Consider the following 139907-nt stretch of genomic DNA (forward strand, 5'->3'; position numbering starts at 1 on the left):
CAACTGCAGCTGCTTCCCAGTGCAGTATTAAACAGACGGGAATAGAAAACTGCCAGCCCTCATTAATGAATCCTTCAAGCACACAATTAGTTCCAAGCCTTGATTTGAAATTAAAACCAGGTGAATGTCTGAAACGTATTTCCTAGTCTTACAAAAAGCAAACATAGAAAATAATTGAACAAAAATACTCTAAAGCACACGTGCAACACAATGCCCTTATAAACACTTCAACTTGAAAAATAGGTCATGACATCATGTATGGCTCATAATTATGGCCAACGTGGAGCCTCTTTCATGCTTTTGCTCATGGCTAAATGTGTTGCGTTCCCTTTAAAGGCAGCCAATAAATAATGAATAACTCCTGAATAAAATATAAGTTAGTAATAAGTGACCATGACGACACTATAGCTTATCTTCATGTTGACTGCTGTACTTTAGTCTATTCTTGTTTGTCAGAACATATTTCTACTAGGGATGGGGGCGGGGGTTATTCTGCAACATGGGGTGTGTAGTAGTGTAGTATGTGTTTTAGCTCAAATTCATCCATCTATTTCAATGTTTGCCTTCACTTTATCAATGTATAGATTGCATAATTTTATCTGCAGTAATTTTCTTCCATCCTTTACCTTTTCTCTGCAATTGGTGTTGAAGAGTGGGGCGAAGTTTTCTCCCACAAATGCAATTGAACTCCAAAGGAGGCAATCAGGATGCAATTTGATCAGACTCCACCACAGATGACTCTATCGATTCAGAGCAGCAGTGACTTTACATTACCATCTCTCTGCCTAACCAACCTGGATAGTGAAGTATAAGGGTCATTCTATGAGAATTGGACTTTGACATTTTAAATTTTTTTATGAAAATGTATTATTTGTATGCATATTCCTCCGCGTTAAGGACAGAGTTAAGCATCAGAAAAACACAATTTCCCATCTCAGGCATTAATTGTCCATTATTATTGGTCATTTTTTCAAGCTGTAGTCACTGTAATTCTTCAACCCCATTACGGACACTATAGAGACTCCCTGAATATGATTATATAGTGTATTCATAAAGAAAGCAATATCTATGTGTTAATCAGATGTCCCTCTAACTAAATAAGATTTAAATGCAAAAATTGCATAAATCTCAAATTTTTTCCATTTTATAGCCAAAGATTCATACTTGAATGTTCACTTGTCATTTTTCCATAAAAGCCAGATTTATGGAGAAATCTGAAGACTAAGGAGGAGAGAAGGATTTGTAAATTTGTACATTTGTAATTTGTAAATCCTTCTCTCCCTCCTTAGTCTTTGTCTTGTACCAATCTGTAGTTAGGTTTAGGTAAGGTAAGGTACCTTTAGATAAGGTAAGGTAAAATAATTTTATTGATACAGTACATTTTCAGCAACAAGGCAATTCAGAGGGCTTTAGGTGCTTTTTTAACACTGTTTAGGCGACAACGTTAAAAAAAAATCTGTTTTTTATGGAAAATTGGCTATAAGATAGGACATGAAGCAAACATGTAGAAAATGGTGTTTTGGTCAAATGAGACCAAAATTAAACTTTGCTTGCAGCTTGCTATGTGAGGCAGAAAACTTTGAAGATTTTTTTTAAACTTCACTTTTGAAAAGACGTGAAAGAAAAAAGTTGATCATTTTTCTTTTATGTGGGATAAACAAACGGAGAATGTCAACTGCACACAGAAACCTGATCCGAGCTGGGACCTCCGAGCAGCAGCGCCCCCTGCCGCTGCAGCTTCTCACCTGCACTTGAAAACGACAGCCGCAGCAGCAGCCGGGTCTCTTCTCTCACGCCACCGGGACTGCCTGTCCTCATAGGCAGTGTCTGCTGTGATAAACCGTCACGTACTAGGATCCACGACCAAAATCCAACATGGTGAGTATAAAACGGGCTTGTATTTATTTATTTATTTTTATTTTGTAAAGCCTGCGTTTATAATTATTTAGATGCGAAAGCCTGTTTGTGAGCGGCTCCACGGAATAACCTTCACGCGTGGTTATAACGGTGATAGCGCAACAAGCCGCCCTGGATGGAGCCTGTCAGGTGTGGGAAATGGATGCCGGGGGACTTGGTGGTGTTGTGTGACCAGATAAGGGCTCGGGCTGCGGTCGCTTGCAACATGCGCAGCAGCCGGCTGATAAAGCAGGGCTGTGGCCTTTACTGCGCGGCCCTGCTCAGCCTCCCTGTGACGTCCACCGCAAAGCCTTTAATATCGGCCAGGACTGCAGAAATGCTGTCGGGCAGTGGAGAAAGACGGAGCTGACATGTCCGTGAAACGTGTGGCGAATCGTGGGTTTACTGAATTAAGGAATTACGGCGGATTAAAGGAGACTGCGTCACTCTATTTAATGTGATCGCGTTAAAATATGAAATTACATATAGGGCCGAAAGCAAGACGTCATCTAGAGAGATACACAACGTTGTGCCTATCTAATCATTAGTTATAATCATGTAGATGTGCGTTGTTGTGTTTAATAAACAGGACATCGTAAATTTGTGGAGTCGTTTTTTGGACTAGATCTGGGTCAGACTTCATTATTTGTACAAATTTCACTCTAAATGAAATTCAAGAAATGTTGCATATCAAAGTAAGGGTTCTTGCGTTCATCTCTGTATTTTAGTTTATTTTTTTTAATACTATAATCCTCCAAAGCTGTAAGACAAACTTGTTACGTAATATATTTGATTTAATTAAAGCTTCCATTTCAAGATCCATAGTTTATTTTATTTTTTTTAATTATTTGTTTATTTATTGCCCAAGATACTCAACTGTGATATAAACCTGGCAACTCGTATTTTGTGCCAAGATATGATTTGTAATTTCTATGAATATCCATTGCGATGATTTGATTTTGTAATTTTTTTTATTATTATTATTTTTATTTTTATTTTTTTTTTGCCTATAATCTTTCCAAACCATAAGATAAACTGGTTATGAAGTATCAAACTAAGGCTTCTTTAGTCCCATAGACATTAGTACTTTTATTTCTACTATTATCTGTGGGAATATTTTGCTTTTAGTCCTCTTAAACTGTAAGATAAGCCTATTACAAATACCATGACATGCCTTGGGCTCTAGGAAATCCATCCTTCTTCATGCTATATATGATCATTAGTGCAAACTCAGTAGTAGGAACAGTCTGTTTTTGGAATATGATATTTTCAAATTCCATTTTATAGTTTTCTTGGCTTCAGTAACGGCTTGTATGCTTCTTTGGGTAAACATTTTAAAGCAGTAGTAAGCTTTAGAGCAGATAAATTCTAGAAAGAGGTCCAGCTCGACCCATTCGGCTGCAGCATGAGGATAGTGACTCAGTAATTCCTGATTCGTTGCTTCAGCCATAAGGCAAAATCCGCACCCTCCCTCCACCACCACCACCACTTCTTTCCTCCTAGGTTCAGTTTCAGACATGTCTTTCTTTTTATAACTCTGCCTGGAGCGGCTGTGCACGCTGTGACTACGCGACATAAATAGAAACATACGATGAATAAAGTGAACCTCTGCTGCTGGTTGTGCGTAAATGATTGCAACATGTGACATGCAACCCACTCCCCACAGGTGAACTTCACTGTGGATCAGATCCGGGCCATCATGGACAAAAAGTCCAACATCAGGAACATGTCTGTGATCGCCCACGTGGATCACGGGAAGTCCACGCTGACCGACTCGCTGGTGTCCAAGGCTGGGATCATAGCCTCAGCCCGGGCCGGGGAGACCCGCTTTACGGACACACGCAAAGACGAGCAGGAGCGCTGCATCACTATTAAATCAACGTATGTGTGCCTGGACACAGCTCTGTGGTTCCAAACATGACTTAAATCATGAATGATTCCATTAAACAGTGATAATGACAGACATAACTCAGGTTAAAATGCAACACAATGAAATATCATCCATTAATAAGTCATTCAGTGCAAATGGATAGCAACGTTTCTTTTCTTTGTTTTTGTGATGGGTGGAATAACGCTGCAAGCTCAAAAAGCAAAAGTCCTTGTTGGACTACTTTCTAAAAAATGCCTTTCAGTGTGGAGATCAACCTTAAGACTGAGATTCTTAATAGCCTGCCTATATTCCCAAATGCAGTGTGTTTCTTTACGCATGGGTTGAACACTCGAAAGAACAAAACAAAGCAACTTGTTACATGTTGAAGCATCAGTCCTTTTGTTAAAAGTAGCCTGAATAAAAAGCATAATTCTCTGGAAGAGACAGTTTGCTGTTCTGCATAGTTTGTGCTAACTTTTAACTCATTCAATCATCCTCGGTGCCTCCAGTTTGTAGAAACCGTATTTCTACAAAGGGGATCAAATATTTATGTCACTTGATTGCAGGGAAATGAATGTTAACTTTTATGCAATGAGATTGATTCTGGATTTTTTTTTTGTTGATACTCTTTACACTGAAAGGACATTGTTACATTTGAGACAGATCATTCATTTCTAAGTAAACAAATAAATAAAATCTCTACGGATCAAATATTCTCCTGCCCCCACCTTTTGATCTTTTTCCAACTTATCCAGAGTATAGTCAGATTCTTAAATCCATCTGTCTTGAATTTAGCTGAAGTGTTTAAAGGTGTTTTAGCTTGAGTTTTTAGCTAAAATTACCTAAGTGTACAATGAACATGTCTCGCGTTATTTCTCTCTCAGGGCCATCTCCTTGTACTACGAGCTTGAAGAGAACGACTTGGCGTTCATCAAGCAGAGTAAAGACGGCAGCGGCTTCCTCATCAACCTGATTGATTCCCCGGGTCACGTTGATTTCTCTTCTGAGGTCACTGCTGCCCTCAGAGTCACAGATGGCGCCCTGGTGGTGGTGGACTGTGTCTCAGGTAATCACGTGAACTATAACCTGCTCTTTAATGCTCCGCCTGTAGGCAGAGAGTCACCTCTCTCACCTCTCTGGACAGGTGTGTGCGTCCAGACTGAGACTGTACTGCGGCAGGCCATCGCCGAACGCATCAAGCCGGTCCTGATGATGAACAAGATGGACCGGGCCCTGCTGGAGCTGCAGCTAGAGCCAGACGAGCTCTACCAGACGTTTCAGCGCATCGTGGAGAACGTCAACGTCATCATCTCCACCTACGGAGAAGATGAAGGGGGACCCATGGGGAGCATTATGGTGAAGCCCGTTCACAGCTGCCACCGCAACACACTTCTTTCATAAAAATAAAAAAAAAAAGTTAATAGTAAAATTCTTGTAATTCCTTTCGTCAGATTGACCCCGTTATCGGAACAGTCGGATTCGGCTCCGGCCTCCACGGCTGGGCCTTCACGTTGAAGCAGTTCGCTGAGATGTACGTCGCTAAATTTGCAGCGAAAGGAGCCACTCAGAAGGGGCCAGCAGAGAGGTGCAAGAAAGTGGAGGACATGATGAAGAAGCTGTGGGGAGACAGGTAAAAAAAAAAAATAAGAGCAGACTTACAAAGTCATCCATTCATACTCTCATTATGATAGCACGAGTTAAGCTGTCCGAGGTGCAGCATGCCATTGTAATTTTTTATAGAAGTCTTGATCATCAGGTCACTTTTCTCCCTTCTTAGAGTTTATGTGATCAAAATGATGACAAAAGGTAAAGAATAAAATAAGTGCTGAACTCATGTTATTGACCTGTGAACCAGGCATTGATACATTAGGATTTACATTGAGAAGTTTATTTTAAAAACTTATTTATCTCGTGATGACGCTCATTAGATTGCATCGAGCTCTTAACTTTGCAGCAACTCCTGGGACTGAGTAAGCATATGGCGACAGTAAGAAAGAACCGCACCACCTCAGCGGGAGAAATGGAACCGAATTGGCTAAAGATTGATGGGAAGCAAGGAGACAGAAATAACAGAGAGGCACTGGTGTAACAGTGCTTTCAAGAGAAAAACAAATAGTACACAGTGTTAATGATAGCAAAAGGTTTGTCAATTGCTACTTCAAGAAAAGAGACACAGCTAAACAAAGAATCACCCATCCTAATAAGGAATGGAAAAATATAAAGTTAATGACAGCAATACCTTTGTCTGTGATTTACTCTTTGCTAATAAGCATGACTGAGTGAGGAATATTTTCTGTGAAAAGAAAAAAATGAATACTTTTCCTGCCGATGCTTAACCTGTGCTATGTTCTGTCAGAAGGAAATTCTTTTAAAATCCGTCAGGAACTCCTAAATCCTAACTGGTACAAACGACTCCTGCTTTCATTTGATGTCAGAAGACGCGAACTAAGAAATGAACAGACTCAGCACTAACATCACAAAAACATTTTACAGCAAAGTACAAGGAGATGTACTCGAGAGAGAAGATGTTTTAGTAGCATCCTTAACTAGATCTGAATACTTTCTAATGTTTTGATCTGGTGTTTGATCGCTTTGTTCTTTTCTAGATATTTTGACCCATCTGCAGGCAAATTCAGTAAGACGGCCTCTGGTCCTGACGGTCAGAAATATCCTCGAACCTTTTGCCAGCTTGTTTTGGATCCAATTTTCAAGGTGAAAATTAAGCAGGTTTGAGGTTTTCAGAGGCTAAATGCATCAGCAAAAGTGAATTCCTTAGTTGCTGTTTTCAATTCCAGGTGTTCGATGCCATCATGAATTTCAAAAAGGAGGAAACAGCCAAGCTAATCGACAAGCTGGATGTCAAGTTGGACACTGAGGACAAGGAGAAGGAAGGGAAGCCTTTGCTGAAGGCGGTGATGCGTCGCTGGCTTCCTGCTGGAGAAGCCTTGCTCCAGATGATCACCATTCATCTGCCCTCTCCTGTCACGGCACAGAAGTACCGCTGCGAGCTGCTCTACGAAGGACCGGGAGACGATGAGGCTGCCATGGGTCAGACATTGACGTCAATCAGTTGGAAGCCTTTTAAATGCTTCATAGTGCTTCAATAATGAACTACAGTTTACTTTGACCTCATCAGATTTGGACTCTCATGTCTCAACTCTTTTGTCAGGTATCAAGAGCTGTGATTCCAAGGCTCCTCTGATGATGTATATTTCCAAGATGGTCCCGACAAGCGACAAGGGGCGTTTCTACGCCTTTGGACGCGTGTTTTCTGGCTGCGTGTCCACAGGCCTGAAGGTGCGAATCATGGGGCCAAACTTCACGCCTGGAAAAAAGGAAGACCTGTACATTAAACCGATCCAGAGGTAAGAATGTTCTTGCAAAAAAATTTTAAAAAAAATACACAGCCTGGCAAAATCGTTCATAGGACTTGAATTAACTACAAAACGTAGTTCCAAACTAACATGGAAGAAAGTTTCTTTTTTTTTTTTTTTTTTACATTAAAATGCGACTTAATGTCCTGACACTCACACTCTTTTATCCTTAAAATAATCTTAAGTTTCTTTAACAGAGACAGGGAAGCTGTGCCAGAGATTCAACAACCTTGCCTTGTTGCTGAAAATGTGCCACATAAATAAAATTACCTTTGCCTTTAATCCAAAACATACAATCAGAGCTACATTAGAATAGTAGCTCAAAGCAAATTTCTGTGACACAACGGTCCAGTCAAAGTCCAGACTGAAATTCAATTGTGACTCTGCAGCAAGACTTAAACACTGTTTTTGATAGATGCTGTGAATTAAACCTGACAGAAATTGATCTCTTTTGGAAAGCAGAATGGGTAGACTTTCATCTGATAGCTGTAAAAAATAGTTCTAAAAAGCATTTTACTGGTTTTTATTTGTTAAAAAATCTGTTATAATTATCCTTCCATTTTATGCAAACTTTTCACAAGCTTCTATAACAGGAAAATGCCAAAAGGTTTAGGACTTATGAGTATTATTGCATTATTGTATTATGGCTCTGTTAAATAAATGTTGGCTGATTCTTTTACTTGCTTCCTTGCGCAGAACTATTCTGATGATGGGTCGGTACGTGGAGCCGATTGAAGATGTTCCATGTGGCAACATTGTGGGTCTGGTTGGAGTTGACCAGTTCCTGGTTAAGACTGGGACCATTACCACCTTTGAACAGGTAGCTTTTTTTTTTCTTTATACTTTGTATAAACATTGTAGCAAATATTAGCTTCATGTTACAACAATACAGAAATACTCATGACTTGTTCTCAGGCCCACAACATGAGGGTAATGAAGTTCAGTGTGAGCCCCGTGGTCAGAGTCGCCGTGGAGGCCAAGAACCCAGCCGACTTGCCCAAACTGGTGGAGGGGTTGAAGCGCCTGGCCAAATCAGACCCCATGGTGCAGTGCATCATCGAGGAGTCCGGAGAGCACATCATCGCCGGAGCGGGAGAGCTGCACCTGGAAATCTGCCTCAAAGACCTGGAGGAGGACCACGCCTGCATTCCACTCAAGGTGGATGGAGAAGATTTTTTTTCTGGGATAATGACTTGGTGCTCAGGAAGTCAGAGAAGGAATGCTGGATGTTGGTTGATAGACGATGATCAATTGAGACAAAACACAGTGACAAATTATTTAAAACAACATATTTTAAAAATCTTACATTTGATTCGAGTAACTAAAGATTACATGCACCTACTCTTAAGTTTACGTAACTTAGCTCTATCATATAAAAGTATACAGATATTTTTGAAGGTTCAGGCAAATTTCTTTCAACAGATTCCACAAAACACTGTTTACATGGAAATTAGCATAACCTATATCTCTCAAGGCCCGGCTAAATCAGGACTGCCATAGCTTATTATGTGGCCCTCTAGACTCCACTTACCAAATTAAATTGAACAGTTCCTGCAGTTTTTTGCGATTCCACAATCACAGAAATTCACGCAAAAATGACATACACCTGTGTTTGTTTGTGCTACTGCATAACTGAGAGTTTATTTCAAATTTTCAGCAAAAATGGTCAAAAACATTGCATATAATAAGTGACTTCTAACTCCCACATGCAGGTGGCCGTATTTCTTACTTTTACTGTTGTGGCCTCATTTTTACATGATGTTAAGTTGTAGTCAGTGATTGATACGGTGAGTAACAAAAGTCACATTTGCTGTCATACATAAGGAAAATATTGTAATATTCCTTGTATTTCTTTCAAAATTAGCACCACAAAATCTGTGATTTTGATTGCAAAAAAGCAGAAAAACAACTGTGAAATCCTGGAGGGACTGATCAATGTGAGAACAAGTTACATTTTATTTATTTTTAAGAAACACAGATGTCTCTGCATTATCAAATGCAGAGACATCTATTTATTAATATTTTAACAGTTTGTTAATGGCTTTTATCAAGATATTCTAGCACAACTGGCTCTTGAAAACATGCGTGATCTCGACATGGTCCAAAGTGAAAATGAGTTTGACTCCCCTGACCTATAGACTCTTAAATATCCTCATTTGGTCGTCGCACGGTTACACCTCCACACATGCTCTGATCCTCCTCCTTTCCTGTGTTTCAGAAATCCGATCCGGTGGTGTCTTACCGAGAGACAGTGACAGAGGAGTCAGATCAGATGTGTTTGTCTAAGTCACCCAACAAGCACAATCGTCTCTTCATGAAGTCCCGTCCGTTCCCGGACGGCCTGGCCGAAGACATCGAGAAAGGGGAGGTCACCGCTCGGCAGGAGCTCAAAGCTCGCGCGCGCTACCTCGCTGAAAAATACGAGTGGGAGGTGACAGAGGCCAGGAAGATCTGGTGTTTTGGTCCCGATGGAACCGGGCCCAATCTGCTGATAGACATCACAAAGGGAGTCCAGTACCTCAATGAGATCAAGGACAGCATGGTGGCTGGTTTCCAGTGGGCAACCAAAGAGGTGCATTGACCTGTCGTCGCCTCTTCTGTTTAGTTATAGTTCTGCTGTATGTAATTATTTATCTGGTAATCACTGACGTCCTCACCCCTTAGGGCGCACTATGTGAAGAAAATATGCGCGCAATCCGATTTGACATCCATGATGTCACGCTACACACAGATGCTATTCACCGCGGTGGAGGTCAGATTATCCCTACTGCTCGCAAGGTCCTGTACGCCTGCCAGCTCACAGCCCAGCCTCGCCTCATGGAGCCGGTTTACCTTGTGGAGATACAGGTATGGAGATAGGATTCAGAACAGCTCTAAAAGCATTCAGAAAAACACACAAGTTGACAAAGAAGCTATAAGAATCAAGTACTGGTGTTAGGTAGGATGTAAGGGTTTGTTACATCTGTTAGAGGGTCAAAGGCATTTCAGTCAGTTTTCTTGTAGTTGTCTCCTAAATGGGATCAACAAAAAAAGACTGTGGATCTCCCGGTTCCTTTTAAGAAACTTCAATATGTTTTGCTTTCTGTTAACTACTTAATACCAATGTTATGGATGCATTCAAAGTCCAGCTTAGGTAGATTATTTTGGAAAATTCCTCTTTTTTTCCCCACATCTTACAACAAATATGCACAACAGTAATGTCTGATAATGGAAGATGTGAATAGAATAATTGCAATTGCAATAATAAATACACCTTGTATTTCACAGCTGACATTTTCATATTGTTTTTATTTTTAGACGGGCTTGAGAAGACAGTTGTGTATTTTTTGCAGTTTAACAATAGCACGCTTGTTTCTGTGCCTTCTCTCCGTGCAGTGCCCAGAGCAGGTGGTCGGTGGGATCTACGGCGTGTTAAACAAGAAGCGTGGACACGTCTTTGAGGAATCCCAAGTTATTGGAACTCCCATGTTTGTGGTGAAAGCATACCTGCCAGTCAATGAATCCTTTGGTAGGTCGCTTTTATTAAATCCTCCCTCAAGATTGCATTGAATCTGAGCTCAGTGATAGTGAATGTGAGCTTTTTTCACATTTTGGGACATTGCAACCAGAGTTCCTCCAAATTACACCTAAATAAATTCAAGCTCACTAAATTGCTAGCTAAATTCCACGTGTTACACATGCAAGATACTATATTTGGATGTAAAGGAACTCCATGCTTCACCCTGGTTTGAACACAGCAACCCAACTATGACACATGATTCACAGTGTTTTAGGTATGCAAACAGGTAGAAAAAAATTTTCTTCATAGTGTTACCTCAAGGGGACCCAAATACATATTCCAGCTTCACTTTTCATATTTTTGTTTTTACAACTTTCAAACAACTTGTCGTTTTCTTTCTACTTTGCAATTACTTGTTCCTCAGTCAATCACATACATACCTAATAAAATACACTAAAGTTGGTTGAAATTTTTTTTTTTAAATCAAGGAGTGTGAATATATTTGCAAAGTACTGCTACATATCTACAGTCAGTCAGTGAACAGATACACAGCAAGAGTTTCTCTTATGATAAATATAATATAACTGTACAATAAAAGTACTTTTATTATTAAAAACTAATTTTTCCTATGTGTTTTTCCTTCTTCAGGTTTCACAGCTGACCTGCGCAGTAACACTGGTGGCCAGGCCTTTCCTCAGTGTGTGTTTGACCACTGGCAGATCCTCCCAGGTGATCCCAGCGACGTTACCAGTAAACCCTTCCAAGTCGTCAGTGAAATTAGGAAACGTAAAGGTCTGAAGGAGGGCATACCGGCCCTCGACAACTACTTGGACAAATTGTAAACTCCCGACTTCTGGATTATAAAATACCAAATCAACACAAAACCCCACCCCATGGGCACTTTAAAAACCGCTGCACAGGCTTAAAGATTCATCACAAAGTTAGTTTATTTTTAACTTGGAGCCCAGAGCAGATCAAAGCTTTAGCTGTGAGGTAGTGGGAGCAGTGATGCTGTTTTTTTTTCTTGTCATTTCACAGCTACTGTACACCAAGTGCCTAGGGTGAGGGTTTTAGAAAACAATTGGATCAAGGCAGTTATTCCTCATTTCTTTGGTTATTTTACTTCACCCCTCCTTTCCTTCCACGTATCTGCAGTGTACAGTGCACTGTGATACTGCTGCAATAATGCTTATAAATGGATCATGGCCAGACGTAAACCACAGAAACCACAAAAAAAGTGTTACAGAAGTAAAACCGACTGAACAGCAGCTTTTGTTCAGTGGATGTAATGAAATAAAATAAATAAAATAATAAAAATGTGACTCCTGAGATTCTGTTCTCTCCTAAACTGTGAGAAATTTTTAAAAATGTGAAAAGATTTGATCCCAATTATCGCATCTGAGTCACGATTGAAGTATTTTTAAATGATTAGAGTCCATAAATAAACCCGATTCCCAACATCTGCTGTTGCTGTGATGTGAGATTTTGTTTTTGGCACACCTTCAGCAATTTAAAACTGACCGACTTTTAAAAATCATGGCCTATTTTCAGTGTTTTCCACCTTTTACAATGACGTCCACAGTGAAGGAGAGGCTGCATTGTGTCTGCACCGTGCAGAGCGCAGGTGGAACACAAGTTATTTTAATTTGACCTATTTCAGCTGGTTTCTACTGATAAACAAGGTCTATAGTAATGAATGAACAGTGAGTAACCTTATTATTCAACTTTTTAAGATTTAATGAGTTACCCAGATTTCATGAAGCCTTGTACTAAACGATTCCCACTTCTCATTTCTTTTAGATCAGAAAAATCAGATCTAACGAAAATGAGAAAAAAAAATAGAAATTCTCTCTATAACAGATGCTGTGTAACAGATCCTCCCATCCCTCAAATGTCTGTCAGAAAATGCCAGCTACTTTCAGTTTAGTTATTTATATAGTCACAATTTACAACAACTGTCATCTGAAGACAAACAGATCCAATTTATATACAGGAATATACTGCACAATCAAATCAGACCAATTAGAAAGACATTCAAATTCAGTTACACTCCAATTGGATCATGATTATAGTACAAAGCTATTTGGTTTGAGGCTCTCTGCAATAAGGAAGGACAGCATCAAGCTCATGATCCCTCTGTCGCAGAAACCATGACTCATATGCTTTAAAATGTTTAGGTTATTTTGTTTTTTTGAATTTACATTCTATGACATTAATGGCAAAATATTCTTTATATTGGTAAAGGAAAAACCATGTGAGTGAAGTCTTAACGCAATCACAATATTACCATAGACTATATTTGACAGCACTTTTAGAGTATTGCATTTTCAAGCAAATACAAAGCATTGATTTTGATTGAGAATTTACTCTTGTTCAATAATATTGTCCCTGGGTTGCAATTGCAAAATACCAAGGTCATATATTCAGAGACTGTATAAAAAATAAACATTGTTGGTGCAAAATGGGCATGTTGATGGCAAAAGCATATTGATGCTGGCTGGATGTGGAAAAGTTATTTACTTATTCATAGTGAAACAAATCCTTGACCAGCACTCAGAGAAAAAGAAGCTATAACTTCAAAATTAAAAGTGAAATTGCAGTTCGCAATTGCGCTTAGAGATAAAATTTTTTTTTAAAAAAACCTTACTATATGGACCAAAATTTTTTTTTATCTTGATGACCATCATCAGATTTGAAGGAACAAGGCAGAAAGCCTAATAACAATTGTGAACTACAAAATGTAGCGAGGTTGATTTTCTAAAAAAAAAAAAAATAATTAAAAACATACATGGCATTGTGAAGAAATGGTAAAGCAACATCTAAAAAGCCATCAGCCAGGAAGTTAAAGTTTAGAATAGGCCTTCCTAATGGAAAATCACCCCAAGTGAGTTAGAGATGCTTACTAACAAAGCCAATGTTTTTAGGAATAAACTTTGACCACAAAACCCTGTTTGTGGGATAAACAAAAAACATTAATTAAATAAATAAAAAAATCAAACCAGTTCTGGATGAAAGAAATTGCTAAATTAATTTGCAATTGTAAGAAGCTTGAGGAAAGAGAAAAATAACAAACTGACTTTAAGTAAAAATATATATAAATAATGCGAGTTCTGACTCATTCTGTAATTTTGGTATTTCTATCTGATTGTACATGGTAGTGCTTAATCCTGTCCCATTTCAATTAGCTGTTATAAAAAAAAGCTACACATCGTTTTTTCCTCATTTAATTGCCATTTATTTCAAGTTACATATATAATGTTAATAAATGCCACTTTAATATACAACCCATCAACTTCAGCACCAAGAGAAAAAAAATCTCTTCCACCCACAACTTTTAAAATAAAGCTTAAAAAAAATCAGAAGAGTTAGTGTGCATCCATAGAGCAACAAAATAAACGAAGGCAAGGCCGAGAAGTGCAATGTATACCGGGTATAGGCAACTACCAAGCAAAGACACAAGATATCACAGATTGTACTGTTAAGTAAAAAACAGAAAAACGCTCACCTTAGTCATACTCTTGACATTATTATGAAGTTTGGTTCAAATTTGACAAGTTTTCATGAAAGCCTATGACGTCCATCAGTGTGTGGAAGTTACAGTTGATGCAGAGTCGACTCTGTACAAAACGCTACAAGGACTTTATCTTGGCAAATCTGATAAACTGTACATTCATACAGTTGAGTCTCCTTTGCGCTAAAGCGGTGGAGCAGAAGGAGAATCCTACAGCTTAAGAAAAATTCAGTGTCAAGCTTTATGCTGTCAACCCGAAGCAGTGACAAAGATACTGTGAATAATCTGAGAGACCCCCTCCCTAACATCTCTCAATCCTTCTCGGAGCTGGTTTATAAATCTAGAGCACTAAGGGAAGTGGCAGCACGTCAAACAACTGACTTCGTCTCGCGTAACAACCCACATCGTCTACCAGCCATTTGTCCTCCCCGTGCAGCTAGCAGTTGCCCTGTGAGGAGGGAACAGACTGAAGTCTGACAGATTAGTCCCCAGTATGGCTGCTGAAATGTGGCCTTGCGCTGGTGTCGGGTTGTCACATTTGATGGAAGATCGCTGGGACGTCTGAGGTGACTATGTGTAGAAGATGACCTCTGGGATCTGTCCGTCTTCTACTGAAGTGCCGTTGTTGTTGCCCGCCGCGTAGCAGAAGGTGAAGCAGGTCTTTGTGCCGGTGGAGGATGACTCATGTGTTACCTTTCGCATTCCCTTGGTCCCATAATGAGAGTCTGGACCCTGTCAGACACACACACAGAGCAAGATGAGTAAACACTTCCAAATCTGTGGGTTCTTTCCCATATTAATCATTTCTCTCTGTCTCTCTCCTTGCTGACCTTCAGTGTGGCACAGGCAGTATAGTTGACGTTGGGTAGAATCTCGACTGGTTCTTTGAACATGACTCTGAAGGTGTTTGCTGACCCGTCACAGCTGAAGCCTGTGTCATTCTGCCCCAGCACTGTGTTGCTGTCTGTGTGGATTATCTAGAACGGGGCACAAATACCCAAGATCGCATAAAACCACTAAAAATATGCACAGATTTGCCTCATACAAGTACAGTGCCATATCAAATTATTTATATCACATAAATCTTTCCACATTTTGTTATAATTACATTTTTCTCTCACCCAACAACTATGTGCTACCAGGTGTTGTAGTTATACACAGGTTTGTAGTTTTAATGTGACAAGATGAACAAATCTCAAGGCATGAGGCATGAATATTTTTAAAAGAAGCTGTAAATCCTGGGCCAGTACCTGTATATTGACTTGGTAGTCTGTAGGTCCGTGTATGGAGCCATAAAGTCCAAATCCAACCACAAAAATCCTTCTGTTAACAGAAAACCTGTAAAACAAAGTGAGGTAATATAATTTTTAAAAAATAGCTTCTTAGAGTTTACAGTATATATATATATATATATATATATATATATATATATATATATATACAGGGTCAAAAAAATAAAGGGAACACTTAAACAACACAATATAACTCCAAGTAAATCAAACTTCTGTGAAATCAAACTGTCCACTTAGGAAGCAACACTGATTGACAATCAATTTCACCTGCTGTTGTGCAAATGGAACTTTGTACAGAACAAAGTATTCAATGAGAATATTTCTTTCATTCAGATCTAGGATGTGTTATTTGAGTGTTCCCTTTATTTTTTTGAGCAGTGTATATATATATATATATATATATATATATTCACACTAATAATATGAGCTTCAAAAATGCAAAAATAAATGATCATATTTCATGCTGAAATGTTTTATTGTTATTGGTTTATAAGTAAAACATTTGTCACAACCAGCCCACAGCACTGGCAATCCGTTAAATAAAGTCCTTTACATAACGTAAGGTAATGTAAGGCCTGGCAGCCTTGATCTCAACACACCTTATGCGGTCGCTTGTCCCGCTGTAGCCCCAGCGGCTCTCCACCTGGCCAAAACGGGTGATACTGCACTCCTTCCCGCGGAGGCAGCAGCGAGGACGGTCGATGAAATCGACACGAGGCTTTGGGTTCACTGTAAAGTGGAGGAAGAGACTCACCACCTCTCTGTCGGTTAGAATATTAGACTGGGCAGGACCTGGAGGATAACGACATGAACCAAAAACAGACGTCAACATCAGAGCAGTGATTTGAAAGCAAAACAGATGCGGTTACTGGGTGTTCAACTGTGCTCTTCTTAACCTGCTGCAAACTCCTCTATGGTCATGAGAGGGAAGCGGATGAGTGTGAGAGATTTTCCCAGGACTTTGCGCATGTTCTCGGGAGTGGGCTGCAGCTGCTGCCTGCGAGCCTCCGCCTCGGCCCAGCGAACAGCAGCGCCAAACAAACGCACCTCTCTTACTCCTAAAGTGTCCCTCTCCAACACTGCCACCAAAGTATCTGAAGGAGATAAATGTGACGTTTATAAACAACACTGTAATAACTAAATGCAACATGAAGCAATGATGACAAAATGTAAAGTGAGTCTTTACCCAGATCTATGTCTGTGAACCCCTCGGCAGCAAGAGCATCGCCAGTGTTCTTGTCAATGTTCTCCAAACACAGGCTGGCAAGCTGCGGCTCATCAAACAAGCGAGCCTAAAACAACATGAAAGCTTATCAGACTTTTAAAACATCATCTGATTTTCTGGCAACATCAATGTAGTGAACGCTCCTGTGGGAAGCCGAATTTGCTCTTTATTTTTAAGCAATAAAAATATACAGAAAAAAACCCAAAAAACTCGTATTCTACACATTTGTGTTAAACAAACCAAACATATCATTGCCAAAACTTTAATGAGGCCTACAAGGGCTCTGTTTTATCTGCCGTCTTATTTGTATGTTTTGACTTGGGCACTTATTTTGACAAATACATATTAAAGAACATAAAACTATTCCCAAATTCCAGGACTGAATAGTCAAATGCCTCAGCAAATTTTGAATTGTAAATGCAGACGTTCACTATGAAATTGTCATTTATGGATGGATCAACAGATACATTGTAGATGGACAATGGGACAGACAAACAAATGGACAAAAATACATTGATAGACCGACAGATAATGGACAATGAACACATGAATGAAAGTTGACGAGAATAAAGTCTAGAAATATAAAAAGAAAAACATTTTTCTCATTCAGAATGGAAAAACGCTTCAACCAAATTTAAGTGTGGATTTACATTTTAAATCCACACTCAAACTAAGCGTTTCAACAAATATAACTCCTCTGGATCTGTAGATCCTGAATTTTAAGGTAAGAAAGCCGACCTGTGTAAGGAGCATGAAAGCATTGTCTGCTCTGAGGTTTTTCTTCAGGAACTCCACACAGTGAGCCTCCAGGGCAGGAACCGCATACTTTTTGGCTGTATACAGAGTAGTCATCACAGTCTCAGGCCCGATCTGGACTTCATCAGAATACAGGAACCTGAAACAGAACACACTGTTGCAATTAGCAGTAAAACATAGATTTAAAAAAATAAATAAAAATAATTAAAAAGACTCCTTACTTCAGCAGGGCCAAAAACGCAGCTGGTTCCACATCAGGAAGTTCAATTTCCGTGGAAGTGGTCGCCATGCCACCGTTGAACATAGCATCAAACACTGCGCTGCCCACTGCCAGGACAAACCTGACACGCCACCGCAACAACAACAAGAGGAGGGGTCAGCTCGGTCTTTTCAAGCCGTTTGTTTCTGCTGAAGCTAATCCTCTTACCTGTGAGCTGGTATTCTCTGAACACCCATACCTTTGCCAACCAAGAAATGAACGTCACTCAGCACCTCGTTGTTGAAGAGAAACGCAAACCTCTCCTTGACGGTGCTCTTTGTCGCCTGCCAGTTGTACACCGGCTCTCTGTACACTAGCACGGACGCTGCAGCTGGGGTAGCGCTCGACGCGGTGGCCGGGGAGGCATTCGACGCTGCGCCACTTATCATATTGGACGCCGGGGAGGCCATGGCTCCTGCTGCCGCAGAAGCAGCACCTGACGCAGCGGGTGGCTGCAGAGGGTTCTGCGCAGTCTGCGGAGCTCCGCTCGAAACGCCGCTGCCGTCTGCCCCGCCAGGCCCCAGCTGCGGGTTGGGTCGCCTCGCAGTTCCTTGTACTCCCCCGGCTGCACCGACCGCTCCCCCGTTGGATGCCGGCATTGAGAAAACGCTGTTGCTCGGCTGGCTATTCCCCAAAGGGCCTGGGCCGGAGAAACTAAGGCAAGGAAGCCTGCCGTTGTTGTCTCCAGCGGCCATCTTCAACCTGCTGTAGGCGTAAACAACAAACTTCATCGCTTTCCGTAATTGCAGTGGTCCACACACTCATGCTGGCCTTTTATCCCCGCCTGGCGGTTATTTCAGGTACTGCAATTTGTTGTCTGAATCACAACTCCTAATTCAGTAAATATTTTTAAGATTTTTAACACTGATTAAAAATGCTTCCAAAAACTTTTTTTTTCCAGTAAAATTGCAAAAATAACTTTGATCCTTTCTAAAATATATTTACTGATGACTAGGCAGACGATGAATCATACATAAAACTTAAACATGTAAAGCCAAAATACATTTTTAAAAATAATTGGATGCAACATGAAAACATGTTTCTCAAAACTAAAGTCTATATATTATTATATTTTAGCTAGCAGTGTTGTAGTACTCGAGACCGGTCTTGGTAAGTCACGTTATTGCTGTCCTAATTTTTCACAAACTTGTATGAGTTTAAATATTGCAGTTTAATTATTTCTGGGTGTTTTTCTACATCTAACACTGTGTGCCAAAGTTGTTTTTTGATGTCAAGATTTCATGGCTTTATTAGTAAATGTTTCATGTCTAAAATGTTCTCAGTGTCCCAATTCAGTGTTTGTATGCAGTTTAAAACATAGTTAATATTCCTCAGTAACACAGCTCAGTGTTAAGTCAGAAACTCTCTGTTTGGTAACGCAGACACAAAGAAGTTCCCGATGTGCTGAGTCAAAGGATTTCCCAGACCAGACAAGCTTTTCCTGACTCTGGGATTTAACTTTTTCTTTCTACTGTAATTGCTTTACCATTGAGTTCTTTAACACCAAAATATCTGCTTCAGTGAAAGGAATAAAGGTAGACCACTGAAAAGGATTTTGATACAAAACAGTCAAACAAGAGTCAAAATAATTCAACCATCCATTGTCCACTTGCATAAGCTTGTAAGGTCACAAACCGCTGGTGCCACTCTCTAGTGGCCATTGGGTGGGATACGCCTTGGGCAGATTGCAAGGAAATATAACCATGCACACATCTGAGGACAATTTTAGAGAAACCAGTTAATTAAATCAACCATATTTTTGGAAATTATTCCCAATGGAATTGAACCCAAGACAGTCTCATACAAGGCCCCAGTGCCACCTTGCAGCCCCAAAAGTCATTCACAAATTGTGATTCATTGACATGCAGTTCAAGATTTTCCTGTGCAATCAGGTTACAAATTTTCTTGTATTGTTGGGTAGTAGAGTTTCCATGTTAGAAACTAGATGAGACTTAGGAAACTGGACTTGGACAATGAGCAAAAAAATACAGACAGTTGTGATCAGGTTGTGCTACACATACCCTGAACTTTTGTGAATGAAAAGGACACGTTTGAAAAGTGTGAATGAGTATATTTTGTCACCATATTCTGCACTGTAAAACTGTGTTTTACTTGTTTGTTCTTTCATTGTGTTCTTTTCTTTCAGTCTGAAAAGGTAATAATAGATTTGTTGAGAAAAAAAATTAATAAATAGTTTTAACAATACTAGTAATTCATCTTATGTTTACCTTAGAGGTCAGTCAGGCTGGCGAGTGGAATAAAATGTTTGATTCGTCTGTGTTTCAGTCCCTTCAGTCTAAGACCAAGTTGTCTTCCACATCAATTCATTTCTGTTTGGTTTTAAATAACATTTTGGGATTTTCAGAGTTTGTTTCTTGATTTTCAGTCACTAATTTAACATGATAAAAAAAAATTTCTTCATCAGTCAGCAGAGTTCGCTCTTCAAGTTTCTGGTTTTCTGTTTCCACGTGGGTGGATTTAGATTTAATTTCGCTGAAGAATCAAAGTCACCACAGTCCCACCATATTTAACAGTCAGTATGATATTCCTCTTCTTGAATGCTGTGCTAATTTACGCGAGATGCAATCAGTTATACAGTTTTCAGAAAGTTCCAATTTTGTTTATTCTATCCACAGAATATTTTTCCCATAATTTGGGGTTCTCAAGATGATCCTGGGCAAATATTAGACAAGTGTTTTGGTTTTTTTTTTTTTTTTTTTGCTTTTGACCTTGGAAACTTCCTGCTGATGTCATTTTTGCCTAATCTCTTTCTTTTTGTTGAATCATGCACATCAAGCAAGTGATGCTTGTAGTGCTTTAGATGCATTTCTGGGTTTTATGAGGTCATTCATGAGTCATCGATGCTCTCTTGGAATAATTTTAATAGGCCAGCCACTTTTGTTCCATGTTTTCTCCATCTATGGATAATAGTGGTTCACTGTGGTTCTGGAGTGTTAGAAATAACAAGCTCCTTCCATCCCAATATTGTTTCTTGACTGTTCTTAAATTTCTTAAGATTGTTTCTATCTAACACGGTTTCTATCTAACATCCACATTTAACAGATCTGGGTGTGGACAGTGAAGCTGAACAAAACATATTTTCAGGTAATTTATGATTAACTATTGGGCCGCAGTTACTTTCTCACATAAGGTTTTTGATAACTTTTATCCTATTAAGGTAGGAGATCATCATTTAAAGTCTGCATGTATTTAGTCTAAGCAACTTTGATTTTTTTTGATGATCAGAAATGTTAGAATAAAAGAAACCTGTTAAGGGTTAATATCATTCCACACAGCACTGTAAATTAGTTGAGTTTCACCGTGAACTTAGAGCTAGTTAGTAGTAACGGTGAACTGACACGCCATTGATTTTTGACAGAAACGTTGACCGTTCATCTTTTAAGCTGAATCAACCCGCTAGGTTTTACAGTGCAGACTGCATCGTCCTCCCATCACGATGATGTTATACAGTCCCATCCCGTCCTCCGTGCATCCCTGCAGCCCTCCGGAGGAGCGAACCCCCTCTCCGCCTGCTCCTCATCAACCGTGACGTCAGGGCGGCGAGGCACGGGGGAGTTGTCCTCGCGCCGGAGCCCGGTGGATGCTGCTGAAACAAGATGGCTGTGCGCGCAGGAGGAGCAGCGGCGGAGAGCTGAGGCAATGCAGAGGAGGAAGCAGAGGAGGGTGGGGGGCGAGGAATCTACTCCTGTCTGTCCTGTCCGGTCTTCAAAGGAGCAACAGTCCCGCAGAAGGACAGACGAGTCTCTCTGAGATGGTGTCAGTTTGTTACTGCCGCTGCCGTTCAGGGTAACGGGTTTCTGTCGCTTTGAGTTTTTCCTGTGGCCAAGACTCTATAAAGAGGACTGACTAAACAAACCGCGGAGCACTAAGTAAAGGACGGCCGGGGACGCTCACGCCGCTTTCAGAGATGTCCCTGCTGTGTGTGGGAGGTAAGGAAGGAAACCAGCGAAAAAGACCGTGCGTGTGTGTGATGTTACTGAAGTGTTACCTGCTCACGGTTTAACTGCAGCAGCAGTCCCTGACTGTCTGTCAGCTGCCTGGAAAAAGTGTTGTCCGAGCACAGGAGGTTCTTTGCTGAACGATCATTTAGAAAACATAGCGGCTCCAAACGCGTTGTTAATGGTTGTATTACTTTTGACTGAATATTTTATTGAATGGTGCGTTTTGTTTTCATTCACTGTTGGGACCAAAAATATATTTATTTTAAAACAATTTTTTTTTTTAAATGGCATTTTGAAGAATGGTAAAATTATCAGCTAATAACATGACCATTATCGTGCGGGCTGCTGTTTCCTTTCCGGGTGCTGTTAGTTCTGTTGCGGATAGTGTGTGCGCGCGCGCGTGTATGTGTAAGTGTGTGTTTCATCCACTCATTCATGCGTGGGCAGGAGGAGGAGGAGGAGGAGGACGAGGAAAAGCCCCTGCTGCACCGCTGCCCTGCCGCTACCGCACCGCACCGCACCGCACCGCGCGCACTGCTCCCTTGCCACTTACCGCTCCCCTGTGCCGCGCTGCCGTACGGAGGGAAATACTGGCGGCAGGAGGTGCAAGTCTATGGCACCCCTGTACCCCCCCGACGCCCACCCTTGCAGGACCACTCCGCGTCTTCCCCTAAAATGCCATGCGTCACCGCCTCCCACCACACGCCCCAAAATGTACTTGATGCTGTCACTGAAACCTCTTATTAGTCGGATGAATAAGCGTAGCTGGCGAGGTAACGTGACGGAGTCCACGTTTAGGACTAGTGAAAGGGCGGAGAAAGACCTAAAATGAGAGATTCTCTTCCACAGTATTCTCTAACACGTTTCTGAGCATTTTTCTTTACACAGACTAGAGCTGATTCAGCAACAAACGCTGAGACAAGTGGCAAGAGAACACATATAAAGAGTTAAGCATATATAGATTTTAGTTTAAAATAGCCTTCAGCAAATCCCCTTCTCTATTTGTGGATATGTTTCAAGTCAGTAGTAATTCTTATGGTATCATAACTGTAGAGGTACTTATACACGATAAATTATAATGCTTTAACTGTTATAATGAAACATGTAATTGTGTTAAGAGTTAGACATCCGGTAATAATAACCATAAACTCTTCATCCAACATGTGGCACGGGGGCCATTTGCTGCCCTTGGAAGAATTCTGTGGGGTCTCTGACTGTAGACAGTAAATGAAGCTGATGCAGATGCACAATTTCATTTTCTATTTACTTTTATCTTGTTAAGGAAAGTGTTGGGTACAATACAAAGTATTACTCTTTTAAGAGAAGTGTTTTTTTTTCTTTTTTTCAAGAAGCAAATAATTTTATTTTTAAAGTAATCAATCAACATTTTACTAAAAATCAAGAGTTTGGCAAAGTTAAACTGATCTAAATACAGCAAGTGATTCTGAGGATAGTTTATGTAATAAACCAAAGCATTTTCTGCGATACCAAAAAAGAAAAAAATTGACCCAAAATTTTGAAAATTCTAGATATTTCTTTTACATTAAATCAAACAAAACAACCAATTTTTGGATCAATGATTTGTTCTTTTCTACAAAAATGAGATCACTTTGTTTCATTAAAATGTCTCATGGTTCATTTATTGCTCTGCGGGTGCAAAACAAAAGAACTCCCAATATAATCATGGGTTTTTGACCGAGCACCTAAAACGTAGTGATTTTGGCCGTGGTATACATTGATAACGGTTGCAGACATTGGTTTACTACTGTCTCTGTCTTGATCTGTAAATAAATCATTGCAGAGTTGAAAACCTCTCAGTGAAGTCTGGGGTTGTTAAGACAAGATTTTCCCTTTGTTTTTCTTTTCTTTTCTTTTTTTTTTACAATATCACATTCACAATTTTTTTTCACATTTTTATCATGGATTGTCCTAAAAGGAAAAGATCAGGTGGAAATAATAGCGGTGGCGTGGGTACTTTAAGTCCCAGTAAAAAGCCATTTCAGTGAACAAGAATGAGTTTGACCTAGGGCAAATGAAATTCATTTCCTTGCTTTCCAGTAGCAAGTTAAAAAAGGTGAACAAATGGGCTTGCCTCTCTAAAAATAGTGCTTCGAGTTACTGTAGTGCTTTTGGATTGCTTTCCTGTCTCATATTCAGCTCACATTTACATATCACCGTTAGTACAGAGGATAAAATCTGAAAATAATATCAATTTGCATGTGATAACAACTATTGATCCACCAAACCTTTATGGCTGAGACAGAAACAATCTGTACGTACACAAGCTGTAAAGATCAATTGAGCTTGCAGCAATCTTTATAAAAGCTAAAAGAAAATTTAAAGGCTTTTTTTAAGTCACGATACATCCAGCTGTTTAATAGACGCTGCTCCACCTCAGCCTGTCCTGTCAGTTCCACCCACTGACTGCTCCTGCTCTGAGTCACTCCCAGATGTCATTAAAAAGACCCTGGGAGTCATTCATTCATAAACGCTGGCTGCTGCAGACTACGAGGCTTGGCAGAGAGCCCTCTTTCTGTTCCGCTTACATCATTCATGCTTACCTGGCTCGAGCTATTTCTGGCCTGCACGGCACTTTGTGCCTCCTGAATAGGCAAAGTTGGCATATCTGCCAGCCAGACGCATATTCAATCTGAGCAATTTTTGGCAACCTTTTGCCACTTTAATGTCCGGCCTTCTTATTGTCTTTCTTTTGGAACACAAAGTCACAGTCTGATGTCGCTGTCAGCAGCTGGATTACTGCTTCTCTCTCGCGATCTGTCAGAATAAGATTCTTTCTGTCTGAATGGAGGCATCCCTCTTTTGTGTCATGAAACAGCTGAAGTCAGCTCCACCTTTTTCCAGTTTATCTTCCCTGACAGTTCAAGATGAAGGGTCTGCTTGATTTCCTGTTCAGTCGGTTTTCTTGGCAATAACCAGCCCGTCCTCATAAGTCAGACTGTGCTGTCTTTGGAGGAAATTCCTGAATGAAGATAACGCAGGATATTTACTGCAGGTACTTTTGGGTTAGTAGTAGAGTCATTTAATCTTAAAACTAATTTGTAGCGTTTACCTCAATTTTTATGACTCCACAATGTTTGTACCAAAATGCCTTGCTAGATTTATTTTGAGGTCTTTTGGAAATTTTGTATTATCATGTTGCTTCCCCAAACTTTAGTGTCTGTTAGTGTTTCAAAGCTTGACAAGTTGATTTAGAAGCTTAACAGAACATTCATACATTCACAGTCAGATCAAAATGCACTCAGGTTGACTGTTTGCACTTAGGTAGCAACTTAAAGCAATTAAATACACTTGAATTTATTCAAGCATTATATAGTGAAGGGAACTGAATACAAACGCTTGATATCCTTTTCAGATTGTTATTTGCATTGGTGTTAGAAACCAAACACTTTCCTTTCACATCATAATTATCAACTACTGACACATAAAATCTCAAAAACATAATGTGAAGTTTGTGTTTGTTGCAAAAGAAAAAGTTTAAGGGTTCCGAATACTTTTACAATACGCTTTACACTGTATCTATATCTATATGTCTTATTTGTCGTGAACATGCAGAGCTTCCCTCAAGGTTGCTTAGGCTGAATGAAAGCAGTGATTATGTAATTTTCATCCTTGCTGCTGGTGCACAGCAAAGGAGCGAGCCACTGCATTTAGCATGTGACACCATCATGAGGCGGCATGGCAGAAGCTGCAGGTTTATCTCCAGTGGGTGCTTGGTACACAAAAAAGGCTTGGAAAATAGAAAAGCACCTTGCTGACTCAGGGCAATTGTGCTTTTTCACTTTGTGTTTGTTACTATGGTGACTGGTTATGATGTAGGAACTGTACATGTAAGAAAATTGTGAGTTAGGTTATAATTTGTGTTGCTGGTAGATTTCTAAAGATAGAAAGGCTCAGGTTTTTTATGTACCACAGAGAACTTTTATATCTTATTCTGTAAACATGTGCATGTGAGGCATGCACACATCTGCAGTGAGGCGTGTGTGTGTGTGTGTGTGTGTGAGGACCTCCTAGAGTGTACGTGGTTGAGAGTAGTGGGTAGTGAAGCATTAAAAATGCATGTGTGAGTTACGTCACGGCTGGTAAAACAGTGCTGCAGAGAGGGAGCTCAGGCTTACAGAGCACACAGAAAAATCCACAGGCAGATACTGTTTGATTTAGACTAGAATATTTGCCTTAATGCCAGAAAAAGAGAGAAATTTGTTCCAAATGTGTTAAATAATAGATACAGAATAATAAACGTCTTTATGGATGAATAATTAATATGAGATGAGCATGTTGCTGTGTGTGTTTTTTTACTTTTCCGAGCTCATTGAAATCCATGTTTTGCACTGGTTATGGCTTCCCGTTTGATCTAAGTTGTAGAAACATCAGAGCAAATAAAGAATCATATTTTCAGTCAGCATTTGCATAACTGACTGTTTGAATTCCTCACGCATACTTATGTAATGCTGAGTGTGCTTGGTGACCTCTGCCTCTTTGTGATGATGGATAATATGTATATTTTTCAGGTTCTATGTTATATATGAATTGCTTAGTATGAAAAAAATGTACCTTTATGAAAAAAAATGTTTTTGTCAACTTCAATATTTTCTACATTGGACTTAAAGGCACTTAAAGAAGTACTTTCTTAAGTACTTATTGCAATAAACAGTGTGCTTCTCACAAGTTAACTTGCAGAAATTAACTAAAATTATATGGGGCGTGGTGGCGCAGGGGGTTAGCACACCCCACGTTTGGAGGCCTTAGTCCTCGTCGCGGGTTCGACTCCCGATCCTGACGACCTTTGCTGCATGTCTTCCCTCCTTCCTGTCTGCCTACTGTCAAAAAAATACGAGCCACTAGCGCTGCAAAAACTCTTCGGAGGAAAAAAATGGAAAAAAAAAAATTATATGTTTGAAGCTAGTAGTTAGCATTTCACACTAATTTGATGTAAGTAAAAATTTTAAAGACATTTTACATTCAGCCAAACTTATTCTGTTTTATTTAGGTCTGTAAGTTTTAGATTTTTTTCCTACTTGTTCTCAGATTTTAAGTGGTGCGCTGAAGTTGTGCTAACAAATATTTTGACAACTTTCACAAAGTGTCTTAAAAGTCATGATATTTTGCTGAGATTTTGTGAGGTAAAATATAAATTTGTGGATAAATGTAACGTGAAAAGAATATTAAGTCTGTTTTTTTAATATCAATTTTTTGCAAACAGAAATCTGAAGTGTGCCAGTGTTCACATCTTGGTTTTTGTTTCTGGTTTGATAATTTCCTTTTCTTGTTCACTTACCGTACTTAGATTTTGCCTTTTTTCATTCCTTTATGTGTTTAATTTTTGGTTTACTATTGTGCAATTAGATTTAGGTTCTTTTTTTCTGTTATTGTTAGTTTCAGGGTTTTTCTGTTATATTTTCTCACTTCCTCCTGCTCTGCTTATCTTTTTCCTTCCCTCAGCCTGACACTCAGGACAGCTGTTTTTTATCTCCTCGTCTCGTCTGTGCTTATGTTTTCCCTCCAGCTGTTCCTCATTCACTTGATTACACCTTTTGCATATATACCCATCTGTTCCCTTTGGTCTTTAATTCTCCCCCCTGTTAGCCCTGTGTTTTTCTCCCTCGAAATGTTTTTGCTGTAAGCGTTTTGTAACTCTCTTTATTAAATTGGTTACTCTGAGTCTTCCACTTTCCCCTCAGTATTTTAATCTGATCCCTGCGCTTCACATGACAGGTAGACATTCTTAACGCTCCTAAAGAAAAACATTCCCCACAGCATGATGCTGCCACCACCACCATGTTTTATTGTGATCAAGATGATGCTCAGCATTCTATCACATATACAAATTGTTTGTCACATTTAAACCAAAAAGTTAGGTTTTGGTCTCATCTGATCAGAGCTCCTTCTTTAACATGCTTCCTTTGACTTTGGGACTCTTAACATGTTTTTTAAAAGATGAGTTTCTTTTTGCAACTCCTCCGTGAACACTAGATTTTGGTGTTTAAACGTTGTCCCTGTTTACTGATGACCTCTGCCCTGAGAGAGCTTCACAGAGCAGCTGGATTGTCTGAAGGTCATACAGGATTTTATTTAGTGGTATCACAACAACATATGATTACACATACAAAATGCATGCAACACTTTTCAGATATTTATTTTGTAAAGGAAATTTTAAAAACCACTTCCTGGGCATGCCGTCGTGGCGTAGGGGATAGCGCGACCCATGTTTGGAGGCCTTGAGTCCTTGACGTGGTCGTCGTGGGTTCGACTCCCGGACCCGGCGACATTTGCTGCATGTCTTTCCCCCTTTCCTCTCAGCCTACTTTCAAAAATAAGGGACACTTGAGCCCACAAAAAGACCCCCTTGTGCGGTACAAAAAAATATATACAGTACAGACCAAAAGTTTGGACACACCTTTTAATTCAATGAGTTTCCTTTATTTTCATGACTATTGACATTGTAGATTCACACTGAAGGCATCAAAACTATGAATAACACATGTGGAAATATGCACTAAACAAAAAAGTGTAGAAAAACTTAAAATACCCCTTATATTCTAGTTTCTTCAAAGTAGCAACCTTTTGCTGTGATTACTGCTTTGCACACACTCTGCATTTTCTTGATGAGCTTCAAGAGGTAGTCACCTGAAATGGTTTTCACTTCATAGGTGTTGCCCTGTCAGGTTAATAAGTGGGATTTCTTGCCTTATAAATAGTCATAAAAATAAAGGAAACTCATTGGATTAAAAGGTGTGTCCAAACCTTTGGTCTGTACTGTATATATATATATATATATATATATATATATAAAACACTTCCTTCCACTAACAAAGTATTTGCTAAAAATCTAATTAAACAGAAGAAAGATTTTTAAAATTTTCATTTAATGAAAAGGTTTTGTTTCAATGTCCCACATGTCGCCTTGACTGCTATTTTAGTACATTGCAAACCTCCTTGGTTCGCCCTCTCTGTATGAAAACAGAAGACATGTGAGCATGAAAACAGATGGTGTTCCTGTGTGTCACCATGTCCCTCTCTGTGTTCCCACAGTGAAGAAAGCCAAGCTGGATGGACCCCAAGGTAAGGGCTTGGTTCACCGAAATAATGGGAGGAGGTGCATGAGGAATCTGTGTTTTGTTTGTGGCTAGATCTTTTTAGAAAAGAGTTAGCGATCGTGTCGCTGAACAGAATGTATATTCGATAGTAAAATGCAGATTTATTTTCTCCATCTGATATTTTCTGTTCTTCTCTTTGTCTTTTTCTCCTTGCAGAAAAGTTTAACACTTATGTGACTCTAAAAGTGCAAAATGTGAAGAGCACAACCATTGCTGTCAGGGGCAACCTGCCCTGCTGGGAGCAGGACTTCATGTTGTGAGTCCTTCCGTATCCTCTCTCTTTCTCTCTCTCTCTCTCTCTCTCTCTCACACACGCCTTCATCACAAGCTTCTTCTCATTCACCGTCTTCTGCTTCTCCCTCCACTGCTTCTCGAATGCTTGATTTCTATCAGCTTTCGTCTCTCTTTCTTTCCACTTCTTCATCCTAAGTGCTCTTTATCCCTGTATTGTTTCTCGCAGCTCTTCCTCTCCACCTTCATCAGCTGTCTCCTACTCTTTTTCATCTGATACTTCTGCCTCTCTCTCATTCTCGTTCTTAACTTTGGCCTCCTTCCACCCCTTCTTTTCTCTTCTTTGTCGCTTCCCCTGCAAAAACCCCGTTCATCTTCATCTTCATCTTGGCCTCACCTCTTTCTCTCCCCATTCTGTAGTAACCCCAATGCTCCTCTTTTCCTCTCCCTCCATTCCCTCTCTGCAGCTTTCTTCTCTAGACTAGATATTTCTCTTTTGATCTTTTTTTTATTTCATCTTAAATTTCCACAGATGTTGTATGGTATCTCGTTGCAAGCGGTAATATTACACAATAGTGAATATTTGGCTGTTGGAGTGACTCAGTGTTGACGGTGTAGCAGCATATGGGCGGTGAAGGGTGAGAATCATTTAGCGGGATGTGGGCTGCAGCAGGCAGGATTACTGCGGAGTCCTCGGCATCTGTATGATGTTTGGAGGCGTGCAGCATTGTACTGGGGTTGCATCAGTGGAGCTGTGTTATGTAACATTTGGGCTACAGAGAGGCACTCATGTCTTCCCTCAAACTGACTCGCCTCCGCCCACCCCTCCCTCAGTAACCGCTTTAAATCAAACTTCTCTTACAGAAAAAAGAAGTAACATTGATATAGGGAGTCTACTCCCTTTACTTCTTAATTAAACTTCCCTCTTTGTCCCTCCAGGCAGGCGATGCAATCACCTTTTCCCTCCCTCCCCTTAGTCATCACTCCTTCATCACTTTCCATCTTTCTCTCTGCTGTCTAATATAGGATTTATATTGGACTGTTATGGAGTTGCTCCAAACGTATCAACCTGTATGTTAGCCACAGTAAAAACAAAAAATAGAGTGTATTCACACAACTGACACATTTGATTCGCTTTAAATGGAGCAGACTTTGTTTGGACATTTGTGCAGGTGTAAATGCACTCATGCAAATCCTGGTGCGGACCAAACATCTGGATCGAGACCGACTTTCTGAGATGGTTTCAGTCAGGAAGCTAACACAGTAGATCCATGTAGAGATGGAATAAAACTCAGAGGGAATGTTCTTAGTTGCATCATAGCAATCAAACCCTTTTTACTTGTCGACCAGCTGTTTCCATGTTTCTACTTCTGTTTTGATGATTTATTTTGTCAAATTTAAGCTTTCATGATATCCTAATATTTTTAATTTTTTTAATTGATTTTTTTCTCCTGTAGTGAAATCAACCGGCTGGATCTTGGCCTGACAGTGGAGATGTGGAACAAAGGGTTAATCTGGGACACCATGGTCGGCACCGTGTGGATTCCCCTCCGTAGCATCCGACAGTCAAATGAGGTTCACCATGACCACCACTATATTCTTCAATGGTTTGTGCAATTTTTACCTGCAATCTTTGTGTACACAGGAAGGTCCTGGGGAGTGGCTCACGTTGGACTCTCAAGTCATCATGGCTGACAGTGAGATCTGTGGAACCAAAGATCCCACTCTACACCTGGTGCTGCTTGATACACGCTTTGAACTGCCACTAGGTGAGACTAGTGTGGGTAGAGTAGCAAGAATTGTTCTCACGAAAGAAAAGCATAATTTAACAAAGTAGAAGTAAAATGCATAGTGCATTTCTTTTTGTAGTTACCCTAGTAAATGTAAGTAATTATCTACGTCTGTTCAGTGAAATCACTTGGAGTGGGTTTGGAACAAATAAATTATATTTGTCTGTATATTTTCAGTGACAAATGAGCAGCAAAAAACTGCCTGATTAACTACCCTGACCCACTTTTTAGTTGTGTAGTTTGCACCAACAGAATGTTTGTGTCCTTTTTCTTCTCAGTGATCAAGCTGGGTTCCTCTTAGCATTGATTAGGTGTCATTTCTATCCTGTTTCCTCTTCCTCTAATCAATAATGTACACCTGACTCCTCAATATGCACATCCTGCCTATTTGTAGAGAGTTGGCTCTGAGACTGTAAGTAAAACAGGACAGTTTTAAATATAGAGTTGTGAGGTCAAGCCAAGGCATCTACAGCTGTATTTCTGTGTTGTTTAAAAAAATGAACCATCAGAACCAGGCCAAAGTATAATTACAGCTGATGTTTTTCCACCGTGTTTTGGTGTTATCTGACAGGTAATTTTGTGTGGGACTATTCAAAGAGTTTCAGTTGGATGAGCCTTATTTTGAGGAATTTTGTCACCCAGACTTTGACCAAATGATTGTTTTCAGATATCCCTGAGGATGAGGCGCGCTACTGGGCCAAAAAACTGGAGCAGCTCAATGCCATGAGGGACCAAGATGTAAGCTGTCAGCCTGTTTGTTTTAACACCCCAAAAATAATCCTGCAGTACAGGCACAAGCCAGAGAGCAGGTTGCATCATACTTGCTAAAATCCCATAACACTTTCTTCACTTTCCACAGTGCTTTGCATAAATGTTCAGGGTTTCCCCCAGTGTATTATAAGCCTGGCGGCCCGCCATGCATTCCTGTGAGAAATTATTTTTCTTTGGAGAACTCAAGGCTCTGGTTGCGCAGCTATATGAACCGCAAGAATTGTAGTCACGAATTCAGAGGTGAGCGTTGAGGGAGCGGTGAGATTTTTATTTGTGAACAAAGAATTATATGCGGCGTTTACATCTCAACACTCTGCCCAGCGTGTGGCTCTGTCTTCCCTGTAAAGTTTATGTCTGTGTTCCCGGTGTCCCGGAGCGTTAGTGGTTAACGAACCAGCGCTAACCTCATCATGCAGGTTCAGCCCAGTGAGGAGGTTTCGCGCTCTCCTCGTAGTCACGCATCACGCTGTTTTTATATTATTTTAGTAGTAGTAGTAGTAGTAGTATTTTTCCGGTTACACGATGCATCAACCATATCAAATGCGTTGTCTACTTAGTCAGCCAGAGTTAATACGCGCGACTGCGCGGAGATCTAAAAATCTCGTCCCATTAACTCCACCAACCAGAATAGCTTCTGTGACTCTTATTAAAAACTCAACAGACACGAAATGGAAGAGCTACTAGAGCCGCATTAGATTAAATTAAATATCCAGTTTGTTGCTCATCTCTGCGCAGTGCAGCGGATTTTACTGATCATGCAGGGCCGGTCCAAAGCTGTATGAAGCCTTGAGCAGAATTTGATTTAGGGGCCCCTTTTGTTGCTAAAAACATCAACACCTCTTAAAGCTTCTGTGTTAGATTTAATATGGGAGCGGGGAAGTAATTTAATTATCCAACCTAAAAAGCAATCAGTTATAATTACAGTTTACTAATTTGCATTTGTGAAAGAACAGAGCTCAAACTCAAAGATTAAACTCACAGCATCAGATTGTTGCTGTGGTAACAAAACAATCGTACTATGAATACTGTTCTTTGAAGTTTTACAAAATTAACTTCCCAGCTCCTTAAATGTTACATTTATACATCTGTGGTCTGTGTTAAAATATTAGCATTTATGGGGCCCCTGAAGCCGTGGGGGGCCTTTTGGAGCTGCTGACTTAATTTGGATAAAACAGAAGTGCAAATAATTAATATTCATTTTAATTGGATTTTTTGATTTGTCGTTTTTAAGACTAGCTGTGGGTTTCAATAGCGTTTCACTGGCATTTTCCCGTAACATATAATTACCCAGTAATATTTTTACATTTCTTGTCTACTTAACATTTTTTAATACAAAAACACCGCTGGTGGACCGCCTCTGCGCCCCGACCACCGGGCTTAGCAAGTTTTCTGGGGTAAACCCTGAATGTTGATACCACTTAAACCTTTTCTTGACTTTCTGTAATTTGGAAAGGAAATTAGTAGCAGTTTGTTTTTTTAAATGTCACACAAAAGGTTTGGGATGCATGCTAAGCTTTTCAGATTTCAGTTTGGGAATATTCTGGGATGCATTGTTGTTGATCCATTTCACAGTTAATATAAAATCACAATAGAATAAATTGAAAGATATAGTTTAAAGGTGACAAAATGTGAGAAAGGCTATTATTTCCCAAGATACTGTGTGCATAACTTTATATATGATACATATTTTTGTGATCCCCAGCCAACTTTGTGTTTAATAATAAGTTTTCATCTGTCCTGCTTCTGTCAAATGCAGTACTCACACCAGGAGGAACAGGAACGCCCTCTCCATGTGCTGGGAACCCAGTGTTGTAAGTAACCTGCAACTGATTGTACAAAACTGAAAATTATCCATTTAGGTGTAATTAGATTGCTTTAACTCAGCCTCTGATATTATGTTTGGCCACACATGGGTTGCTGTGTGTTAGAGGGGAAACAGGTCTTGTTCGCTGCACCATAAAGGATCAATAATCCTATCAAATGTCTGGAGTCAAGCTCCTTGAGATTGCCTGCGATTTTCTGCTGTTGGTCTAGTCTGTGGAGTTCGCTGAGCCAGCTGTCTGAGGCAATTAGAGAGACTCTTTCCATTCACTGCCTGCATTGGGGAACATTGATGCACTGATGGCGGGAATGCGTGTCGGAGTATGAGTACCAGTTCAGGTCAAGATCAATACAAACCCTGTCCTGTTTCTCTGCAGGTAACTGGAGTCTGTGGGGAGATCAGCAAAGTAAGTGCACCATATTCTGTACTCAATGTTTTTTTATCTCTAAATAAAAATTATTTCATGGTCTTTCGCAATGTGCAGCATAATCTATTGATTTAGAAAGGGCTTTCAGGATGCCTCGTCAGGATCTGACGTTCTCTGTTAATTAGATAAATCATTAAAAAGTAAAAGTCTTTTCCTTATCACTTTTATTGCCTCACTGCGTCTGAAGAATCAATAACAGTGATACGATTCAAAAGTAGATGCTAATTGTTCACATATGTTGGACTTGATGGACATTCACAAGCAGATTGCACTTCTTTGTGAATTTCCACTAAAGTGATTCAAAAAATATCTGATTAAATAATGTCTATTGAGTACAGATTTATTCTAAATTATATTTTTGATAGTTACACAAATGCCTTTGAAGGAAAAAATATTTTACCTACATTTCGGTCACTTCTGGTTGTGGAAAATGGTATTTATTCCCCAGTTTTCATTTTATTTGATTAAACATGGAGTAGATTTAATTTATGGGTGATTTAAAAGGAAGACAAGAACATTACTTATAAATATTTCTTGCTCTGCCACAGTCAAAACAGAAAACTTATAAATCTTGTCCAAAAAATGTCTGATTTTCTCTGTCATCTCCCCCATTGTTGTGATCAGGGGATGGTGTTATATAAGTGCCTGTCAGACTCACCCACACAACTGCAGCTATTCATTTCTGTTAACTCAGAGGAAAAAAGAAAGAGCAGGGGGTAATGATAGACGTTGAGCAGATTAAGTTTCTCACACAGAGAAGGAGAAAGAGAGAATGATACATGCAGGACCAGGGATGATATCTAAAACTTAGTCTGATGCCTTTTAAAGGAGTCAGCAGTGCAACAGTCGCAGACGTCATTTGGCTTTCAGAGTGCCAAAGATGAGGATTGATTATCATAAATGATTAATAGATCACCAGTTTGGCTTTTGACTGCTTCACTCTGTAGAATTGTATTAGCACTTTCCTCTGGGAGGGTAATTGTTGAGCTATAAACACCATCTTCCATGAATAATGTGTAGAGGGTTCAATTGTGAAAGTGTGACAACCAGACAGAATTGGAAAGAATGGTTTGGTTGCGATTAAACTCTTTTTCATCTTCACTGTTATTATCACTTCCCTCTGCCTTTTATTTCTGTGTGTTTGAGTAGATGAGGACCCAGACAGCGCTGTTGACGACAGGGACAGCGACTATCGCAGTGAAACCAGTAACAGCATTCCACCTCCGTACTACAGCACATCCCAACCCAATGCCTCTGTCCACCAGTATCCCATCAGCCACCAGCATCGCAGCTCCAGAGGTTTGTCGTATCCACGCTCTGGGAACAACCAAGATCTTGACTACCACCATCAAAGGACAATCAGGTTTGCACCTTCCTTATTTAGTCATACGTATGTGCTTTCATGTTTATCTGTGCCTGTGAGAAAGAAAATCTTTTCAGTTCCCAAAATGACTAAAGGTTTAGTTAATAATTTGAAATGCAAAGTCTTGCAGAAAACATTCAGATCTGAGTTACAGTCAGTGAGGAGACTCCCATAATTCCTTATTTAATATTTGGCTAAATGCTTGACTTTTAAAAAAGAAATTAAATAATAATGTTTTATTTCACCCAGTTCTTTCTGAATGACCTCTAGCCAGGGTTTCCATGTAGTCTTGATATATCTGGAAAAGTAAGGAAAACAAAAAACAGCTGTGGAAACACTATTGATTTTTCTCATTGATTTGCAACATGATACCTGTGCCATAAGATTTATGCAAATATACATTAGTGGTTTTTCTACTTAATGACTGAAAGCGCATTCAAAAATAATAAAAATGAATATTTCACTTCTTTATGGGCTTCAGTCAGCTTAAAATTCAGGTTGAACCTGAGCGTTGTTCCTTAAAATGAGTGGTTAAAATGCCAATCAGTAAAAAAAAAATGAAATTTTTGTAGATATTTTTTACAAACTCAATAATGTTCACAAATTTTACATTAATGAATTTGCATTGTTGGACACTTAGTTTCCTATTTAACAAATAGATTCAGATTTTGCAATAGGTATTTCAGGTGGAGAGATTATTATTTTTTTAATCAATAAGGGTCTTTTTATGTTAGAAAGGTTTATTTATATATTAATTTGAATGGGAAAGTTTATTTTTGGTGACGTTAAAAGTGTATTTTGCTCAATATACTTCTATGACCATGACCTCCAAATGGCTCTAGAAGGAATTTAAATGAAAATATTATTTAGAAAAAAAAATATCTTTGGTTCAGTTTTTTGACAGATACACAAAAAAACATTTTTAATATTCCAAAAACAGCTGAATGGAGTTCAGTCAAAAATGAGCTTTATAGTTTCCACCTGTGTGTCCAGGTGACACAACTGAGCCTGGTTCCAATTAACAAATTCAATGGATTTATAATATAAAATCTTATGATGTTGTCTGTTCACTGGTCAACTTTTCTTTAGCCCACCCAGACCGGTTTCTGTTTCCTTCTTAGTTATTTTCGGAGCTGTGTGATTTCTCAGCGTTTATTGGGTGGGTTTTTTTCTCAGACAGGGAATGAAAATATGCATCCACCTCTCGCTCTATGAATTATTCAGCTGGCAGTCTAACGGTCAATACAGCACATAAGATTAGCTGCTTGTGTGAGTGTATTGGACAGGGGCATCCCTCCTCTCTCCCCACACCTTCTCCTCTCCATCTCATCCACTCAGCTCTGTGCGCACCCTCCCTCTCTACCTCTCTTCCTTCTGTTTTGTGCCCACTGCTGTCTTCTTATCTTCTCTATCATCTTCCTTTCTCACTAGGAGCCTGTGCTCAGTTTTTTAATAATCCCCATTCATCAAGACGTACAAAGCTAGTTTTTTGTTGTTGTTTCATTTCTTGATATTTCCTCCTTTTTTTCTTTGTCAGCTGTCCAGCAGCATATTTCTGCTCTGCTCTGTTTCTTTCTGCTTGTCTGGTACCCTTGTACTTCCTGTGTTTTCATTGATTAGCCATCAGCAGTTCTCTCTACTGCTCTGAGATGCGCATAAAAGGTGTTTAGAGGGGAGCACAGCGTACCGGCCACAGTGCGTCAATACAGCACTCAATAATCATTTCTGACGTTACAGCTCACAAAGAGGCTGACTGTTTACTACATATTACTGCATTCTAACTTTTTCTTGCTGTCGTCTATCTTTATTTCCAGCCCCACCGGAAGCTATGCGTCTTCTGCAGAGCTCAGCCGGTGCAGTAGCCAGTTGAGTGAAGAAGATTACGGAGGAGAGTACGGAGAGAGGGACCCGTACAACGAGAATGACTCATACCACTCCTGCCACTCCTCTGTCAGCTACAGCAAAGGCTCCCCGGACTGGGACCCCGATGAGACCCAGGGGGCGTACAGTGATGAGGGCGGCTACAGCAAAGACGGAGGAGAGGAGGTCGCACTCTATGAGGGAGATGACGGAGAACTGTATGAGGGGGAGGAGGAAGGTCTATATGAGGATGAGGAGATGATGTATGATGATGAGGACTTGTACAACCTGGACGGGACCCTCAGTGAGGACCTTGAGCCGCCGTTCACTCCCACTCCAACGTCAACCGCACCGCCGATGCTTGACCTACCCAACTCCAGGCCTCCTCTGGAGAAACAGTCTTCTATACACCAACAGCCTCCAGGTAAAACCCCCAACCAAACGTCCAATCAGGCTCAGCCTCCCACAGCACAGCCCCCTACTGGCCAACAAGCGGCCCAGCCCCCCAAACAACCCCAGACACAACCTCAACCTCAAGCAGCCCCATCTGCCACGTCCTTCTTCTCAATGGCCAAACCTCTGACTGCTGCAGTCACAGGCCTGGCTTCTTCGTTCCTGTCATCAGTTCCCGCTGCCCAGCCTCCACAGGCTCACCCACCAACGTCAGCTGTTCCTCAGCAGCACCAGTCCGCTGCAGCAAACTCTGTCCCTCCTTCACACCCGGCCACCATGGCTAATTCGGCATCCCAGCCGCCCTCCACTGCCACGGGTCCTCCATCCCAGCAGCCCCTGCCCTCCGCGGTGCCACAATCACACGCCAGCGATCCCGCTATCACACAGCCAGCCAGTCTTGAGGACACAGCGCCTCCGATTGAGGAAGAGTGGTTAGAAAACGAGATGATGGAGGAGAAGGAAGTTAGTACTCCCCCTGCTCAAGAGGAGGAGAAGCTTCCTGCAGAGCAGAAAGAGGAGCAGTATGAAGAGAGCAGACCGCTGACACCTGAAGAGCAAAAGGAGGTTCCACCTGAAAGGTAAGAAATGTTGGGAATGGAAATAAAACTGATGAACTGAATTGTCAACAGATGACAGCAGTGACTAGATTTGTGTCCATTTAATAGGGGTGGGCGATATGGACTTAAAGTTTTATCACAATATTTTGTGGTAGTATTATCACACCAATAAAAGTGACAATAAAAACTATTTATTACTTCTTGTTTTGGTAACTATATGGCTCTGACTGCATAACACAGCAATTGTAGCCCCACAAACAGATTCTTCTCTTGAAAAAACACACAATTTGTTATACGCTTCTTTTTTATACCAATCACATAAAAGTGTCATTTTTATCACTAAGCACTAATCACACAGAAAATGCAATTAATTATATTTTTTAAATTATTATTATTTATCAGTGCTCTCATGGAGCAAACAGTGGAGAAACTAGTACAACTAATAACCCTGACGATTCAGACAGTTTGGGATGGTTTAGCATTAATGGGACTTTATTGTAACAATAAATCAAAACTTTTATGAAATTAAAAATTTATGACGATAAATGATAAATGATACAATAAATGAAATATATCCTTGACAAAGAGTATATTTCACTATCCTTCACTCTCCCTTTTCATGGCTCTTTTGTCATACTGCAGCTCGAGCACCACGCTACGGTGCACTATTGCTTTTTTTGTTGTTAAACATAAAATACCCCTCCTTTAGTCCTCCAGTACCAGAGGAGCCAAAGGAGCCAGTGGATCCAGCCGTCAGAGCCAAAGAGAACTGGCTCAGGCTCTATAACAAGGTCTTAGACCAGCTACGAGAGGTAAGCTCACTGATCAGCTTCCTGCTGCCGTATTTTAACCGCCATTCTTTCAAATTTAGTGACTCTGTCCCCAGTTCTGTTGAAACATGAAACTGTCAGACAATAATTTAAGTATGCACCAGTTCAAGAGACTCTACAAGTTTCTACCAAGTCTTTGAAATATTTATGCGTTGTGCAATATTGATGTGCAGGTTAGATATGTATGGCGACTTCCTGAAGTCTATTTTGATCCTGAGTTTTGCAGTTCACCAGGCAACAGACATGATGCCATATGTCTTCTATAATTAATACTTTTCAGCTTTCTTAAAATATTAATACTTGTCAAAAGGCAAGCTTTTATTTTAGTTAGGGTGGAGCACCACATGGCTTGATTTAGCTGAGCACGTTTCAGTTTTTGCTTGCTTGGTTTTCACTTGCATATTTTGTTTAATCATTACATTTTGAATTCAGTTGTGCAAAGAATTAATCACTTGCTTCAATGTTTTGTTGATGTTTGTTTCTTTGCGTTTTATGTACATTTGGCTTCCTTTTCCTTGTCTTTATTTTTTTTGTTTATTTGTGCCGACCCACTTTGTTTTCTTTCCAGTTTCATGTCATTGCCATAGCGATACTCACATGCACTTTGCTCGACCATCATTGGAGCATGCTGACAGGTAGGTGCAGCCTGAATGTTTGAGAATCGGTGAAGTCCTAAGTCCTGTCTGACATTACAGACACTTTCATTTTGTTTATTCACCTTCACAGCAATTTGATCCCTTCTGTTGTATTTTGCAAGAGCTGTCCCACATTATCCTGATAGGCTGCACTTTTATAAGAATTAAAGATTAGAAATATAGATTATAAATGGCAGCTTTATTGCTTCAATGTTTGGGTAGCATGAGTAAGCAGCTAAAGTTTATGTATGTAACATATCTTACAGGTAAAAGCACAAAATATTTGGAAAAGAAAACATATAAAAGTGGGTCTCGAGAAGCCATATATGATAAAACCACTATAAAATATTCAATTAACTTTTGAGATGATTCTGCCCTTGCAGAATCATCAAAGTCTTAAAAAGTGAAGGCTAAAATTTTAAAAGGAACTTTGAAAGCCACTGCAAAAAGACTATAGTGGGTATTTTGTTCTGTCTCTATTTTGTGGAAGTTAAAAACCTATCAACCTCATTCTTATTTAAATGCAAGAAAGTGTTAAGAGTTAAATGTGTAAAATGTAATCTCCTCTTCCAGTTTTGAGACAAGACTTCAAAGCTTGCAAATGTTTCTCAGTTGAAGGAACCAAGACACAATGGATGAGTCAAAACAACCAGGATTTCCATAGTATGGCTATGTTAATCCCAGTTTGTCAAGGTTTTTTTTGATTGCAGACTGGCAGTATTTAGGGGCAATAACAAGGCTTCCCGTCTCTTTAAATTGAACAGTATTTATAGTAAGTGTTTAAAAAAAAGAAAAAAGCTAACATAAACCCAGGGACCATGTGACTTACTAGTTTTAGTCTGTTGTGTGTATTAAGTCAATCTGATGCTTTGTTTTTTTATATTTTATATTTTTTACTGTAAAGCAATTTGTGATTCCAATTGTGAAAAGTGATTTATGAATAAAGTGACTTATGTAATTTTTCTTATACATTGTAAACAGCTTGATTCTGGTTAGGGCATCCATCCAAAATGAAGGAAAGACGTGGTATTTAGTGGACTTCAATTAAAGGAGCAATAAAGCTGCTTGTCGTCAGCATGACACATATTAAAAACATTATTTTTTTGTGAGTCAAACTGTATTAGAAGATGAAAAGATTACACCCCAGAGCTAAACCCTGAGAAAACTTCTAGATTCAGACTTGATCTTGTCGTCTTTGTCTTTTGCCTGAAAGGTATGAATGAAACCCATTTAGAACCTGACAGGAGATAATAACCATGTCCTGGAGCCGGTCAATTAAGTCAACTGTGTCAAAAGCGACTGCATGAAAAAAACTGTGACATTTCTGGCTCAGCCCTGTTTTTTCTCTTTAACAGTATCATAGAAAGTAAGTTTGTAAGACCCTGAAAAAAAAGCTTTGCTATTGGATTCATACAGGATAAGGGGTAAAAAAACAACTGCAGGTACAAACTTGAAAACAAAGTTTTTCTGTCTTTGACATTATTTTTCTTGTTCTGTTTTTGCGTAGGCTCGAGGAGAGACCTCCAACTCGCTGTGGTTTGGTAAAGGAGGGTCAGCACTTCCTAATTATTTTCTCTGTCATGTAAAATATTGTACACACAAAATTCATATACAATCTTGACTAATATTAAGTTTGATCATTTTTTCTGTAAAACAAAATGAGTACAGAAATTAGTCAGTTTCCAAAATATATAATCTTTTATGTTTCTATAATTAATGAAAAACATTTAATTGGTACATTTTTGCCTATTTTTTTAGATATAGATTTCTTTTTAAATTGCATCTTTTTTCTTTAATATTTCACATCCAACTTCAAGTGCAACATTTTAAGCACTAGTATTTTACTATTTTCATTACAGATTGTAAAATAACGTTCAAACATACACAGGACATTTCTGTGACTGTGTTTTTTGGTCTTTAGACAATTTTAAATGAACATTTAAACCAGTGAAACTATTCTTGTTATGTTGGGTCTAGTTTAGTGTTCAAACTACTGTTATTGAAATGTTTGCAAAAATGAAAGCCTGTCAAAATTTCGAAAGAGAGTTGATCTAATTTAGTTCAGATAATAAAAATCAGCAAAATAATTCTTTACCACACTGTGAAATCCAAAGCCAGCTTCAGTGTTGGATTGTTTCAGACAATAAATCCCAAACTCTGTACAATCAGTTCAGGAAAAATATATCATATTCAAACGTTCAAATGATTATTAAAAAATGCAAAATGTATGGAATTTTGAAATGGAAACTGTGTAGGAATCTTTTATATATCGCAAAGCTACTTCTATCTGCAGGGCTAGTTGCACTTAAGGCGGATCTAGTTGTGAAAACTGCAGATGCTTTCTGAAGAATTAACAAGTAAGCCAAAAAAAAAAAAAAAGCAATCATATAAAGGAGTGTGGAGAGCTGTGATTAGTATTTGAGAGGAGGAGGCTAGGGTAATTAAATTTTTCAGTTAAGTCCTTGAGAAGTCCTCATGTTACATAGCATTAGAAGCAGTGATTAAAAATAGATACATTAGCTTCTCAAGCTCAAACACTATTTCATGGCTACATTGTTTTTGTTGTTTTTCACCAGCTAGAAAGAGCTATTACCATGTTAATAAATATATATTGATGTGACATTGTGTTTCTACAGAATGGGAGGTGCGCTCTATAGTATTGACAGCATGCCTGACCTTCGCAAGAGAAAAGCAATTCCTCTCGTCAGAGATCTGGTGAGAAACGACAAGAAAGCAAACACACAAAGCACTATATACGCCACACTTGTATTGATTAAAATCTTGAAGCAGATGGTAATCAATTTTTTTTTGTATTTAAAGATTGTATATCAACACAATTTCAAAAGATATCAAATTTCTTTTATTTCTTGTCTCTCCATCTGGGGTTAAAATTGACATGTTTATTAACAAAAAAATCAACAATTTCTGAGACTTTAGAATTGGAAAAAACACTATAAATGAGAAAAACAAAAAGAAAAAAGACAAACACACCCAAACTCTACTATTAATCTCCACAGATCCTCCTCACAAATTCATCAGCTCATGGGGTTGCCTCTTTGGCATTTTGCTCCAAGTTGTTGTTGTACTGAAAGTTGTACTTTTCTCTGTGTCCTAATTTTCCGCAGAACTGAAATAGGTTTTAATCAAAGATTTATTCACATTTAGTTATGTATTTGATATTGTGTCTTTTCACAAAATCCCAGAATCTATTAAAGAATAATCCATCCTCACACCACGATGCTGCTACACCCTGCCTTAGTGTTTTCCATCGTGTTTTAAAAGTGATGAGAAGTTTGCAGCACATGCAATATTTTTCTTAATAGCCAGAAACTTAAGTAACAAGCGTCTGTTTTTCTTGATTTCATAGCTCATTAAGAAACTCTTATGTAGAGGAAAGGTGTTAAAACATTCGTTCCCTCCTCACCTTGCCAACTTGAGTGTGTTGACTTTGTCCTGTTTAGAATAGTTATGGAGTAAAAGTAAATCTTTTAAAAATAGACTTTATGATACTAAATATAATGTTCAGTAACCTTAGTAACAGGTTTGTTGATTTTTTTTTCTTAAGTCTGGCCCTTATTACTCTCGGATTGTCAGTGTGCTGTTTGTTTTGAGGTGTCTCTTGCTTTATAATATTTGAAACTCTGGGACTTTGTACAACAGGTAAATATATCAAAGAATTTAGATGGCACGCTGTTATTTTAAATACAAAGGAGAGTTTTGTGGATATTATGATATTGAAACCATGCTATTAACACTTGCCATTGAAAAGAAATTTAAAACAATTATCTCCTTTTGTTTTTCTGTCTGTGTTTGATTATGGCCTGGGCTCATTAGGCTATGGTGAGTATTTAATTATCATTTTTCATCATCCAGAAAAACACAACTGTTCAGATGTGAGTGTGTGTTATTTTGTTGTTCTCTTGCTTCCAGTCTCTGGTGCAGAACTCTCGCAAAGCTGGAATCACCTCGGCCATGGCTTCAACCACTCTTGGCAATGAGGAGCTGGTGGGTTTTCTCTGCTCACAGCTGTTTGTCACAGTTCTCAAGATTTTCCGGAAAATTATCTCTGCAGGAATAAAACTTGTCTTTTTTCCCCCCCATCATTGTGCCTGCAGAAGAGCCACGTGTACAAAAAGACCCTGCAGGCTTTAATTTACCCCATCTCCTCCACCACTCCACATAACTTTGAAGTGTGGACTGCCACCACCCCCACATACTGCTACGAATGTGAGGGGCTGCTGTGGGGGATCGCGCGGCAGGGCATGCGCTGCTCTGAGTGCGGCGTTAAATGCCACGAAAAGTGCCAGGATCTGCTTAATGCCGACTGTCTGCAGAGTAAGATCACACAGATATTTGCACATAAGCACACAAGCGTGCACATCTTTAATTACGAGCATCCACCTTGTCCTCCACCCAAACTCTGCTTCCTGGTGCCAGATTGACATCCCATTATTCTTGTCCTCTATCCACTCTCACATTCTCCTCCCTCTTCCTTTCCAATTTATCTGCTGAGTAATGTGCTGTCACAACCCGGCCTCCTTTTTCCTCTCTCGTCTCCCCACAGACTTATCATACGAACTGTTTTTTTCTAATTTTGCTCAACAACGAGAGACTTTTAAGCTGCTGCCTTGATTTTACCATCTTTAATGATATGCTTAATGAATTTCTTCTGGCTCCAAAGGGCTTGTTTTAAAATATGTTGCCCAAATTGTGCCACTATTTACAGCCACTCAATAATCAGATCTGGTGGTTAAGTGGGATAATTAGATGGTTTTGGTTTTGGAAGCAGCCAAAAGCTGCCAAAGACATTGAAATTTAATCTGTTGCTACTTAAAGTATGGAGCTTTAAAGAGAGTTATTGCCTGGGAATATTGGATGAGGTACTGTGCAAGAAATATTCACAATTGCAACTTGTCCTCCTGCATTGCAACGCTTTTGCCACTTCAGGAGCCGCAGAAAAGAGCTCCAAGCACGGCGCAGAGGATCGGACGCAGAACATCATAATGGTGTTGAAGGACCGCATGAAGATCAGAGAGAGGAATAAACCAGAGATCTTTGAGCTAATCCAAGAAGTGTTTGGATTGGACAAGACGACGCACAGCACGCACATGAAACAGATCAAACAGAGCGTGCTCGACGGGACCTCCAAGTGGTCGGCAAAGATTAGCATTACAGGTTTGTTTTAGACTCATTTGGAAAAGAAGGTCACAGAAACCTGCATCTATCTGAACAGGTGGTCCAGGTTTTAAGTCTTACCACAATGTATCAGTTGGATTTATGTAAAAAACTTTCACCTAGCCATGCTAACTGCAGTCACGTACTTCACAACTATTTAGGATCCACCAACTATTATTATTACTACTACTACTTTGTGCATCTAATTATGGGGCATCAAAATGTAGATGACTGAACCTGCATGCATAGCACACTTATCAGATTTTTATCTGTGGAAAAAATTCAATGTTATGTTTCCACTTGACAAATGTGCAGTACTTTATGTTGGTTTCAGTTGTGTTATTGCCTTAGTGCAGATGTGAAAATCCACTAAAATAATATAGCAAAATGATTGTTGATTGATTGATTGTTGTTTTATAGTAAGACGTATCCTATACGGTCAGTGTGTTTAGCTGTGTCTTTATGGTCTCTTTCTTTAGTGGCTTGTGCCCAAGGTCTTCAGGCTAAAGACAAAACAGGCTCTAGTGATCCTTATGTAACTGTCCAAGTTGGAAAGACAAAGAAAAGGACCAAAACCATTTATGGCAACCTGAACCCAGTCTGGGAAGAGAGCTTTCACTTGTAAGTACTGCAGCGAACTATGACAGATTTAGACATCATTTTATGCTCACTTTAAAAAGCATAGTTTAATTAAGTTTCATTTTTGCTAGCATTTGAATTTAAGATTCCTAATTTTTGATATTTGTGTTGCTTCGGTCTCGTCCAGTGAGTGCCACAACTCTTCCGACCGGATCAAGGTCCGCGTCTGGGACGAAGATGACGACATCAAGTCCCGTGTAAAACAGAGGTTCAAACGTGAGAGCGATGACTTCCTGGGCCAGACCATCATTGAAGTGCGCACTCTGAGCGGGGAAATGGATGTTTGGTACAACCTGGGTGAGTTCTGTGCAATAATGCTGGGAGAGGATTAGAAATGGATGACAGGAGCAGTGAGTCACCAGGAGATTAGAGCCAGAGAAACATGTAGCTGAAGAGCTTGTCTGTTGTAGATCCAGGAGATTTCACCCTACTAATGAAGTGCATGTATCTCATATTTATGTAACAGATAAGAGAACAGATAAGTCTGCCGTGTCGGGGGCCATCCGGATGCACATAAGTGTGGAAATCAAAGGAGAAGAGACTGTAGCTCCTTACCATGTCCAGTACACCTGTCTGCACGAGGTCAGTGTGACGGAGAAATAGTTTTGTTATCATCTCGATTGTTTTAGCTACACCATTAAGCATGCAACAATAAGACATTTTTTACCAATACAACAGTTGCTACTAATATTGTTAAAAAGAATATCTTAAGACATTAAAATGTATTAACTTTTTATTTGTCTGTGCTCAGCATTTATTCCAGTACACCACTGAGGACCAAAATGGAGGTGTAGTAAAGATCCCAGAAGCCAAAGGTGATGATGCCTGGAAGGTGTACTTTGATGAAACTGCACAGGAGATCGTGGATGAGTTTGCCATGAGATATGGAGTAGAGTCCATCTACCAGGCCATGACGTCAGTACCTAAAACTTATTAATACATTGAGCCATACGTTTAGTTTACTAGATATCTAAGAATAAAAAGTGGGGAAAGAAGAGAAAATATTATTATTACAATTTTCTCCCAACAGCCACTTTGCCTGCTTGTCGTCTAAGTACATGTGCCCAGGAGTGCCAGCTGTGATGAGCACCCTCCTCGCCAACATCAACGCCTACTACGCCCACACCACCCAGTCCTCCAACAATGTTTCTGCCTCGGACAGATTCGCTGCATCAAACTTTGGAGTAAGTCCCAGAAAAAAAAAAGAAGAAAAAAAACTGCTATAGGAGATATGTGATAAATGGATGATGGTGCTTTTAAAAAAAACTTTAAGAAACAAGTAAATGTAATTCTTCTGGAGCTGTACGTGTACTACATGTACTGTGCTGCTCTTGACTTGGTTAAACTATGTTTATTCATATTTTGGTTCATAAACCAATGTGATAAACTGTGTCTCAAATATCAATTAGTCTAATAACGTTAAAATCAGTCAGAAAGATGAGCTATTGACCTTTCCATTGAGTAATCTCCGTAGCATAAGAAGAAGCAAGGAAATTACAGTATATTTATCTGAATTCTCATTTATGTTTTTTTGGTATTTTAAGTGTCTGGTAATCAACACTTAATTTAAAGATGAAAAAAAGCAAGAAGTGTATCAGTATAACTAAGATCTACACCTATCTATTTACCAAAGATTAACAAAAAAAACTGAAAAATTGCATCAAAAATAAAAATGATATATTGCACTTTAATTCTACAGAGTGCAGCTAAAACAGAAGATTCTTGATGAGGAAACTGGATTTTTTTTTTCTAAAATGATTAGAGCCTATATTTATCAATACTTTTATGAGTGATTAAAGAACAGGGTTTTACAGTCTAACTTTTTAACCTTTTGTTTATTTTGAGTGAGAAAAAGGTGGCGAAATCCACCTTTAGAACCTGCCTTAATCTGTCAGCTTTCAACTCCTATAGCGACACCATGAAAACAGAGGCAGCCATACTTTGTGCTATTTCATCATCTCATTCCTAACACAAGTTTGTGGGTCTGCTCATGCTGTTCCCGCCTTCATCTCTTCATCTCTGAGATCACTCTGAGACCGGCAGGCTGACTGTTCTGACCAGGTCACCAGATGGCTTGGGAGGGATTTCACTTTGGATCATTTGGAGAGCTAAAAGAGTGCTAAGTAACCTTTAGCACCTGCCCATGACATTGAAGAAATAGAAAACATTGAAAGAATTTGTAGCATAATGTATGATCCAAACAAGAATACAGTTTCCGCAAACAAATTAGAAAAGTCGATCAGGTCTCTCCATGACTGATGGGAAACTTTTCTCTCTCAGTTTGAATTCAGCTCCACTGGAAGTTCGGTAGGTGGTGTCATGATGGCTCAGACTGAGTAATCAGATGTGGCTTAGGCTAACATACAATTAGACAGCTAATGAAAAATTTGATTCTCGTTTAGTTTCTATAACCACATTCTTTAGATTAAAAGAGACCAAAATGTCAAAAAGATTAGACACTGGAAATAACTCATTGCAAAAATTCTATTTTTAGATGCACACTGATGCAGACTCTGACCCAATTTACAAATGTCAAAGCTCAGTTATCTTGTTGTTAATTGAAACATTAATTTAGAGGAACATAAAAAGCAGAAGTGAGAACAGCTTAAGTGCAGCACTCAGAAAATTTACGAGAATCAAAACTGAGGTGTTCATGTGCACTGAAACGATGTGAGGCCTAATAAACCCAGGCCTGGCTTTGTGCTTTTAGACAGTAACAGCTGCTCTGTTTTTCTCTGCAGAAAGAACGGTTTGTCAAACTGCTGGATCAGCTTCACAACTCCCTGAGGATCGACCTGTCCATGTATCGGGTACTTACTGCTGATTCTAATTTACACGCTGCTTTAAGCAGCCTCACGAGTGCAGTTGATTATCCGTCTCCCGCTGACTGCGTCTGCATGTGCTATTTTTAGGCATTCATGGGTGTTTTTAGACTGTGATGAAAGCGTTGTGGGTATTTATGGTGATGTTGCACTTTCTTACGGCCTTTCTGTTTGTCTGCGCCACAAGAATAACTTCCCCGCCAGCAGTCCTGAAAGACTACAAGACCTTAAGTCTACTGTCGACCTGCTGACGAGCATCACATTTTTCAGGATGAAGGTGAGCACACACACATTTGAAAGTTGCTATTTTTGCACCATTTGAAAATATTAGCTTCTAATTAAACACGGCAGATTGAATAATTTTTAGAAATTAGCTGGGAGATATATTCTGAATCAGTATAACTTTGCCAAGCATGAAACTGGATCTCTACATGTCAATTGCCTCTGGATAAATCTACTGTGAGATAGTCTCCTGCTGAGGCGCTGAGTCTGACAGCTACATTATGGCATTGTTTTGACTCCACCATATGGTTCTTCTTGTTTGTGTTCAGGTCCAGGAGTTGCAGAGTCCCCCCAGGGCAAGTCAGGTGGTGAAGGACTGTGTAAAAGCCTGTCTCAACTCTACCTATGAGTACATCTTCAACAACTGCCACGACCTGTACAACAGGGAATATCAGACAGACCCGGTGAGTCTATACATATGAAGCAGGTCCATATTGCCCGGTCAGCGCTCATGCACATCTCTGTCCATATTCTTCCCTCGTCGCCTTTCTCATTCATCTTTCTGTTTGCAGTCGAAGGCCGTCCCTCCAGATGAACAGGGTCCCAGCATCAAAAATCTGGACTTCTGGTCAAAACTCATCACACTGATTGTTTCCATAATAGAGGAAGATAAGAACTCATACACTCCTTGCCTTAATCAGTGAGTATGTTTCCATTGCGTCTATTGTAGTTGTACTATGAAAAGTATTATTAGATAGCAGCTTTATTGGAAACTGTTCACAACAGTGAACCTGCCTTGGTTTAGAAAGCAGTTTAGTTTTTTAAAAAGGAAACCAGTAAAAAAAAAAGACATTTATTTTTATATTTATGATGATTAATTTAAAAGAGCCCATGGGCTTTGTTTTGAGAAACAATGAGGATAATTGCACTTGTTTATTTCCTTAGTCCTCAAGAGATTTTAGAGTTCTGTGGTTTCTAGATATATGCAGAATAAGTGCTGATGGATATAAATAAGCCTCTTGTTCAGTAACACAGCACCATTACTGGATTTCAAGATTAAAATAGTCACAACTGCTTCATTGTCTCTTATAGGTTTCCCCAAGAACTCAATGTGGGCAAGATCAGTGCTGAAGTCATGTGGAACATGTTTGCACAAGATATGAAATACGCCATGGAAGGTAAGTTGTAAATATCTTAGAATAGTATTTATCTCTTTGTGTGTTAAATCAAAAAAACAAAGATATATTAATTATTAATTATACAGTGGCTTGCAAGCTACTTTACGTTTGAAGTTTTTTGTGTTTTGTCATATAACAACCACTATCTTCAATGTATTTTATTGGGATTTTATGTGATAAACCAAGAGAAAGTTGCACATAATTGGGAAGTGAAATTAAAGTTTTAGAACATTTTTATGCATTGTAATCTTACAATCATCAAATAAAAATCTGAAAGATGTGGCGTAAATTTTTGCTGCAAGTATAACTGCAAATCTTTTGAGTTACAATTCAGATTTACCCATTTAAACTGAAATTTTCTTGTGGCAGACTTTCTTTCACTTTTGCCAGGTTATTATTGTAAATAGGAATTTGTTCTTAATAACTCACCTGGTTAAATAAGTAAAAATCTTGAAATAAAACATCTTATTGACTCGCTTCCATTAAGGCCAGACAAATAATTGTCCTATTAACAGATTTTTCCATGTGAGTTGTGGATCTCTGCAGCTCCTTCAGAGTCACGTATTTACTAATTTGGTGAATTTTGAAAGCAATTAATGGTCATGGGTTTTATTTAGCAGTATCGGAGTAGATAAATTAAGGATAGTATTCATATTTCATCCATCAATTATAATACATGCTTGTACCTACTGGGGTCGCAAGGGTGCTGGTGCCTATCTGTTCATATGTTATCTATAAAAATCTTGAATAACATTTTACATCTTTCTTCCAGTTCACAGTTGTACACTGCTTTATCGCACAAAATCCCTATAAAGTACATTCATGTTTGACTGTAGCAGGAGAATGTGTAAAAAAGCCAGTGGGGTGTAAATACTTTAACAAGACAATGTTTGTGTGAAAAGAAACAAAATGTGGGCTTCTCCTTATTCTGTCCTCCTGTGTGATATTTAGAGCATGAGAAGAACCGCCTGTGTAAAAGTGCAGACTACATGAATTTGCATTTCAAGGTGAAGTGGCTTTATAATGAGTACTGCAAGGAGTTGCCCACTTTCCAGAAACACGTACCCGAATATCCAGCGTGAGTGCTTTCTATGTTGCAAGACACCTCTCCTGTCCTATTTACCACCCTGACGGGAAGATTTATCTTGCACCCGTTTGCTCTTCGCTCTGCAGCTGGTTCGAGCCATTCGTCGTCATGTGGTTGGACGAAAACGAGGAAGTTTCCAGAGATTTTCTCCATGGCGCACTGGAGAGAGACAAGAAAGATGGGGTAAGTGTTTTACCTTAAAAAAAACACAATGCTATGAAATTTCTAGGTAATCACACCCATCCATTCCTTTACTTCCACATCACAATCATCCACTGCTATGTGTTGGTCCTAGTTTGTTTGTATAGAAAGTACGGTTTGTTTGGGGAGGTGTGAATCACACTCTGATGCAGACCAAAAAACCGAACTCTGGTCCACTTAAAAACCTAGGTCTTGACACTATTAAGGTGAGCTTTGGTGCGATTAAACTTAATATGTGGGTGCAAGTGGACCTTAGACAGCTCCATTAACAGGAAGCGGACTATAGGGAATTCTGGGTAAATATAACCAAAACAAAAACTCATGCTAGAGAGAAGTGGCTTGTGGTCTTTTTACTAAAGAGACTAAAGAGAAATCCTACAACCGGTAAACTCCATTTATGATTATATTTTTTGAAGAAGGAAGTTGTGCTGAGCATCTTCTTCTGAGGTTTCCGTGTTGTTTCCCTCAGTGGATTGGAAGAGGTCTCTCAAAGGGTTTGGTTTGTGTGACAACAAACCGCACCAGCTGAAAATGTAACAGTTGTTGCAATTTTGTTCCCCAATCGAACCCAGTCTACCGGTGAAAACACCCTATAATTCACATTTAAAAGCCTAGGCAAGTATTGGAAAGTAACATGTAAGTAATTTAAATTTAATTCTGCTGAGGCAGCAACTTGGATGTGATCTCCAAGATAAGCTCCCCTAAAAGTAAGTAAAATATTCATGGTTTTCTCTTATGCAAATTCAATTCTGCTACTCCGCACATTCCAAGCTGTGAGCAGCAGATTGGAGGCCTCAATGCAATCGATGATGACTAGATAGCAAAAGCTTGTGGAAAACGCTTCACTGTGGAACACAGCAGATGCTCCAGTGCGAGTTAGTGTAAACACACACGTACGATGCAATGGCTGACGCTCGCCGTCTCACACCTACGTACCCACACAGCAAGAAGATCGATACGAAGCAGCTGAAGAGTCTCCCATATCATATGTCATAGATCCTTTGGGTCCAATTACTGTTGCCCAAGGCAGCTTCTGTTTTCCTGCGTCAGCGAGATGGTGGTCCCTGGGCTCAGTCGCGTACCGTAACGCTATTCAGCTCTGGGCTAATGGCTGGGCTGCTAATGACGGTACTTTTCCCGATCATAGACCTTTGATTACCCAAACATCCTTCCGTTTCCAAACACTTTCAGAGAATCCGACCCACAAATGTTTTGATTCCAGTCACAGCCAGCTGAGCAGGACATAGTTTCATTGTTCCTGCATTGGATGGAGGCCCTCATGGGGAATAAAACCTCTCACTTATAGTGTTGGAAAAACTCAGATGTTATTGCTGATTGCATCCGCATCACAAAGCAGCTCCTTTAATGTTTCCCTCTGGTCCACCACCAACCTGCGCCTCTCAATCTCCAGTTCCAGGTCACGTCGGAGCACGCTTTGTTCTCCTGTTCGGTTGTGGACGTGTTCTCCCAGCTCAATCAGAGCTTTGAAATCATTCGCAAGTTGGAATGTCCCGACCCTCAGATTGTCGGAAACTACATGAAGAGATTCGCCAAGGTGACTTTTTTCTCTATTTGCTCTTTCTGAACGTCAATATCTCAGTTTTTAATGTACCATGACTTCATGCGGTTTCCTTCTCTTAGACTATCGGCAATGTCCTGCTTTCTTATGCGGACATCATAGCGAAGGACTTTCCAAATCATGTCAAGAAAGAGAAAGTGGTAAGTAATATCAAAACTTAGAAAGGACATCAATATATAGACATCTGATGGAAGTTTGTGTAATCGTAGCTGTATTTTTAAGATGTTTGTGGTCATGTTAATTTATTTAGGGACCGTACATTAAACCACTCTTCACTTCAAGTGCTGAGACTTAGAGTGAATTAGGGCTGCTGTGTAATTAGCTCAAAGTGGTATACACTTGGAGGGGAAAGTAGACTACACTCCCAGAGAGACCAGAACCCCCCAAGAGAAGCAGTAATTACAGAAACCACAGCTTCTTCTGCCCCAAGACACCATTTTTTTTTGCAAAAGAAGCATTTAGACGACTGTAAAGGGACCTCAATATGATTGATTTCAGCACATAGGTAGGAGCAGATGTGGAAATGGAAAAGAGAAACTATGGAAGTGAAGTAAGAGATGTCTGTGTGTGTGTTTAGCTCTTTGGGTGATGATTTTCTTTTTTCCCTCCTTTCAGCCATGTATCATAATCAATAACATCCAGCAGCTTCGAGTTCAGCTGGAGAAGATGTTTGAAGCCATGGGAGGGAAAGATGTAAGTTTTCTATCTACAGTGTCTTGCAAAAGCATTCAATCGTCTTGAACTTTCCCACATTTTAACCACATTACAACCAAAAAATATTTTTACATTTCTTTTATTTTATAGGGATTTCATGTGCTAGACCAACACATTATTGAGGAATTGATATATAGTAATACATAGTTCTAAATTTTTTTACAAATAAATATCTGCTCCTTTACTGGGACACCAATAAATAAAATCCAGTTTAAACAATTGCCTCCAGAAGTCACATAATCATTAAATATTCTACCCATGTGTCAGTTAATCTCAGCATAAATCCAGAGAGCCAAGATAGGGTGGGTCACTACCCACTCAGAGTCTCAAAGTTCTGCAGAGATCCGCTAACGAGCCATCATTTGATCCAGGTATGTTAAAACAGAGAAGGATTTTGGCCCTCAAGGACTCACTTTGGATACCCCTGAACTATTTGAAGTCTCATCCATTCCTTTACTTCCACATCACAATCATCCACTGCGATGTGTTGATCGATTATACCAAAACCCTAATAAATACACGGAAGTTTCTGGTTGTAATGTGACAAAATCAAAAATGTTTCAGAGATATGAATACGGTACTTCTGCTAGGCACTCTGTATGCGGTTTCCTGTAAATGACATCCATATTGAACGTCTATGTCTTTGCTGAAGCTCAACCTGGAGGCAAGTGACTTCCTGAAGGAGCTCCAGAACAAACTTAACAGCGTCATGGATGACCTCAGCCGTATCTTTGCTGTCAGGTGGGTGTTTCTGCTTCTTTCTACATAAAACCAGCTGCAAACTTTTTTTCTGCCACTAACTTCAAAGTGTGTGCTCATGTTTTTTTTTTCTCTGGCGTCATAGCTTCCAGCCCCAGATTGAAGATAATGTGAGGCAGATGGGGGACATCCTAGCCCAGGTGAAAGGTCAGACAGTCCCTGCAAATGGAAGTGTGGTTCAGGAGGCTGACAACGTCCTGCAACCAATCATGGACTTCCTGGACAGCAAGTAAGCAAGACTGGATGTTACTGTTTTAAGCAAATAGGAGGCTGCAACAGCAAAAGCTTTATGTTCAACCTAATATTTTTCATCTTAAAGAAGATAATAAAAACATTGATTTTAATAATTAACTATATTAACTGCTTGCGCTAGTGAGCCAAATTTATAGGATTTCTGATTTCCGGTCAGCGACCAGACAGAATCATTCAAAAGGCAGCAAGTGGCCTCCGTACCATAAAAGAACCACCTGTCATATAATCTCATTTACATTTAAAGCATGTAAGTGTGTGTGCCAATAGTTTTGTCCCCCTTTTGAGAAAAATATCATACATACATTTATAGGGTTTGGGTATGCACTATGTAGTTATGTCATGAACATAAAGTGCAAACAAGAAAGGTCCAAGAAGAGAACCCTGTGGAACTACGGCAAAGCAATTTGGGCAAAAAAAAAAATCCCATCAACAAAAATACAAGATGTCACAAAAAAGATGATACGATCTGCTGTTTTAGCTACAAATTGTGCCTTCATTGATATACAAGATGATATATCTCAGAGGATGCAACATTTATGGCTTTCCAAAATTATTTAAAATGTTAACTTATCAGTTTGTAAGAGTAGGGTAAAGGGATCACTGCAGTGTTTCGGGACATTTTTTATTTATTGACTTTATAACATTAAGTTAAAACTTGCCATTCTGAAAGGAAAATTAATCTTTGCTGACTATTTCTAGGATGGGTTGCTGAGTTCAGGCAGCGATTTTCACAACAGAGAGATGTCTGTTTTTTTTATACAGTGTTGCCTCGGGGCACAAAGTTCAATCATTCATTGTTGATTGTCAGCCTTTTTTTTCTGTCTGCACAGAGATCTTCCAGCACTCATTTTGTGCAATCTCTTCCTTTATGTAAGATTTTATTTTTGTAGCAGTTGGAAGGGTTTTCATATCAGTGCTTTCTCTTTTTATTAATACACCAAACACTTTCCTAGCTTGTTTCCTCAGACATGCCACAGAAATAGATATACAGATCTCTGACATGTTTTGCTCCAGTGAGTTGACAGATCGTGTGTTGTTGTGTTTTAGCTTGTCGCTGTTTGCAAAGATCTGTGAGAAGACAGTCCTGAAGAGAGTGCTGAAGGAACTGTGGAAACTTGTGATGAACACGATGGAAAAAACTATTGTGCTTCCAACACTTACAGACCAGACGGTATGTAAGAAACACACACACACCCACACCCACACACACACTTATAATATGTCTTTCAATCTTCACCAGGACTTTCCATTGACTTCCATTCACTTGTAATTTATTTCAATAGCCTGACTCTTACCCTAAACCTAAGCATTACCAGTACATGCCGAACCCTAACCCTATATCTGACCTAAACTAAATTCACACTTCAGTCTTAAACCTAACCACTAAGTAAAAACAACATTTCTGTGGGAATAGTGGGTCCTCACAATATAGTATTTGTTGGAAAAATGGGCCCTAAAATGTATCAAATACAATGCCACAAACACACACGCACACAAACACTTACATCATCTTTTCCATCTTGATGCTCTGCACGTCTTAAATTCGGTGCATCAATACATATACATTCAACTATGATTGTACGGTAACCTATCTATCCTGTCATTTTCTCATTTTGCTTCTATTCTTCTTTCTCTTAGGTCATTATAACTACTGTATGTGTGAATAGCTTTTAAACACATGAAGGAATACTGCCTTTAACATGAACCCTCTACCAGCACGTGTGACTTCTGTCACCGTTGGCAACCACTCTTATCTATTCTCTCACTGTTGTCTTTCTCTCTTTTCAGGGAACCCAGATGATCTTCAATGCTGCTAAAGAGTTGGGTCAGCTCTCCAAACTCAAGGTAACTCATGCAGATGACAGCAAAACCAGTGAAATACCAGTGAAGTTTTTATATTAATATATGTATTAACTTTTTTGCAATTTTTGTCTTGCAGGAACATATGGGCCGGGAGGAGGCCAAGGCTCTGACTCCTAAACAGTGTGCAGTCATAGAGCTGGCACTAGATACTATTAAGGTATGACATCTGTTTGGTGTTTCATGGTCACCACTATTAAATGACAGTTAAGGGCATTTTTAAGTCTCTTATTTTGAAAATCTACGACCTCCCAGTGATGATTTTAACCTATTCTAGTTTTGCTTGTCAGACTCTATTAATCTGCCTTTAACACATTTTTGTCAAGCTTTTCTGGTATCACAGATCATATATTATTCATATCAGGATTCGAGGCGAAGTCACACTGTGTGCATGAGAGTAGTTACCATAAAATTGAATTTCACCAGTTAAACTAGGACAAAATCATGGTAGCATTTAAATTGTAAACAGTTTTTAGAATTTTATATTAGCCATTAGCACTGCTAGTTGTTAGCGTAGAGAATATAGAGCTTCACTCCAAATGAAATATTTTCTAGAAGCTGGCAACATTTCCAAGCCTGGTATGTTCCAGGGCAGAGCGTCTGAAGGTTAAAAATACACATCAACTTTGCTGCAGTTTGGTCAGTCCACTTATCTGCTGAGGTCGGACTGGAATCAGTTTCCTTTTTAACCAGTTCTTTATGAACTGATTATTCTATCGTCGACAGCTGCTATTGTTCTGAAAAAGTTGGGTACAAAATGACAAAGGAGCAAAATGTAGTTTCCTTTTAAATAACTTCTTACAGTGTTGATCATTTCTTTACACATACAGGAAATGGCTAAGTGAGTCTTCTTTCTAAAATAATCACTTCCATGCTCAGTAGTGTTGTGTTTAGCACACCTGGAAGTATTTACTGATTGGAGAAAGACCCTTTTTGAGTTTCCACTTGAAAATATGCATATTTTGGTCACCAGCTGAGGTCTTTTTAATGAGAAAATATCAATACACATTTTCGCTCACTCAACCTGTTTTTTAAATTGCATTTACAAACTTTCTCCTTTGAAAACATCTAAACATATTCACAAGTTTAATTTTGTATGCAGGAAAATATGATATGACTGACCCAAGCAGTCATTCCCCTTCCTGAGTATTTTCATCTGATACCGTACAGATGTGGATTTAAGCTGTAGGGATTTTTTTTTTTTATTAGTTTTTTAACAAATTGTATAGTCATATGACTCGCATTACATTGTACATATAAAACAGGCTGTACAACTTTCTTTATAATATTAAGGTATGAACTTGACGAGCAGCCTCCACTCACAACAAGGTAACATAAAAAAATCTAAGACAAAATAACCACCGCTTTTACAAACAATCCACGTCAGTGTTGCCATTTCCATCGCGGGGACCTCCAGGAAAAAATAGAATATGTATAAATATGAATAAATAAATAGATTAAAAAAAGAGAGACTACTAATAAGCTGCAGGGATTTTGAATTAAAATAACTCAGTAAAAATAATTCAACTTGTTGGGTGGATGTACATTTTCAGAGCTAATGACTTAAAAAACAGATTTATGTAACAATGACATTAGTCTGAGTCTTAAAACTCTTATAACAGTTTATTAAAAATGCATTTTTTTGTAGGAATTCAGTGTGACTATGTCTTCTCAATTTAAACAAACCAAATAGAAGTGACTCCAGGGCCATAAGACTCTCATTCTGAGTTTTTGAGGTGTATCGCCTGCATGTTTGTCTCCGTGCTCAAGAACTGCAGCATCAGCTCTCGCTGCATGTCAGACCTCTGTCACCTTTGATGGATCTTTTTCTCCACAAAACACAAGAGTCCCCCAGAATGTCATTTTCTCTGTGACACTTGCTGAGCATTGATTTTTAGAGCCGAGTATATCCTCCTCCCCTCCCCCTCTGCACTGCAAATCCCCTCAACACAGACCCCTCTCTGTGTGTTGAAGCTTTCTCATTTGCAAAGGAGGCTCTGGGCTTTCCTCTCCTGCTGGTTGTGTCTTTTCACAGACATTGTCTGTCTCAACTCAGCAACACACCCAACTCCTCAGCAGCGGAGAAGCACGGCTGATTTGCATATTAATGCATTCAATATTACTGACTGCAGAAAAAAGAATTACATCTAACAGCTTTTAGACGCCAAACTGATGTCAAGAAGCAGCTGCTGCAAAAGGCCTCCTTCTGCGTCTGATCACCTTGCCACGAACTGAGCAAAAAAAAGACACTTGAACACATCACAAACATGACAGTCTCCCAGCGGGAAAGCCCATCTATACCTCCACCAAAGTATGTAGCTTTTTGCAGAAGGCTGCAATAGCATACACAATTCAATAATGTAAAATGTATTAGGTTACTATTAATTTAGTTTCAGTTAGTTTTTATTCCAAAGTCTGGATATAACAAAAATGTTAGATCAGTTGTAAACAAAACAACTGATCTGGTTTGCTATATATAACTATATTTATATCTAGTCCTCACCTACAGAGAAACCTTAATGAACTCCTCAGTTCATAGCCCTCCTGCATACCTCAACACACGTTCCTTCACTCTGCAGCTCATATTGCCTTAGATCTCATTTTGTGCTGTCCAGTAACCTGTGGGTGTGTGTGTGTGTGTGTGTGTGTGTCATATCTGTTAAACAGCAATATTTCCATGCGGGCGGTGTCGGCCTGAAGAAGACATTCCTAGAGAAGAGTCCCGATTTGCAGTCTCTGCATTACGCCTTGTCGCTGTACACGCAGGCCACTGACAAGCTCATCAGGAAGTTTGTCCTTTCCCAGCATGCTCAGGGTACGACTTCAGAGAGCAACAACCCACACACAGACACACACACACATAGACATTTTGGCAGAGAATAGCTCATCAGTTTCTTCTAAAAACATTTTGAACTGCTGTCAAAGAGCTCTGTTGCTTTAAGGAGTGAAAATGGATTGCTTACAGTGACATGGAAAATAATTTATTAACAAAAACCCTGCTTGCTGCCTTTGTTTTTTACTGATTTCTGTCCAACTGATAAATAATATTCAGTATGTCAAATATCCTTTAAGGACTCCTAGCATGTTTGGATTATGAACCCATGAGCCAACTTTACTCTTGTGATCTGCTTATTAACAACCATGTGTGTGTGTGTTTGCTGAACTGTTACTACTGTTACTCTTTGTAATATTAACTTTCCTTCCTTTCTTCCTCCAGTCCATGGAGGCAAAGGAATCAGATATACTACTAATGAAGACACTCCACCAGAGAAAGGTAGTGTATAATTCAAATGCATTTTCACATGGCCAACCTGGTCAATCCCGTTGAAGCATTTTAGCAGCTAAATACATGTATTTGGAATATAAATAGATATATGTTTACACTTCCTTGCAAAATTATTCAAAGTACCACCTGTTTGTAACTTAATCTCAGCATAAATCCAGTTGCTCTGTGAAGACCACAGAGGTTTTTCTAGAAAACACTAGTGAACAAACAGCATCATAAAAATCAAGGCACAGACGGATGAAAGTTGTGGAAAAATTTAAATCAGGATTAAGTTATAAAACACCAACAAAAGCATTGGGCATCTCGCGGATAATATGTGGTTGTCTGCTTAAACTGAAGAGTAGTAATATTTAAAGGAATGTGTCAGAAAATTGTTCTTCACAGATACTCTCCAGCTAATCTGATTGAGGTTGAGCTCTTTTGAAAAGAACAACGAACAAAAACTTCAGACTGTAGGTGTCCAAATCTGGTTGTGACATACCACAATAGATGTGCAACTGTAGCAAAAGGTGGTTATAAAAACGAGGGCTGAGTGCAACAACATGCCACACTTTTTAGATTTTTTTTTGTTAAAATCTGGAAAGCCATCATTACCTTTTACTTCGCAATCATGTGTTACTTCACTGTGTTGGTCTATTGTGAACATCTCAGCAAAATGAAGTAAAGTTTTAGGTCGTTGCATGACAATATGCAAGGTATTGTGTTTAAAACTGTATTTGTGGAGCAACCCCCTCTCGCTTCTGTCTAAAATAGATATATTGTTCATTGCTGACGGTTCCTTTGCAGCCTCTGGAGTGGACGCGGTCGGTGAGGTGGTCATGAACGTGGACATTTTACCCCAGCCGAATGGAGAGCACAAGATCAGTATTAAAGGTTAGAGGCTGTGCTGTGTCATGTGAGTCGTTCTTTTTTGGTGCTTTTCCTTCCTTGCTCACTTCATCTTTCCCTCCAGTGGTGGCTGCTAATGACCTGAAATGGAAAGCACAGGGTTTCAGGCCTTTTGTGGAAGTCTACATTATCGGGCCTCACCTCAGTGACAAGAAGAGGAAATTTGCCACCAAGTCCAAGAACAACAGCTGGTCACCAAAGTTCAACGAGAGCTACCAGTAGTGAGTATCCACTGGCTTTCATCATCTTGCTTTGGCTGGACACTGAAAAAACATAAAAATCTAACTTAGTATTATTGGTCAATTTTCTAGTGGAAATATCTTAGGACACTTGAAATCAGACAAAACTAACTTATACGTAACTTTCAGCAAGATACTGACACTGGGAGATTATTTAACTTATAGCTAGTACTTTTTCATCAATATTAAGGAATTATTAACTTAAATTAAGCTCCTATGTCTTGCTATAAAGTTACTGGTAAGTTACTTTGAAACTATGTCAGAAATACTTGTTAATATTTTGTGTTTTTGCAGTGCAGATAAGACGATCCATGGCTGAAAATGTGAGCGTGTTTGCTGTGTTTCAGCTCGCTTGGCACTGAAGTGGGTCCGGAGAGCTACGAGCTGCAGGTGTGTGTGAAGGACTACTGCTTCGCCAGGGAAGACCGCACCGTGGGAATGGCCGTGCTGCAGGTGAAGGACATAGCAAACAAGGCCAGCGTCACCTGCTGGCTGCCGCTGGGACGACGGGTCCACATGGACGAGACGGGCCTGACGGTGCTGCGCATCCTCTCTCAGCGCAACAACGACGACGTGGCCAAAGAATTTGTAAAGCTCAAGTCCGACCAGCGTTCAGCAGAAGAGGGCCGCAGCTGAGGCGGAGGAGGACAACCAAAAAAATAATAGTAACAAAAAAACGTGTGCACAAAAATACCAGAAACACACCCAACGAGGCATCGTGTTACGCACACATAACACCTGCGCCTACATAGAAAACCACGTGCAATATACAAGCACACATGTGAAACTGCTCTATTGTACATATATCTGCATACATTATGCAACATCTACATTGTAATGTTATCAATGCAAAACACGGGGAGTGAGTTTATATTGGAAAAAAAAAACAAAGACTTTATTTAATTTTGAATATTCCTGCATCTGCACTAAGCTCTAAGTTTATCGTTACTTAATCTCCCAACACTCTTTCTGCTACATCACGCCTTTTTTATGCTGTACAATTAGCTGTGATGAAAAGCACCACAGAACCAACAACTAATTTATGTGAATAGTTTGACCACTTTGCACTTTTCCTTCTCTGCATCTTCAGGAGAGCCGTCCTCGTCATTAACTCCGTCTCTCTGCCCGTCTGTTTGCTTGTGTGTCTGACCGCGTCGTTCGCCATCCGCTCCGTTCGCTCTCTACAGTCTTCCTAAAGTACGATGTGGTATGTGAGACATTTCTGCCGAATAAATCTCCCCCACCCAAAACAACAAAAAAAAAAAGAGAACACAAATCAGTGTCGAAGGGCAACGTGTTTCTTAGTCTTTACTGTAATGTATTAACGTCCTGCATGTTGACCCCAGAAACACTGTGACTCACCTCTCTATAACCGCAGCCCACCTCCCCCAATCCTCCGATATGCTATCTGTTTTCAGCATGGTGTATATAATCCTGTAACAATAAGGTTTTGACTAATGCTCATTGTTGCAGAGAGGACACACTGACAGGGAAACAGTTCTGAGCCACAGCTGTGATGCGTTGAGTGAAGCAGAGATTGTGCCCAGATAGCGCATCACGATAAACGGAGCAATACCCCAGACCCCCTCTCACTCCTGAGTGCACATTAACCCCCTCCTAAAAAAAGAAAAAAGGGCTATAAGATCTGTGGACTGGATTGTCATTTTCACTAAAACATACTGTTAGTTCTTCTTTTGGCCAACTGAACACAAGATTCATCTCAGCTACAGAGCGTTGCATAAGTATTTATACACATTTAACTTTTTAGTATCTTTTTAATACACCCACAATATTTAATGCATTTTATTTGAATTTGATGTCACAGATCAACACAAATTAGCCAATAAAAGTAAAGTGGAGCTGAAGAGATGGACATGAGTTTTCTGCAAAGACGTTTAGGAACCATGTATCCTTTTCCTACCACCTTACAATTCTGCAGATTTTTTGTTGGTCCATCCTCCCAGTAAAAATCAAGGAGTTTGAGAACGCAAAGTGACAAAATGCAAGCAATTTCAAGAGGTTTAAATAGTTTTGCAAGCCGCAGTAGCTGCAGCAGAAACTGCCTCATAAGCAGAGCCTCATACAGAAACTCCATCCAATAAGGCAATACTAGTTTATGAGTCCATAAAACCCTCTGTTAACACTGCTGTGTCTTCTCTTCATGTGTACATGCATGTGTGTGAAAGCGTTAGCGTGTCTGTCCGGGCGGATTGTCACTCCGACTATGTGGGCTCTCTGATTGTGAGCAATATCTACACGCCCAAACTGTATGCGCTGTCAATATTAGAAAACTACAAGAGCACCAAGGGCACTATCCACATCAAAGGAATGGGAAACTTATGATCACAACTGTTTTGTAAATCACCGGGATATTTTCTTTACGGACTCATAAATTCCCATTCCTGTTGGAAGTGTATAATCTTGTTTTTTGGGGGGGGGGGTTTCATACTTGCCTAAGGAAAGTGTCTTGATTTTGCATTTTTCTTTGGGAATAGTAAATCTCCAAGAACCAGAGCTCTTTTTTTTAAAAAAAAAAAAGAATGAAGCCATTAAAGTCACCGCCAAGCATTTATAAAGTTCAAGTATTATTTTAAGTCATAATGGTTGATAAACAGTTACCTTTTCTTGCAAAAAAAAAAAAAAAAAAAGCAGACACTCATAGCCATAATCAAGCTCGCCTTGCAGTCTCTTTGTATTTCTATATGTCAGTGACAGTGACTAAAGCCACCCACACATTGGCCTGTTACATGTTGTCTTTATTTTGAGGCTAAAATCTACCAAAAATAAATCCTGTGAATGTCACTTATCCTCAGCAGAGCGTTTTCTCTGCTCTTGTGAACTCTCAAACCGTGACTTGCTTAGAGACACCGACCCATGCCTTTGATTTAAGCCAACTGATTTCACTTGACTCATAAGAATACAAACACCCTACTGGGTTTCTCTGTGAATCTTTGGCAAAGCTTAAAGGAGAACTCCACTGATTTTTACACATCAAAAACCTTCCTGATTACCATGTGAGAAAATGTGTGACATTGTTGTGTGAAGTAACGTCGACATCCCCAACAGATGTGTCTTTGGGATTTTTAAAGTGAGTTGCTGATAGATTGCTGTATAAATCCAGATTATTTGGCCGCAGAGGCTAAAACTAACGGCTAATCCAAGAGAGACTAAGACCGGAGCCTGCTTCTACCTTCTTTAAATAACGTCTTACTGCCTTTAGCAAACGATATTTATCGAACCTTAAAGCCATCTTTATGTCGGGATTGGTTGTTTGCAACACAAGAAGTGGAGGTAGGAGAAGAAGTTTAGCAAAAATGTAAACTGGTTAAAAAAAATAAAAAATTCCTCCTCACAACCTGCAAATGGCTTCCTGAACTAATTGTTTTACTGCAGCTTCTGGTATCTTACTGGACTTTGCAAACACAACCTCACAGCCAAAAGGACAAAGGTGGATTAAAAGTAAAGCGTTAAAAAAAAAATCAGACATATTCCAGTGTTTAAGTGAATGCTTAAACACTGAGCTACAAAAAGCTATTTGATAGATTTTTACATTGTTTTATGTCTTCATATGTATTTCACTCAGGAAATACATATGGTGCACATATGGTGGTGCACCGCCTCCTACCTCCATTTCCTGTTTGTTTCCCTTTGTAAATAACTTCCCCATCCAAATGTGGTGACAGTTTAAATGTTTGAGAAATAGGATACATAAATATCTGCAACATTTTGAGGTTATAGTTGTTTTAGAAAAGCAATTTTTATTGGAATAGCCGTTAGCTTTACTCTCTATTTATACTACACGATAAAACTATCACTTATTTACTGCAGTGACCTCTTACATTTTAACACAACCGCACCTAAAAAATTCTGAACCTTTACCGTGGAGTTAGATTTTTTTTTTTTTTACCTCATCTTCCAGAATTTCTAACATTAGCCAGACTAAATTGTTGACTAAATCATTGCTTTGTTGGTCATGGGAGAGAGAGAAAAAAAAAAGAAACACAAAGGATATCTCTGCTCTGCTGCATCAGCTTGAATCATTTCTATTTATCTTTTTTTTTTTCTGTCTACACAGCAGAAAACAAAACTAAAGTGCAGTGATAAATCGGTGGAGTGCTCCTTCAGGAGTCCCAGCAGGTTACACTGTTGTCATGTGCTGTGTGTGATCCCAGGGCTCAAGACGAAACCTTCCTTTTCAGTCTGGATCTGAAAAAGCAACAGCAGCAGCAACGGCCCTTCTCGGCCGACACGCAGACAACTCCTGCACACACGCACCGACGACACACACCTGCACACCGATCTCAGCTCAAGCACAAGAATGGGCACGGAGAGACGACACACATGCATGCATGCATGCACGCCGACACAACTCTGTGGAGACCAATGATGCCCACCCTGTGAGTAAAGTCAACTAAACTTGCATGATGGGAAACTTAATTGTGCCAGCACGTGTCTCTTTGATGTTGACTTTTTTTATTATTATTATTTTTGCTTACTGACTTGGTCTTATCTTCCCGAGCTGTGTAATAAGCCATCTGTGTGTTGTTTTGTTTTTCAAAAAAAAAAAAAAAAGAATCATGCTTTCAATTTGAATGTAGTGTGAACACAGAACACGCATGAGAGAATTATTTTCTACTGAGGATGTTTGTAATTTGTTTCTTATCGTTATTGTTGTTTAAATGAGGACGAAGCGGCGCTGGAATGCAGCCTGATTGTGATCTGCTTCCTATTAAAAGGATGTTTTTGTGTCACAAACTAAATGTCTCCCTGTACCTTTACTTTTAAGCTATTTTTTAAAAAATGATGTTACATCTTTAAAGTGAATGGTGGGGAAATGCTAAATGTTGCTTGCCAGGGAAAAATCTGTTCAAGTCAGAGAAAGCAACTCTGTGACATCAGATTTCTCTGTGAATCACAAATTGCAGCTGTCGACAGGGAAAACAGGTGAAATGAAAATAGAAATAAAAACACTCACAAGTGATCATTGGGAAAGGAATCATGACCAAAAGGACGAGATCCTGAACACAAACATTTGAAATAAACTCCTCCGTCAGGTGGCTGGACTCGGCCTTAAGATTCAACGAGAATCTCCATGGTAGCGGAGGGGTTCAGAGTTCAGCGGCTGCTCTTCACGGTAAAGGAATTTAGCTGTGGGTGTCCATCTACTGGCCAGGATACTTTCTGAGGGAGGGTTTCCAGGTACATCCCACCGGAAGGAGAACTGAGCAGACCCAGAAGATCTGAAAAGTGTGGCGTGCATTTGTATTCAGCCATCCTTATTCATAAAAATCCTTGCTACCAATTACTTCTAGAAGTAACCTCTTAGTAATTTATTTTCAATATAAACCAAGAGTCGCTTTAATGCTTAGATCAAACTGAATTTATTTGTACTATCCATTCAGTTTGAGTAAGGTTGAGCCATCTCACAAAGAAAAACTGGCAAAAGTTTGATTCTCTAGACATTCAAAGCCATGAAGACTTGCAGTATTGTGTAGTTTAAAACACTTGCCTCAGGTGGGCTGAACACCAAAACATGCAGGGCCTCTAGGTCAGCAGTCTTCCCCTTGTCAAGGTCACAACATAACATTTAAGGATTAAAAAACAAAACAAATGTTACTAATCCTATGTAATCAAAACATCTGATTCAATGCATTTTAGGTTCTTATCTCCAAGTCATATTCATCCGACTTAAAATACATCTTTATAAATTATTTAATACGAGTTCCCCTCATCAAATTGAAATATTAAGTTAAATTACCTTTTTTACACGAGTCATATTTCTTAAGCTTCAGTCATATCTTAATGCTAATGAAGTGCTTCTGCAGACTACACACCCCTCCATTGTACAGGCTTTGATTTGGCTGCAGCTGTGCGTCTGCTGCCACCATGTGGTTCCAGCTGCGGCTCAACGCTGGTGCGCCTCCACCCAACCAGCCCCTTAGAAATAAAGACAAGAGACACAAGCTGGTATTTTTTACAGTAAAAAAATGAAACCAAAAAACAAGACTTTATTAAAGAAGCATAAAAAATAAAACTCTTGATACATTTCTCATAACCGTTAAGTCAGCTCAAATTATACGATTATACAATTTCTCCGGCTCACGGTTAAAAGGTCCATAAACTTTCAAATAAAATATATTTCAATTTTAAAATTTCTTCAATAATTTTTCTCATTTTGTTATAAATTGCCTATATGTAGTACACAGGAAATAAAGGAAAACAAACAAAAATAAAAAGTGGAAAATAAAAAATAAAAATTTTGAAGTAATAAAAAGGGTCACATTATTGTCTGGGATATTTAGGTAAGCAAATAAAATCGTAAAAAATAAAACATGTAAAAACTTTTTTTTGTTTTTCATCTTAAAAATTATTAGCTAATGCCGGGTGGCTTTGAAGACATGCAGATGGTTAACTTACAAATAATGATACATGTTCTTTAGAAACTACACTTATCTTCAATTAAGTCCTTTTTGCTTTTGAAAAACAAGATCCTGTTGATTGTATCCAGGGTATTTACACACACAGGTTAGGCCTGAAACCTAGTTCGCCGACGGTTTAAACATTTTGGTTCTGCATACAAAGAGAATTAAAGCAAAAATAGGAGAGAGCAGGGGGCTTGAGGGGAGTCTGTTACCCCCTTCCCTGGCACGGCTCTCTTAGCATCCCCCCTCTAATCACAAAAAAAAAAAAAGGTCGGAGGTCACTGACTTGCATGCCTCAGGAAACCCTGTTTTCAAACCTTAAAAAGGAAGGAATTGGGGGATGGGGATACAATTAGCTAAAAAAACAAAAAGACAAAAAAAATCCTTAAAAAAATCAATCTGAAAATAAAAAATTTTTTAACCTTTTTAACATTTAAAATTACTGTACATCAACGCTAACATTTGCTCGTTGGCCAGAAAAATAAAAATAAAAAATGCTCAAAGATTTAACATGAAAACCCATCTGGCAGAACACAACAATTTATTCTTCAACACGTCAGCCTGGACAGTTTCAAAGAAAGGGCCTCAACAGACTCGCACCAGTCATCTCAGATGTGCTCATTCAGACAGCCCGGCATCTGGTCCCAGTTTGAAGACGCGAAACAACAGCAACGGATCCGACAGGAAGGGCAGGAAAAAAAAGGGGGCGGGGGGCTTGTTGTCGGTCGGAACGCAACGAGAACGAGCGCGGGGGAACCGTCGGGTCTACGGTGCACCCGGGGCTGGTGGGGGATGTTGGGGTGGTGGTGGTTGTTGTTCTGAGAAGTAAATGGCGGCCCCTCGCTATAACGAGTGGGTTTGTTCGTCTCTGAGACTCAGTAGGGAGTTGCACCAAAAGCACCATGGATGAGTCTTTGTAGAGACTTAGCAAGTTCCAGCTCCCGGGTTGCATTTTCTCCTACCGTTAAAAAAAAAAAAACATATGTATTTATATATATATATATATATGTGTGTGTGTGTGTGAATGCAAACCTTTCGAAAAGCAGCAAAGAACTCCAATCACGCTGAAACTAACTGGAGCACCAAAAGCATAACTTGTATAATTCACTGTTCGTCGTCTCTTAAAATATAAAAACATAAACCCTGCAACCCGTCCTGGTCAGTGGGGAACGTCACACTACACACCAACAGGACCCGAATGAGATGAGCGCGCAGAGACGACTGGAAAACTGATTAAACATAAAAACAGCAAAAAACATTCTGCAGCTGCTGGGATTGGAACACAAGAAGTGTCTGGAAGCCCTGGATGACCTAGCTACTAGCTGCCATAAAGGATAAGTTGATTCTTCCTATACGGTGTGAGCCTGAACATGTGTGATTATGTGTGTGTGTGCAGTCAGAGGAAGCCCTTGAGAATGTTTATTTTAGTTGTCATGGCTTGTCTCATTCTATGAGAGAGCGAGAAAAAACAAAAACAAAAGAAAGGGGGCCACCGAAACAGACTCCGCCGCCTGAAATGCAGCATTTTTAACACTATAAGAGGCAGTTACTGCAAACTTGTTGAACTTTTTTTTTTTTCTCCAAGGAAAAAAAAAACAAAAACACAAACACCAAACAGGACGTGCCTGCCTTATTGGAGTAATGCTATGAAACACAGGACGAATCTCAAACTACTAACTATATAGTGCACTACATTTTGTGGAGAGTACAGCGCCGTATAGATAGATTTAACACATCCGGGTACTTGGGCCCCTATGGGGGAGAAATGGAAAGTCGATGGGAGTCGAGCTAACTTCTCCAGGGTACAATATAAGCATAAAACAAACAAATGTCTATTAGTTTTAGGTGTTTGGATACCATGGCAGACGAGGTCAAACATTATACTAGAGAGCTTCTTGTTGCCAATTGGTAACGTTACATTGACCACTTAAGCCAGCCTCCATTGGGGTGAACCAGTACATTTTAGGACTAAGCATTTAATATATTTTTTTTAGTTGCCGTTTGTTCTAAATTATATTTTTAACTCATGAGATACGTGGTCTGTAAAATACAATTGTTCAACATGAAATATGCCAGTGTATATATTATTTTTTTACTTCAAACTTAATGGTTTTTCTAGTGTTTTCTCATTGCTCTCTTTTAATCATTAACTAATGTTGATCATTCTAAAGCACATGGAATATTAATTACCGAGAAAATACATGAAGTTATGTCTACACAGTCCTTAAAATATGAGCCATGAAGGCGGACGACGCAATTTTTAAAAAGAGCAGAAATAAGAAAGGAGATGCAACTTATCTTTTAACTGCCGCTTAAACGGGGTTTTCTATGACTTTCATGCATGTGTAGTCAGCGGAGAGTTGGCTCCCCCTGGTTGCTGCTGAGAGAAGGGAGACTGTTCACATCCTTTGTGGGGGGGGGGGGAGGACTCCCCTTCGAAATCAGAGGATTTCCTGCAATTTTGATTGGCTATGTGGTGGCAGGAAGATGAGCTCACCCAAGACGCCATTAATGCAAGAACTGCTAGTAGATATAAAGATTCAATACTCCTTTTATAGACTTCAGTCGAAGCCAGCTATAGTCACGATATTTAGGCCTATTAACCTAAAAGGTTTTCTGTACAGAATTGCCAACCTACGTCTCCGAAGGTACAACACCTAAAGCCAACATTCAACATTGGTTTATTTTATACTTTTATCACTATATAAGCCCCTCAAGAGATCCATTTACTCCCATTCAAACTGTTCCATCTGCACCACCGCCCCCAAAAGGGGGAGGAGCCATTTGGGGGAGAAGGAAGTGGAGTGACGTTGAATCCATCTATAGGTACAACAGTGTCATCTGAGAGAGACAGCTTTGCTGTCCGAGAGGGGTGGAAGACGGAAACGAAAACAGTAAGAGCTGTTTCTCTTTTTTGTTTTTCTTTTAACAAAGGGATTACAGTGCGTGAAAACTAAAATTCAAGTCCCTTGTTCGTCTTCTCTCCTAAACCGTATTGGACTAAACATTCTCATGTGACATCAAAGCCCTGTCTCGTCATAGAGTTCAAAATATGTCTTACCCACACACTACACAGACAACAGTCAAACTACTAAAAGAAAAACAAAACACTAAAAACGAGTATATTTAAGTGTAACAGACACGATTTGGATCAGACGAATGAAACGGCGCCCTCTCCAGTTGATGACGCACTGGTGCGATTGGGCATCATACTAACACAAACACGAGATGTGAAGGGATTGTCAGGCAGTCTAAACATACAAACCGACCACAATCACAGGCCGTCAGCGTCGCTAAAAATGGTACATTTCTCACTTATTACACAATAATAAACAGCCACACTAATTTATGCGGCGAGGACTCATCCAAATTTCACCCAACGTGTTACCAAACTGAATCAAAGAGCATGTTCCCAGTAATCATTTGGCTTATTTATCGAATGGCTAGGTATTGTGTGGCATTGAGAATTCATCCTGAAGAGGTTCCTCAAGTAGTGTAGTGTTTTCCAATAGGTGCCTGACAAACATGCCAACCTAAAAATAAAGAATGAGCATGTTCCAAGAACCATTTCCACTTTGTGTCACGAAAGGAATTAAAACATTTTTTTAGCATGAGCGAGTGAAAGAGCGCGGAGGACAATTGGGGGCTGGGGGAGTCGAGGGCGTTAAAATGAGGAGTAGAAAAGTGCAGGCCTCGTTGACAGCTTTATCGAAAAATATCTGTTAAGTACAAAAGTGTCAAAAGGAAAAAAAGGCTGTGAGACAGAGAGAGAGCAAGAAAGAGAGAGAGAGAGAAAAGCAGGCAGAGATCTGAAGAAGCCAGAATGAAGACGCGTGGAGACAAACAGGCGGGCAGGCGGCCCGCAGGGGGGCCACTCCACGTCGAAATGAAGGCCTGAAGAGATATAAGACACTAGTTTCCTTCCATAAGTTCACCGCTGAGAGACTGTCTGAGCCCCGACTGTCTGCAGACAAGTTTCAATCCACTTCCCTCGGAAAATAAGTCATTATTATTATTATTATTATTGGTATTATTCAACTTGACAGTTATCAGCAATATATCAACATCCGTAAAGTATCATCATCTCTATTAATGCATTTAATATGGTCCATCATCTGTGTGAAGGTTATTAGTGTGATTCCTTCCATTTCCTCCACCACAGCTGGTGTCCGTCTGCCTCCCCACCCCAACCCCGCTCCACCCACTCAGCTGCCCGTGGCATTAGGAGAAGATGCGGATGCACTGTGTGGTCGGAGTGTGGCAGACAGGGCATTCGGGTTCGGCCGACTGGCAGATTTGCCCCGCGCACTCCATGCAGAACAGGTTGTGGCCGCAAGGCACGAGGGCCGCCGTCACCTCGCTCTCGAAACACACAAAGCAGTCCCTGTTGACGCCGGGGCCGACGCCGACGAGTGCCGCCACCCCGGAGCTGCCTTTGAGGTGGCTCAGCATCCCGGAGGTGATGCCCACGTTGCTGCCGCCTCCCTCGGAGTCGGTGGGCGAGCCGCCGGGCAGGGACGAGGCCGAGCAGGAGGAGTAGCCGGTCGACGAGCCGCCGGAGCTGGAGCTGGACGCGCCCGAGAAGGAGCCGCCGCCGCCCGTGCTGCCGGACTGCAGCCAGGAGAGAGTGCTGAGGGGATCGCTCTGGGCGCGGCGGGCCAGAGGGTGGTCCAGCGGGCCCACGCCCGTCTCCTGAGGCAGAGTCGGAGACAATCGCGGGGTGATGGCGCCGCCGCTGAGGCCGCTGCTGTTACGGCGCAAGGGCTGCTGCGGTTGAGAAGACGCGGAGGTCTTGCTCCCGGCTCCGCCGTTGACAAAAGGCGCCCAAATGTTGGAAGCACTGAACTCGAAGCCCAATTCGTCCGCGGAAGCAAGTCCTGGGGTGGACTCGCCTCCGAAGGTGAAGCCACCTCCGGCGCTGCTGGAGCCTGTGCTGAAAGGACTGGTGGGGCTGCCACCCTCGGTGGGCTTCCTGTTGGAGCTGAAGCTATCTGAGCTCATGCCGCCGTTGTGCGTGTGATAGGTGACTGAAGAGGACATCTTCCGGCTGGAGGAGTGGTGCATGGACATGGGAAGAGGTGGCGGTGGGGAGGGAGGAGGAGGGGGAGGGGCAGGGTGGTGGCTTGTTGCTCTGGACCAGAGAGACGCTCCGAGCCCCCCGCTGAGGGAGCCGAGGCCTTCTAAACTAACGTCAGTCCCGTTGGTGTGGAAGTCGTTGTCTCCCTGAAGGTCAACAAAGGTTCCAGTTCGGAGGGTAATGTGGGTCTCGATCTCCTCTCTCGCTCTGTCCACGTTCTCCGGCATTCCCGTCACCTCAAAGACGGGGTCTTTCTCTCGGCTGGGGGTCACGATGTAGGTGTGAGTCTGCTGCTGGATGCGCTTGATGGTTGCTCCTTTCGGCCCCACGACTAAACCAACCACTCTGTAGGGGACCCTCACCTGGATTGATAAAGAAAGATGTTATTCCAACCTTGATTTCAGCCATTTCTATTCTCCAAGCCCCAGACGGATTCTGCACCTGTATGGTGGTCTGTCCCGGTAGGTGAGGAGGGCCGGGCAGAGAGCCTCCTCCGCCTGGCCCTCCAGCTTTGCAGCGAGACGCCCGGATCATGGAGAAATGCTCGGCTGCAGATACAATTTCACGCTTGGCCATTTCCACATCCTCCCTGCGCCCCGTCACGATGAAGACCGGATCCTCTCCTCTGACTGGAGTCTTTATGTAGGTGTTTGTTTTGGCACGCAGGGCCTTGATCTTACAACCTGGAAAAGTAAGAGCCACACAAACTTGTTTTAGACCCACATTTCTCTTTGACCTAATGTATCTTTTACATATGTAAATAACACAACAGCCTAATGTAACAAATGACATGAAGTATTTGCTGAAACAGGGCTAAGAGTCTCAATCACATAATCTAAAAGGATCATTTTATACAATTGTGTCAAATATCTATGCACACATGAATTAAACAAAAAAGCTCAATGAAACTGAAACAAGTAGCCATACTGCAATCAATGTGATTCAGGCATTTATGAGTTCTTCAAAATTCAACAGATGTCAACATTAGGTTACTTTCATTTCCACGAGCATGGAGTTTACTGCAAATCTAAACACTACAGAGATTTTTTTTCTTCTGTCAAATACCAAAACAGTGAGAAAACATAGGCCTAGCAGTGTTGAAAGGGTGATTTGTCTGATTTCCTAAAAATAGGTTAAAGAGAGACAGTACAATGAGACACATTAATTAGCATCTTCAGAAGGATGATACAATTTTAGCTGGCAATTTAGCCTGAAGCCATCACCAATTACATCAGTGAAAGCAAATACATCACAGCACAAACACACTGTAAAAAACACAAGTATTAATTACTTGTGTTTTTTTTTTTGTTTTAAACAAAGGTTATAATAACATGCATTTTTTTTCAGGTCCATGCCTACAATTGCTGAATAAAAGCAAACAGCTTAAAATGTAAATTGCTTACTTGCAATAATTTTAACAAAATATATATATAAATTTCCTAAAAGTGCTGAACGTGTTGATGACGCTGTATAAATACACTAGTGCTACTAGTAAACAACCCCTCTCTAAAATATGCCTTGCAGTCAAAACAATACTGATAATCAGTAAAAATAGTAAAATCAGTAGCAACAGTGACGCTAATAAGGCCGCGTTGAAATTGACTTGCTCACACTGCATTAATGGCTTATATAAACACAAACACACGCCTCCCATCATTCATGTGGAAAATTGCTCGACTTCCGATTGTTTGATTGGATGCTCAACTTCAATCAGGACTACCTGCCGTCTGCCTTGTTCATATCCTGCGCTGGCCTAAAACCGGCCATTGCTGACAATGAAATGGAGCAAGGGCGATCATGGCAGCAGGTATTCTAGCTGCAAGTGAGGCAAAAGTGTAAAAGCGGGTAAGCTGCAGCAGTGTCCTGTCATGTAATGTTGGCCTCGGCTGCTCCGCCGCTGCTCTGTCTCTTTAAATGCGAGGGCTTCACTGCCGGCGACCAATGGGACGCACTGAGCGTGATGTCATTCTGGGAAGCAGAAAGCATGGCTTTTTCAAACAAAGAGAACAATGCCGTAACGCTAGCGCGGCTGCGACGAAAATACCGAGCCCAAACACACGTCCAGCCGAACTTCAGGTTACATGTTGATTAAAAGCCGTAAAGAAATGCTTTGTTTTGTGGGGGGAAAAAGAGGGGCTCGGCTCGCAGGCGCTCGGCAGCATCGGCAGACAGCGCTGGGTGCAGGGCGTTTACACCGCCCAGTCCCGTGTTTTGTGCGCCTGCTTTGCCCCCCTGTTTGAGCTTCAAAATCCGCGCAGAAACCGCGATAACAAGACGACATGGACACGTTTTCGCGTTCAGGTGCGATGTCTGTGAGGAAAGCGGTCGCTTTTTATGCGCCACGCACAAGCGGAGCGGGATTTCGCTGCGTTTTCTTTGTTTGGTGCAGGCTTCTAGACACGTCCAGACTCCCGACAATCTGCCGCTTTGTCTGACCCTCTTCCACCCCTCCCCCTCCATCCTCCTCCTCATCAGCCACCCTCACTCTCCCACTCTCTTGTCAGATTATTGTCAAAATATTGAGGAAAACTAACGGCGGAAAACAGCCCAAGATGTGCCTCTTTTTTTTTTTTTTTGGAGCCAGAGTCCGCATTATGATCGCTATTAAAAACCAAAACAAGGCGACCGGAGCAGCATGCTTCAAGCTCTGAGGGGGTTTAAGTTCAGGGAGCCCCCCACCTCTCTCACCAGACAGCCACCCAAACAAAGAGCAAGCCAGACTCCAACACAAACACCAACAAGCAATAATTATAATCATCAATCAGCATTCTTACCTTGTCTCCCCACTATTTCTGCGACATGCTCGGAGCTGGGGACAGGCACACATTCAGTCATGTTCACGCTTCTTTTCCTGTTGCAGAGGACGGAGCTTTGTTCCCCGTGGAGCATGGAGTGGGACCCGGCCATGTGGTACCCGCCCGAGCCGTAGTACTCCGGAGACGGAGAGCAGGACGTCGGCGAGTCCCGGGATCCGCTGGGATGCTCCAACATCTGCAAATCCACGTAGCCCCCTCCACCCACGCCGTTGCAGCTCTCAGAGCCCGGACCCTGGGTCCCGTCCAGAGTGTCCACAAGCCCGTTGCCTCCACCGCCGCCGCCCCCACAGTCCACTTTATCCATGGCCATGAGTGACAGCTGGTCCAGGGCGAAACGGAGAACTTCTTGGTGGTCCTCATCCCGGGAGTCCTGGTCCGTCTCCCGGGGCAGAGCCATGCCACTGTGCTGGCTGCTGATCACCACGTCGTGGTCCATTATCTCAGGGTGAAATAAAGGGCTAGGCATAGTCTCTCCGTGGATCTCACATCAGATCACGGATGCCAGTTTGTTAGGAGTGATCTCACCTTCAGCTGGAAAACACACACAAAAAAGAAAATGCATTAAAAGGGGGGTGGGGTGGGAGGAAGGAAAAATAAGGAGCTTCCAATAAATCTGTAAAACACGAGTGGAGTGGAGTAGCAATCAACAGCACGAGCTCTACCAGTGTTGATTTGAGCGGCTTGCTTTGTCTGTTGTGGCAGCTTGTCTGACAACTGAGCCCATCCAGCGGGCTGCTTGTTGTCTTGTCCCAACACAAGTGAATTAAAGTATTTCTCAACATTCACGAAACTGGGAATTATAGCCGTATCGCCCGTCGCTGACGCGCGTGTCAGAGCAGTTAAAATAAAAAGTGGAGGATGAACGGACGCTGTTTTTAGCTTAAAGAAGAGGGCTAACAAGCTAGCTCCACAGTCGGCTCACAGTCACGTTGTCGACCCCTTTGTTTGGGAGCACCGCGGCTAGCTGCCTTAGCTCCGCTCTGCCAGTCGAACTTGTGTTCAATATAAAAAAGAGCCGTGTTGTTTTTTAAAATTAAACAAGCGCGGAAACATCACAAACTTACTTTATCTGACCGCTGGTGTCCTTTCTTCGCCTGTCGTTCAGTCTTGAGGGAAAGACGAGAAGCAGCAAGAAAGGAGGAGGAGATCAGTGCAGCGCAATGAGCTTAGCGCGACAGCTAACTAGCCGAGCTAAATGGGGGGCGTTGGAGAAGAGGGGGGGGGGGGGGGGGGGAATAAAAAAAAAACGTTAAAAAGCAAAAAGGGGGCACCGATTGTTGTTTCGTCTTCCCCGACGGCCACAGCACGCTCCTAGGAGGGCCGCTGAGTCTTCATTCTCCGTCTCGTCAGTGAGAAGCGTGGCTGAAACCCGAGGCTGGGAGTTCCCTTTGAGTTATAAACCAGTGATTCTCTGCTCCGCTCGGCGCTGCCGCCTGACCCCGCTCGCTCCGCCGCCTTTGTCTCACCAGGCGTACGCCGCTCCGTCTGCCGCACACACGGCACTGACGTCAGCCGCGACACAACAATGGGTTCAGAGGCCACATGCAGCATCGATGCGCCGCTTGCTGCCGCTCCGGCCCCCGATATGCGACACTCTTGATTTAATTTGTTAGGGGATTTGCGTTCTGACGCGTCCGGTTACAGCGCGGGCACGTCAGAAAATGAGTGGATCGGAATAAAAGTATATGGTCATGGTTGGGTGTGTTCATCATGGCTACCAATGAGGTGTTTGGGGTGGTCCAATTACACCTCCCGAGTGATGCTCATGCTCAGTGGTATTGTTTGCTTCATAGCTTATTTTATAGCAAGAGGCATAACTTGGCAATGTCTGATTACTGACCTTAAAACACACCGAAGAGACCATTTATGTGTATAGTAGGCTATACATAAAAAAAAAAAATACATGTCTTAAATACAAGCCCATGTATGCGTTGAAATCACACGACTCAAATTAATGCTACGATTCAAATAGCTGGTCTTATATCTCAACGCCTTTAACAATTAATCAAAAATAGCAATTGAAATAATAAAACACTTGAGCTAAATTGTGATAAAGGATGCACCAGCAGCAGAGGGCGTTCCTCTACACCCTGATATAAAGAAACTCAATCTCACTTTTTTTTTTTCTTTTTTGATGACCTCACTTAAGGTGAAACAGGAAGGAGAGGGGGTTCTGGGTAAAAGGTCTTAAATATATACCGTCTCATACAGTAAAGGTATTGTTGAAAACATCTCTTTCAGCTACTTCTGTTCCATTGATACATCTTATTTCATAATTTGCCAAGTGCTGTATGGGCGTTTGTTGCAAAAACACATTAGATGCAACATTTCAACACATCAGCAATTACCTTCCACAGGATATATTGTGAATCCCCAGTTATAGCTTATAGGGAAGGCACAGATTGAGGATTTTGGATTCCTGATCAATTATTGGTCAAAACACTCTAAATTATTATTATTATTCTGACAAAGTAATTAAAAAGTAATTACAGTGCCTTGTGGAAGTATTCACATCCCTTGAAACTTGAAACTATGAAAATCTGAAAAAGGAAAACAAAAAGTATTCATTAAATATTATTACTCTTTGTATTACTGTTTGTGTTGAATTTAATCAAAAAAAAAAAATAACTTGGAAGCCCATGGTAACTTTGGAGGAGCTGCAGAGAGCCACAGCTGAGGTGATTAGATATTAGACAAATCTGGCCTTTACAGAGGAGTGGTCTGACCCAACATGTTAAAAAAATCATGATAAGCCTGTGGTTGCAAGGTAACAAAATGTAAAAAAAAAAAAAAAAGCCTAAGGTTTATAAATATTTTTGCACTGTGTTGTCGGTGAAACAAACTCATGAGTTATAAAGAAGCTGCATTTATTTCACAAACAAAAATAGCATAAGGATGTACAGTACATCGGTGTTGCACAATTTCACTTGTCTTTCCAAATCTTTAACGTTACTCTCTAAACTTTAATGTTGTTGGCAAAAGAACGCAAACAATGCAAATATAACGACTCAGGCTTAGTATCAGGAACAAAACTAACCGTAAAACTTGAAGAAGACAGTCTTTTACTGACAGCCATATGAGTGCCGTGTTCGTATAAAAATACCGCAGCTTTTCTATGCTTTCAGAAACACACCGTATAACAAACCACCTACAGAATCAGTAAAATATAAAGCAACGCAATCTGGGAGAACAGTTAAAAATATACAGCCTCTGCAGAACCCACATCGACATTATAAAAACACGCAAATTCACATATGTGAGGTTTTGTAACTTCAATACTGAGGTTAAACAGCTGGAAACTAAATGTAACACTGCATTGTATTGAACATCTTCCACAGCTGCCTTACATTAGTAGAGGTAAAAGGAAAAAAAAGCACCCTTTTAGGATTACACTACCAAGTGTAAAAATGTAAAACAATAAAGATGACAGTCTTTGTTTGGGTTAGGGAAAATTTAAAGATCTCTTTTTTTTTCTGCATTCGAAACAAAATGGAGTCTTTTTTTTTAGTATATGGAGTCTATCAGCAAACCTGAAAAGAGACGAGAAAAAAATGTGTTAACTCATTCGGGAAGGTAATACAGTTTATATTTCTGTAAACTATATGAATCCGTCTACCTCGGCTATAACTCCTCATTCTCCAGCAGCTCGGTCTTCTTCTCCACTTTGTCGTCTGCTGCATCTGCAGCAACATCCTCTATGTGAGCAAGAGAGTCGGCCATCAGGGCCTCTTCAAGTCGTCTCCTCACATTCAGCACCAGGTCCTCCTGCCTCCTGCACACAGAAACACACACAATGTCAAAGACGACATGTTGTGGCTCTAAAGCTACATCCCAACACTGTCAGAGACTGGCAAAATGTAAATACTTTCAATCCAGCACAAAACATCCATCTGTATATAAAGGTCTGTTGACTGATTAATCATGATTAATCACACACTGTCCATAGTTATCTTGTGATTATTCAAAAATAACTGCATTTTAAAATTTCTTTTAATGTACCTTAGCCGAATGCTTATGGTATTATTATAAAAATAATAAAATATGAATGTTCTTATATGCACTGAAATGGATTTACTTGTTTTATGCAAGTTAATGTTTCTTTTATAATCACCACAATACCATAAATGATAATTATAAAGACTATTTTACAGAAAAATCTATAAGGTACTTTCTCTAAAAGATTTGTCAGAAGTACTCACTACATGTACTCCTGCATAAGATAACCGTGCAGCAGTACAGTTATTTGGAACAGTTAATTTTCCTCTTGTCATGAAAGAAAATGAACAAAGGCAACAGATTTTAAATGGGATTATAAAAAGGAAATAAAGAGCAATAAATACACTGCAGCAACACAGAGTGTAATACAGAACTAGAAGTCATCCCATAAAGGGCTGTTAATAAGACTTAATTTTGGGCAGTTCCTCCATTTGTTTGATGGAAACCCCTAAAAACATCAAAAAGCTCTTATGGAGGAAATGGATCCATGAAATCATGACAAAGGTTTCTTTCCTGAGGAAAATTTACTAAGAAGAGCTGATTAAAAACAAAAATCCTTGGAGTTGCCTCAGAAGTGAATAGCTGCATATAAAATGATGCTTTACTATGGTTTGTTTACAGCTGCTAATTAATTCTGGGGTTCTTCCCGTTTCTCTGGCTCTCAGCTGTGACTGAGACTCACAGCTGCTCTGCGCGCAGCGCTCAGAGCCGAGCCGAATGGGAGGAGAGGTGGACAGGAGGGGAGAGAGAGTGGAGCTGTTTTCAGAGACAACTTTCCTAAGAAACGGGAGACTAGCCCCACAGCTGAAACAGAGAAAGAAATAACTTCACTCCACAGTGCAGACGAGGTTTACATAAAAATCCGTGCCTTAATCGTGTGTTAAAAATTAACGCACGATTAATTTTGGTCATGATTAAAGTCGCTTGACCAGAGTCGCAATGTAGACTTGTAAATTTAAGAGTTTTTATTGGGGTTTTTTAGCTCCTTCTTCGCCACAATAGACCAGAGAAGCATCCATATTATTGCAGACAAACTTCAATTCATCTAATAATGTGCCTCCTCTATGCCATCATCACTCAGAGGCAAGGCATCCAGATCCCTAAACTCCTCAGTTTGAGTAGAGTCCTCAAGTTGAGCCTTTCCACGTTTTGCCAAGTTGTCACTCCAAACTTCAATGTATTTTAGTGGGATTTTATGCGAAAGATCAACATAAAGTAGCACATAATTGTGAGACGAAGGAAAATGAAATATGGTTCTCAAAAAATCTTCAATTAAAAAAAAGCCAAAAGTAGTCATATTTGCAGTTTGCTACAAAACGTGTAGGAGGCACAACAAACATGCTTAACAGGGTGATCTGGCAAAATGAGACAAAAATCTAACCTTTAGACATGCTAGAAATGAATGGCAGAAACCAACTCTGCACATCCCTCTGAACACACCATCACTGCAGAGAAACATGGTGCCGGCAGCATCAAGCTGTGGGGTTGATTTATTCAGCAGTGTCAAGGAAGCTGATGAGCGTTGATAGGAGGATGGATAAAGCTAAATGGTTGAAGAAAATCTTCTAGAGACTGCAAAAGGCAGGCCCGCTCTAGACTGGCAGTTTATCTTCCAGCAGGATAACAAGCTGGAGCTACAATGGGATGATTTAGATCAAAGCATATTTGTGGCCCAGTCAAAGCCCAGGCCTAAAAATACTGCACAATCTGAGACTTCAAAACATCTGTTCATGGACTCATCATCCAATATAACTGAGCTGCTGCAATAGTGGCGGTGCCAAACTCCAGAAGCAATTAAGGGGTTATTGAAGCCAGTTATGATAATTGTGATAAAATGAGTAAAAGCAAATGAAAGTTGAATCTAGACTGAAGTGAATAACATGAGCAGAAACTAGTCAGACCACAAACACACAGCAACCTACCCAGATGAGAACTACTGAGAAAAAGAAGCAAAAATGACTGGAAACAGAAACTAAACAGCTGAAAACATGTGGATGAACATGATCTTTGTGCAAGCAGTAAAAATATACATTTTTAAATTAATTGCATAACTAAATCCAATTTAAAAACATTTTTTCATAAAAGATATTAACATTTCATCTAAATGTTATCCACTCTACAGTTTTGCTATAGAAGACCATTAGGATTTTTTTTTCTAATTTTCTTCTATTAGGAAAAGAAACACTCAACGGCTTTTATCCTAGTTAAAACAAGAAAAATATTGTCAGTATAACTGATTTTTTAAATTATTATTGTTAAAAAGAATGCCTTTAAAAATGTTTCCAGGGTTGATTATATTTAAGTGTATTCTTTTAATATAAATTTTCAGTTAGAAATTTGATCACCACGGCAACCCTGGTTAGAAAACACCCTTCTATTGCTCACTTTTGTTTCATGAGTAAAACCAGAGAAATTCAGTTTAAACCTGCAATTAAATCACTTTATTTTCCCCAAGAAACTATTAGCCATTCATACGAGGGCACTTTTTTTGACAAAGCTCAATATTTAATAGGAAGTCCTAGATTTACACATATTTTGTAATCATGAATTAGTTAGACGTTGTAACAGTTTTCACCCTCTGACCCCAGAGTAAACAGACAACCCTTGGAAGCACTAATACAATCACAAGAATCACCTTTGACACTTCGAATAATCTCTTTAAAAAGAGCTGGTTGTTCATTTGACGGAACTATTTTCTATAAAGGAAGCCAGAAACAATGGGTTCACACAAATGCTCTGTACTTTTAGCTCTAATTGATCCTACCTGATGTCATCATCAGTCACCACAAAGGCCTTGCAGAGAGGCTGGGCTGTGTTCAGCCAGACTCCTGGGTTTTTCTCCACCGCAGCTGTGAGCTGGCCAGTGATGGGCGCTGGGCTGGTGTGCAGCGCACTGGCAATGGCAGACAGGAGCGTTTTATCAGAACACACCGGCCCGACGCCTGAGGGAAAAAAAAGGATGGGTCAAGTCTAGCTACAGAAAATGCTAATTTTGAACTCAACCTTCTTCGCATCTTGGTAGTCCTGTCCTCACCTTGCAAGCCTTTGGGAAGGTCCATAGTTTTCACCAGCTCTTCTGCTATGTCAAATGCATTTAACCCGCTCAGCTTCCGCTCCCAGAACAGCTGACCAGAGAGACAGATGTTAAGGCTTTTAGCTGGAAGCCAATATGCTCCTTATTCAGGGCAACATAAAAACAACACCCTGACTTTTTCTCCATCCTCCAACTCACTTGCTTTGGTTGATCCACTGCCTTCTGAGGGTCTGTTTTCACCTTGTTGTTGGGATGATTAGTTATCTTAGTCACTGGCTGTTTGAAGATGGAAGCAGTCTGTCGAACTGGGAGTGTTGTGTTTAAATCAGGCTTGACCTGCAGAAGAGACAACATCACACAAATAAAACAAAAACAACAGCTTAAAAAGTGCATGTCTATTTGGTAGCATCACTGTTCTATTGTTTGCGTTGTCATTAGCAACTTAATTATGGTGAAGTTAATTAAAACCTAAAGAGGTTGCTTTATAATAATTACCAAAAAAAACTCTTAATATTGTTATGCAAAGCAAGAAAACGATATAAAAATCTACATATTTGGAGTTATTACACTTTTAATCCGCCTTTAGTTCCCATAGTTGCAGTTGCACAAAATCATGTAAGTTTATCACCAAGTGAATGATCATCAATTACACCAAACAGGTGCTAAAGATCATCAATACTCCACACTTGTTGAGGCAGAAAAAGCTGACTATTAGGTTTACAACTGAATGAGGAAGAGAAAAAAAACTCTGCTGCCAAGCAGGTCAATTACCATGGCAACAAGATCAAACTCAAGGTAGTCACAGTATCTCACAAAAGTGAGAAAACCCCTCACATTTTTGCAAATGTTTTATTATCATATATTTTCATTGGACAACATGGAGGCTTGACACTTTGATAAAATGTAAAGCAGTCAACATGCAGCTTGTATTACTGTAACATCTCAAGATGTTATTCAAACTTCACAATCACAAAGAAGCTGGAAGCCTTGGAGATTGATTTCCAAGGAAACCTAATGCAGCAGATAAAAACACATTAAGCTCATTTCCCTCAGGAATCAGAAGATATCCCGCAGAGCCATCAGCTCAGAACTGGTAAAACGCAGCATGGACTGTCCAGAGAAGTCAGTCAGACCAGGACTGATCTTCCTGGAAGACTTGTATCCTAAAAGCCATAACACCAAAATGAAACAAAGTCAAGTGACTCAAATGGCAGCGACTCTGAACTGACGAGTCAAAAATGGGAAATATTTCCCTGAAAGCAGAAGGCATATTGTTATCGGGAAGGATAGAAAGTTGAACAATAATGTGTTTCTGCAGGCTATGAACGGAAATAAATGTTCTTTACAAGCTTGGCGCTGCTTTTCTGCATTTAATGGAAGGTTACATGAGACAGAACACTATAAGGATGAAGATCTGATTAGATCTGCATGATTTTTGGAACAACTTTCCAGCAGCACTGAAAGCAGATGGTAGCCACAACAAGAAAGGATGGATTTCTCTTTGCTTCGTTCACAGTGTTTTTTTCTTTTTTACAACTTTGGCACATAACTCTAAAAAGTGTGAGACATTTAAAAGTACCATTTATCTGTGACTAGTGTAATAATGCAATACATAACCAGAGAAGGCCCAACTATATACACACAAGATTTACAATTTTAAATCATAAACCCCTTGTTTCAGCTACTTGATGTATATTTAAATAAAATACAGTCTAAACATGTAAAGGCTACCAAGCTTTGTATGAACAAAAGCATTTAACTTTTCAATAAAAGGGGAAAAACCCTGTTGAAAATTGACAACAAAAAAATTATCTTAATAACTTATTTAATGTTAGTTTCTGGAAGGTTGTTGTCTTCATACAAGTCTGAACAGTCTGCTGTTGATCTCACCTTGAGCTGATGGTTTACATCGTAGAGATTCTTGTGTCTGCTTCTCTGCACTTTGGTCTGCAGCGATCGTCCGGCCCGCAGCTGGCTGGCGTTCACATCAGTGCGAAGGTCGCTGCGGAAAATCTGTGGCTTGTTGAGAATACGCTTAACAGGTAGGCTGAAAAAATAAGAAAGAGGGGAAAAAAAAAAAAGAAATATGATAACGTGTTCTTTTTAATTGTGCGCAAATGTAACATGAAATGGAACATTTAAGTAGGTTTACTGAAGTGGTGATTTACCAATATCACTTGGCTTTTTACATTTTCTGCACCCCAGGGTTGTATTACTCAGCTGTCTGTGGACGTCCACCTCCAATAGATGGAATGACATAAACATCAAGCCCATTTCTGTCTTATTTCTATTGATTTTTAGAGGTAAGGTCCGGTGAGTAAAAAGTCTGTGTAGATTAGGGATGCACCAATCAGACGTTAACAGGCTGATACAGATTTCCAGGTTTCCTAGAGATCTGACCTTCCTATTAGGTTTAGCTACAGATTTATATCTAAGGACTATTAAACATAAACCTAATTCACGGCAACTTTATTTTACATCTACAATTAAAACAAAAAGTTGGCCGTAAATGACATGAATGCCAATGGCCTCTTTACAGAAGTGGTAGAAACTACCCGATTATCCCTATGAATGCATAAAAGCACATGTCTAACATCTATCTGATTTTACAAAACTCAAAACAAACCCTCAACAACAAACATGCACTTTGTTAGTATGTTGACAGACTGAAAAAAATAGGATTTTTCCCCCCCATTTTGATGCATTCAGACAGCCGGAAAGAAATCAGACATTTTGGTTGTTGACGTGATTATCAACGATCAGAGAATTTGATAAAATATTGGCTGATTTTGATCATAGGCAAGTTGATAAGGGTGGAGCATTGCCTACTGTACTAAAGAAAAGTTCTGATGGGATTTTATGAGCTGCAAGAGAAGTGGGTTAGAAAAAAGGACTAGCTCTACCTAACAGTGTAATAATAAAAGTTTAAAAATGAAATGCACATCTAAATTCCAGAAAGTAATCTGTAAAAACTTAAAATTTTGTATCAGCATTTTAAGAGATGCAAAAGAAATATTCGGCATTTGAAACTTTCGACTGTCATCAAGAAGAGCATAAAAGCAAAAAGTGGTCAATTAGAGGATAATATCTATCACCACATCAAACCTTTTTCCATATTACAAAATACAGTAAATGAGAGTTTCATAACTGAATTAAAAACTATTGTAAAAAAACCCCCAAATAGTCAGTTGGATACATGAGGCCCCTACATCCTTCCTCTTTCATGTGTGGCCCAATACAGAGGTGACTGGATAGACTGGTAACGACAAGCCAGGGAGTTACAACAACCAGAAGTATTTTTTTTATCCCTATTGTCACTAATAATAATAATAATAATAATAATTTAACTTGTTCTGAATAATTTTACTCAACTACAAATAACATTTTTAAAAAACAAACGTCTAATTAGTTCATAACTGACGGAAAAATACATTTAAAGAAAAAATAAATAAACTTAGCCACATATAGACACACCGTAAACAATTAATGCCAACCTGTGCAGTATTCCTCCCCGTCCTTAATTTTATTTGTGTGTGTAAAAGAAACGTTGGAGCGTGTCTTTGGCAGCAGGAAGTCGTCATAAGGTCCCAGACAGGAGGGGGTCGCTGAATGAAGTGCAACACCGGGCCCTGCACCCTCGCGACTCAAGCGTGTGTAAACAATGAAACTTAGCTAGCTAATCAAGCTAGCGCCCTGGGGAACAACAACGACCCACACAACGTACCTTCCGCTTTCAGTCACATTAAACCATAAATCCAACGCACCCAATAAAATACCAATTTGTTTAAGACGGTGACAGAGAATAAACGTAACTCCGACATGTCCACATGCTAATGAGTGTTTTAACTACTCAACGAACGCGTGCCTGCACATCTTGTTTAGAACAACTCAACTAGCACGCAGTTCAACGCCTCACCTTTTTCTCTCCATGGTCCCGGTTTGTATCGCAGTGTTGGCTGGAGATTCTGCGAAGAAAGAGGGGAGGAAAAAGTCCGCTATCTACCTGTCCTAAATTTACAGTGTTTAGCTGTCGAATTCTGCTGTCAGGACTTTTTAACGCCTGCAGATCACTCCGCCTGCTGGACGCGCAGCATGATCTACTGTAATGCATGCGCCACACAACACTGTAAACTAGTCCGACTTTGACTATGCATCTCTGCTCTAAACGTTTTCACTTACACAATCAGAAAGCAGGAGCAGCTTCCACCTACATGTGACTTTTTACATGTTATTTATTACAAATAGACTGTTTTCATATGTTTGTAGTTTTAAAGATAGTTGTAATTAAAACACCTTTTATTGCACTTGGGAAAAATAATAGTACACATTGGACTACACACATATTACAATAATGGAATAAGAATACAGCTTTGGATATAGAAACTATTTTTGTTCACCCTAAAAACTGTTTTAAAGGATATTCAGATCTTAATGTATAAACCTAAATATATACACACATCATATTAGTTGATTTCAGGTCTTATGTTGGCCTGTAACTTAAGTTAGTGATAATTTTCTACAGTGAAATACAACTAAAGAAAGTAGCTCAACCAACTTTACTCCTGATAAGAATAATCATCTTTCACATACAACTCAGCTGATCCTTATCTCATGGTCTCTTAAAGCAAGTATAAAAAGAGCCTTTTTTTCATAAAGGCACATTCCAGCCAATCAAAGATCTGATTCAGTCAACAGTCTATACTGCAAGGAAAATCCCTCCAGGAATTGAATTTAGTATGTGAAAAACTACTTCAATCCTGTTTGTAGAAGTTTGCAGATGCTCATAAAAAATACTCACAAACACAAGTTAGAATACATACTTTACTTCTTCTTGAAGCAAAATCAAGAATCTAATTTGATCCATATAACACAATGATTTAAAGAGAAAACTAAATCCTCAGACTGCGCAGGTAGAGAGGAAGCAGCAGAGATGACTTTTCTTTTTCTTTTTCATCCGTACTTTTGTTTTACACTGGCAGAAAACAACGAAGACGTCAAATGCCTGGACGATTCCACTTAAAAGTTGATGAAAGCAGTTCGGTGTTGACTGAGGTGTTAGTGATGGGCTCTGCAGTGGGACCACAGACCAATGAACAGGCTGCAGCGGCTCATGCTTGTTATGAACGTCTCAGTATCAGTAACAAGCAAGAAACAGAAACCAACCTGGGAAGAGAAAATGGCAAATTGAGATTTTTTCATTCAAATCAACAAGATTCAAGCACTTTCCATCAACCTCATGAATGGAGGTGTAAGACCAAAAATAAAATCATACACATGTATTGATGTAAGGGGTTAATTACTTCATAGTAGACATATATACATACATACATATACACACACATATATATGTATTGCAGGGTTCAACATCATCCTGACATTTAAGCAGAGTTATTGATTGTCTCAGAATTTTGTTTTGTCCTACCATGACCAAACGTAGAGACTTGTTGTCCAGGGACTGAGTTGTTCTGTGTTTGTCTAAATATCTATCAGCAAATTCCTCACCTTCAGTCCTGGAAATCCTCCTATAATTACCCAACCATCATAACTGAGTTCAACATGTTTGAAAAATGCTCTAATCTCTTTAATTCTTTTTTTTTCACTTTTCCAAAAAAAAAAACAACAACATTTAGTCATTCTAATAATCGAAGACAACTACTGAGCAGCCAGAAAGCAGCTTTGTTTTTATGCAGCCCAGAAGACATAGTAAAAAAGTTAAAAAGTGTTACTACAAAATATTTTACTTGCAATTTAAGTGTGGGTGCTGAACTTAAATACGTATAATCACACTAAGGTTACACAATCTCAGGAAAACATGACTTTGGGATATGACGTTTGTACATTGTAATAAAAATATCAACTCCAATCGTCACATTTTCATCACTGTGTGTTTTCCATCATCATAAAATTAGGATGTGTTGAGCCTTAGCATCTTGGTAAGTAAGGCTTTGCTGACACTGCTGGAGAAACTGTTTTTGGTTGTTGCTGCTCATACAGTCAGGTCACATTTCATTCAACTTTTACATGAAGTACTCTAAACTAACTAACCTGATGAATATTGCATTCAATACATCTATTGTGAATGCGCAATGACGAGATGAAAGTGCAAATTAGACTAAACGTAATTTACAGATGGAAATTGTACCCATGAAAATAATCCAGACATAAAAAAATATACATATAAAAAAAAAGAAAATCACGTGCTAATTTTCTTACTGTCATATTTTAATGACTTAGACAATATAATTTAAGAAAACATGTGAAACAGCAAAACAAAACACAAATAAATTCAATTATCATTATTATCATCTTGCTAGCAAGCAGAAAACAACAGTCTTCTTTGACGGTCAAAGCAATACAGCAAATCACACAGAGCCAAATGATTAATAAACACTGTGTCTCTATGTAGCTACCTTTGACTGACAAGTCTGCCTCTACTCGTCCTTCTTGAATTTGCCGTTGATGTAGGGAACATAATCCAGAATCACACGCCAGTCTGTGAAGTAGACCAGGGCCACGCCTCCAGTTGTTCCCCAGAAGGTCATAGTGGGGACCCTGGAGAGTGGAAACAAATCCCTCTGAGACACATAAGCGAGCCAAAAACCAATCTGTGTTTAAGGGAACCACATATTAAGGTGAAGCTAAAAGAAATTGCATTTGGCTGTCTGTTTAGTTAGCTGGATTTAAAAAAGAAAACAGTAGACAATACACATTCAACAGATAAAAACAAGCATAAAGAACCATGTCAGTCAAGCCTTACATCAGAAATTACACAGTAAATAAACACATAATAGACTAACATAGTCTCATTTCCAGAGGGAAGAGCAGTAGAAGAAATGGAGGTTAATAGAAAGATAATAAACAAATCCACGTCTCCCTGGGGGCAGTTTGGCAGCTTGGGGGGAAAGCTTTAGCCAGGCTAGTGTTCAGCTTATAGAGATGGGAATGCAGCACAATTTTCTTTTACAAAGTTAATACACATTTGTTATTTCAAAACACCAGATACATTTTTCCTGATTTTTCACTCAAGTTATCACACGTTTGAAATTAAGCAAACACAAGAGATTATTTTAAAGTTATGGCATATAGTTATAGAGGGCCCAGGTTTTTAGCAACTTGCAAAAAGATTTTTTGATTCAAATATTTATCTTGAAGACAATGGAACAAGGAATACGGTGAAATTAAATTTGACATTTTCACACCTCCATTTTCTTCTTCCATACTTACACAGACCTAGAAACTATTTAAAGAATCTAATTCAATTTATTTCCAAACTTGTCAAGATTGTGTAGGAACTCAGTTACTATGATCCCAGACAATTATGACTGGTTTACTCAACTTATTAAAAATTAATGAATAGCTAAGACAGGCAAAACTATTATATTATGCAAAACATTCGTAGTAGTTCCTTTTCCAGTTCAAATGCTTGTACATATTAACATTTTAATGATGTTTTCTTTCCAATCCCCTACGTAAAAGGTTGGCATATTGTAAAAAGCTTTCAAATAATTCACCAGAATATCTTGATTCCTGTTTTTATTTTAAGTATTTGACAAATAAAGTCAGTTAGCTAGTTGTTCACCTTAAAATAACACTGAATTACACGGTACAACATTCCCAATGCTATATCGTAATCTGGGAAAATAACAAAAAATAAACAAATAAATAAATGAAAAGAAAAAGAAAAAAAGAGGCTAATGCCTTAATGTAACATATTTGCAATTTCACGGGATTTTGACCCAGAATCGAGCTAATAGCCTGAATTCATACCTATGTCCCCATTGCTATGACCTCGGCTAGGCTAACGGCTAATTTTAGGCACGACTAAACCACAACTCCAAGCTCCCAGTGTCAAATTTAATCAATTATTTATCAACAAAAGCAATATGAAAGCACATACCACGACTTGGCGATGGCCGTATACTTCTGACCGATCAATTTGCCAATCATTTTAGCTGACAGATGCCCTTCTACCTACAGGACGCGCTGCTTTAAATGGTGAGAAGAACTTCCGCCACAACACATCCTAATTACTTCCGCTTATTTACAAAATAAAAGTTGTGAACTGTCGTGACAAAATAAAAGCAATCTAGTACTCCTTTTACATCCCTCCCAAAAGTCTATGTTTTCTTAGTAGACTTCCAGAATATGTTATTACTTTAAGTATTTAAATGAAGTTTTTTTTGTTGACAACAATAAAATGACAACATTGATAATGTGTCTCAGTTAGTTTTCATTTACTACTTTTTCTTTGTAGAATATTATCTGTACTTGTTCTGATGTCAGTTTTTTTCGTAACTACCACTACTTCTTATAGATTTACATATAAAAATTAAAATAGATTACCAATGAAAGCATTAAAGAACATTTTTATTAGAACCGATACGTAAGCGGCAGACCATGATGAGTGGCAAGTTTGCCGCATAAAGCAAGCAACACAAGTAGGGGTCTATATATTTTTTTCGTGTCACAGAAGCAGTAATAATTACGTCCAATTCATTTTCATTATCACTTAAACAAAAATGGACATCTTTATCTTCAACTTTTTAGCAAACGCCAGAACATTTGGTTCCTTCAGACTATTAACAAATTCACCAAGAAGCTTTTGGTCACAATATTTGCATAGCAAGAAAATACTTCTGTCTCCCACTACTCCACTTTACTTGTAACCTTGCAGAACACAGTGGCTTTAGATTTATTTTTTCCACATGTGGAAAAACGAAAAAAAATCACAGTAGGTAGCTTTTAACCCCAGGTTGACCAGATTCATATGTATTTATTTTCCATTTCAACTGTGCAGAATAAAAATCACATTATAAGTGGGAAAAGTTTTAAAAAGACTTTTCATTTATGGTTGTACTTTCTTTTTCATAAAAGTCTATGTGAAAGTTTTTGAGAGAGTGAATGAATATGAATATGTAAATATAGAGAATGGTCTACACTTTCTACAGAATTCAATTCAGTCTAATTGCCAGGACTAAAAAAAAAAAAACTAATTGAACAGTTTTAAGTGATGTGTATGTAAATCAAAAAAGATCCTGTTCCTTTGGGTAAAAATGAATTTCTTCTTGGAATTTAAAAGTCTCAATAACAACAGAGAGAACAGATGTTATTAAAAATGGCACATTTATTGCTACATCACTGTTATATACACAACAGCTCTCAATATCTACTTTATATATAAAAAATAGGAAACTGGAGGCACTTTGAGGACATAGCCTACGTAGATAATGTCCCCAAATATGAGAAGACAGAAATCTGTGGCAGGTCATTGTTCACTGAGGACAGACAGGGTCTGTTAACAAACATATCAATTGTACATTTTGAGACAAGGTTACTACAGAAATATCCACTGACAAAAGAAAATCTTTAAAATGGTTTTCCAAATTATACAAAGTCTTTTTTTTTCCCTTGGGAAATATTTGAGTAAAAGAGGCTCGTCCACAGGGCGGGATGAGTGACAACATGACAAATACTGTTCCCTGTCAGTGTCGGCTTCCAGTGATAAAGTTGACATGGGTACATCTTGCAGCTGTACACAAACATCAATGCACATGCCAGGTCTAAGGCAAAAATCTTAGCAACATCAGAACGTGAAAGAGGAGAGATTTCGATACAATTTTCAGCTTCAAAGTTGTAGATTATGTTACTAGTCAGGTAACATCTCATTACACACCAAAGTCAGTGTCAAGTGTAATACCTCACATGACAGATGTTACTAAAGTATTAATTTTTATTGCAAGAAGATACGAGTTATAAAACCTTGAAAGTAACATCATCCACTGGGATGCAATGAGGCACTGGTGAGTAACCATTATCCAAGCTCCTGAAGTCAGGAAAATGGCTAAGGCCACTTTTTTTTTTTTTTTTTATCTATTTGAGGATTTCTTTTCATAATGAACTGAATTTTGTTGCAGCCCCCCTACCACTGCATCACATTAATCAACAAGCTCATTGTAAAGCTGAATATTAGGGAAGAGGGAGGTGTGCAAAAGAAAGAAATCAGTCATTTCTTGTTCAAAATAAAAAATAAAAAAAAACTTTTGCAAATTACACCTCGCCAACAAGGTTTGGTGATTTCAAACAAGCGTATACTTAAAAAAAATGGACCAATATCACAACATGTGATGTAACAGAGGGATAATTTGTCTTCGCTAACATCTCCAAGCACCTGGCACCAAAGTAAAAAAAAACATAAAACCTCACTTTGTTCGTGGAATCTAAACTTAGTTGTCTTACATTAAAACAACGTAAACAAAAAGGAAAGAGCATTCCGAACAAAACGACTATATTACAACGTAAAAAATAAAATACAAAAACAAAGATATAGTATGAACTCTACAACAGGAAGATCCTTAGAACAGGCCTCATAATTGTTCAATAAGGGGGCCGGAGCAGTGGTGTTGAGAACACCCAACGCTCAACACAAGAGCAACCAAAACATGTCAGTCAATGGCAAAAGAAGAAATTGTCTTAAAAGGTAGCAGGTTAACACTCATGATCCCTTTCAATACTTAGCAAATTGTCTACAAGCAAAATGTTATTAATCACAACACAAGCTGCTCTGAGACTTAAATGAGTTCACCATGTCGTAACAGTGACCTCATGTAGGTTATGATGTGTGCAGGATGATGCGGCTGGCTTTAGAGTGATGAAGGACGCTTGGGTCCGACGTCTAAACCAAACCTACATCAACCTCCGTGTGTTTGCGTCTGTGGTGGGCCTCTCTCTGGCAGTCTTTCCATTCCACTTGCATGGCAGTGACTAACAGATGTACACGACTTAAAGAGATTAAAGATTCTGGGCTCCACAGTTCTGGGCCAAGAAAACAAAAGTAACCCAAAGTCCCAGTGCACAGTCAGCGACTCTGGCAACCTTCTCAGCCACTGAAATAAAGTTCAGAAAAAGAGTCCGAAACAGCAACAGAAAAAGAAGCCAGTTTTTCTGACAAATCAGGTACAATGCCCTGGAAAAGTATTTAGTCCCCTTGAACTTGTTCCCCATTTTGTCACTCAGCAATCACAAACTTCAGGGTATTGTTTTTGGATTTTATAGAATAGCAATGTTAGTAGTGCAAATAGTTGATTTACAAAGGAAAATAGCAAAGCAGTCAGCCTCCACATGTAGGTTGGTATCGTCACTGGAAGTACTTTTCACTGGTCTAACATGTATAGAGTCATATTTTATAAATTAGATAGTGTGTTGCGATAAGGCTCGTTTGTCAGATTATGAAAGTTCATTAAGTCTGTGTTATTGTTTTTATTGCTCGGATGTAATATTCTAATCTAAAATGTCGTGTTTTTATCAGCTGTAAGAGAAAAAATCACCATAATTAACATAAATAAAGGCTCGAACATATGAGTCTGTATCTATTGTGGGTTACTGAATAACGTGGGGAAAAAAAATCTAATAAATTTATTGAAAGGGTCCATACATTACCAGCTGTAATATATCATAAACTATTTGTTTCAAAAGTGTAAGGTTGTGGAAAACTGACATTTGAAATACTGTATTTCTTTCTGCCTGGAAGAAATACAGGCAGAAAAATATTACTACAAAATTTGTTATTTTGTAGTAATATGATTGACTTTTCTTAATTTTGTTTACTTTATTATAAAAAATAAATCCGTCACGTTTTTTGTTTTTTTTTCTGTATGGTTATTAAATCCTTTCACAACTTAAATTAGATTTAACATTATTATTAAAGTACTCAGTACCCAACTAGTCTTTTTACCAAATTACCAAATTTGGTTGACTACTTTTTACTTCAACTTAAGTAAAAAAACACTATTGAAGTCATGCTTGAGAACAATTTTTGGCAACTCTACCCACCTCTGCATATTTCTTGGAAAAAATTCCAATTTCCTTTAGTCTCACGTAAAATCTCAACAAAACAATGTGGTTCCAAAGTGACAAAATGTGAAGAAGTTCACAGGGTTTGAATGCTGTTCCAAGGCAGAGTCTCTTCATTTTTCTGTTGTTCAGCCATCGTGACCAAACACTACACATGAGGTGTGATAAAGGCGTGATTAAACAGATTTTTGTTCAATCGTCAGGTGTATAAATCACCCCTCTCAACTTGTGAAGCATGTAAAACCTCTTTTTGACAGGAATGCCAATAACTACTCAACAAGAAAAAGCTCAACTTCACTCAGAGCAATTGATCCAAAAGTGTTTTTTGATCCAAACAGGTTTTGCTCCAGATGTGTAAAGCAATTTTTGACAATGTCCTGAAAAATCCACAAACATTATCATAAGAGCATTTTGTTGTCCATTATCCACTGTCTCCAAAAGCTGTGTGTTCAGTTCCAAGTGCTGTCACGTAAAAGTCAATAAAGTTGTATTCTTTCACTGTATCCCGTGTGCTTCTTGTAATTGTTCTCATCGTCAGGAATGTGGCCACCTATTTTGTCAGTAATGAGGTGTTTGCGTGATTATCACACACAGAGATGGACGACAACGATCGATAAGGCCACATGTTTGTTCGTAGGGCTGGACAATCAACAGGGACTGGAAGAGAAAGGAGGGAAGACAGTTAACATTCAAGAGAAAAACAGCAATAAGTAGGGATAAAAATTCTCTCAAATAATCACGAATCCCACTGCAAATAGGCTTAGATCAATTTTAAGTTTTAAATTTGACCCAATCACTGATGTTTGTCCGTGACGTATTTAATAGGCCAGTTAATGCAATATTTGGCGCTGAATGGCTACATTCACTTCCTCCGCTGCCATTGCTAAAACTACAGGCAGACTACAGTTCTAAAACGGCGCAGAGATTCAACATCATCATTTACAACTTCTCTCCTTTTGTTCGCTGATTGGACCCGTCAAAAATGGACAAGAGAGAATCTGGGAACAAAACCAGACTTTGCTGTAAGGGAGATCTGTTTTTGACCGGAGTTGCACAGGGAGGCAATGGCCAGGTTAATTCAGAGCAGTAATTAAGCCACAACTTTACAAAAAATGTAAACATTTTGCATTTAAGATAAAAACATCTTTGTCTTTAAATATGTTTAACCCGTAACTCCAAAAAGCGGCATAGCTTTAGCTTCACCTAATTCAAATTCACTAGAGGCATTTTTGTTAAGGTTTTTTTATTTTTTATTGAATTGAATTGTTTATTTACATGTCTTAATGTATTTCCAATATTGTATAAAACTTAAGACTTAAGTGGTTAATTGAACAATTTGGAGAATGTGCCAGTTTTGTTTACACTAGTTATTGAGTAATCGTCAGCATAATCGATAGACTAATTACTAAAATAGTTGTTAGTTGCAGCCCTACAATGGTGTTGAGACCCTGCACACACGTGACACTGAAGGTTTTAAAGCACAACTGTTCTTCCTCACACTTTATGTTTTACTGATAGAGTTCAATACCAGTTTAAGGTGGAGATGTACCAAAGTATTTAGGACAGGGGTGTCCAAAGTCGGTCCTCAAGGGCCGGCATCCTGCATGTTTTTGTTCTCTCCCTGGTTGTAGTAACAACCTTCTCAGCTTGTCAATGTTCTCCTAAGGCCTCTAATGAGCCATCATTGGATCCAGGTGCGTTAAACCAGGGAGAGAACTAAAACACACAGGATGGCGGCCCTCCAGGACCGACTTTGGACACCCCTGATTTAGGAGATCAAATTATAAAATGGAGCCAAAAGACCCACACGCCTCTATTATATTTCAGAAAACAATCCCCTTTTCATTTTGAACATACAGTCTCCTCTGACTGAAGCTCAGATTAACTTTAAAACCCATATTGCAAGGGTGGCCGAGGCCAAAAGAAGCTGTGAAATGGTCCCAGTTTTTATTTCTGAATGAATGGAACTCAGATTAGTCCAGATTACAGCACATGCAATAAAAGAATGCAAACTCAAGTGTTTTTCTACAGTCGCTCTTTTTCTTTTTGTTTTCAGACTTTTAAAGACAGTAGTGAAGCTTTGGCAGACGTACCTGAGTTTTACATATGGCTCATGGGGTTATGCCCGTCCCCTCCTAGAGAAGGGTGACCCCCGCCCAGCTGCAGCTGGTGCTCCAGCCCTGAAACTTTCTCCTCCTCTCGCCTCTTGAGGCAGGCGGCTTTTGGGTTTAAATTACGCTCTAAAAAGATAAACAGAAAGCAAACGTCAAACGAATATTCATCTCCAGGTACTGAAACAGCAAAGTGAGCTTTTAAACACTTTGTGAGAGGGTAAGCAAGACAAAGGGATGGAAAGTGAGGTGAGCTGTGCAAGCATTTGGCAGAAAGCAGAGATTTACTTCCTTAAACGTTCTCCTGTTCTCCTATTTTCATGTACTGCCAGAGAGCCGCAGAGAAGAGCCATATGAACACCAAGCGGTCAGTGGAGACAAAGTCGTACGAGTCCAGCTCTAGCGAGAGAAATCCAGCTGTCTAAGTGGATCACACCTGCTTGCACTCGGCTGACCTACCTCGCACCTGCTTCTCCAGGCTCAGGATGACCTGGACAGCCTGCTGCAGGATGATGAGCTTGGTCTGGGCCTTGTCGCTCTGCAGGTGGACCTGACACATCCTGCCCAGCTCTCTGAAGGCTTCGTTTATGTCGCGAACTCGCACTCTCTCCCTGGCATTGTTAGCTAGGCGGCGATCGCGCTCCTTCTGCTCCTTCTCCTCCGCAGTCAGGTTCTCGTCGGTCAAAGAGACGAGGCTGCAGCCGGGAGGAGAAGTAAGGGGTGGGGGAGGGAGGAGTGGAGTGATTTTCATCTAGCAGTGCTTGGCAATTAATTCTTTTCCCCACCCACAACACTGGTGAACAATCCTAAATCACATCCCTCCTGAAATATGCTTGAACAATCTAAATTTGTAACTTTAAAGAAGAGTTTTCACCCTGTTTTGTACTTGGAATTGAATTAATATGTGCAGGTCAAAATGCTTCTAAGCTCTAGAGAAAAACCTGAAACTGTTAAAGAAGACCTCAGTGGAGATGCACCAAAGGTCCACTGAAACATTTATGGACATCTACTTTCTTTTTGGGTGCAATTTTGAGCAGTTTGAGAGCAGGGCGTAATCAAGATGAAGTGATACCTAAACACAAGTCCTGAGCTTTAAGCTGGGTCATTAGGGTCCAGAATGGAAGGGGATCGGGGGGAAAGTTATGAGAAAAGTTATGAGAAAGACAGGAAGCAACACCATCTGCCAAATGCAATACACAGAAAGAGCTAAAGCAGGCTAACTGTATTAAATACATCACATGCGATGTATTTAATACAGGCGATGTATTCCTTCATCTCAATGCGAGAAAGACGTCAGTCTTTGTTGCCGTCTGCAAACGGAAAGTGAGAGGAGGTAAAGCAAAAACGTAAAGGGTTAGAAAGAAGGAGAGGTTTAATGTTCAAAAGGCTGAAGCGTGCAGAACAAAGAGTCTAAACATGAAGGAATGTTAATTCACGGCATACAGCTCGGCTTTGAGGCAACTAAGTCTAATTTGGTAAAGGTTATAAAAAAAAAGACATTAAATTAAAATCACAGTTGTTCAAGTCAAGCATAACAAGCAATTGTGAAAGAAATGACTAGATGAAAGCATAAAAAGCGATTACTAAAGCCAAAAAACGTGAAGCAGACAGACAGTAAGCTGTGAGCGAGGCAGCGTAGTGAATTAAAAGCAATGACAGACCCGTTATGAGAAAATGGAAACCTTCAGGGTGAACAGGAGAATGGCCACGTCTTAAAACTGTGACACAGCTTTATATTTTATAATCCTCTTTTTGCTTTTAGGACATTTTAGACTCCAGAACTATAAAAATCCAAATAGCTTAGAATTAGTTCTGATTCTTTTGCAAACAAGGCAGATCAATGTAGGAGAAGCTCAAGCTGTGTGTGAGTTTTAATTTGGAAAGAGGCCCCTCCCCCTCCGCTTCCTTTCTCTCTGGACACCCACTGACCTCGAACTTGCTGCTCCAGGTTGAGTATAACTGTAACGGCCTGTTGCAGAATGATCAATTTGGTTTGGGGTTTCTCATAGCTGAGGTGGAGCTGACACATGCGACCCAGCTCCTTAAAAGCCTCATTGATGTCCCGCACGCGCAGCCGCTCGCGGGCGTTGTTTGCCAACCTCCGTGCTTTCTCCCGCTCGGCCTTTATCTCCACCGGCAGATCTTCGTCGTCATCCTCATCATCCAGACTACTGATGAGTTGGTGGCAGATAAGGAGGGAAGGAGACAATAATATGGGTATAGCTCATTTGGGCAAGGATCCCATATATAGTTGTCAGGTGTTTGTATCCACTCATCACAGGGATGACTGTCATCATTTTGGGCTTTTATTGGTTTATCTGAACTGGACTTTTATCAGGTTCTAACGATTGTACAATGTACATTTGCCAAAAAATCATGCAAAGTGGCTAAAACATACACCCTGACTGATATTTTCACTTTTGGCCTTCAGTAAGCTGCAGAGAAACCACACATGTTTTGTAGTCATCAGTCCTTGCGTATTTTTGGTTGGACATTTGACCATTGTTCGTGGCAAAATTCACTGAAATTGGTTGGCTTCCTGGGACAGATCTAGCTTTAAATTGTAGTTTATCATTTTTCAGTAGGCCTGAAGTCAGGACCATCAGCTCAGTGTTAGCCTGTTTGTCCAGGATGTGTTTCACATAACTGTCTTGTTAAACTTGCTTGTGAGCTGAAGTGAAGCAGAAGAATTTGGAGATTAGTCCTTTATCTGCAATAAACTCAACCTCGTGAAGCCAATTCCAGGCTTTAAAAATCTCTAGTTATTTTCTTACTTCGAAAAAAAAATGGTTAAAATATTATTAAAGGCCCAAAATGTTTATGACAGTCATGCCTCTAAAAAGTGTATATAAACTTATAACCAGAGCTGTACCTTGCTAAGTAATTTTCCTAATTTGTGCTACACGTTTAAGGGACTACCACAATAAAAAGCACCTCTAAACAATGGCTTGTTTTTAATCACATAACAGAAATTGAATTAGCTGGTAAAACGCTTTGATTTCTGTCATATTATCAACATTATGCCTGAAGAGTCGTCTAGCATATAACTATTTTTCTAATTCTGCTACTGCAAATATTCTAATTCTATATAAATTATATTAAACATTATGGTGCAGTTATGATTTGGACACCTTGTTCGAAGACGAGCCTTCAGATCTTTTCTGTCGTCCTCTGACTTGTCTGTAATTGAGCAATTCTCATCGTCCTCTCTCTCTTCTCGCTTGATAGCTGTGCCACCGAAACGATTCCCGCTTCCAGGCAGGCCTGCACGCACACAGCAAACAAGGTGCTAAACTTTTACTTATTTGTGACGAAAAATAAAGATTGCAATGAGAGCAGAAAAACCTACCTGTAAAACCATCTGGCTGAGAGCCTGAATGAACAGATGCAGGGCCGTGATGCAAAACTCCTCCACCAGAGGGCAGACCAACTGAATCTTCAAGGTGGCTGGAAACCTTTAAAACAGTTGTTCCTGTTAGTGCTGGCTTCAAAGCAGACAAACAAGTGATCTGGCCAACCTGACCCCCTCAACGAATGGTATGCTGTGTATAGCATTTTCACCCTCTTCCTGAATCTCACCAGTCCTTGCAGACGACTGGCCAATCCGAGAGCTGCACTGTTGAAACCCGGTGCGATCCCTAAGCCAGCCGACAACAGGCTGTTCATTTCTGCAAGTCCCGGCCCTCCCTGTCCGCTGGCGTGCCGCTGAAGGACATTGATGGCTTCTTCCAGACGGTCCTCCAGTTTACTCTGCTGTGGTTCGGGGAGAAGGATAACACACGTAAGATTAAGCGTCATTTATGTAATCGCCATCTTTTTACGTTAAACGTCACACAAAGTGACTCACCATGGACTGAATTCCTCCCTCAAAGTTAGGTGAAGGGGTGGCCTGGCCTGAGGACCGAGTCCACTGTGATGCACAACCTTGAAAAAGAAAAACAAAAAGGGTAAGAAGGTTCATTCCTACAGAACAGACAAGTATTTATAAGACAGGTAGGAGATTTATTAATGGAATGATTTGCTTTTAAAGTAAAGAAGCAAGGCAATTTTATCTGTACAGCACATTTTCAGCAACAATGAAATTCATCATATGATTAGAAGGAAAATAAAAGAAGAAAGACAGGAAAGAAGGAATAAAAGAATGAACGACAGGACAGAAGAGAGGAAAGATAAAGGAACAAGAAAGGAAGAAAGGAGCTAAAGGAAAAAAGAAAAAGTAAGGACAGAAGGAGGAAAACGATGCAGAAAGCAGTGATAAAAAAAAGTAAGAACAAACAGAAACTAAGACAGAACAATGAAAAAAATTGTGGGAAATAGGATCAAATTAAAAGGGATAAATAGCAGACAAATGGAGGAATAGAGACAACTTTTAAACAGGAGGTATGGGAATAAAGTCTTGAAACACACAGATCTTCCCATACTCTACTTTTTCCATCTTTACCCAGTATAAGAAAAAAAAGCATGAGTCATGTTCCACATTTTTCCAGACTGTGTAAAAACCCTGAAATGTGTTCGTGCACACAATAAGCAGAAATTTTTTATTCGATCAGACTAAGGAGAGCTAGCTAATTTTAGATTTTACAGTTGGCTTCTTTTATCTAGAATATCACACAAAGACCGAGGGTAGAAATCAGGACTATGTTAGTCAACCTGAAGAAACAGGCAGAAACTTTGTGACAGATGTTTGCAGATATGCTGTGTGAGCTCTTGTTCAGAGGTGGAAAGAAGCAGGTGAAGTTCAGACCAGCAGTAATGAAAACTGAAGAAAGCAAATGCGCATAATCGGCCTCAGAAGTCCCAGATTGTGGCAGGTAGCCATCAGCTCAGAACGTCCAGACACTGCCAGGACCCTGGTACACCCACCTACAGTCTGGAGACGTCTGGTCTCACAAGAGAGAAAACATTCTTCTGACATGGAAACAAAGCCAAGCTGACAGTGGGTGCTTTGGTCTAGCAAGTCAAAAACTGAAACGCTCGCCTTGAACAGAAGGCTGTTTTGATTGACTACTGTCTGAAACAACAATGCAGCACTGAGGAACGCATTGGCAAAGGCAGATTTGATGAGACCGTTTCCAAATTTGTCAATGTGCAGATTGAAAATGATCCAAACGGGGATTACAAACTGTGATTTCAGCCACCAGAAGAACAAAAGGTCGAGCTACAGATGGTATGAAAAGCATAAAGCTCTTATTACAGGATTACACGCAGAAACTGTCGAAATGTACGGATGAACTGTGGCAAACTCCCCCAAGATGCCAAACAAATAAATAAATAAACTGCTTTCCAACACGTTCTGAAAACTGAGCAGGGAAAACAACTATTTCAGAGAAGTTCTCACTTGTTAATCAAGTGATTCGATTTTGCAGTATGCCACTTTTTGTTATTGATAAAAAAATTTAATTCAACACATTAATTTCTAGAATTAATGTGACTTAATGGTTATTTCTGTAAACCTAAAACACATTTGTAAATATGACTTTGTGTTTTTCAGGCAATAGTTCAAATTATTTTCTTAATTAGCTTCGCATAATTTCACTACTTTGTTACGCCTCCAGTCTTGTGACGGTACTTTATACACATAGGGTGTTATGAGTTAATGCTTGGATTGATTGAAGAGAAAAAAAGGGAAGTGACCCCACCTTGTTTTTATTTTTACTGTATTTTCCCTTCCTCTCTCGTAAGCTATATCAAGCTGGTGAGCGTACATGAAAGTTACGCTGTGGGTGGAGTAGCTTTAAATAAACGTGAAATCAAGAGAAATGCAGCTTTTCTGCTGTAAAAGTTGTGGGGGTTTTTAGAATAATTTCGACTCATAGCATGGATTTCTGATATTTAAAAAATACATATTTTACTACTTTGCTATTTTAATTTGATTTATTTACATTAAATAAATCTCCAATAAGATGATTTGTTTCAGTAGTAGTTTTTGTTGCATAGTTGCTAAGTTCAGACTTTACTTATAAGCTTCTAACTTTGCACATGGCTGATGTATTGGATACATTTGGAACAGTCTTTAATTGTCACATAAACGTAAAACTTTAACTTGACATGTTTTCAGTCCATTTTACACCCAACATATGGAGCTCCTTCTTCAGATTGTATGTTTTTCACTCACCTGATACAGCCTGTGGTGAGCCGGAGGGAGTAGACGGTGATGGAGGGAAAGCGTTACTATTGGGGTCTGAAGGATAAATCTGAACAAAGAAGTTCTGATTTTCACTCAAAATAAAAATGCTTATTACTTCCGTTTATGTTGCCTCAGAAAACAACACATAATCTGTAGAGTCCTATGTCAATAACAGTATTACGTGATTATAAATATGTACTCTACAGCTACTTACTGATGCCAGGGCTTTTCCAATCTCATCACCCGAACTTCCTGGTACAGCACCCCGATTTGCTTCATAAATAAAAGCAGAAGATTTTAATTGGTCCCGGTGTAGTGTGTCTTGCAAAAGCACTCATACCTGTTGAACTTTTTCACATTTTGTCATATTCTAACCAAAGACTTAAATGTATTATGTGGAAATTTTAGGTTGTAGTAGTGTGAAAAAAACAGCATAACTGTGAAATGGATGAAACCCCCCCCACACATAATTAGCTTTTGTTGTCTTTTTGTGGTTTAGCAAATAAAACCTTATAAAAGAGTGGCATGCCAATGTATTTAAATGCTTTAGAAAATGTTTCAATCCCTTTTCTACGTCTAGATGCTGGCATTTTCCCATATCCTTCTTTGCATAATAGAACACGGTCAATTAGAGTGGATGGAGAGCTCAAGTGGATTTAGGTCTGGATGTTGACTAGGCCACTCTAACGCTTGAACATGTTTTAATTTAAACCGTTTTCATCACAGCTCAGACATTTTAGGGTCATTATCCTACTGAAGGAGTCTCAAGTCTTTTTCAACCTCTAATCTCCCCCGTCCCTGTTAAAGAAAAAAAAAAAAACATTTCCCTCTGCGGACAGATTTTGTAAAGGTGCTGGATTAATCAACCTACTTCTGCTTTTTTTTTTTTGTATGTGTGTATCCTGTTTTGATTTGTCTTTCTGTCCCCCTGTGTCCTAAATAACACACATGTACTAGTACTAGTGTGCACAAGTGATTTTTGCTTTATTTTTCTTCTTGTTCTCCCATACTGTCTTTAGTTGGTATATACTTTGTTTTTATAAGTAAGAAAAAAAATGACGGCATATGATCAGAGTAGATTTCAGCTCTTTGGGCTGCAGACTGAAAAAAAAGAAAGAAAGAAAAGCATCTCCACAGCATGATTCTGCCACCACCGTGGTTGTGTGAAAGGAGCTTAAAAAACTTGAGACTGGAGATTGGGATGTAGATTAAAGCGCTACTGCCTCTTCCCCACGTGTTGCTGTAAATTGCAGGTCAAGTTTTCAGCTGAAATTGTAATGAAAGGTGATCCATTCAAATTACACTTCAAAGTTATGCATTATTTTGTGTTGGTCAATCATAAAATCTAAATAAATTACATGAAATCTTCCAGTCACAATGTTATAAAATGTAAAAAGAATAAAGGGTTCTGACACTTAATTCAGTACCTATATAAATATATTAAAAACAAAATTACTTTGACATTTGAAGCTGAAATGGCACACAAATGATTTACCCATAATCGTTTCAGTGCCAGCGATGGGGGGTGTGTGGCTGGGAACTCCGAAGCTGCTGGAGCCTGCGTGGAAGCTGGTGGGATGAGCTCCGTTCACTTCACTGCCATGCAGGGGGTAGTTTTGGGGTGAGAGGGGAAGGGGATGCCGCTTCTTAAAAGAGAACATCACATACAGCGTTAAGGACGCAGAAGCTTTAGTGATAAAAAAAAAAAAAAAGGTGATTTTAACAAAAATTAAGGGGGGAAAAAAACTGAACACACCATTCTGTCTTGAGGGTTGATGGCAGTGAATGGACCGTGCTGGCCCAGATGGGGGGAGTTCCCCAACACGGCAGAATATCCAGGCTGAATCATCGACCCGGCAGAGCCCCAAGGATCAGAGGGCGGGTGGGCATCTGTCAGGGGGAATCCAGCAGAGAAACAGGGAAAATAAGGCAGAGCCATAAACCAGACACAGGAGAGAAGACAATGAAGGCCACATATGAGCCGTGTCACATTAGCGTGATGACTTTATTCAACCATGATTCATTATTTGACCCGCAGGGCTGTCAGTAGCCTACAACCACAGCACCTACGGCTCAACTGGACATATCACAGTAAAGGAACCGACTCTCCCAGCTGTGCTGGCTTCAAAGGAAAATTCCAGGAAATTGTTGTCTTTGCCAGACTAAACTTTTTATCTAAACACAAAGAACTAGGAGAGACTCCAGAGGAAAATATTGTTTCAACTGACCTTGCATGTAGAACGTTGATTGGTAGACATTTCCTGCTTTGGAGGCTGGGAAGCAAGTGGTGTCCCGATTAAAATCCTCTCCTGTGGCTGTGGGGTAAACCTACAAATAGAAAAGTGAAATGATGACCGAGTCTGACAGAACGACACAGTGAGCTAAACCACATGTTTACATACACTGTACAAAAAGACAAATTACCCTTTTTTCCCCTCACTTATATTAAATCAGACTAATGTTTCTCTCTTTTAGATTGCCCAAATAAGTTATATTTGCTGGATGCCAGAATAATGAGACTTTTTGTTAATTTCTATGAAACCAAGAGTAGATTCATTTTTCTAATAAGTATTGGAATTGCCTTTGAGCTGTTTGACATGGTTCAAACTGTTTTGATCTCCTTTCACAAGCTTATAACAACGACTTGCTGGAATTTTGTCCCATTCCTCGTGACAGAACCGGAGTAACTCAGTAAAGGAGTTACTGAGTTAGTAACAAATGTAACCATGGTCATGATGGTCAGTTCAACAGTTCCACTTTAGCTACATCAGAAAGCAGAACTTGGAAAAAATTGATGTTTTTGTCCTTTGGTGCATTTTTAAATCGTAACCTTGCTTTTTTTGTTGCTTTTTGAGCAATGGCTTCTTTCTCTCTGAGTTGCCTTTCAGCCCTTGTTGGTGTTTCACAGTGGAAATAACACTGTTTCACCATCTTCAGAAAGCATTTTCATACGGTCATCCCCTTTGTTCTAAGGATGATTCACAGTTTTCAGTCCAAAACACATTCTCTTCTGGGACACAGCCGTCTCCTTCCTGATCATTAAGATGACTGTTCATTTAAATGGCATTTAGACTTATTTGTGATTGTTTGAATAGACTGCACTTTCATATATTTGGGAATTGTAGCTAAGAATGAATCAGACTTACGCAGTTCCACAATTCCCTTCCTCATCTTGGCTGATGTTTTTCTTTTATTAATCCTTGATGTCACACAAGGTACCTGTGTTTTTGAGGTGTTCATTTAACTCAAATGTTGTGAATGAACATGTCAGAAGCTTACAAAGCTAATATGTTATAATCTGGGGTTTCCCTGATTGCTTAAAGGCAGAATAATATCAGTTCTGTCTTTAAGAAAACCATTTTAAAAAAACTCAAAAAAATATTTTTTCCTTGACTATTCAGGCACTGAGCGCATATAAGCACTTTTGGTAATCCTAACTGGGCCACAGCAATGACTCTTTAGTATAATTTATTATTAGATAGTATAAAAACGTATTTTTTGATATTGTGTAAACTTTTGATTACAAAGGAAATACACTTTTTTGAGCTTGCATAAAACCTTTTTCCTAGAGCTTTTACTACAACACGCTTAGCTCTGTGTATGATCGAAATCTATTTCCTTCTGAAGCTAAATTGTTACTCAGGCTAACATGGATTAAACTATCTGGATGAACACTTTCTGAAATAACATTTCTTTAGATTTGAATAAAGATGAGAGAGTAAAAAATGTACAGCCAGACTCCTTTTTGAGCCCATAATATTTTTACGTGTTACGCTGTTAAAAACAGGCATGGAGTTCAATCTCCTTAACAAACAAAGTTTCGACCAGTCAAATGCAATCTTCATATTGAGATGGAATAAAGAAGACATTGTTCTGTACCACCTCCGTCCAAAATGAGACTCTGTCAAATCAAGAAACCAAGTATGTCTGTAAAACTCTGGTCAGAGTGAACTGAAGTTTTCTTCTGTAATTTGATTAAACAGAGAAAAAAAAGAAGAGGAAAGAGAATGAAGAGGAGAAGAAGGAACAGGGAGATGCACTCCTAATTACTGAACCATCTGCCGAATCCTGGACAGCAGCCAACTCCGCTGGCAGCTGGGATAGAGGGATGGGGGGGAGGGCTGTTGTTTATGGTTGTGGAAGAGGAGAGAGAGCGAGGCTGTGTGAGGTAGGGTGGCAAGCAAGAAAAAAAATGAGGAAACAGGGTGTCCATAGAGGGAAACATGGAGGGAGGGAAAGAAAGAGAGGGAGCAAATACCATCAACCCCTTCCAGTACAAAATCTCCTCCGCGATTTTGTACTGGAAAGGAAGAAGTGTGGCCACAAAGCCAAGGGCCCACAAGTACAACATACTATAAATATATGCTGCAAATAAGTGGCTGGGTAAATAAGTGGCTTGCCACACTGTTGCCTTTTGACTTTGCTGCTGAAGAAGCACAGATGTTCGACCTAAAAGGCCCGCGCTGCTCCTATTATACCGCCCAAGAGCCAGAGGAAGAACTTCAGATGCAAAACTAAACATGAAAATTTTCATTCAGCTTAAAAACCGAACATTTTGGGATGCTTGGAATCAACATTACAGACTGAGGTGTAGCACAGGGGAAAGAGTTTCTGGAAGTGTCTACTTACTGAGGAGGGCAGGCCAGGAGGAACCTTACGGATCTTTTTTGGCTGCGGGTTTGCTGGAAAAAAGACAAAAAGGAAACTTTATAAAAATGAGAAGATTGAAATTTAAAGACAAAACACAATACGCAATAAAGGTTTTCCTTTTAAACCTGTCAGCATTTGTGCAGCCTCATAATTCCTGCACAACCAGAAAAAGTTGTGTAGTTCTGTGTATTGAGAAGGAGGTAATGCTACTTTCTCTACCTAATAAGAAGTAAGAACTCGAAACCGCGTTTTAACACTTACAAGAGAAGTGGTGGAACCCACAGATGTAAATATAGATCAGAATGGAGACATCATTTGTAAAACAAAAACCAGTGGAGAAAAACGTATGTCTGATGAAAAGAAAAAAATGTGTATGTCTGCATTCTTACCAGTGAGGTCCTGTGCGGGTCTCTTTCTCTCGTAGGATGAATAAAACTGGGAATTGGACTTGGCAGAAGGCGGAGAGAGGCTATCAGGACTGGGCAGGGGTATCTCACTTGGCATAAAACCAGGCTACAGACGGTTTAAAGAGAAGAGAGGCCAAAAACAGCAATATGAGCATGTCCATGTAGAGAAAATTAAGGTTATCATAGATATGTATCTATCTTAAAAATTTGTTATTATAAACTGAGAGTTCTGTTGTTTTCTGGAGTTAGACGTGAAGAACCGCTTTAATTGTTAGAGTAGATCAGTACTCGGAGTTAAAATCAAGACCATGCTACAGCAAATTAAGCAAGTAAGGTGAGGAAAGTCTGAGTCTGGTCCAAATGATCTTTTTTTAATCACAGATGCAAAATGTATATATTTATTTTTAACATCTTTGGCTTAATTACTGCATTGACTATGTTGTTTTGCAGCAAATTGCCTTTTTGAGTCTGTATTCCAGTTAACAATTAAATCAGTTACTAAATTCGTTGAGCATTATTTCAATAATCGTCAACGATTAATTGCTTAATCACGATTAATCGGATTAATAATTTCAGCCCTATTTGTTTCCACAAATAAATTGCAACAGTGGTATGCTTGCATTAATTTATTTTTGTGTTAATCTGCAAGTTTCCCTTTGTCACATTGTTGCTGGTAGGCTACAACTTTAATTTCTTTGAAAGAAGCTCACTGGCCTCTCAAAAACGACTCACCTGCGTCCCAAATGATGAGTATGACCCTCGTTCAGCTTTCCCTGTTAAAATAAAGAAAAAGACGTGAGTATTATTAAAAGGCAGCTTTTATGTATCTAATCACACTGTCCTGTCTTTCATCCCATTTGCAATGTGAATGTATATGCTGCAGTAATTAAACGAACCAAATAGACTCATTACAAATGCTCCAGGGGCAATTGTATTCAAACTCTGCCCCCTCCACTGACAGTTAAACAGAGAAGAACTATAGTCCACTGTTATCCCCAGGGAGAGCCCTGTTTGTGCATGGGTGCCCTTTACACCCCCACCCCTCCCATTGTGAACACACACAAACAAACACCTTCTCCACATCCTCCCCGTTTACCCTACTCCCCTCATCCTGAAATATGCGCTGCCCTAAACTGCCACATGAGTGCCGGACTTGTGAATGGCTGCTCTGAAAAACAAACTGCTTGTTGTTCTGTTCAGTCACACTGTCCATTGATGTACGAGTCTGAGCGCCAGTTAACACATCACTTAGTTCGACACTGACAAAAAATGTTACCAATTTGCAAAAAAAAAATTTAATAAATAGAAGGGATGATTTGAAAGTGGTGATGTCTGTGTTTCGAGAGCTCAGTTTGAATTAAAGTCTTCTTACCACCAATGCCTGGTCCAAATACCGGGGTAGAGGCCAGACTTTCTCTCTCACTGTAAAGGCCCTCTTCGAAAACCTAAGAGAAAGAGATGGAATAGCACTTCATTCATACTCGCATCAAAATAAGAATCCTTTGATTTCAGTTCATTTACATCAAAATGCAACAAAATGATATATTAATTATAAGATTATTTGGATTCATTGTGATTTATTGATTATTGAAATAATCGTCAACAAATTTAGTATTTGATTAATCGTTAACTGGAGTATACAGATTCAATGAAAGAACATTTGCAGAAGAACATGAAGCCAAATATACATAAACATATATATTTGCATTTAAGATGTTTTTTGAAATCCTTTGAAAATATGTTCCTAGAACTCCTTATGTGGCATAGTTTTAGTTTGACAATTTTAAAATTCTATAAAAAAAAAAAAATCCTCTGAAGCGCCTTTTGATATTTTACAATTATGAATTGGTTAATGCAAAAATTAACAAATGAATCTGCAAATGATCAAGCATACACTAAAAGAAAGCTGTGTTATTGCAGTATTGGCAATAAAATGTTTATTTTTTTATTTAAAAAAATGCATTGACTTATTTGTTCATTTGCATATTTGAATGTTATTTCTAATATTGTATAAAAAAAGCTTAAGTAGTTAAATGAAACATTTACAGAATGTGATCATCTTTTTATGCAATTAATTGTCTGAATAATTGATAGAATAATTGATTACTAGAATAATCGTTAGTTGCAGCCCCAAATTTTACAATTTAATTTTAAGCACGAATGTAATATTCCTCAATACTTTCATAGTCACCTGCTAGTATTCTAATACGTTTTTTTTTTTATGTTTTCAATCAGTATATCATTGAAAAATAACAAATTACACTCTTGTTTAAGCCCAGAAAGGCAGGTCACAACTCAGTATTAATCATCGGCAACACTGGTAATGCATAAGTGGTCAAATCTAGAGCACTTCATAATGTTGCAGTCTGTGCGTAAAAGAAGTATGAAGCAATAAATCACACAACACATGAAGAATAACACAACATCTGCACTCTATGGCTGAGGCTAAAATAAATCATACCCTTCCCTGGTTGAAAGATGGACTAGTCTGCTCCGCTGGTCCCCACGGACTGGACCCTCTCCTCTCATCTACACCTGTTGGACAAAAAAACTCTGTCAGCCAAAAGGTAATAAAATTGTGATCACAGATTAATGTCCCTGTTTTGCAACAAATGTGTCACTTGAGAAAGTGACGACTTGCTTTGATACAGGTTTTTCAGGCTCCTTAATATAACCTACATTGAGGAACTTCAAAGCTCACAGAGCGAGACAGCACTGTGACAGCGCTGTCACATAGTCTGGATTTGAGCTGTAGGAAGTTTGAATAATTAACACCCAGTACGAGGCTTCCAGAATCATCCTCGACATTCCTCGATCTCCCACTCCACTCCTTTACGCTTTCCATGGCAACACTCATTCATAACCCATTTACTCTCACACGTTAGGCCCACACCTTCACCTTAGCACAAGGCTCACCGTCTCAAACTCACATGGCTAGCATGTGCCATCGCTGGTCGGAGCAGCTTTAAGAAAGGGATGTTAAAAGATTTGTGGAGCAGAAATCTCTGCCCATCCCCTCGCTCTCAATCTCCTCTCATACTGCAACACAGCATCTCTTGGGGAAATCTGAAGTTTAATTGCACTCGTATTTGCATAATTGTGCATATTAATGAGGCTGAGCCCTATGAATATTTATATTTTTGTTTTGTTGTCTAATTAAAAAGCTAAGGGGGGGAGGGGGATGCGAGAATCTTGACAGGATCAGCAGTAGAACAGAATAATGGCTCCATAGTGCCAAAAGCAGCTAGATTGTAGTGACAAGTGTGAGCTACACGACACCAGCGGAATAAGAGATGAAGGAGGCAATTTCACGTCCCCTCTCTATGTCTGACTGCTGCTCTGTCTGTCAATCAAAGCAAAACTTACACGTTAGACATTTTAGCGTGTTATCAGCAAGCACCTTCAATCAAAAAATAGCAACAAAAAAAAAAACACCAACAACTTCTGATATGTTCTAGATTTAAAACTTTCTCTGCTTCAGTTAAACACCCCCATTATCACAAATACATATCCAAACAGCAACCAGATGGAAATAAATATTGTTCTACTCATCACAGAAGTTAATGCCGATACATCGTACATCCCTAACAACCCAAGAAGATGCATCAACATCAACAGCAAGCAACAATTAAATACAATTAAATTAATTCGCCAACCAAGATTTACTCTAATCCTATTTTTCGATTCAATAAAATTCAATCTGACGCAATTTATCATAATACATCAAGATCAACTTTTTGAGTGTTTGAGAGCAACGTTTATTAAAAAAAATTAATAAATTCTTTAACAATTGGACTTGCGTCATAATTCTACAATAACTCTAATTTCAGTATGGAAATTTTAACAACTCAGCATTAAGCAGGCTAGATTAACAACAAAAACACTTGTTAATCTCGTAAAGAAGTGTGTTTATATCTGCCCATATTTGTGAATAGTTTCACTCGGTGACATTTAAAGGAGGGTCTAATTGTGAAATAACATTTAAGATAGTAAAATCACTTAAAACTACAGTGACAATTTGAAAAAAAGAGAATAAAATTGTCATGATCTGTGTTTATTTAGAGTTTTCTGTGTCCTTAAGTCTCTTGTTGTCCTGTCCTCCCCTTGATTGTTCCCAGGTGTGTCTCGTTTCTATGATTACCCTCCCATGTATTTAACTCCACCTGTGTTCCTTGTTCGTCATCGGGTCCTCGTCAATGTTTAGTCTCTTCGTGTTCAGTGTGTGTTACTCCTGCTCGTTGTTTTGATTAAGTTATTTTCATTAAATCTCATTATTCATCGTTCCTGGGTCCGCTGCATCTGCCTCACCACCCACACTTCCCGACAAAAATAATCTAAAAATAATGGCAGAACATTTTTTTGCCGATCAGGATAGTGGACATTAAAAACTGCTCAGTACCTTTTTTAATCCAAATGACAGACAATAAGGCATTTGGTCGGGAACATGTTTATCTACATTATCACGATAAACCACTGCACTCATTATAAAACCCTTTTTTGCTCTTCGGTAGGAATAGCGGCAGAGGAAAGAGTGATTCACAGATTAGGGCTGAAAAGATTCCTCAAACAATTCGAGTACCTCGATTATTAAAATTCCTCGAGTAAAATTTATCTGCCTTGAAGATTCGTTAATTATGTTTTATTATGCAGCTCACCGTGTTCCACCCGGATCATTATTTGTGGTGGGTATGAGTTGTTGTGAAGTGCTAGCAGCATGGTGTTGAAATGTGCGGCGTTTTGTCAAGGGACAAATAGAGATCTGTGAATTTAGCTTTGCGATGGTCGTTACGGTTTTGGAGTGAACGATAGGAATGGCAGAGAGAGAGAGAAAGAAAGGAAGAGAGAGAGATTTCCGATTCCTCAGATAATCGTAAAAATGTTCTATAGTGTACTCGATTACTAAAATATTCTTTTACAACAGCCCTATCATAGATAAAGTTTTTATTTGAACAAATCAGATTATAGTGCTGGTGAAAGGTTTTTGTCCAAAAACTGCAGCTACTCTTGGCTTCTTTATGGTTACACTTGTGCTGTACATACTGCTAAATGTCAGTCAGCTGCCTAAAAGAAGTTCCTACACTTTTCACTAACTCACTAGAGCAGCAAACGTTCTGTTTGGAAATGTTTCCAGTCAAGAAAAGCATGTGCAACTACAGTGTGGGAAAGAAAGGGATGCAATCATCTTCATTCAAGTAAAGTGTTTTAAAAAACGACCAAGAAGTATATTTGTTTGCAGTGTTGGCTATAAACAGGCCAACTAATTAGCCGATTATTATCATCTTATCATAACTGGTCTACTCTATTAAAGGTAGAAAAATGTAAAATGGATAATGCTCTGCACCTAAAAACTGTGTCTAATTTGGGTGTTCATTATACTGTTTTTTAAAGTTGCGTATGAAAATCTAATATACAAAAATAACGGACAGAAAATAAATACTGTTATAACCATAACAGTGAAAAATTACAAATTACTTTTGCAGCTGTAGAAATGAATGTTGCTTTTGATGTAAAACAATTATGTTGTATTTTAAGTTCTTGTTTAGATTTGGAGCTAATGTTGTTCCTTTTATGCTTATTTTTACTTAGGATATATTCATTTTCTCAAAAACATTTGATAACTGAATATGTTTCCATATCAAGATTTCTTAACATTTTTCAATTAATTTAGTTTTATGAATGAATATTGATTCCTAAAGTAGCTACAGCAGACCATACTGCTGATTGCTAGTGAAGCATGACAATAATATTGATTACAAACACACAAAGTTTCATTAGTCCTATAGAACGCCATGCCAAAATAACAAGTACCAGCTGTAAAGAAGTCAGACAGGCTATAATATCTATAAGTAGGAAAAGAAATAGAGGATGAGTAACAGACAAATTCTCCCGAGAACCCCAATGCACTTTTCCTCCCAGCATGCAACACCCCTTTAAGGTTGGCTGGTCTATAATTACACAGCACAGACAGAGCTATCGGAAACAGACAGACAGCCTTAGTCACCGGCTTCGTGAGCGAAACGCAGGCAGATATATTGACCAAACATGCAGGCATTTCTTGGTTTTTACTGAAACGCTGCCCCAGGCCAACTACAACCGAGCGTTCTGTTTGTCTACACAACTTCTTCCTTCCCCTGGAAAAGTGAGTCACGCAGACACAAAGCGTGATGTCAGATACAATCTCAAGAGAGAAAACACTGTTAATGAAATACTGAACAATGTACAATGACACAGGGCTGACTTTTTAAACCTGTTAGTCACAGGAGACTTCCTAAGTACAAGACAATGTGACACACTATCCTTTAAACGCACGCAGCTTACATTCGACTGTTCTCCAGCAATAGTTTGGATATTTTTTGTTCTTTTTACGATTTTTGCAATAATAAGCAGCAGATCGTCAGACTTTACAGAGCAGACCTTCATGTAACTTTCCCACCTGAGTTTTTCAAATTCAGTTTCACATCTGCTTGAAACAAGGAACCTTTTCATGCAAATTTATATCACAAGCCCATCAGAATTTCTACCCATACCACCCTAAAAATACATGTTAGAAGTCTCGGTTTCTTGTGAACCAAAAAATGAAAGCACACACACACAAAAAAAAGAAAAAGAAAAACAGTGGACTGGATTGAACAGATATGATAATCACTCAGAACAAGAGCACAAAAACACATGGCAAAGTTTCACATTTAAACCATATGAATTGGGGGGAAAAACATGTAAATGACTCTACTTTAGATCCATATGGAAACTTTTAAACCCATCAGGTGTCCCTCATGGTGCCATGTGGGTGTGGGCAGGTATCAGACTAATGAGGAATGAGGAATGATGATGATGGTAAAAATAGAACAGTTTCATAGCATCACCATACAGTAAAGCCCCAAAATATTCATAACTCTGGTCCATATAGATATAAAAAAAATTCAATTAACCAAAAATGAAATGAGACATTCATCTCATAATAAATAATAAAATGATGTATAAGAAGGATCAGTTTAGAAAAAATTATGAATCTGTTTTTAATTTCTATATATATATATATATATATATATATATATATATATATATATATATATATATATATATATATAAACTTTCATGTAAAATATTCTTTTACATGAAAGTTTTTTTTTACTTTTTAATTTCTCTCTTAGACCACAACCCAACTTCCTCTATTATTATTAAGAATCGTTATTGCAAATACAGCAAACAGGCCCTTATTATAATTGGCCCAGATTTTTGCTATTTTATTGAGTTATCTTTAGCAAGTTTAGGTCTTTGAGGTAGGAAGGCCTACTTGCATCAAGCAAGGTAGAAGATGTGGTTGTTTGTTCCAAAGTGTCAAAAGGATAGAGAAATATACATGATATATATGATTTTGGTTATCAGCCATAACTACAAAAATGGTATCGGATTCAATGTCAAACCAGTGCATCCTTAATATAATACCCAATAATAAAATTGCTTTTTTGTGAAACAGATATGTGATAAAGATATAACTTATCCAGTTCTTCTTAAGTTATAATAATGTCATCACGAAAATCTATTGTTAAACTGTTTCTAATCCATTGACTTGAGCAAAAAGATCAAATAAAACTACAGAAATTTAGAGGCAGTTGCTAACGTTTCAGAATATTATACCTTTTTTGATATTCTGTTCTTTATAAATGAACATCAGGAGTAAAACAAGTTTATCTTAGCTAGGGAGCCCCCCTGCAGGCAGACAGTAGCTGACTACAGTGTTAAAACTGCAGTTTTTACATTTAGAGAGATGGCTAGCTCCCATTCAGCTTCCACACCATGACTGTCTGTGATTTTTGATGAATATGTTCAAACAGCAAAACGTGTGTTTCTTTTAAAGGACGGAAAAAGTGTCCAAGGGTTCATTCAGCCACCTGACTGGCAGGGAGCAGCAACAGGCTAGTTAGGAGCAGCACATACAGGAAGCTATAAAAAAACCAGGTAATTTCAACATGTTTTCTTTAATCTGAATTGAAAGGAACCACCACGGGATAGGTAGGAATGGTATGATGGAAAATGTTTGTGGTTTTGAAAGCGTAACTTTTAAAAACCTTGGCAAACCTTGATAGCAGCAACCACCCCATGCCTAATTCAGTATGTGTGTAAGACTAATGACTGTTACATAATTACTCATCAGGAATCAAGAGTTTTGAGCTTTGATATTAGACATCAAACAGCATAGCTCATTTCAATACCAGCGGTGTGTGCCTAGGGTGTCTGGATTTACACTGAGCCTCTTATTCTCTGCTAAAACAACTCCCTAATGTTAGCTAAGTAGCTAAAAGTTGTTTTATAATTTTCTTTTGTTAGGTGGATTTACTTACTTTTATGCTGCAAAAGGTCAGAGTCTGAGCTAAGAACTACACTAAACTCTTGAACAAGAGTCTTAGGAATATCTGCTAAGCTCAGTTCAGGCATTTCAGATACAGAAATGAGTAGCAACTTGTTCAAATAGCTCTAAGAACTCTGGTACGGTTCCTGTGGGCCGTAGGTGCCTCATGAGAAGCCGTTAGGATTGATAACATCTACATGCCTCTTTTGTAAGAGCGCGCCTGATCCTTACAGAAGAACAACAAAAGTGGCTTTTTTGTGAGTAGATGAAACAGAGCCCCCAATAACCCCACCCAGCAACCGAACGTGCCGTCTTTGATCTTCCCCTTGAATATCGCGTTGCTCTCTGATGCGTGTTGAAAGACTTAATGCACCTCCAAAAATACAATGGCAGCAGAGAACTTTTTTGTCTGCGACTATAGGGTCTGGTAGAGTAGGGATACGGAGCATATAATCCGCCATCAGACATACAAAAGTACCACCATCTGATATTGGTCATCCTGGTTATTATTTGACAACATTGAGTTGCATGCATGCTTTAAAACTAAGAGGAGGGTTGGATTTGTGTATCTGATGATGAATTTTCAATTTATGAAAACTAAAACAAGGAAACGGGAACAATGTATTATTCTATTACAACTGGAAAGAAACCAAGAGAATAAAAATGAGGTAGTGAGACTGGAGATCGTCTCTAATAGATTTATTTTTAGAAAGTCACAGAAGCATTACCAAGAATTACGGCCACTGACTACAGGTGAAGGCAAACAAACTGTCTCTTTTGTGTATTATCTCTTACCAGGACCTCCAAACTGGCTGCTGGCGAGAGTCGTCGGCCCATTCTTTCCATTCGAAACTGGAGGTTCAAACATCTGAAAAGAGAGCAATAAATCTGTAAAACCACGGCAAGGCAATAAAACATTTGAATGTTCTCTCGATGTTTATGCAAACGTTGATCAGAGCGTAATCCAAACTGTCCTACATGCTTTTGATAACAACTGCAATAAACATAAGGCAACCCGAGCGTTTCAGCTATGATTTGTGACAAAAAAATAAAGAAAGAAATTGAGCCGAGACAAACAAGAGCTTTATAGAAATCATGGCTGTTTAAACACATTACTTCCTAATAGAGAATAAATCTCATTCATTCCTATTTCGAGGTATTCATCACCAGATTTGGTGCTTATTAGTAAAATGAAATGGATTACGAAGGTAACATTGAGGCTTAACAGGGCCTTACCGCACTAAAATCCAGCAAGTCGCTCAGCTCCTTGTCATTTTCCACTGCAGCCATTCTCCGATGCTGTTCACTGGGCCTTTACAGTCTCAGCAACAGACTACAAGGACAAGCACAAACAACATGACGTCATTTTGCTTCAATAACTCGATACTGATTACATTAAATGCATTGATTAAGATTACTGTTTTCTGCACTCTCTATTTTAGTGTAGAGAGCTGTGTTAATGCTGCATTCCAGCTTCAGAACATCAACTATACAGATAACAGCAAATGTTGTTTAATCTTTAAATGGAATATTAAAATCGAGCTTTGTTAGAAGAAAGATGAACAACATATAACAATGTCCAATCATTTGTTATCACTAATTCCCACGGAGGAATCTCCCTGTGCCGCGCAGCTGGAAATGCTAAAGGTGGATTGCCAAAAACCATTCAGTTCATTTAAAGCAACAGGTTTCAAACTCAGCAAAAAACAAACGTGTGAGGCCAAACAACTACAATGTCAGTAAAGAAAAAATTAATTGTTGCCATGTCTCTGCTCAGAAAATAACTACTGACGCACAAGCAATTCCATTTATACAGCTATTTCCATATGTGAGTAGGTCTGCTATGTTAATTGACTTTACCACAGATACATTAAGGAAGAAAAAAAAAACACAACTACTTAACAACGAATGACAAAGCTTTTAATTGTGGTTAAAAAGGATACAAAAAATAAGTTCTCACAAGTCAATACCTCTGAAGATGAGTAATAAATGATTGGGTAAAGTTTGTATTGCTTCACACAGCCTTTTGTCCAACAGAATAATTTATGTATAGTTTTAGTCATTAAATTTATGGATACACCCATAAATCTTTGTGCACTGCACAAAGGAAACCCACAAAATAATTTTGTGGCAGAAAAAATATGAATTTATTTGCTTCAATGATCTTAGCTCTATGCCTATTTAATAAAAAAATAAAGCATATAGTCGTATGAAAAGTACAAAAGTACATTGTGAGTTGATTGTTTAAGGGTGTTTTGTTTTCGTAAGAAATCATAAATATCTTATATGATTATTTTAGGCCCTGCGACAGACTGGCGACCTGTCCAGGGTGTACCCCGCCTCCCGCCTGGAACGTAGCTGGAGATGGGCACCAGCAACCCTCCCGACCCCATTAGGGACAAGGGTGAACAGAAAATGGATGGATGGATGGATGGATGATTATTTTAGGACTAAAACAATCAAATACAGGACTAATCAACTAACCAATAACTGCATATTGGTTAGCTGAACTATCTTTATACCCTCACAGCCGACAATTTCTGATCAAGTAGTGAGAAAAGTAAAACCAGTTCTAAAAGTAGCCCACATCAAACCATGGTTCAGCCACAGGCCACGCTGCGTTTGGTTTTAGTCAGCCCCTGGACTTGGGTGCTTATTCCACATCAAAACCTAACTGTGTTTTTAGCATCTCTGTGCACTGAAATCTACAGAGTGATAACACAGCATGCTGGATTCTTAAAGTGGCAATTTATGGCCAGCCAACATCAACACAAATGTTCCATGTGACTAAAAAACGTCTTTTAACACTACAATTTTGGATTTGGTTTAAAAAACAAACAAACAGAAAAGAGGGTTTTGATGTTGTCATGGGTCATAAACGATTATTAAATATGAACTTAATTGTTTTAACTAATGAAGAGTTTTGAATTTATTGTTGGAATGGAGCTTTTGACCATTTGAGAAACATGATCGCTGTGGTTCAGTGGCTTTTCCTGAAATATATTACAACATTTTTTTTTTACATTTTTTGGATTAAGAATGTGTACTACTTTTTTAATTATGTAAAAAAAATTAACTAATGTAATACAGTGTCCTAGTTATATTCTCTTAGATTGTTAGGCTACTCTTACATTGCAAACTGTCTAGCTAAAAGAGTGGAAGAGAAAAAGCCAGTTAAAAAGCAGACTGCTAAAACAATCATCGCATTATGGTTAGAGATTTGTGACCTATTAAACTTCCTGTGTTTTCCAGACGTAACTGATGTGACTCCAAGAATACCACCTGACTAACTCATTTATTTTTAGGACCTCGCAGACGAGCTGCATTTTAAAATAAAATGATCACAAGGGAATAGCAAATATAGGCTTCCTACAAACCTCCATTCTGTCCCCAAATGATTTTATTATTATTATTTTTCAATCAGTTTTTTTTTTTTTTTTTTTACAATATCCTGGACAATTGTTAACAAAATATTTAACTAGTGAGGTTTAGTGAGCTGCATGCTCCAGAAATCATGAAATGACATGATGCAGAAGTTTGCTTCCTATTTTATTGCATTTTGGCTGTTCCAAAATTTGTACAAAATTAAGACTTTTAAAATCTGGACAGGATTATCCCACACCGAATGGAGATTCTTTAAATTAGGAGGAGGTCAGTATATATATATATATATGATTTAATTCAGTAATTGTCTACTGGGTAGCAGAACGGTTTCAGTCCTAAATGTAACTATTGTAATGAAGTGGCCTATCTCATAGTGAACGACTTTTATTTTCATGTTTTAGAGGGAGTCTGGCCACTTGTGGTGATACCTTTATAGCCAACAAGAAAAACAACCCAAAATATCTGTATTTCTTGCTCTTATTATGTATGTAAATACTTGTGTCTCTTGGCATGTCATTGGGGTTATAAACCAATTTATGTTGCAAATTACAGAGAGGGATTTGGGAGGAGATAAACAAGACGTGATGTGACGAATATTAATAAGGTGTGGAGAAAGGGTGAGATTTTATGCACTCCTCCTTTTTGCTACTTAACACCATTATATAGTAGCTGCTTTGCTTTCTCTGCATTAGCATGTCTAAAATGAATAAACACTGCAGTGGTGTAACGTCCAAGAGGCTGTAAATAGGGGTGCATGCGCGGAATCCGACCAAAGAACAATACGCTGACAGCTCATAATCTAGCAATTTCTCTGTCAGCAAGCCGAGGTCAAAATGGGGGATAAGTGCTTAGCCCCTCCTAACAAATGGAAGTTGCATTACGCTTGTCTTGAGCACCTCCGCCTTTTGGCCAGCGGTGTTTGGGGGGAAAGTTGCATGGCAGAAATAGCTGTAGAGAACGAGAGCTCCTGGCTGGCGTTAGAAAACACGGATCCAGGCTGTTCAGTGTCCATCGGGTTTTTAAATGTTTTCACCTACAGGGTTGGAAATGCGGAGGGACGTTTAAAAGGACCTGATGGGGGGGGGGGAAACAAACAAATAAAAAAAAACAACCTGTTGCCTGCCCTGAGCACAAAGACTGAGTCCACAAAAAAGTTTAATGGATATTAATATATTAATTAATAAACCATTTCACTTTTTATTATTAAAATTATATTTTACTGTAGCTAGTTTGCAAGTGTGTGGGGGGATTATAAGGTGCTACATTAAAAGCTGCAAGCGACGGTTATAACGGTAGAAGGCTGACGGGAAAATACCCAAGTTATTTTCTGCTGTTATTTTCGGACTTTGCGCATATTTAGCAGCGATTTGGGGGCACAACTGAATATTAAACGTAACTGAACGCAAAACAGGCTCGCATTAGTCATGAACACAACGCGAGCCATATGAAAAGAAGTCAACGGCTGGCGTCGAAACGCAAAAAGCCCCACATATATAAGTGCCGAGACCCCAGGGGAGCTAATAACGTTATAGCTCACAGAAGTGAACAACGAAGTGTTTTCCATCACACCCAAGGCTGCTAATGCTGTGTAATCACACAGTGGACCTCGGTGAGACCGAAAGAAGGGGGAAGAAAAATCCAACACCCCGCTTTTCTCCCCCCCCCCCCCCGGCTACAGCCCTCCAACAACTTCATCGCTGCGCTTGAAACTTAGTTATTACGCCGAAATCAACGTAACAATTACAACTCCAGCTTCGCATGAATGAGCTTGTTTTGAATACGTTCACGTTTACCTGGAGTCAGCAGTGTAGCATCCAGCAGAGAGTAGTGGTACGACAATTTATAAGAGAGGAGAAACAAAGTTAGGGATAGGATCCGTCTCCCGTGGTCCCGGTCTGTGGGCTTGATGAAGCGCAGGACAGACAATATAAAACGCTCCTCTGTTGTCTCGCCTCGTCGTTTGTCTTCGTTACGGAGCCGACCTCGCGTCTTTAACGCGGACCATAACTCTTGCGGTACTCTTGTTTCCTTTCGCTTGGAGAAACTGCAGTCATTTCTTTTCCCAAGTAGACATTTTCACAGCCTTCAAACTGTCGGTTCCAATGGGATATCACTCCGCGCAGCGCACAACCTACTGGGAGGATATGGGCGCCGAAACATCAGCGGTGTCAGGTTTCAAAATAAGGAGAAGAATACAAATCAGACAGTTTTTGACAGTTTGCGTTCATGCGCCGCGTTTAACAGACGCGCTGTCAAATGTCAAGGCTCTAAAATCGCGAGCGAGACACAAAATGGCCCAGCCACAAATTTAGGGGACCTACGTCAACTCGCGGATGAGGACAACAGAGTACACGACCACAAGATGTAACGATAATATCGGAAGGAAGGACCAATGGGATGCCGCGAAATTTTGATTGACGTGCAGGACGTCCAAATATATTCCAGCGTCACTCTCAAGTGCGGTGTCAATTTGCCAAAGGGTTTTGTAGAGTTCTGGTGTTCTTGAAGCCTTTGCTACGAAGTAAAAAAAAACCAAAAAAAATCATAACACTTAGACAAGTCACGATGGTTGGTGCTCTGGCATGCAACTGCATAACACAATTAAAAAGTTTTCTTTAACACCCACTTGGTTGAATTTATTCCTAAAGTTCGTAATTCACAAGTTGACTTGTAATAGCTACACTGGTTTGAAGAAGTATTTACTCCCACTTAAGTGTTTTCTTTTCACATTTTATCACCTCGCAACCACACGCCTAATAGAATTTCATTGGTATTTTAATATGTCAAACCAGCACTAGGTGTGGCCGTGCATTTGTCTTCAGCCCCCTTTATTCTGATCTCCCTAAACAAGTTGTAGCTGTGATACGAATACGGAGGCGAATACGTTTGCTATTTCTGCTTTGTCTGTGCCCTGTTTGCAAGTCTTCAACATACCCTGTTGTATCTGTGATCTCATGTCAGCTCACAGGAAAAGTAAATATCATCTGCAATTACTTTTTTGCTTTCACAAATTAAAACATTGTAAAGCTACAATGTCCGGCAGGCATTGTACTCAAAAAAATAAAAAAATAAATAAATAAATTACATTTTAAATCAATATATTTACATTGATTTACTTAAGAGCATAGAACATATACTGTAAGTACTGTATATGTTTGCAATACCCATGTCATTTCTTGTACGTTCATGTCCTAACATGTTTTCTGAAAGCCAAAACATAACTTTTTTAAAGGATCCACAGAAATCATGCAAGAAAAGCTGGAAAATGTATAGCATCGCCCACAGTAACCTACATAAACGGCCATTCTGGTGTTGTTGTATATCAAGAGAGCTATTTTTGGCGTTATGAAAACAAGGTTGCAGGATGCAGACACATGTTCTAAAGAAAACCTCAACTGCTTTAGGGGGGGAAAAAAACCCTAAGTGACATCTGTGCCGGCCTTTACGAGAAAAGCCAGCCATCCACTTTGTGGTCTGCAAACATGCACACGAACATTTATGAGGCATGCATTGCACAAATGCAGCTCTGGCACACACACCTGTATGTGATTAACTGAGCAGGTCTTGTTATAATCTCACAACATGGTCAAGCTTTCATTAAACTCCTAATATACACACTGGTTTTGTTGGGTTTTTTTTTTTTATTCTAAGAATAATAGATTTTCTGATTTGCCCAGCAAATATCAAAATATTAACATCATTATTTTTGTAAAATACTGCACTTAGATTCATAGAGCAACTTCATTGAAACAAAAGGATGCAAGAGTACTGCGCAGCTTGGGGGTTTTGCAACAGGGTGAAGAGCATCCAGTCTATTTCAGCACATCAACCTCATTATGACAAAAAGGGTTTCATGTCACAAATTCACTGTGACGCTCCAACAGTACACCTGGGGAAAGGTGGCGCACACATTCAAATGGAAGCGATCATATCACTGCGTTCCACTGAACATCAAAGATTGTTTGCTTTGTTGCTTTTTTGAAAGTAGGACAAGACTGAGCCGTCGTAACGTCAAGGTTCTATGTCAGAGTGCAAGATAGAAATGAAGTCTATATTTAGAGTGGAACTCCATTTTCCTAACCCCAAACCTATGCACCCTCCTCTCCACCCACTCTTTCCTGGGCTCTCTCCTCTTTTAAGCATCAGCTCTGTAAGTTTTTGTAAATGGGTTACCCCCATGCAAGCCACCCACGCATCAGGTACAGTATCAAAACCTGGGGCATCCTGTTATGACTTCTGGTTTCCTGTTTCCTGTAAAAAATACAGCCCCCCTCCACCCCCTCCTCCTAGCTGTCGTTCTCAAACACAAACACACTTCACACCCCACAGCCTGTCAAAAAGCAAACAGAGCAGAGCTGTGATCAGCTTTAAGCAATCCGCTGCAAACAGAGTAAATTAGTTGGAGAGCTTCCACTTTCAGTTCTGGCTCAAGTATGTGCTGGATTGTAATTGTGTTGTTGTTTGTCTTCTTTTTCACTCCAAAGAAGACTTAATCTTCTATTTGTTGCAAGCCCAAGACTGAGATGTTTAGCAGTCAACATTTGAGGAAAATACACAGGGTCTTGCAAAAGTATTTACACCCCTGGAACCTTTGCGCACGGTGTCACATTGTTAACCCTCAATTCTTTTTATCGGGATTGCATGTCACAGATTAACCAAAGGTACTGCATACTTGATTTTCAGTGTTTTTAAAACGAAAAATCTGTGACGTTCTGCGTGTTCTTTCCTGATACCCCTAAATAAAATCTGGTGCAACCAAGTGCTTTCACAAGTCATCTAAGTAGTAAATTGTTTGTAATTTATTCTCAGTATCACTCTGCATCTTCTGTGAAGCCCTCTGAGTGTTGCCTGAGAACATCAGAGAGCAAGCAGCATCGTGAAGACTTAGGACCAGGTAGGTCAGAGATAAAGATGTCTTGATCTTTAAAACAGTGTTGGGTTCTAAAAGAAGACATTAAATACTTTACAGACCACTCTTTGCTCTAAAATGAAATTAAAATGGAAAGAGAATGGCACAACTACAAATAGAAAGAGACCTGAAAAGGCATGCAGAGAAATAACTTGCATGAGCAAGAGTGTCATGGTAACTCAGAGGTCGTTGTAGAAAACCACAGCTCTATATGTCGACAACTATTACTTGTGCACTCCACAAAGTTGTGCGCTCCATAAATCTGGCCTCGATGAAAGACCAAGAAAACAAAGAAAAAAGTAAACACGTGGAAGACAATGCTCTGCTCAGATGAGATCAAAACTGGATTTTTTTTTACCAACAGCCAGGACACTTGTGAGGCAAACTAACACCACACTTAAACCCTGACCACAACATCCGCAGTGTGAAACATGGTGGTGGCAGAATTATGCTGCAAGGATGCTTTCCCTCAGGATGAAGGGAAGTTAGAGATAGTTGATGGGAGAGTGGACAGAAACACTGAAAGAAAAGTTATTTAATGGTTTAGATCAACCCACTTCCACAAAATAATCTGTACCTCTAGCAGAAAGCTGGTTCTGTAAAGTATCAACTCTGGAGGGTGGTGAATAGAAATGCACACAGTGGTTTTTAGATTTTTATTTGAAGAAAATGACTGTGTTGGCCACAGAAATCTCAATTTCACATTGAACTTTATGGAATGTGACAAATACTTGACTAACGCATTGTAAAGAAGTCACTGAACCCTGCTGTGAAAGGAGCAGCTGCTTCACCCCACTGCATTTAATTTGTCCTCATTTCATGTCTTCGTACATATTGTGCCAAAGACGAGGATGTACATGTGTCAAGGGACCATTTCCACAGCAAAAACAGCAGTGTATGCTTTTGTGTGAGCTACTGGTCCCTGTTTGCCAAGAAATGTTAAAAAAAACCCCCACAAACACAAACACGACACCATAAAATAGAACGTGCCACCGCTGCACATCCCCCTCCATGATACCTGAGCATCTCTCACAACAGGGGTCAGACACATCACTCTTAATGAGCAGAAACCTCGCTGACTTCCTGCAGTGGCTCTAGCCCGCCATGCTGAACGCTTGGTGCTAATGTGCATGGTTAATTGTCAAGAGTGCAAACTTATGTGTTGAACTGTTTACTGATGCCAGTGCAGAATTTTGGGAGGCTCGCTTACTGGTTAGTTTAGTTTTTATCATCACACCTTCACAATGATTTGATGTAAATCATAATCTTTTATGGTCATGGCATTGTATTGGTCACTGGCATCTTTTTGTGCCTTTATAGAAAAAGGAAGAAAGCACAATGCTGTTCTGTTCCTTTCCCTCATTTTCTGCTCCCCTCCCCCTTTCTTGCAGATTGGAATTCATTAACAATCAAAGAGCCACTGACAAACGCCCAATCTTAATTACCCCCTCATTTGCATATTTGCATATTAATGACTGCAGACTTTGCTGTTTTTCTGCTGCAGTTCGCCTCCTCCCACACACACCATAACACACACCACATTACTTTTTTTTTTTTTTTTTAACCCCTCCGTTTTGTGGGCTCTAGTGTCTCTAGTCTCTAGCTCTAGTGTAGTGTTATATGATAGTGGGCTGACAGGAAACGGTCGTCGGGTCCGGGAGTCGAACCCGCGACGGCCGCGTCGAGGACTCAAGGCCTCCAAATACGGGTCGCGCCAACCGCTACGCCACCACGGCACGCCCCCACATTACAACTTTTTTGTTGTTCTCAAGCTAATCTTTTTTTTTTTTTTAGTTGACAGGCACACAAAGAAAGATATTTTCTTATCTCTTGAAAGATGAAATTTGTAAATTAACTACACGCTGAAATATGAACGGTTGTGTCAGCAGAGCCACAGCTTTTAGTTTTGAGTGTTTTGAATGTGCAACATTTATTGGCTTAGCTAAACAAAATACTCCGCCAAAACATATTTCGTTATCATATCCTGGAATATGGGTTTGTTCAGTTTAAGTGCTCTACCTGGAGCTCCTCAGTGATGTACTTCAGGTGCTGCCCCCTTCTGGCCTGAGACGTGTACAACCGGAAAGCATGTGAAACCCTGACGCCCAAACAACTAAATAAGCTACAGATGATTCCATTTAAAATTGTAATCTCTCTTTGCAAAAAGGAAAAAAAAAAAAAAGAGAGAGACTAAGACTTGGACAAATCTGACACAAAACCAAAGACATCAGGAGAAAATACACAAAGGAAAACAAAATAACAACAAAAGATCAAGACGTCCAAACACAGGAAGCACGTGGCGAAGTCATGTCCTGTTGTTTACCGTACGAAATAATGACCATTTGTTGCAGCTGAGTTTGTTTACATAGCCATAATGCAAGTTCCTCATATGACAAGATCTTGGTGCTTTGCAAAAAAAATGTTCATGCCCCTTATTGTTGTATTACAACAACAGACATCAATTTATCTTATTTAGATTTTATATGATAGAGCAACACAACGTACCATATCTTTGTGGACTGGAATGAAAATGAGAAGAATGACTAGGATAGATTATATATATATATATATATATATATATATATATATATATTTTTTTTTCCAAAATAAAAGGCAGAAATTGCACCATGCATTTGTATTCAGCCACCTTTGCTCTGATATCAAAATAATATCCAAGCCCTCAGAAGTGACCCGGTTAGTAAGTACTTTCAGGATAGATTAAATTACACCTGTGTATAATTTAATCTCATTATAAACACTGCTGTTCTATGAGTGAATAATCAACATCACGAAGAGGCACAACAGACAGACCAGGGAGAGTTGGGGAGAGATTTATACCAAGGCTGGATTATAAAACAATACTCCAAGCTTTGAACATCTCAGTCACAGTTCGTCATTTGAAAATGAAGAGTGTGGCACAGCTGTCAAGCGACCAGAACTTTTTAGTCTACATTAACTGGCCGGTCGGTTAAGGATAACCGGCAACAGGGTGATGATATCTGGATGTTACTCTGTTCTCTAGGAGCTTCACCTTTATGAAACAGTGGCACCAAGCAAGCCATAATTGAAACAAAAGTATGAACCAGGACTTCTAATTTTTTGTTTCATCAATAAAGTAAACATTTCACAAATTAATAAATTGTGTTTCAAATGATATGTTGGTTTTAGCTGAACATTCAAGAATTTATAAGTCTATATGTGGCATTTGTCACATTTGCCTAAATTTACTGATAAACCTAATGTTAAAATTATAATAGAAAGGGTCCCATTTTCTGGTTTCACTGAGTGAATGTTAACTTTAGCATTACTGACAGCAAACAATTAGCCAGTTATCTTATTCTCCCAATACTTTCAAATAAATCGCATCTTATCTGTCGTTCTTGACTTTTAAATAAAGATGTAAATGCATGGTTTATCAAAACAAACGTAGGCTCCAATCAATCAATCAATCAATCAATCAATCAATCAATCAATCAATCAATCAATCAATCAATCAATCAATCAATCAATCAACTTCATTTTTAACATGAGATAGATTTAATTAACTTAAGGCAAATAAGCTTTCCTGCCAAACAGAAAATTTGACAAACACACACATAAAAAATAACAATAACCTGATCAAAACTGACCACGTATTCAATATATTAAGATATTAAACACCATAAAAACAATAAAATAAAAGCACACTGACTTAAATACAGTGTCCTCATTTGAACAAAACCAGAAAAGAAAAAGAATACAATATTAAAACTATGCTAAACAATTTTTTTGAAAACAAGAACAAAATTGATTTGATACTTTTTTTCATTTTACATTTGGAAGTCAAACATCTGTTCAGAGTTTCTGAGAATGAGACACATCTTTTAAAAATGAAAATAGATAACCTCTGCACTTGCCGTAAGAACAAGCCTCCTGGGTTCAGAAGCATCTAACCTGTCAGCTTATTGGATCATTTTACTATTTAGTTCAGACTACTTATTTTCAAGAGGTAGACCACAACAAAAAATGCTTGTACATACTAAGTCCAAGGTTTAACAGTTGAATTAGTAAACAAAAATATTTGGTTTCATCTTAATATGACTGAGTTTTATTTTTTTTTTAACCATTTGAAAGGTTAATCCAGATAATCGCATTCTTTAAGCAAAGCCTATTGTGCCCAACATCTCTTTTGAGAGCTGAAAAAGAAATAATTCAACAATTCATTACAGATATTGAACCACAGTGTTCCATTTTTGGAACACACTATGTTGATGCAAACATTTTATCAGGATGAAATTGTAGATAGCAGTGTATCTACAATTTACATTTTTCACATGTAAAGCATTATTCGTTTCCTGCAAATTACTGCTGTATACATTTGATATTTTGTGTGGATGTACATTGTATTCAAAGCAAACATGAACGTCTCTTTCACATATTGTAACAACTTGCAATATGTCCTTATTTCATACATACTGATTTTCTCCTTCAGTGCACAGTGATCACGCAAGACCAGCAGCTCTACATCTGATCTGTGTCCTCACTGCAGACTGAACTAAATAAACCCAGCAGAAACCAAATTTGTTTCTGCATCAGGTGTGCTTGAACAATGAAATTTCATAGTTACTAAGTTTGCTTGTTTGGTGGAAAATGTTGTTCACAGCAACATCTGAAGCTGTTGCCTCATAAGGTAAGAGTTTATTACACAATCAGTAAAGTAAGAAAAAAACCCAATTGAAAACACCAAAATGTAAACTTTAATTTAAAAATACTGCAGAGAGAAGACAGAGTATCTGATAAGCACAACCAAATTCAATAGGTTAGAATATTTTTGAATATTTCAGCGACTCAGTTAACAAAATAAACATGTTACATAGAATAATTGCAAACAGGATGATATTTACAAGCCTTTATTTCTGTTATTAATGATGACATGACAAGATTAGACAAGATTACATTAGATTCTCCCTACTTTAGATGAGTAAAACACACACAGATCCCAAGCTCGACAATCTTTTGTTACACTGAAGCAATGTGCATCTTGTCTGTCTGCTCTCTCAACTGCTGCATTGTGTTTTCCTTTCAGCAGGTGGCGCTCCTGCTCACCACATGAGTGTTTATAGTGCGTGTGGCTGCATCTGACTGATCTGAAGAAGTTTCCTTTTTACAATGCAGAAGAGCAAAGTAGCAGAGACAGAAACAAGACCGCATATAAATTTATACAATTAATACCAAAACTGTATCTATTTAATTTTTTTTGTCTTATTAGTGTTATTTCTATTTATAATTTGAAAATTTCATACTTTTAGTTGTTTACACGTATCAATCAGTCACATCAAAAACTGCAATATCTTTTGATTTTTAAACGGTGTCATTAAAGTTCATAATTATCAGGTAACTCTTAAAATCATTATTAATCTGATAGTTAAATTTTTAGGTGTTTCCTTTGATAATAATAATAATAATAATAATAATAATAATAATAATAATAATATAGAAATAAAAGCAAAGTAATTTAAAAATAAAATGTTTAAAGGAAATACATTTATTTCTGTAATCATTTAAAAGCACAGATTGCTTGTGAAAATATATAGATCATCCTAGAGAACTTGCATTCTTACAAAAAACCCTGCATCTTTAGTGATCATCATAGGTTGCAGTACGGGCAGTAAGTAGATGACCTCATATATAAGCGAGAAGCATGTTGGGTTAGGAGAGCTGCAATGTGCCTTGGCTTAAACCGTTTATCTTAAAAGTCATCAATAAAATCTTAAATTCAATGCTGAAATTAATTGGTTGCCAATGACAGGAGACGGAATTAACAGGAAGGTGTTCTCATCCTATTAATTTTTTGTGCGATTTGTAACCTTTTTAGTTACGTTTCTTGGCTCATGCAGATTCAAAATACCATCCAAATATAAAATGAATTGCAATAGTTCCGTCGGGTGGGGATAACACATTAATGATGTTTCTAAATCTCTTTGCGATAAAACTCTGCTGACGAAACATGTTTGAGCCATTAAATTTAAGTGCTTAATTAAAGAGATGTGATCATAAAAAAATGCACTGGAATCAACAAAAGTTACCTTAGTTCTGTTCATATTTACAGTGTACATATTTACGTATTTGCCCCTTCTCAGTTTTTTTTCCCGCTTTTGCTTTTTTATTGCTCTTAAATGTTGCAAATCATCATATATATATATAATGTCAGATTGATATTTTTTTATTAATAAATATCAACATCAAAGCAAAATCAGCATCGAACCTTAAAGGGGGAAAATACTTGTTCACATGTTGCTGTAGAAAGATCTGTGATTATACAGCCATTCAATGTATTTGGTTTAAAATGTCACCTGGGTGGCTGCACAGTGGCGCAGTTGGTAGCACTGTTGCCTTGCAGCAAGAAGGTCCTGGGTTCGATTCCCGGCCGGGGTCTTTCTGCATGGAGTTTGCATGTTCTCCCTGTGCATGCGTGGGTTCTCTCCGGGTACTCCGGCTTCCTCCCACAGTCCAAAAACATGACTGTTAGGTTAATTGGTCTATCTAAATTCTCCCTAGGTGTGTGTTTGTGTGTGAATGGTTGTTTGTCCTGTATGTCTTTGTGTTGCCCTGCGACAGACTGGCGACCTGTCCAGGGTGTACCCCGCCTCCCGCCTGGAACGTAGCTGGAGATAGGCACCAGCAACCCTCCCGACCCCATTAGGGACAAGGGTGCACAGAAAATGGATGGATGGATGGATGGATGTCACCTGGGTTAAAAGAGACATGCTATGACATGTCCCAGGGGTGACACATACAAACAAAATGCAATTGATTTGATCAAGATCAAATAACAAACTAAAAATACCCAAAGTTCTCTAGAGAGACTTAAAAACGACACTCGCCAGACACCTCTGTGACTGAATAGTGATATTAAAAAGAGGTTCAGGACTGTGCTGTTTATTGCTAATTTGCTTAATGAAATGATTTATTATCACTGATGTTCAGCATTAGTCAAGTTGGAGAGGGCGAGAAAATGGATAGGAGGATCAAACAGGTATAACAAGCAGTTAGCAAACCTTCTATTAAAAGTAAAATATAAAATGGCAGCAAAAACACAACATAAAACACTATGCAAATAAATTGGCTTTATAGTCTTTATTTGTTACTTGATTATTTCTCTGCTTTTTATATTTGCATATGTCATTTATATTCTCGTACATAATTATACAAAAACATATTCAAGGTTGATGGAACTTGGGTACCCATAACATGTACAAATTATAGGGCAGCTACAGACGACGATAATGAATTGATTGGAAAACACTTTGATTTGTTTAGTTAATAACATAAATAAAAGTGGCAGTGTACGTATGAAGAGAACTTTTTTAAATTTAATTTATGTTCTGCAGTTAAGCACAAACATGTTCAAGTTAAAATAGCTTCACCAGCTCTAAAAGTCATCCTGTCGACTGCTTCGTTGAGATTTGCAACATCCATCCATTTACTATACCTGCTGTATTCTGTCCGGGATGAGGGGTTTCCAGTATATCACAGGCCTAAAGCAGAGACAAAGAGACATTCACACACACTCATACCCAGAGAGATGGAGATGGAGGAAAATTAAGTACCTGGAGAGTAATTTAGCTAAAGTTGACAAAAAAGAAAAAAAAAAATCTGATATGAGGTGACAGTCAGAGAGAAAATACACACGTAATTTCTGTATAATAAAGTGAGACAATGAATAAATGAAGTACACTACAATTAAGAGTGTGTAACCATACTCTTAATGATTACACATTAACAGTATGATTTTGACTGCAGCGTTCATAGTCAAAATTTAAAAAAAACTAAAATATTTTTGTGAACATTTACAGTTTTGCTGCAGAATAAAAGATTTGAATGGGTCTTCCCCGCACAATGGAACATTAAATTGAAGAGGTCTCTCCGTTAATATGAACTAGAAATCAAGAATGAATACTCTAAATCAGTTTTTAAAATTTGTTACAAAAGCTAATAAAAAACTCCAATTCAGAGTGTTTGAGTTTGTTAAATACTTTTATTTTATTTTATTGCAACATATAGAACGGATTGTATTTTGTAGCAAATACAAATGTATTATATATATTGTGCATCATAACTACTTAGAATTGGAACTGCATCTTATAATATTAGCACTGTTGGACAGAGGAAATATTATATTATATTATATTATATTATATTATATTATATTATATTATATTATATTATATTATATTCAGCTTCTTCTCAATAAAACAATAAATAAGCAATAAACTAATAGTGAACAAAACAAACTGGAGGAACATGTGTACTGGGTAGCATTTAGTCACATTTGGCTAAAAACTAAATGTGACTAAAATGTTCTTTGTCTTTTTTTTTATGACCTTTAAACATCTAAATAATCAAGAAATCTGGAAAGTATTTGTCTTTAAAGAAACTCTACTAATAAAATGACCTCAGAAAAATGACAAAAAGTAGAAAAGATTCGCAGGTAAAAAGATTTAGAGTATAAAAAGAAACCGCAGCAAATGCAGTGTTTAAATTTAACAAAGTGACTTAAAGTAGTAAAGTAGCCAGAGTGCCCTTAGATGTCAGAGAGTTTAAAGTAATATTGCTTTTAAAGATAGAAGAATAGAGGTAGAGTTGCAGATGCTGCTAAGAAGGGAAGTAAATCTTCGAAGAATTATACGACCTGAGGAGGAACCTGAAGAAAACCCAAGTATCATCACATTACTGCCATAGCTGCAGTGGCGACGCGTCTCCACCTGACCACCTCATTCTTTGGTCAGCACTGTTGCCATGACAATGCCTCTGTGGTCAGCGTGTGGTTATGTCCTCTGACCTCTCGAGAGGTGACCTTTGGCCAGAGGGCCCTCAGATGGGGTCGGGGGGTCAGCTCTCGCTAGAGGACAGTAAAAGCACTTCAGCGATTGGCTATTATTTGCCCTTCCCGTACCCTCATCTGTTTAATTGGCATATTGACCAACTGGCCCTTTGCACATTGTTTGCAGCAATTTATTCAGTTTACTCAGAGTGTTGTGTGGAGCAAACACTGCTGTTGGTGGTATTAGTGTGCCGAGTAATTATTCTAAAGGTGCATTTGTGTCTTCAAGCCTATCTGTCCACTGATTTAGATGTTTTAAGAGGGGTAGCATATAATTTAAACCATTCAGTGAGAATAGTTTCATATGCAGAAGAAAGCCGGTGGGCTCTCCAGCTCAAACTCTGCTGTTAAGCTGAAGCAGCTTGGCTCAGTCTCACTCATCTTCCCAATGATCTATTCCTCCCCAGCCAATCACTTGTCAATACCTTTACATTAATTTGAGAGAAATTGTGTGGGGGAAGGACTTTCTAATGGAGCGAAGTGGCACAAGGACAAGAGAAGGAGACAGGCAGGTGTAGACGATGGAAGTAAAATAAAATCAGCAAATTGAGGCTTGATGAAGTTATAGAAAAAAGTTTAGTTTTACCCATCGTTCTTTTACACGTCTCTCCTGAAATGAAACACTTGAGTCCATTTGTCCGAATGAGCCCTGCAGTCAGCAGGATCTGTAACGATAATGGCTGTTAGAAAACTGAGCTGCGGGACGAAGTGAATCCATCTTGGTCTGGCATCTAACGCAGGGGCCTCAGCAAAGAGAAACTGTGTAAAACTGTGATTAATGACACATATACAGTGCACTGTGCTTTGCAAAAGTATTCAGAACCACAACAATTTCACTTTTTGTCGCATTAAAACAACAAACATTAATACATACCAGGTGTTTAATAGAGGGGCATCCGTCCATCGTCTACACGCTTATTCTCTCATGGTGGTTGGTGCCGATCTCCAGCCTCCAGCGGCCATTGGGTCAGAGATAGATAGGCACACTAGCAGTTTTCAAGCACCTGGCAACGCTGAATGAATTGTGGGCACTTTTTATGCACCTGATGTAGTGAGAAATGTTCTGCATTCAAGAAGTGACTGTGAAAATATTTTTTGTTAATTAATATCCTTTCCTCCATCAGGATCCTTTTGGATCCCGTTCTGTTTTGAAACGAGTTACGCTTCACCTCTTGACCCCTTTGACACTGATCTTGTGAAAATCTCTCAATATTTTTGACCCCTTGGACGGTACTACCAGGACAAAAATGATCAACGGACGGTGTCACACATTTGTTTTGCTTCACTTCAATACCTCAGCTCCTTTCTTTATGAATTTTTAAACTCTTGTTCTAAGTTTTGCTTGGGTTTGAGGCAGCCAGACGAAACATCTTTCAGGATTTGTCAATATTTCAGCCAGATCCGTAAACAGTGAGTACGTTCTGATGACACTGACGATGTGGACCGTGACATTCAAAGCTGCACTTATACAAATGGTAGAAGTGCAGGATTGCAGGGTTGTTTTTTTTCCTCTTGGTGCTCAGATTTGTCGTCTATTTCCAACAGACATATTGCGGAACATTTTAAAAGGTTTTGGGGCGAGTATCGAGTGAGGACCGCTCCACTGAAGACTTCAGCCTACAGGAATTCTTTGAAGTAATGGTCTGCTAAGTAACTTCTCTGCACCGAGCTCGATAGTTCCTCCACAGTACTTGCAGGAATGATTTTTCTTTCCAGCATAGCCGCACTTGAAAAATTGTTGGCTCTGCGATTAGTTGAAACAGAGAAAGTATTAGCTCAGAAGTGTATAAATACATATATACCGGTGTGTGTTAGTGTGTTGATACGCGCCTGTGTGTGTGTTCATGCGGGGGCTTCCACATTTTTCAGCTCTCCTGCAGTCTAATGGGTTATTTGTCATCTGCGGTGTAAAGGATTTTTAAAAGTCAAGCCAGGACCGACTCCCTCCCAATCCTCTCTCTCACCCTCCCTCTTTTTCCCACTACCCCCCTGACACTTGCAATGGGCAATCGATAGACTATTGATCAACTCTCTCTATCGCCAACCCACCAGACTAATCACCTTAACACCAGCCCAGTTCTGGTTCTCTCTCCTTCCCCTCTGTCCTCGTCTTCCTTTCCTGTTGCTCTCTGCTTGCGTCTCTTGCCTCTGTTGCTTTGTAGTCGCATCATTCACACTGGAACAGTGTAAATGTTTTGGGATCTCAGTGCCAGCTTGATGAGTGTGTTCCTCTCGGAGTTAAACACACAAAACCTTTTAAATGACCCTTAGCGTTAAACGCAGATCCTCGTATCTCCTTCGGTAGAGTCCTATAATTGCCAGATTTATATCTGAGCGACAGATAAAACAAGAAAAATTAGCAGGGTGGCCAGTTCTTTATCTACTTCTCATTTCTCTGCCCCCTCCTCCTCCTGCTTCCAGGTTCCATTTCTCCCTGTCTGTCTTTGTTTGAGGGTGAAATCAATGGAATATATGAATCTGGCTATCTCTCTTTTCCCTGCTTAAGGAGACTTGTGTATGACAGACATGGATAAGGTGGTGAAAGGAGCATTTCTGCTTTAATTTGTCCAGTCAAAGCTAAGGTAGGTCATTGCTCAGGCAGCATGCTTTTCACAACCCACAAGCTATATAACATTATTTACTAGATACTAAATGATAATACTACTATTCTAAAAACTAGAGATATTTGTATTCTACCCACGTCTTCATATTCTTTATTTGTTTTCTTACTTTTTCTTTCATTTTGCCCCTCACTTATATGCTATCTTGTGTTAATGTATTACATAAAGTTCCCAAACAGATTTAATGTCTTTTGTGATTGTGATGAGGCAAATACATTAAACAGTTAAGAGGTGCGGATGCCTCTACGATGAGCCCTGACTTTGATTACTTTAATCGAAGCTGAATACAGAATTACTCTTCTTTCCACCAGTTTAATTTTCCACACCAACTGTGAATAATCTATGCGACTTTTACTACTTTTTATTCAAATAAGAAGTAATTCATCACGTAATTCATTACATTCATAAAATGTTTTTGAGAAAAAAAAATGCTTTGAAAATGCATTAATAAATATTTCTTTTTTTCAATGATCTGTCCAGAAGAAAGTGGCGTAGTTGCAGTTTGATGCAGGAAATATACAAATTAAGCAAACTCATTAAAACTCATTAAGCAAAACATTTAAAAAAATATATGTGTAGCTTAGGAAAAAGGAAGGACGCTGTAAGCTGGGAAATGTTTGAGGAGTTTCCTGTGTCCTGTTTGTTCAGCTCATTTCAAGTCATCACACAGCTTCTTGCTGACATCAGACTTGGAACTTTTACTCATCCAATGACTTTATGTTTCTTAATTCTCAACCAATCCTTGGCAGATTTATTAGTTTGTTTTGGATCACTGTATTCTTGCAGGGTGCAGTTGTGCTACAGCTTTTGTTTCTTTTTTTTTTACACATGGTCTGAATTTTTACTCAAGCACTCTAAAATGTGACAGAATTTATGGTGGATCCTCAGATGGCAAACTGGACAGTTCCTGCAACAAAGAGTCCCCAAACCATGATAATTTCCTCTATGCTTGGTCTGTAGTTCTTTTGCTGGAATACTGGATTTTGTCTATGCCAATCTCAATTTTATGGCAAATTTTAGTCTGGACATTTGCTTTTTCTAGGAGACCAAGGCTTTCCTCCTCAAACACACCTCCACTGAAAGAGACTTGTGCAATCTCTTTCTCATTGTAAAGGCATTTGTTTTTACGCCCACAGTAGTAAGAGCGTTCAGTAGGTTGAATTTCCTTGGACAGTCCAGTCCTGGACATTTTGGCAGTTGATTTATCCTTAACTGATTTTGTATGATTTTACAGTATTTCTCGGTCACTTTGGGGCATTTCTCTAATTATTCTCAACATTTTCAAAACAGTAAGTGCGTTTCTCAAAACAATTCAAGCGAAAGTCTGTACCTTTCTCAATAACCTTAGTTCATCTCTCAAAAGTAAATATTTGTGTCAATGAGTATTTTAATGCCATAGGTATCAGAAGTCCTTGTCATGTTGTCAATATAACAGTGCACTCGGTAAGGATGTTCTGTTGTAAACTATGAATAAATGTTGATTCCAGGTATAATAAATTGTAATTGTGAGAGATCAATGGAAAGAGACTGGACAAGATTCACATGTGCACTTTTACTGTAATTTGCTGACAGACCATGTCATTGATATACAAATGGGAGAAGACAAAACTGGGGCACACAAACATAGAAAAATCAAGAGTAGAAATGAGAACTTAAGACAATCTTCCTAAAGAGAACTGTATATTTAGTGCAGTCTTCCTATACTTTCTATCACCTTGCTGACAAAATATTCTCTAATGGGGATAAGGATGAGGAGTAGGGTGAGAGGAACTCCATCAGCATCTTTTTGTGGGCCACAGCCATAATCCTTGTCCTACCATTGTCAGAAATCTAATATTATGTTGTGCTCCAGCTACATACACTACATACTCACCAGTTGATGGGTTGTGCGATGCACTTTTGAGCTATTTCAGAAAACAGGATTGGTTGATCTAATACTCCACACATTTACTTACATTGGAGAAAGTCAGGATTCACCTGACTGAGCAATTTACCAACTCAGGACAAGTTTAGAAAAACAAAACTACTAATGGAAATGTATAGAAATATGATAGACATAACATAAAGACTTATGCAAGCATTTTGCTTGTTAAGACTTATATGACAAACATGAAAAAATATTCTGTGTTATTGAGTTTCAAAATTATTATTCACATATCCAAATCCACTAGAATAACAGCCAGACCTTTAAAAGCTGTCCCAATCTTTTCACATGAATCTTTCAAATTGCATAATAAATTCCCCAACAAACCCAACCTGAATGTCAGCAGTAAAGTTATACAAAAAGATAACTCATTATAATTGATTTTCTTTTTAAGCTATCAAAGAGGGAGAACTGTAGGACAATGCGTCTTTTTGCAAATGACGTTTATCAGTGGCTGTGTTGCTAAGCAGCATTTTCCCTTTGAGCTAAAGAAAAAACATTTAAACTTTACCTCCTTTTGAGAAATTTATCTGTGAAAAATGAAAGAGAGTAAAACCTGTAAAATGTAGCCATATGGCCCCATATGTATATTTGTTAATATAGTCTCTAAGTGTTCTTCTCAACACCAAACTGCAGAAACAACGTGGTTGCATGTGCAATATTCGGATCAACACACACACACACCCACACCCACACCCACACACACACACGCACACACACACACACAGGGAGAGAGACAATCACACACACACACCCACGCCCACACCCCCACATGCCCACACACACCTCAAAGGAAAATTGATTGACTATTCCGTCTCAATACATCTCCCATTCTGTTACTTAGCAACCAGAGCCTGGGAGGATATGGATGCCAGAGAAGTTAGACTTCTCTGCATTTTGCATTGATGAAGACATATGAGTAATGGGAATGACATGCCTACTGTGAATTAAAACACTCTAAAAATAACTAAAAATAAATGTTAGAATTTGAAGTCGGTTGTTTCACAGACAAGGAATTTCCTTTGGCGTATCTGTGCTGACAAGAAAAGATGTACAAAGCTGAAGTGAATAAACAGAAACAACTTTTTAAAAATATACACTGTACTTAGCAGACAGCAACGGGAAACATAGAAGACATAAATGTTTCCTAATATTATTATCATAATTATTTATCTCAATGCAAAAATCTTGCTGTTGTAGCCTCCTTCGCATCAGACGCCAATAGTAGATACAACTTCTATTGCAAATGTAATCAGACGCCACGTTTTCAAAAGTAGGCAGACCATGATCTAAAATAATTTAAAAGATTGTCAGTTAAGGCACAGAGATTAGACATTTTTCATCTGTTATGGGCTGAGTGCAGAAATGTTGAAAACAGTGAACTGGCTGAGTTAAAATTCAGATGCAATTTAACATTAACTGCTAGCATACATAAATATAAATCATAAATATGAACAACTTCATAAATCAGTGCATATAAGCATATACTTTCCTTCAGTTAGACTGATATTTCACTACATTTAAAATGTATTGGTATAAAACTTATGGCTCTTTTTTCAGGTCACAAATGCAAATTCAAACACAAAATACATCCAGGATCAAATACAAGCCTTCTGAAAAAATAAGCAATAAAATCATGCTGTCTTAACACAGATGAATGAAAAAAAATATTATATAAATAGACAGATAGTCTTTAGTAACTTAAAGTATTTTAAGCTTATTATTCTACTACTTCCAGTTGATTTTTTCCCATTGAAGATGTCACATTTTTATACTCCTAAATGCTGCAATGCTGACTCCAAATGAAAGTTTCCAAAAGTGAAAGTATTTATTTCTAGTTCATCTCAGTTCAAGTAAGCTTATTTTAAATATTTTGTATTTGTTTAGAGAACTACACAGCAAATGTTGTTTATATATATGTGTTTTTTGTTTTATTAAACTGTTCTTCCACTGCTGTTTTTCCATATTTTTCAGGATACATAAATTTACACCTACAAACTCATTGGGGTAAATATCCTGAACATTTTTTCCACTATGCAACATATTTTCCTTTTTTGATCCATTTGTATATATGGATCAAAAAATATTTCAGTGAGACTCAAATATTTTCTTCATCACATAACTACAAGCATTATAGTAAGCGAAAAACGAGATAAAATAAATCTTTAATACTGAATGCAAGTCTAAATGTATTTACATGCACATCATAATTTCGTTATAATTTAACTTGCAGTTAGTGCAACAATTCTGATGTTTTGATGTTTTCTAATTTAATAAAGGGAAAAAAAATAAAATATAACCACAAAGAAAGGACTGCTGTATATTTTTGTAGTACTGACTAAAGCTGAACAGCACCGTGCAGCACAACTCTGGCATTTTAGAAAAAAAGGCGATAATTATAAATGCGAACCAAACCACATTAAGAGGGGAAAAAAGTTCTGCTAAAGAAAAATCTTATATTTTACTCTCTTTTTTTATATTAGGTGCATTTGGGGAACGTGGTTCTAAAACACGTCAATATAAGAATTTAAGGCCTACCCAAATGTTATTACCACCTTTTCTGAGAGCAAGAGGGAGCGGAGCCTTTGACGGCCTTCCACTCTGCAGATAATAAACAGGGCAGCTGACATTTATTTTTCCAGCATATTCCTCCTGTCCAGCATCCACGCAGGTCAAAGCCTAGCCGCTGAATCGATCCCACACAAAACGCCTCAGTGTTTAGGAAACAGCGGGCTGATCGAGGATCGATACATCGAACGCTGCTGATCAATACCTGAACTTTGGGGGGAAACAGCTTCCAGCTTTATGATAACCGGAAACAAATGTTTTGCATAGACAGCCTTGCCATTTACTGGCTAAAAGTAATCTGCTTTTGTTGGAGTGGACAAATAAAAAAAAAAAAGTCCGAGTCGCTACAAGTTAAAAAAAAAAGAAAGGTTTTGGCTTAGCACGGGTAAAAATTATTAT

The 139907-nt window shown here is 39.1% G+C and overlaps 7 protein-coding genes across 16 annotated transcripts; 2 read left to right on the forward strand and 5 right to left on the reverse strand.

Moving 5' to 3' along the window:
* Positions 1-1737: 1737 nt before the first annotated feature.
* LOC114146981 (elongation factor 2) lies at positions 1738-12104 on the forward strand. Its single transcript, XM_028021459.1, has 14 exons — positions 1738-1878; positions 3563-3777; positions 4651-4832; positions 4911-5122; positions 5218-5396; positions 6373-6478; positions 6562-6814; positions 6936-7131; positions 7837-7960; positions 8056-8298; positions 9359-9712; positions 9805-9987; positions 10516-10648; positions 11288-12104. Exons 1-14 carry the CDS (start codon positions 1876-1878, stop codon positions 11479-11481), a joined length of 2577 nt encoding a protein of 858 aa, XP_027877260.1. The 5' UTR covers positions 1738-1875; the 3' UTR covers positions 11482-12104.
* A 1743-nt stretch (positions 12105-13847) lies between these two features.
* LOC114146982 (BTB/POZ domain-containing protein 2) lies at positions 13848-18413 on the reverse strand. The gene is made up of 9 exons (XM_028021460.1): positions 17851-18413; positions 17645-17764; positions 17406-17562; positions 16629-16734; positions 16339-16536; positions 16042-16234; positions 15401-15488; positions 14981-15127; positions 13848-14882 (listed from the first exon to the last, which is right to left on the reverse strand). Exons 1-9 carry the CDS (start codon positions 18411-18413, stop codon positions 14721-14723), a joined length of 1734 nt encoding a protein of 577 aa, XP_027877261.1. The 3' UTR covers positions 13848-14720.
* A 2741-nt stretch (positions 18414-21154) lies between these two features.
* On the forward strand, positions 21155-64955 carry LOC114146980 (protein unc-13 homolog A). The gene is made up of 42 exons (XM_028021457.1): positions 21155-21632; positions 28695-28724; positions 28916-29015; positions 30448-30565; positions 30636-30759; positions 31448-31518; positions 33308-33362; positions 33750-33779; positions 34950-35163; positions 36978-38054; positions 38743-38845; positions 41006-41049; positions 42135-42213; positions 43333-43338; positions 43429-43503; positions 43614-43833; positions 44446-44673; positions 45153-45294; positions 45440-45609; positions 45779-45894; positions 46064-46227; positions 46343-46496; positions 48054-48122; positions 48322-48411; positions 48686-48820; positions 48929-49056; positions 49449-49534; positions 50486-50612; positions 50708-50804; positions 52234-52377; positions 52464-52541; positions 53017-53094; positions 53768-53856; positions 53960-54103; positions 55174-55297; positions 55915-55971; positions 56066-56146; positions 58654-58801; positions 59204-59260; positions 60059-60145; positions 60225-60381; positions 60747-64955. Exons 1-42 carry the CDS (start codon positions 21611-21613, stop codon positions 61033-61035), a joined length of 5607 nt encoding a protein of 1868 aa, XP_027877258.1. The 5' UTR covers positions 21155-21610; the 3' UTR covers positions 61036-64955.
* Positions 64956-66367: 1412 nt separating this feature from the next.
* LOC114146441 (RNA-binding protein MEX3B) lies at positions 66368-76374 on the reverse strand. 2 transcript variants are annotated; one of them, XM_028020467.1, is made up of 4 exons: positions 75779-76374; positions 74673-75245; positions 72340-72581; positions 71043-72260 (listed from the first exon to the last, which is right to left on the reverse strand). In XM_028020467.1, the coding sequence occupies exons 2-4, from the start codon at positions 75178-75180 to the stop codon at positions 71043-71045; spliced, it is 1968 nt and encodes a 655-aa protein (XP_027876268.1). In that variant the 5' UTR covers positions 75181-75245; positions 75779-76374. The 2 variants fall into 2 exon arrangements, with proteins under 2 accessions (XP_027876269.1, XP_027876268.1); XM_028020468.1 differs by lacking the exon at positions 75779-76374 and having other exon boundaries at positions 66368-72260; positions 74673-75180.
* Positions 76375-77564: 1190 nt separating this feature from the next.
* mbd3a (methyl-CpG binding domain protein 3a) lies at positions 77565-85829 on the reverse strand. Its single transcript, XM_028020469.1, has 7 exons — positions 85661-85829; positions 83635-83791; positions 81943-82080; positions 81745-81835; positions 81475-81652; positions 78331-78486; positions 77565-78244 (listed from the first exon to the last, which is right to left on the reverse strand). Exons 1-6 carry the CDS (start codon positions 85672-85674, stop codon positions 78336-78338), a joined length of 729 nt encoding a protein of 242 aa, XP_027876270.1. The 5' UTR covers positions 85675-85829; the 3' UTR covers positions 77565-78244; positions 78331-78335.
* A 718-nt stretch (positions 85830-86547) lies between these two features.
* uqcr11 (ubiquinol-cytochrome c reductase, complex III subunit XI) lies at positions 86548-89792 on the reverse strand. The gene is made up of 3 exons (XM_028020470.1): positions 89642-89792; positions 88155-88296; positions 86548-86907 (listed from the first exon to the last, which is right to left on the reverse strand). The coding sequence occupies exons 1-2, from the start codon at positions 89689-89691 to the stop codon at positions 88176-88178; spliced, it is 171 nt and encodes a 56-aa protein (XP_027876271.1). The 5' UTR covers positions 89692-89792; the 3' UTR covers positions 86548-86907; positions 88155-88175.
* A 1056-nt stretch (positions 89793-90848) lies between these two features.
* tcf3a (transcription factor 3a) lies at positions 90849-120928 on the reverse strand. Of its 9 annotated transcripts, none has more exons than XM_028020647.1 (21): positions 120417-120923; positions 116476-116572; positions 116035-116107; positions 109351-109424; positions 108262-108334; positions 107622-107662; positions 106872-106995; positions 106462-106514; positions 104061-104160; positions 103589-103722; positions 103328-103478; positions 102047-102105; positions 101821-101830; positions 99553-99629; positions 99285-99455; positions 99055-99160; positions 98837-98969; positions 97805-97876; positions 96165-96400; positions 95688-95834; positions 90849-94251 (listed from the first exon to the last, which is right to left on the reverse strand). In XM_028020647.1, the coding sequence occupies exons 2-20, from the start codon at positions 116527-116529 to the stop codon at positions 95695-95697; spliced, it is 1881 nt and encodes a 626-aa protein (XP_027876448.1). In that variant the 5' UTR covers positions 116530-116572; positions 120417-120923; the 3' UTR covers positions 90849-94251; positions 95688-95694. The 9 variants fall into 9 exon arrangements, with proteins under 9 accessions (XP_027876448.1, XP_027876443.1, XP_027876445.1 ...); XM_028020642.1 differs by having other exon boundaries at positions 97805-97873; positions 99285-99458; positions 101821-101899; XM_028020644.1 differs by having other exon boundaries at positions 99285-99458; positions 120417-120922.
* Positions 120929-139907: the final 18979 nt, after the last annotated feature.

Source organism: Xiphophorus couchianus, chromosome 6, assembly GCF_001444195.1.
Source record: "Xiphophorus couchianus chromosome 6, X_couchianus-1.0, whole genome shotgun sequence".
NCBI classification, from domain to species: Eukaryota; Metazoa; Chordata; class Actinopteri; order Cyprinodontiformes; family Poeciliidae; genus Xiphophorus; species Xiphophorus couchianus.

Excerpts from the sequence above, each read along its gene's own strand:
- LOC114146981 (XM_028021459.1), top strand. Across the intron at positions 6,479-6,561 it reads TTTTGGATCCAATTTTCAAG|GTGTTCGATGCCATCATGAA; the intron begins GTGAAAATTAAG and ends TTTCAATTCCAG. Across the intron at positions 7,961-8,055 it reads CCATTACCACCTTTGAACAG|GCCCACAACATGAGGGTAAT; the intron begins GTAGCTTTTTTT and ends ACTTGTTCTCAG.
- LOC114146982 (XM_028021460.1), bottom strand. The coding sequence starts at position 18,413 with ATGAAGTTTGTTGTTTACGCCTACAGCAGGTTGAAGATGGCCGCTGGA. Across the intron at positions 17,563-17,644 it reads GCGTTTTTGGCCCTGCTGAA|GTTCCTGTATTCTGATGAAG; the intron begins GTAAGGAGTCTT and ends GTTCTGTTTCAG. Across the intron at positions 14,883-14,980 it reads CTGCCTGTGCCACACTGAAG|GGTCCAGACTCTCATTATGG; the intron begins GTCAGCAAGGAG and ends TGTGTCTGACAG.
- LOC114146980 (XM_028021457.1), top strand. The coding sequence starts at position 21,611 with ATGTCCCTGCTGTGTGTGGGAG. Across the intron at positions 28,725-28,915 it reads CAAGCTGGATGGACCCCAAG|AAAAGTTTAACACTTATGTG; the intron begins GTAAGGGCTTGG and ends TTCTCCTTGCAG. Across the intron at positions 46,497-48,053 it reads TCGCTGCATCAAACTTTGGA|AAAGAACGGTTTGTCAAACT; the intron begins GTAAGTCCCAGA and ends TTTTCTCTGCAG.
- LOC114146441 (XM_028020468.1), bottom strand. The coding sequence starts at position 75,180 with ATGCCTAGCCCTTTATTTCACCCTGAGATAATGGACCACGACGTGGTG. Across the intron at positions 72,582-74,672 it reads AGAAATAGTGGGGAGACAAG|GTTGTAAGATCAAGGCCCTG; the intron begins GTAAGAATGCTG and ends TTACTTTTCCAG. Across the intron at positions 72,261-72,339 it reads CGGGACAGACCACCATACAG|GTGAGGGTCCCCTACAGAGT; the intron begins GTGCAGAATCCG and ends TTATCAATCCAG.
- mbd3a (XM_028020469.1), bottom strand. Across the intron at positions 81,836-81,942 it reads CAGTGGATCAACCAAAGCAA|CTGTTCTGGGAGCGGAAGCT; the intron begins GTGAGTTGGAGG and ends CTCTCTGGTCAG. Across the intron at positions 81,653-81,744 it reads CCTTCCCAAAGGCTTGCAAG|GCGTCGGGCCGGTGTGTTCT; the intron begins GTGAGGACAGGA and ends TTTTTCCCTCAG.
- uqcr11 (XM_028020470.1), bottom strand. The coding sequence starts at position 89,691 with ATGATTGGCAAATTGATCGGTCAGAAGTATACGGCCATCGCCAAGTCG. Across the intron at positions 88,297-89,641 it reads ACGGCCATCGCCAAGTCGTG|GGTCCCCACTATGACCTTCT; the intron begins GTATGTGCTTTC and ends TCCACTCTCCAG.
- tcf3a (XM_028020640.1), bottom strand. The coding sequence starts at position 116,529 with ATGGCTGCAGTGGAAAATGACAAGGAGCTGAGCGACTTGCTGGATTTT. Across the intron at positions 99,459-99,552 it reads AGGGAGGAATTCAGTCCATG|CAGAGTAAACTGGAGGACCG; the intron begins GTGAGTCACTTT and ends CCCGAACCACAG. Across the intron at positions 95,835-96,164 it reads CCTGGAGAAGCAGGTGCGAG|AGCGTAATTTAAACCCAAAA; the intron begins GTAGGTCAGCCG and ends TTATCTTTTTAG.